The sequence below is a fragment of the Hyla sarda genome, chromosome 2, assembly GCF_029499605.1.
Source record: "Hyla sarda isolate aHylSar1 chromosome 2, aHylSar1.hap1, whole genome shotgun sequence".
Lineage (NCBI taxonomy): Eukaryota > Metazoa > Chordata > Amphibia > Anura > Hylidae > Hyla > Hyla sarda.
In genome coordinates this window covers 506271497-506415675 of record NC_079190.1, presented here as the reverse complement: position 1 = coordinate 506415675, position 144179 = coordinate 506271497, and the positions used below count along the sequence as shown (strand labels likewise).

The 144179-nt window shown below is 44.8% G+C and overlaps 1 protein-coding gene across 1 annotated transcript; it reads left to right on the top strand.

Moving 5' to 3' along the window:
- The first annotated feature begins 64086 nt into the window (after positions 1 to 64086).
- On the top strand, positions 64087 to 122157 carry TEX55 (testis expressed 55). Its single transcript, XM_056559905.1, has 6 exons — positions 64087 to 64241; positions 72718 to 72767; positions 83256 to 84098; positions 93789 to 93926; positions 97805 to 97867; positions 121815 to 122157. Exons 2-6 carry the CDS (start codon positions 72720 to 72722, stop codon positions 121848 to 121850), a joined length of 1128 nt encoding a protein of 375 aa, XP_056415880.1. The 5' UTR covers positions 64087 to 64241; positions 72718 to 72719; the 3' UTR covers positions 121851 to 122157.
- The last annotated feature ends 22022 nt before the right edge of the window (positions 122158 to 144179 follow it).

Genomic DNA, 144179 nt, shown 5'->3' with positions numbered 1-144179 from the left:
TCCCATCCACCGGTCCTCACAGCTGAGGCAGAAAGGGCCCGCAGGGAGGCTGAAATCTCCAATGTTATCGAAAAGTTAAAGGACCAGCATAGGGGGAGATATGACCCGAAACGCCTCCCTTATGAAGTCCAGGAAGAGCAGCAGAGGGACACTAAAAAGTTAGAAGCTCTGTATATCCGCATGCTGGACTACCCATGAGAGGGTGAGGCACCCTTGGAGCGCCAACACGCCACAGTGGTCAAGTTTGACAAGGCCAGAGGTTTTGGTACCCTCCTAGACTGCCGACATGGAGGGACTATATTGGTCAATAGAAAAGCCGGTCAGCGGGACTTCCTGCCCAAAATGTACCACTCCCTGGAGCGAGGGGAGATCGTAGAGTACACCCCAGTCAAGAGTCTGCGGGATGAATGGGCTGCAGCAATAACAAGACCCAAAAATTCAACTCAGATACCCTTCACATACTTCCCTTCGGACGACTGGGATGCAGATCCCCACGGAATCTGGCCGATGAGGCTGCCTAATACAGCCTGTGAATAGGAAACGTACAGAGTGCCCATCATGGATCCTAAGTATATGTCAAGGTCCCATTCTACAGCATCTCTAACAGAAAATGTGCCCAGGCCTACTCCCCCTGAGGAGGTGTGGCCTAAGCAACGGGCACCAACATATGTGCCTAGGCCTACTCCCCCTGAAGAGGTGTGGCCAAACCAACAGGCACCGACAGAAGTGCCGTGGCCTACTCCATCAAAGGAGGTGAGGCCGGACCAACCGGCACCAGCTGTAGTACCAGTGGCCTCAGCCGCTGCTATTAATGTTGTGGTGAGCATGAACCCATCTGTGGCACAGTCCCGGCTCACAAATGTCTCTTGGGACACTGCCATAAATCCCATGAGGGAGTCCCAACCTCGTGCTCCTCGCTAAATGTCGCAGAGCCGGAAGCACGTTGATAGGCGAGGTTGGGAGTCAAGAAAATTCCCTTTCTAAAGTATTTTGCTTGCCATTAACTATATGGTACACCAGTACCCTCTTATTGTACAGAAGTATAAAATTCCTGTACACAAACCCATAACTCCTATACGGAAAAAAAAAATATATATATAATAAGGTAAATATATCTCTTCCAGGTGTTATAGTGTTTACTTAAAGGTGCCCTCCCAGCTCCTCTGGGAGTAACGATAAATGCTACCCTTCACTAACGCCTAATGAAAATACCAATCAGATACCAAGACTGACTACATTCCTAAACTCAGTACACACAGTACAGTACAAAAACTTCATTAGTGTACATTCATAAAATTCAGTACACATAACTTATAAAATATATCTCACAAAAAAAAAAGTCTTAGGGACTGTAACATGTTCTATCTCAGTCCATACCACTGTTATGCACAAATGTCATGCACTAATATGTTCTTTTGTCTTTTTACATGTTTAGGATGCTCTTCCTGGCCAGATGGTATTCCTGTAGCTAACTAAAAAATACACGTATCCAGTAAGGAAACAGTGTGCTTAATTGTTATATAAGCTAAAGAGTTCTAGGGGTAAGTGTGTGTCACGATGCCGGCTGGCAGGAGGTGGATCCTCTGTGCCAGAGAGGGATTGGCGTGGACCGTGCTAGTGGACCGGTTCTAAGTCACTACTGGTATTCACCAGAGCCCGCCGCAAAGCGGGATGGTCTTGCTGCGGCGGTAGTGACCAGGTCGTATCCACTAGCAACGGCTCAACCTCTCTGACTGCTGAAGATAGGCGCGGTACAAGGGAGTAGACAGAAGCAAGGTCGGACGTAGCAGAAGGTCGGGGCAGGCAGCAAGGATCGTAGTCAGGGGCAACGGCAGGAGGTCTGGAACACAGGCTAGGAACACACAAGGGAACGCTTTCACTAGGCACAAGGGCAACAAGATCCGGTGAGGGAGTGCAGGGGAAGTGAGGTATATATATGGAGTGCACAGGTGAACACACTAATTAGAACCACTGCGCCAATCAGCGGCGCAGTGGCCCTTTAAATCGCAGAGACCCGGCGCGCGCGCGTCCTAGGGAGCGGGGCCGCGCGCGCCGGGACAGGACCGACGGAGAGCGAGTCAGGTACGGGAGCCGGGGTGCGCATCGCGAGCGGGCGCCACCCGCATCGCGAATCGCATCCCGGCTGGAGGCGGTATCGCAGCGCACCCGGTCAGTGGATCTGACCGGGGCGCTGCAGTAGCGAGAGTGTAGCGAGCGCTCCGGGGAGGAGCGGGGACCCGGAGCGCTCGGCGTAACAGTACCCCCCCCCTTGGGTCTCCCCCTCTTCTTTGAGTCTGAGAACCTGAGGACCAGACTTTTATCTAGGATATTGTCCTCAGGTTCCCAGGATCTCTCTTCAGGACCACAGCCCTCCCAGTCAACCAGAAAAAAGGTTTTCCCTCTGACCTTTTTGGAGGCCAGTATCTCCTTTACAGGAAACATGTCCGAAGAACCGGAGACAGGAGTGGGAGAAATAAGTTTAGGAGAGAAACGGTTGAGGATGAGTGGTTTAAGAAGAGAGACATGAAAGGCATTAGGAATACGAAGAGAAGGAGGAAGAAGAAGTTTGTAAGAGACAGGATTAATCTGGCACAAAACTTTGAAAGGACCAAGATAGCGTGGTCCCAATTTGTAGCTGGGAACACGGAAGCGGACATATTTAGCGGAGAGCCATACCTTGTCTCCGGGAGAAAAAATGGGGGGAGCTCTTCTTTTCTTATCAGCAAACTTCTTCATGCGTGATGAAGCCTGTAAGAGAGAATTTTGGGTCTCTTTCCATATGGTGGAAAGATCACGAGTTATTTCATCCACAGCGGGCAAACCAGAGGGCAAGGGAGTAGGGAGGGGGGGAAGAGGGTGACGGCCGTACACCACGAAAAATGGGGATTTGGAAGAAGATTCAGAGACTCTGAAGTTATACGAGAATTCGGCCCATGGTAGAAGATCTGCCCAGTCATCCTGGCGGGAGGAAACAAAATGCCGTAAATAATCACCCAGGACCTGGTTAATTCTTTCTACTTGCCCATTGGATTGAGGATGATAAGCAGAAGAAAAGTTTAATTTAATCTTGAGTTGTTTACAGAGAGCCCTCCAGAATTTTGACACGAATTGGACGCCTCTATCCGAGACGATCTGCGTGGGCAACCCGTGAAGATGAAAAATGTGTACAAAAAATTGTTTTGCCAACTGAGGCGCTGAAGGAAGACCAGGAAGAGGAATAAAATGTGCCATCTTGGAAAATCGATCAACGACCACCCAAACAACAGTGTTGCCACGGGATGGGGGTAAGTCTGTAATAAAGTCCATACCAATCAGAGACCAAGTCTGTTCGGGGACAGGCAGAGGGTGAAGGAGACCAGCAGGCTTCTGGCGAGGAGTCTTGTCCCGGGCACAGACAGTGCAGGCCCGCACAAAATCAACAACATCCGTCTCCAGAGTCGGCCACCAATAGAAACGAGAGATGAGTTGCACGGATTTCTTGATGCCCGCATGGCCTGCGAGATGGGAGGAGTGACCCCATTTGAGGATTCCGAGGCGTTGGCGTGGAGAGACGAAGGTCTTCCCTGGAGGAGTTTGCCTGATGGAGGCTGGAGAAGTGGAGATCAGGCAGTCAGGAGGAATGATGTGTTGCGGAGAGAGCTCTACTTCCGAGGCATCCGAGGAACGCGAGAGAGCATCGGCCCTGATGTTCTTATCGGCAGGGCGAAAGTGAATTTCAAAATTAAACCGGGCAAAGAACAGAGACCACCTGGCCTGGCGAGGATTCAGCCGTTGGGCAGACTGGAGATAGGAGAGATTCTTGTGATCGGTGTAAATAATAACTGGAAATTTAGATCCCTCCAGCAGATGCCTCCATTCCTCAAGTGCTAATTTAATGGCCAGTAGCTCTCGATCCCCGATGGAGTAGTTCCTCTCCGCCGGAGAGAAGGTCCTAGAAAAAAAACCACAGGTAACAGCATGCCCGGAAGAATTTTTTTGTAGAAGAACCGCTCCAGCTCCTACTGAGGAGGCATCAACCTCCAATAGGAAGGGTTTAGATGGGTCAGGTCTGGAGAGCACGGGAGCAGAAGAAAAGGCCGACTTGAGCCGTTTAAAGGCGTCTTCCGCTTGAGGAGGCCAGGACTTAGGATTGGCATTCTTCTTGGTTAAAGCCACGATAGGAGCCACAATGGTGGAAAAATGTGGAATAAATTGTCTGTAATAATTGGCGAACCCCAAAAAACGTTGGATAGCACGGAGTCCGGAGGGGCGTGGCCAATCTAAGACGGCAGAGAGTTTGTCTGGATCCATTTGTAGTCCCTGGCCATAGACCAAGTATCCTAGGAAAGGAAGAGATTGACATTCAAACAGACATTTCTCTATCTTGGCATAAAGTTGATTGTCACGAAGTCTCTGAAGAACCATGCGGACATGCTGGCGGTGTTCTTCTAGATTGGCAGAAAAAATTAGGATATCGTCCAGATATACAACAACACAGGAGTATAAAAGATCACGAAAAATTTCATTAACAAAGTCTTGGAAGACGGCAGGGGCGTTGCACAGGCCAAAGGGCATGACCAGATACTCAAAGTGTCCATCTCTAGTGTTAAATGCCGTTTTCCATTCATCCCCCTCCCTGATGCGGATGAGATTATAAGCACCTCTTAAGTCCAGTTTGGTAAAGATGTGGGCACCTTGGAGGCGATCAAAGAGTTCAGAGATAAGAGGTAGAGGGTAGCGGTTCTTTACCGTGATTTTATTAAGACCGCGGTAGTCAATGCAAGGACGTAGGGAGCCATCTTTTTTGGACACAAAGAAAAATCCAGCTCCGGCAGGAGAGGAGGATTTGCGGATAAAACCCTTTTTTACATTTTCCTGGATGTACTCAGACATAGCAAGAGTCTCTGGGGCGGACAGAGGATAAATTCTGCCCCGGGGTGGAGTAGTGCCCGGGAGGAGGTCAATAGGACAGTCATAAGGCCTGTGAGGAGGTAGAGTCTCAGCTTGTTTTTTGCAAAACACATCAGCAAAGTCCATATAGGCCTTAGGGAGACCGGTTACAGGGGGAACCACAGGGTCACGGCAGGGAGTACTGGGAACCGGTTTAAGGCAGTCCTTGAAACAAGAGATACCCCAGCTCTTGATCTCCCCTGTGGACCAATCCAGGGTTGGGGAATGGCGTTGGAGCCACGGTAGTCCAAGGAGAATTTCGGAAGTGCAATTGGGGAGGACCAAGAACTCAATTTTTTCTTGATGAGGTCCGATGCACATTAGAAGGGGCTCCGTGCGGTAACGTATGGTACAGTCCAATCTTTCATTGTTAACACAATTGATGTAGAGGGGCCTGGCGAGACTGGTTACCGGGATGTTGAACCTGTTGATGAGAGAGGCCAAAATAAAGTTTCCTGCAGATCCGGAATCCAAGAAGGCCATAGTAGAGAAGGAGAAGGTAGATGCAGATATCCGCACAGGCACAGTAAGACGTGGAGAAGCAGAGTTGACATCAAGGACTGTCTCACTTTTGTGCGGAGTCTGCGTGCGTCTTTCCAGGCGGGGAGGACGGATAGGACAATCCTTCAGGAAGTGTTCGGTACCGGCACAGTACAGGCAGAGATTCTCCATGCGGCGTCGTGTCCTCTCTTGAGGTGTCAGGCGAGACCGGTCAACTTGCATAGCCTCCACGGCGGGAGGCACAGGAACGGATTGCAGAGGACCAGAGGAGAGAGGAGCCGGGGAGAAAAAACGCCTCGTGCGAACAAAGTCCATATCCTGGCAGAGCTCCTGACGCCTTTCGGAAAAACGCATGTCAATGCGAGTGGCAAGATGAATGAGTTCATGTAGATTAGCAGGAATTTCTCGTGCGGCCAGAACATCTTTAATGTTGCTGGATAGGCCTTTTTTAAAGGTCGCGCAGAGGGCCTCATTATTCCAGGATAGTTCAGAAGCAAGAGTACGGAATTGTATGGCGTACTCGCCAACGGAAGAATTACCCTGGACCAGGTTCAGCAGGGCAGTCTCAGCAGAGGAGGCTCGGGCAGGTTCCTCAAAGACACTACGAATTTCCGAGAAGAAGGAGTGTACAGAGGCAGTGACGGGGTCATTGCGGTCCCAGAGCGGTGTGGCCCATGACAGAGCTTTTCCAGACAGAAGGCTGACTACGAAAGCCACCTTAGACCTTTCAGTAGGAAACTGGTCCGACATCATCTCCAAGTGCAGGGAACATTGTGAAAGAAAGCCACGGCAAAACTTAGAGTCCCCATCAAATTTATCCGGCAAGGATAGTCGTAGGCCTGAAGCGGCCACTCGCTGCGGAGGAGGTGCAGGAGCTGGCGGAGGAGATGATTGCTGAAGCTGTGGTAGTAGCTGCTGTAGCATCACGGTCAGTTGAGACAGCTGGTGGCCTTGTTGCGCTATCTGTTGTGACTGCTGGGCGACCACCGTGGTGAGGTCAGCGACAACTGGCAGAGGTACTTCAGCGGGATCCATGGCCGGATCTACTGTCACGATGCCGGCTGGCAGGAGGTGGATCCTCTGTGCCAGAGAGGGATTGGCGTGGACCGTGCTAGTGGACCGGTTCTAAGTCACTACTGGTATTCACCAGAGCCCGCCGCAAAGCGGGATGGTCTTGCTGCGGCGGTAGTGACCAGGTCGTATCCACTAGCAACGGCTCAACCTCTCTGACTGCTGAAGATAGGCGCGGTACAAGGGAGTAGACAAGAGCAAGGTCGGACGTAGCAGAAGGTCGGGGCAGGCAGCAAGGATCGTAGTCGGGGCAACGGCAGGAGGTCTGGAACACAGGCTAGGAACACACAAGGGAACGCTTTCACTAGGCACAAGGGCAACAAGATCCGGCGAGGGAGTGCAGGGGAAGTGAGGTATATATATGGAGTGCACAGGTGAACACACTAATTAGAACCACTGCGCCAATCAGCGGCGCAGTGGCCCTTTAAATCGCAGAGACCCGGCGCGCGCGCGCCCTAGGGAGCGGGGCCGCGCGCGCCGGGACAGGACCGACGGAGAGCGATTCAGGTACGGGAGCCGGGGTGCGCATCGCGAGCGGGCGCCACCCGCATCGCGAATCGCATCCGGGCTGGAGGCGGTATCGCAGCGCACCCGGTCAGTGGATCTGACCGGGGCGCTGCAGTAGCGAGAGTGTAGCGAGCGCTCCGGGGAGGAGCGGGGACCCGGAGCGCTCGGCGTAACAGTGTGTATTACTGATAGACCCTAGTGGCTAAGGCATTGGGCAGAAAGCCTCAGGCAACCCAATCTGCAACCAGTTTAGAACATGGAAAAATAATATGAGGTATAATATTTAATGTATGTCAAAAGAAAGAAAATGAAAGTCAGATTAATTGCAGTATGTAGAAGCATCACCGTCATTATACATACTTACAGTCAAAAGTCAATATGTCTGTCAGGATTAAATGTCAGGCCTACATCAAATGTCTAATGTCAATACAATTTCAGCTATAGACAGATGTTATAGCTAGTCCATAATTAAATGGCATGCATAGTCAGTGAAAGCATAGTCTCAGAAAATAAGGTAAACTAGAGATACCAAAGGTATAAAACATATGTTCATCTTAGACTGTTCATCCTGTTCATAAATAGGGATTTATACTTATCCTGTTCATGAATAATCCCCAACAATCCTGCTTGTATTGTATGGACATTATCTCAATGCACAGAGACTCTATACATATTTTATTCATTTCTATTATCCTCAGCCTGGATTTGGACATTTGTATTAAAGGGGTTATCCAGGAAAAAACTTTTTTTTATATATCAACTGGTTCCAGAAAGTTAAACAGATTTGTAAATTACTTCTATTAAAAAATGTTAATCCTTTCAGTAGTCAAGAACAACCTTAACTTCAGAAGGTCATAAGTACTGAAAGGATTAAGATTTTTTAATAGAAGTAATTTACAAATCTAAAAAATACACAATGTAGCCCGGACCTTCTAGGTGAGTAAATGAAAATGGATATACGTTGATCGTGCTTCAATAATATTCAATATTTATTATAAAATATAAATAAGATTAGGCACTTCTCACAGGGCCCTTGTGAGAAGAACATACATATTAAAAGGCAACCTAACAATATATTTAGGCATATAGTATTTAAAACTATAATCCTGGCATAGGATAATAAAATAGCAGAGTACGATCTGTACCAAACAAATATGTTAAAGAGTTGCTCTAGGGTAGGTATGTCCCTTTTAGATACAGTAGCAAACAGTCTGTAATATTAGAAATTGTTACCGGTCTGTAAATGGTAACTCAGGCGATGGGTGTTGTTCCCGCAATGGCTGAGTGTCCGTGGTGCGCACAGTCCTCTGTGGGGCGCTTCCAATCGTGAGCCTGGTCCAGTATTATCTGAGCGCGGTGGCAGTCGCTAACGGCTGAGGCGCTGGCAGGCGCCGAATATCGCAATGATGCCCGGGGACTGCTGGCGCTGGTGTGCGCTGGAGTTGGTATTCCTCACCGCTTTACTGGTTGGTGAACAGGACCATATACTGGAGGGCTGTAAGTTCACCTCGTGTTGCCGCGTTTCAGGGTTGTATAATATAACCCTTTCCTCAATAGTCAGCTTACTGAGGAAAGGGTTATATTATACAACCCTGAAACGCGTCTAGTCGTTTATGCACATCTACTGGCATAGTATTACCCTCGAAGAACTGTGCCCAAACCTCAAGGCCGGTTATCTCTTATGAACTGTACCATTATCAGCGCTCTTACTCTGCTACCTACCCGGTCCAGCAGTTCAGATCCATTCCGGTGTAACCATCCCGGCGCAGCCATCCCGGCTCTGACTACAGCTGACGTCAGACGCCGGTAACACGAGGTGAACTTCCAGCCCTCCAGTATATGGTCCTGTTCACCAACCAGTAAAGCGGTGAGGAATACCAACTCCAGCGCACACCAGCACCAGCAGTCCCCGGGCATCATTGCGATCTTCGGCACCTGCCAGCGCCTCAGCCGTTAGCGACTGCCACCGCGCTCAGATAATACTGGACCAGGCTCACGATTGGAAGCGCCCCACAGAGGACTGTGCGCACCACGGACACTCAGCCATTGCGGGAACAACACCCATCGCCTGAGTTACCATTTACAGACCGGTAACAATTTCTAATATTACAGACTGTTTGCTACTGTATCTAAAAGGGACATATCTACCCTAAATACCCAGAAGAGCAACTCTTTAACATATTTGTTTGGTACAGATCTTATTCTGCTATTTTATTATCCTATGCCAGGATTATAGTTTTAACTACTATATGCCTAAATATATTGTTAGGTTGCCTTTTAATATGTATGTTCTTCTCACAAGGGCCCTGTGAGAAGTGCCTAATCTTATTTATATTTTATAATAAATATTGAATATTATTGAAGCACGATCCACGTATATCCATTTTCATTTACTCACCTAGAAGGTCCGGGCTGCATTGTGTATTTTTTGGTTTTCCCTTTTCTAGCAATTAAGGTATAGTTGCTTGCCCAGTTTGACCTCGGTGCGTATTAGTTGTGAGCTGCACATACCTATATAATTTTTTCTAATTTACAAATCTGTTTAACTTTCTGGAGAAAGTTTTTTCCTGGAATACCCCTTTAATGCTTCAGGCTTGCATCCTGCCCTATGGCCATTCCGTCCCTCTACCTCAGGGGACCTACGTCGAGGACGACTTATCTTAAGTAAGGGGGTTTGTGGTGTCCCGGTATAGGACCTGGTCCTGTCCCTGTGTAAAGTCCCCTCAGCTAGAGTCCCTCCATTCCACAGGGCTCTCCTGCAGGGCTTGCTCCTTGGTCACCTCATATAAATATGTGTTCCTGTATAGTGTACAAATGTATGGGACCTACCCAGGTCACGTGATATATTATAATGGTTGTATAGATATTTAGGACCTTCCGGGGTCATGTGTTAATGTCATGTGATGTAACCAGAGTTCTCTGGGTTCAGGACTTACAGGCTTTGCAACCAATTGGATTAGTCCAGCCCCCCTAGTATATAAGGGGCTGTAGTCTGTAGATTCTCTCTCTTGGTTACTCTCTTATCTCCCGGATCCAAAGCAAGCACAATCAGCATATCTTCATTCATATCAACTAGGCCAAACCCTAAAGGACCAGCAGCCACTAAAACCGTGAGTTATACAGCTCAATCCTGTGTGACTACTATTCCACTCAAATCTTATAATTAGTAGCACAGTGGCTAAAGACTATCAGTCCCAGCAAAGCCTGTGAGGAACCTGCATCCCGGTTACCTCGAGAGACACGGTATACTTGTAAAGACTGTTGCATAAAAGTTCAAGTAAAAGTTTCCAGTTATCTCATAAATTCAGCTGTGGACATTCCATTTATTATCCTGCCGTTTGTGGGCCGGTTGGCGGCAGGACCTCTAATACTAAGCAAACCGCACCCTGGCGTCACGACAAGTAGGGGTTAATACCACCAGACCTTGTAATATCATTGCAACACCCCGGACACCACAGTGCAGTGTCTCCAAACTAGGGTGCCTCCAGCTGTTGCAAAACTACAACTCCCAGCATGCTCGGACAGCTGAAAGCTGTACGAGAATGCTGGGAGTTGTAGTAGTGCAGGGGGCTCCCTGGTTGGGAAACACTGATATAGTGCTGTCCAAACCAATCCAGGGGAAGTCCACCTATAGGCTTAACCTGAAGCTCTGGGGCCCCTTTACACCTGTACAGCCGGGCCCCACTTTTACAGCCCTGGTATCTAGTATTGTAATGATGTTTTTGTCACTTGTTCTTTATTGTATCTTTTTTTTTTGCTTTGGGGGCTTTAGCTTTTGTAGCGCAATACTCTGCAATACTCTGTGTGAGAGCCACAACGACTACTACTACGCAGGTTAAAGATTTGTTTGTTTTCTTGGACTTGATTCAGCCGAGAAGTGTTCGGGGAACTGCCCCGGAGATAAACACATTGCACAGAGCAGAATCCCGCTGAGGGTTGTGTACAGGCTAAAAATAGGACGCAGAATGGCGACGCTGGACTTTACCGAACGTAATTGAGCAAGCTGTGGACGATTACTGCAGCTGCAGCGCCCCTGGTGGTCACTGTTGTCATAGCACCTTGAAATTTGATACGACAACTACTACGAATACTACTTAGAATGGTCTTTTTCTATACAGCCGCACTGTACAATACAGAGAAAATCAGGCATTATATTGCTGCATAAGCAATTCACCAGTCATCTCTTGGTAAGCACAGAGATGAAGTGTATGTAGATTATGGTAAATTGGGGGTAAAGAAAGGGACTAAGATTTGGGAATGTTCTAGGCCTGCTTAAAGGGGTACACAGGCCCTACGCCATCTTATCCCCTAGCCAAAGCATAGAGGATAAGATGTCTCACCGCGGGGGTCCGGGTGGCGACCACGGGCCTGAGTATCGTGACGTCATGACCCTGCCCCCGTGTGATGTCACGCTCCGCCCCCGCTATGCAAGTCTATGGGAGGGGGCGTGAAGGCCGTTACACCCCTTCCCATAGACTTGCATAGCGGGGGCAGGGCGTGACATCACACGGAGTCCAACTGACAGGGCAGCAATGGTACAGGGGTGCAACTCCTTTACTGGGCCACCACATAATAAATACATATACAGTCATGGCCGTAAATGTTGGCACTAGGGATCGACCGATATCGTTTTTTTAGGGCCGATACCGATAATCTGTGGAGATTAGGGCCGATAGTCGATAACTTATACCGATATTCCGGTATAAGTTATCGGCTATTTATCCCCCCGCGACACCGCTGCAGATCATTGATTTAAAGTGGGTGCTTTAAATCATTGCACTGCAGTGGCTTTTGCGGTGCCATAGACTGCCGCCGCCACCCGCTACTCTCCCCCTGCCTATCCGGGGGTCCTGAGACCTATCACCGCCACCCCTGCACCGCTCCCCCCACCGCCGCAACGCTCCCCCCACCGCCGCACCGCTCCCCCCACCACCGCTCCGCGCCCCCTACCGCCGCGTCGCACCCCCCACCGCCCCGGCCCCATTGCCTCCCCCATCCCCAGTTTTATAATTACCTGTGCCCGTGGTCCACTCTACATCTGGCTCCGGTGGCGTCCTCCTGAGCTGTCACTGTGCGCACTGACGGTGACGTCACGTCGCGCACGTCACGTCACTCGTCATTGCATACAGCGTAACGCATGACGCAGCAGGAGCCCCTGGAACAGGTAATAATAAAACCGGGGATGGGGGAGGCAATGGGGCCGGGGCGGTGCGGCGGGGGGTGTGACGCGGTGCGGCGGGTCGGGGGGGGGGGGGGCGGTGCGGCGGCTCGGGGGCGGTCGCGGTGCGGTGGGGCCGATGCGGGGGGCGGGGCATTTTGGCTTATCGGCAAGGTAATTGCCGATACCGATAATGCCCAAAATCGTGATAATCGGTCGATCCCTAGTTGGCATCCCTGAAATTTTTCTATAAAATTTTGTATTTCTCACAGAAAAGGATTGCAGTAACACATGTTTTGCTATACACATGTTTATTCCCTTTGTGTATATATATATAGATCTCCTCTCCTCTGTATATATATATATTGCAGTAACACATGTTTTGCTATACACATGTTTATTCCCTTTGTGTGTATTGGAACTAAACCAAATAAGGAGATAAAAAAAGCAAATTGGACATAATGTCACCAAACTCCAAAAATGTGCTGGACAAAATTATTGGCACCCTTAACTTAATATTTGGTTGCACAACCTTTGAAAAAACTGAAATCAGTGTCTTCCTATAACCATCAATAAGCTTCTTACACCTCTCAGCCGGAATGTTGGACCACTCTTCCTTTACAAACTGCTCCAGGTCTCTTATTGGACGGCGCCTTTTCCCAACAGTAATTATAAGATCTCTCCACAGGTGATCAATGGGATTTAGATCTGGACTCATTGCTGACACTTCAGAACTCTCCAGCGCTTTGTTGTCATCCATTTCTGGTGCTTTTTGACGTATGTTTGGGGTCATTGTCCTGCTGGAAGACCCAAGATCTCGGACACAAACCCAGCTTTCTGACACTGGGCTGTACAGTGTGACCCAAAATCCATTGGTAATCCTCAGATTTCATGATGTCTTGTACACATTCAAGGCCCCCAGTGCCAGAGGCAGCAAAACAACCAAAAACATCACTGACCTCCACCATATCTCACTGTAGGTACTGTGCTCTTTTCTTCGTAAGCCTCATTCCGTTTTCGGTAAACAGTAGAATGATGGGCTTTACCAAAAAGCTCTATCTTGGTCTCATCTGTCCACAAGACGTTTTCCCAGAAGGATTTTGGCTTACTCAAGTTTATTTCTTCAGCAGTGGGGTCCTCCTGGGTCTCCTCCACAGCGGGGTCCTCCTGGGTCTCCTCCACAGCGGGGTCCTCCTGGGTCTCCTCCACAGCGGGGTCCTCCTGGGTCTCCTCCATAGTGGGGTCCTCCTGGGTCTCCTCCATAGTGGGGTCCTCCTGGGTCTCCTCCACAGCGGGGTCCTCCTGGGTCTCCTCCACAGCGGGGTCCTCCTGGGTCTCCTCCACAGCGGGGTCCTCCTGGGTCTCCTCCATAATGGGGTCCTCCTGGGTCTCCTCCATAGTGGGGTCCTCCTGGGTCTCCTCCATAGCGTTTCATTTCATTTAAATGTGGATGGATAGTTCGCGCTGACACTGATGTTCCCTGAGCCCGCAGGACAGCTTGAATATCTTTGGAACTTGTTTGGGGCTGCTTATCCACCATCCGGACTATCCTGTGTTGACACCTTTCATCAATCGTTCTCTTCTGTCCGCACCCAGGGAGATTATCTACAGGGCCATGGGTTGTAAGTTTCTTGATAATGTTGCACACTGTGGACAAAGGCAAATCTAGATCTCTGGAGATGGACTTGTAACCTTGAGATTGTTGATATTTTTCCACAATTTTGGTTCTCAAGTCCTCAGACAGTTCTCTTCTCCTCTTTCTGTTGTCCATGCTTAGTGTGGCACACACAGACACACAATGCAAAGACTAAGTGAACTTCTCTCCTTTTTATCTGCTTTCAGGTGTGATTTTTATATTGCCCACATGCTTGAAACAATCTTATTCATCCACAATTTTGAAAGGGTGCCAATAATTTTGCCCAGACCATTTTTGGAGTTTGGTGACATTATGTCTAATTAGCTTTTTTTCCTCCTTTTTTGGTTTAGTTCCAATACACACAAAGGGAATAAACATGTGTATAGCAAATCATGTGTTACTGCAATCCTTTTCTGTGAGAAATACTTCATTTTCTAGAAAAATGTCAGGGGTGCCAACAATTACGCCCATGACTGTAACAAAGAGGAGGGGAGAAATCATAGAAAATGGTGTTCTGAAGTGATTTATTGTTTTTTACTTACTTGTACCAAATTTATCACCCCCCCCCCCCCCCCCCCTTCAATAGTTTGATAAACATGTCGCACGTAAGCAAAACTAAGCAAGAATAAATGACTTTAAACACATTTTCTACAGACAGCTGTGATAAATGTCCCCCTGGTCTGTAGGACACAACTATGGATGTTGGGAGTTAACCTGATTGTCTAGGGCACCATTGTGTGCGCGCCATTCCCCACATGTTTTTTTTTTGTAGCGAGACTCAAAAACATAACTGCTAAACTTTTGAGTCACGCTAAATAAACGTAAATGTGTACAGAATGACCCGAAGTCATCATCTGGCTGTGTCCAGGCCATTAACCTGAATGGGACTTCTTTAAGTACACTGCGCTGATGGACTGGCTAAAAAGGAACCAGCCTTAGTCATTGCTCATTTAGAGAGGTGGTTGATATGAGGGGAGGACGTGTAGGGAAGGCAGCACTGGACTGAGCTTTGTGGATGGGAGTGTTAAAAATTACCTGTCACTAAATAAACTTTTCTAAACTAACTCAGGCTATGTTCCCTAACTACTCCTAACACTCCTCCCACAATTAGAAAAAAATTCAGAGCTTTAAAAAACTGTGTATCTTACATTTCTTCTTGCTCACATAGTGGGAAGAAAGTGGGAGTTTCCCAGAAGGCATGACATCACTGAAGCCTGCTGGGGGACCACTTCCGCCCTCACATCGTTGCAGCGCTGTGATGAATAGAAGACCTCAGGCTCTGTGCGGCAGCTTTCAGTCTGTGTATCTTTCAGTGAGGCTCTTTGCAGCTGTCAATCAAGCTCAGTGCAGAGAAACACTTCCTGAGTTTGGTCTCCTGCCATTACAAGCAGGAGACCAAAATCTGAGATTTTGACCAGACGGAATGTGTTCTGGCCAAGAACGGAGACCCCTGGTGGCCAGAAGTATACAGCAGAAAAGCTAACATAAAAAATTAATTTAATTTTTTTTTTTTAAATGGAAGCCAATTACAAATGTTATTTATTTGGCATAAGGAATTGTGGTGGCCCAGTACAGGAGGTCTCCACTGGGCCCCCTTACATCTGTCCCCCCCCCCCCCCCCCCATGTAAATATGTTTCTAATGTATTATACCATGTAATGTGTTCAGAAAGCCTTGTCACTTTAAGACTGTTTACCATGTGACTTGTCATGTGACTGTTACCCAGGAGGTACCAGTGACCAGGTGATCCCAGGGGTGACCTATGGGCTCCCTGCTAGTCTCCCCCATATAACCCCTGTGGAGCTTCTCTCTTTCTTTACAAGTCTTTGCTGAGGTCAAGTCGAGTCCTAGAGAGTCCAGAGTCATAGGAGTCCCGTCTGCAGCCACAAGCAGCTACAAGTAACCACAGTCACAGTATTGTCAGTCACCAGTCAAGTCAGTCACAGTCATCATTTGTCAAATCAACAAGGCCTGCATTAAATTGTCCACTTCTACTACAAGTCCCAGCAAGCCCTTAAGGTCTCTGAGTCACTGGTCACCTCCTTGGGCCCTTGCTGAACTGTATAGACTTTACCATCTGTCTACCCTCAGTAAAGCTACCATTGTCCGTAATTTGGGGTCGGAGTAATTATTGCCCCCGTGCCTAGCCCAGGATCTAGCAGTATACCTTCGGGTGGTATCGAGGATAAACCATGTCCTGGCGTCACGAATATAAGGGGTTGATGTCATCTGCCTCTAGGGTACTTCCATTTTCCCTTTGCATCACACCCTCTACCACAGAATCGAATATTAAAAATCCTGTTTAATGATAGTGCCCATTTAAGTGTAAATTGTTTTCTATAGTGAGTGGGCTACAAGTGTAGTGAATAATACAGGCAGGGGGCATCATAACAGGGACAAGGTAGAGGCATCAGTACAGTGACTGGCACAGGGTGGAGGCATCAGTACAGTGACTGGTATCAGATGGAGGCATCTGCACAATAACTGGCACAAGGTGGAGGCATGAGTACAATGACTGGCACAGGGTGGAGGCATGAGTACAGTGACTGGTACAAGGTGGAGGCATGAGTACAGGGCCTGGCACAGGGTGGAGGCATGAGTACAGTGACTGGCACAGGGTGGAGGCATGAGTACAGGGCCTGGCACAGGGTGGAGGCATGAGTACAGTGACTGGAACAGGGTGGAGGCATGAGTACAGGGCCTGGCACAGGGTGGAGGCATGAGTACAGTGACTGGCATAGGGTGGAGGCATGAGTACAGTGACTGGAACAGGGTGGAGGCATGAGTACAGTGACTGGCACAGGGTGGAGGCATGAGTACAGTGACTGGAACAGGGTGGAGGCATGAGTACAGGGCCTGGAACAGGGTGGAGGCATGAGTACAGTGACTGGCATAGGGTGGAGGCATGAGTACAGTGACTGGAACAGGGTGGAGGCATGAGTACAGGGCCTGGCACAGGGTGGAGGCATGAGTACAGTGACTGGCATAGGGTGGAGACATGAGTACAGTGACTGGTACAAGGTGGAGGCATCAGTGCAGTGACTGGTACAGGGTGGGGCATCAATGCAGTAACTGGTACAGGCATCAGTACAGTGACTGGTACAGGGTGGAGGCATCAGTACAGTGATTGGTACAGCTTCTCTCTTTCTTTACAAGTCTTTGCTGAGGTCAAGTCGAGTCCTAGAGAGTCCAGAGTCATAGGAGTCCCGTCTGCAGCCACAAGCAGCTACAAGTAACCACAGTCACAGTATTGTCAGTCACCAGTCAAGTCAGTCACAGTCATCATTTGTCAAATCAACAAGGCCTGCATTAAATTGTCCACTTCTACTACAAGTCCCAGCAAGCCCTTAAGGTCTCTGAGTCACTGGTCACCTCCTTGGGCCCTTGCTGAACTGTATAGACTTTACCATCTGTCTACCCTCAGTAAAGCTACCATTGTCCGTAATTTGGGGTCGGAGTAATTATTGCCCCCGTGCCTAGCCCAGGATCTAGCAGTATACCTTCGGGTGGTATCGAGGATAAACCATGTCCTGGCGTCACGAATATAAGGGGTTGATGTCATCTGCCTCTAGGGTACTTCCATTTTCCCTTTGCATCACACCCTCTACCACAGAATCGAATATTAAAAATCCTGTTTAATGATAGTGCCCATTTAAGTGTAAATTGTTTTCTATAGTGAGTGGGCTACAAGTGTAGTGAATAATACAGGCAGGGGGCATCATAACAGGGACAAGGTAGAGGCATCAGTACAGTGACTGGCACAGGGTGGAGGCATCAGTACAGTGACTGGTATCAGATGGAGGCATCTGCACAATAACTGGCACAAGGTGGAGGCATGAGTACAATGACTGGCACAGGGTGGAGGCATGAGTACAGTGACTGGTACAAGGTGGAGGCATGAGTACAGGGCCTGGCACAGGGTGGAGGCATGAGTACAGTGACTGGCACAGGGTGGAGGCATGAGTACAGGGCCTGGCACAGGGTGGAGGCATGAGTACAGTGACTGGAACAGGGTGGAGGCATGAGTACAGGGCCTGGCACAGGGTGGAGGCATGAGTACAGTGACTGGCATAGGGTGGAGGCATGAGTACAGTGACTGGAACAGGGTGGAGGCATGAGTACAGTGACTGGCACAGGGTGGAGGCATGAGTACAGTGACTGGAACAGGGTGGAGGCATGAGTACAGGGCCTGGAACAGGGTGGAGGCATGAGTACAGTGACTGGCATAGGGTGGAGGCATGAGTACAGTGACTGGAACAGGGTGGAGGCATGAGTACAGGGCCTGGCACAGGGTGGAGGCATGAGTACAGTGACTGGCATAGGGTGGAGACATGAGTACAGTGACTGGTACAAGGTGGAGGCATCAGTGCAGTGACTGGTACAGGGTGGGGCATCAATGCAGTAACTGGTACAGGCATCAGTACAGTGACTGGTACAGGGTGGAGGCATCAGTACAGTGATTGGTACAGGGTGGAGGCATCAGTGCAGTGACTGGCACAGGGTGGAGGCATGAGTACAGTGACTGGCACAGGGTGGAGGCATGAGTGCAGTGACTGGTACAGGGTGGAGTCATCAGTACAGTGACTGGCACCGGGTGGAGGCATCAGTACAGTTACTGGTACAGGGTGGAGGCATCAGTGCAGTGACTGGTACAGGGTGGAGGCATCAGTGCAGTGACTGGCATAGGGTGGAGGCATGAGTACAGTGACTGGCACAGGGTGGAGGCATCAGTATAGTGACTGGTACAGGGTGGAGTCATCAGTACAGTTACTGGCACCGGGTGGAGGCATCAGTACAGTTACTGGTACAGGGTGGAGGCATCAGTGCAGTGACTGGTACAGGGTGGAGGCATCAGTGCAGTGACTGGCACAGGGTGGAGGCATGAGTACAGTGACTGGCACAGGGTGGAGGCATGAGTACAGCAACTGGTACAGGGTGGAGGCATCAGTACAGTGACTGGCACAGGGTGGAGGCATCAGTACAGTGACTGGTACAGGGTGGAGGCATCAGTGCAGTGACTGGCACAGGGTGGAGGCATTGGTGCAGTGACTGGCACAGGGTGGAGGCATTGGTGTAGAGACTGGCACAGGGTGGATGCATTGGTGCAGTGACTGGCACAGGGTGGAGGCATTGGTGCAGTGACTGGCACTGGGTGGAGGCATTGGTGCAGTGACTGGCACAGGGTGGAGGCATTGGTGCAGTGACTGGCACAGGGTGGAGGCATTGGTGCAGTGACTGGCACAGGACTAGCACCAGTGTAGCGACTGATTTCCCAGTAAGAAAAGGACGGGTTCTGAAGATGGTTTTGATGTGAAAGTGACCCGAGTGGGAGTGAGACAGATCTGAGTCATAAGACAAGACCCCAAGATGGTGGGTGAGCTGCCCTAGAGTTATGGTGGCACCAGACACCGAGGGGATGTCAGGTTTGAGTAGGTTAGTAGATGGATGAAACCCAAGAAATTCAGCTTTAGAAAGATCCAATTTCAGATATGGTGCGGACTCTTTATGATGAACTATAAGGGTGAGCGGTCTGTATGTGTTCCTATTATGGCGGCATTAATTGCCAGGATTAACGATGTAGGAGACGCGGGGACAGTGCGCCTTGTTTATTGAGTCTGCGGTGAGTTATGAGGAGCCGCTTCCTGCAGATTAATGACGGCGCGCTGGCGGAGTCATTACATGTGCGGTCACTTGGGGACTGATAGATAACGCGGAAACTTCCAGAGATAAGACAGATAAATGGAAATCAGATACAAGAAGACGTCACAGGTCAATTAATACACTGGACGGAGATACCATCGACTGGGACCATCAACAACATCATCAGGACTACACAGCAAGGATGCCAAGGAAAGACACTGGACCCATCCTGGTTGTCTCCTGGCACTAGGCTCGCCACCTTTCTTGGAAAAAAATACCGGCCATACTAATTTGCATAATTAATTATAGATGCGTGACAACACAGGATACATGTTTGCGGGGGAAATTTGGTCCTATAACTTTATTTCTCCTTATACGGGGATGTATGAGGATCATTTTTTGCTCCCCGATCTATAGTTTCATAACAGGACCATTTTTGTTTTGATGGGACTTTTTGATGTTTTTTTTTTTTTTTTTTTTTTTAAAGAGTACTCCGGTGGAAAACTTTTTTTTTTTTTTATCAACTGGTGCCAGAAAGTTAAACAGATTTGTAAATTAGTATACAAAAAAAAGAGGATTGCAGCAGCACACATTGGTCAAAAAAATGAGGCTCTTAGTGCACTTTTTGATAAAAACGTGTCCCCCATCCACCACGGGGAGGTGGCCTCATTTAGGATGGGACCCTAACACAAATTCTGTGCCTAACGCTCATATCCACTCACCTCTGCTGGGGATATAGCCTCTGACTGGGTGACATGTTGGATCCTTTAACAACTGAAAAAGGGGGAGGGGTACACAGCTAAAGAGGGGGCCATTCCCCCTGAGTTGTACAAACAAGCAAAAAGAAAACTAGCCAGCACAACAAACGGGTGCACCAAAAAAAGATGATTGCAGCGTGCACCCGTGTATCAGGTTGTTGGGCTGGCTATTTTTCTTTTTGCAGATTTGTAAATTACTTCTATTAAAAAATCTTAATCCTTCCAGTACTTCTTAGCTGCTGAATACTACAGAAGAAATGATTTTCTTTTTGGAACACAGTGCTGACATCTCTGTCCATTTTAGGAACTGTCCAGAGCAGCATATGTTTGCTATGGAGATTTTTTTCCTACTCTGGACAGTTCCTAAAATGGACAGAGATATCAGCACTGTGTTCCAAAAAGAAGATCATTTCTTCTGTAGTATTCAGCAGCTAAGAAGTACTGGAAGGATTAAGATTTTTTTTAATAGAAGTAATTTACAAATCTGTTTAACTTTCTGGCACCAGTTGATTAAAAAATAAATAAAAAAGTTTTCCACCAGAGTACCCCTTTAATTAAATTTGGGAGTTGCAGTTACCGTATTTAACGGGGTATACCACGCACCGGCCTATAACACGCACCCTCATTTTACCAAGGATATTTGGGTAAAAAAAGTTTTTTACCCAAATATCCATGGTAAAATGAGGGTGCGTGTGTGCGCGTGTATACCCCAATATACCCCCAGGAAAGGCAGGGGGAGAGAGGCCGTCGCTGCCCGCTTCTCTCCCCCTGCCTTTCCTGGGATCTAGAGCCCTGCTGCCGGCCCTTCTCTCCCCCTGCCTTTCCTGGGATCTAGAGCCCTGCTGCCGGCCCTTCTCTCCCCCTGGCTATCGACGCCGCTGCCCGTTCTGCTATGCACGGCGCGACGCACTGATATCATGCGCCGCGCCGTGCAGCGCATAGCAACGACGCCGGGGACGCACGCCGGAGGCCTGCAGCAGCGCGGACCCGACCCAGGTAATTATGCCACCGGGGATGGGGGGAGGCAACGGGGCAGCGGCGCCGGCAATGGGTGCCGCTGCCCCTTCTCTCCCCCTGGCTGTCGGCGCCGCTTCTCTCCCCCTGGCTATCGGCACCGGCAATGGGACGTCAGGGGGACAGAACGGGCAGCGGCGCTGATAGCCAGGGGGTGAGAAGGGCCGGCAGCAGCGCTCTAGACCACAGGAAAGGCAGGGGGAGAAAAGCGGGTCAGCGACGGCCTATCTCCCCCTGCCTTTCCTGGGGGGTATATCGGCGTATAACACGCACATAGACTTTAGGCTAAAAATTATAGCCTAAAAAGTGCGTGTTATACGCCGATAAATACGGTAGTTACTAACTACAACTCCCAACATGCCCTGATACAGCGTGTGACTCAGCAGCTGCCCCAAACAAAAACTACAACTCCCAGCATGTTGGACTATATAGTAATGTATAATATAGGTGTTTCCCTAAACAGGGGTGCCTCCAGCTGTTGCAAAACTACAACTCCCAGCATGCCCGGACAGCCAACGGCTGTCCGGGCATGCTGGGAGTTGTAGTTTTGCAACAGCTGGAGGCACTCTGGTTTGGAAACACTGGTATAGTATATGGTGCAACATTCCGGGAATTGGAGGATTGGTTGGATAAATACCGGCCATTGCATTACCAGAATTTTTAATAAAAAATACCGGCAGGGTAACCATGCCTGGCATTGTAGGAAAGCGTCCTGCAAGGTTGTGAGACAGATAAAAAAAATCCTCTAAAGCAAAAGTCGCGAAAAAGTCGCACATATTTAGACTGCGACTTTCTGTGCGACAAATTTAGACAAGAAAAACCAGTCTAAATCCTTTGATGAATCTCCCCCATTGACTCCTAAGCTGTGTACATAGACCACCATGGGGGAGATTTATAAAGGTTGTCTTTGGTAAGTTATTTTTTTAGTAAGTTTAATTTTTTTTGCTTCGTTTTTTTCTTATGTGCGCAAATTTAAAAAAAAAGTTGCACATGACTTATAAATTTGGCACATGTAAGCAAAAAAAATAAAAAATAAATCACTTAAGAAAAACAGTTTGTATGATTTGTCTTCTTTTTTCGTGAATTCTGCGACATTTCTACCCCAAAAAATTGTAGTTGCAACTTTTGTGCGTTTAAAAAAATGTTTTTTTCAAAAGTGCTCTCCAAAGGCAGTTTTATAAGGCAGTTCTGACCTAGATTAGGTTTGCGCCTTTTTTGCAGGGTTCTGCGACATTTTGAGCGATATTCGCAGTTTATAAATACGTTAAACAATGAAAATACAGTAAGAAAGTGAGTTTGCAAAACTTGCCTTACACTTGCGGACAACAGAAAGGTTGCACCGAAAAGTGCTTAGGCGCACATGCGACATTTTATGCGCCAAATGTAAGCCAAAAAATCCCAAACTTCTAAATAGCTTAAGAAATCCCGCCATATGTCCAGAAAACTCTCAGAAAAGACTCCTGAACTTCCATAGAGCCGGACATACTCACCTATCCCTATTCCTGTACTTCACTCACAGCCACAGCTGACAATGACCTGACCCCGAGCGACCTTAGGATGTTGTAATATAAGTATAACATAACCGGTGTAACATGAGAAGAATATACTGTCTGTTATATAAGTCTAATATATCTGTTGTAATATGTGTAACTAAATTATCTGCTGTAATATAAGAGTAATATAGTGTCTGTAATATAAGAGTAATATAGTGTCTGTGATATAAGAGTAATATAGTGTCTGTGATATAAGAGTAATATAGTGTCTGTGATATAAGAGTAATATAGCGTCTGTGATATAAGTGTAATATAGTGTCTGTGATATAAGAGTAATATAGTGTCTGTGATATAAGAGTAATATAGTGTCTGTGATATAAGAGTAATATAGTGTCTGTGATATAAGTGTAATATAGTGTCTGTGATATAAGAGTAATATAGTGTCTGTGATATAAGAGTAATATAGTGTCTGTGATATAAGAGTAATATAGTGTCTGTGATATAAGTGTAATATAGTGTCTGTGATATAAGAGTAATATAGTGTCTGTGATATAAGTGTAATATAGTGTCTGTGATATAAGTGTAATGTAGTTGTCACGATGCCGGCTGGCAGGTAGTGGATCCTCTGTGCCAGAGAGGGATTGGCGTGGACCGTGCTAGTGGACCGGTTCTAAGTCACTACTGGTTTTCACCAGAGCCCGCCGCAAAGCGGGATGGTCTTGCTGCGGCGGTAGTGACCAGGTCGTATCCACTAGCAACGGGTCACCTCTCTGACTGCTGATGATAGGCGAGGTACAAGGGAGTAGACAGAAGCAAGGTCGGACGTAGCAGAAGGTCGGGGGCAGGCGGCAAGGTTCGTAGTCAGGGTGGATAGCAGAAGTTCTGGTACACAGGCTTTAGACACACAAAACGCTTTCACTAGGCACAAGGGCAACAAGATCCGGCAAGGGAGTGCATGGGAGGAGGTTAGATATAGTCAGGGACCAGGTGGAAGCCAATTAAGCTAATTGGGCCAGGCACCAATCATTGGTGCACTGGCCCTTTAAGTCTCAGGGAGCTGGCGCGCGCGCGCCCTAGAGAGCGGAGCCGCGCGCGCCAGCACATGACAGCAGGGGACGGGAACGGGTAAGTGACCTGGGATGCGATTCGCGAGCGGGCGCGTCCCGCTGTGCGAATCGCGTCCCCAACGGCCATGACAGTGCAGCGCTCCCGGTCAGCGGGACTGACCGGGGAGCTGCAGGGAGAAAGACGCCGTGAGCGCTCCGGGGAGGAGCGGGGACCCGGAGCGCTAGGCGTAACAGTACCCCCCCCCCCCTTAGGTCTCCCCTTTTTTTTGTCCGGTGACTGCCTCCCCTGGGATGAGGACACCGGGAAGGAATGGATGGTTTCCTCAATGACAGGCAGTACAGCAGGAGTAGGAATGGGGAGGGAGGGCAGAGGGTGAAGCTTGGCACGGGGCAGGGAGACACAAGGACGGGAGCCATGAGGGGACACAGAGGCTTGCCTGAAGGGACTGGGAGGGGGGGAAAGGCATTTTCTGTGGCAGGCAGAGTCCCTAACGACTTTAGGGGGACCGGATACAGGAGGAACCACAGGGTCACGGCAGGGAGTACTGGGAACTGGTTTAAGGCAGTCCTTGGAGCAAGAGGGACCCCAACTCTTGATCCCCCCAGTGGACCAGTCCAGGGTTGGGGAATGGTGTAGAAGCCAGGGTAGTCCAAGGAGAACTTCGGAAGTGCAATTGGGAAGGACAAAAAATTCAATTTTCTCGTGATGAGGTCCGATGCACATTAGGAGGGGCTCCGTGCGGTAACGCACGGTGCAATCCAACCTGGCTCCGTTGACCGCGGAAATGTGGAGTGGCTTGACAAGACAGGTCACCGGAATGCGGAATTTATTCACCAAGGACTCCCGAATAAAATTCCCAGAAGCACCAGAGTCCAGGCAGGCCACGGCTGAGAGGGAAGAGCTGGCTGAAGTAGAAATCCGAACAGGCACCGTGAGACGTGGAGAAGCCGACTTAGCATCAAGAGACGCCACACCCACGAGAGCTGGGTGCGAGCGTGCGTTTCCCAGACGTGGAGGACGGATAGGGCAATCCACCAAAAAATGTTCGGTACTGGCACAGTACAGACAAAGATTCTCTTCCTTACAGCGATTCCTCTCTTCCAGGGTCAGGCGAGACCGATCCACTTGCATGGCTTCCTCGGCGGGAGGCCTAGGCGCAGATTGCAGTGGAGACTGTGGGAGAGGTGTCCAGAGATCTAAGTCTTTTTCCTGGCGGAGCTCTTGATGTCTCTCAGAAAAACGCATGTCAATGCGAGTGGCTAGATGAATGAGTTCATGTAGATTAGCAGGAGTTTCTCGTGCGGCCAGAACATCTTTAATGTTGCTGGATAGGCCTTTTTTAAAGGTCGCGCAGAGGGCCTCATTATTCCAGGAAAGTTCAGAAGCAAGAGTACGGAATTGTATGGCGTACTCGCCAACGGAAGAATTACCCTGGACCAGGTTCAGCAGGGCAGTCTCAGCAGAAGAGGCTCGGGCAGGTTCCTCAAAGACACTTCGAATTTCCGCGAAGAAGGAGTGTACAGAGGCAGTGACGGGGTCATTGCGGTCCCAGAGCGGTGTGGCCCATGACAGAGCTTTTCCAGACAGAAGGCTGACTACGAAAGCCACCTTAGACCTTTCAGTAGGAAACTGGTCCGACATCATCTCCAAGTGCAGAGAACATTGCGAAAGGAAGCCAAGGCAAAACTTAGACTCCCCATTAAATTTGTCCGGCAAGGACAGGCGGAGGCTAGGAGTGGCCACTCGCTGCGGAAGGGGTGCAGGAGCTGGCGGAGGAGATGATTGCTGCTGAAGTTGCGACTGAAGTTGCTGCACAATGGTGAATACTTCCGACAGCTGGTGGGTTAGATGGGCGATCTGTCGGGATTGCTGGGCGACCACCGTGGTGATATCAGAGATATAAGGCAGAGGGACGTCAGCGGGATCCATGGCCGGATCTACTGTCACGATGCCGGCTGGCAGGTAGTGGATCCTCTGTGCCAGAGAGGGATTGGCGAGGACCGCGCTAGTGGACCGGTTCTAAGTCACTACTGGTTTTCACCAGAGCCCGCCGCAAAGCGGGATGGTCTTGCTGCGGCGGTAGTGACCAGGTCGTATCCACTAGCAACGGGTCACCTCTCTGACTGCTGATGATAGGCGAGGTACAAGGGAGTAGACAGAAGCAAGGTCGGACGTAGCAGAAGGTCGGGGGCAGGCGGCAAGGTTCGTAGTCAGGGTGGATAGCAGAAGTTCTGGTACACAGGCTTTAGACACACAAAACGCTTTCACTAGGCACAAGGGCAACAAGATCCGGCAAGGGAGTGCATGGGAGGAGGTTAGATATAGTCAGGGACCAGGTGGAAGCCAATTAAGCTAATTGGGCCAGGCACCAATCATTGGTGCACTGGCCCTTTAAGTCTCAGGGAGCTGGCGCGCGCGCGCCCTAGAGAGCGGAGCCGCGCGCGCCAGCACATGACAGTAGGGGACGGGAACGGGTAAGTGACCTGGGATGCGATTCGCGAGCGGGCGCGTCCCGCTGTGCGAATCGCGTCCCCAACGGCCATGACAGTGCAGCGCTCCCGGTCAGCGGGACTGACCGGGGAGCTGCAGGGAGAAAGACGCCGTGAGCGCTCCGGGGAGGAGCGGGGACCCGGAGCGCTAGGCGTAACAATAGTGTCTGTGATATAAGTGTAATATAGAGTCTGTGATATAAGAGTAATATAGTGTCTGTGATATAAGAGTAATATAGTGTCTGTGATATAAGAGTAATATAGTGTCTGTGATATAAGTGTAATATGGTGTCTGTGAAATAAGTGTAATATAGTGTCTGTAATATAAGAGTAATATAGTGTCTGTGATATAAGTGTAATATAGTGTCTGTGATATAAGAGTAATATAGTGTCTGTGATATAAGAGTAATATAGTGTCTGTGATATAAGAGTAATATAGTGTCTGTGATATAAGAGTAATATAGTGTCTGTGATATAAGTGTAATATAGTGTCTGTGATATAAGAGTAATATAGTGTCTGTGATATAAGAGTAATATAGCGTCTGTGATATAAGTGTCATATAGCGTCTGTGATATAAGTGTACTATAGTGTCTGTAATATGAGTAATATAGTGTCTGTAATATAAGAGTAATATAGCGTCTGTGATATAAGAGTAATATAGCGTCTGTGATATAAGTGTAATATAGTGTCTGTGATATAAGAGTAATATAGTGTCTGTGATATAAGTGTAATATAGTGTCTGTGATATAAGTGTAATATAGTGTCTGTGATATAAGAGTAATATAGTGTCTGTGATATAAGAGTAATATAGTGTCTGTGATATAAGAGTAATATAGTGTCTGTGATATAAGAGTAATATAGTGTCTGTGATATAAGTGTAATATAGTGTCTGTGATATAAGTGTAATATAGTGTCTGTGATATAAGAGTAATATAGTGTCTGTGATATAAGTGTAATATAGTGTCTGTGATATAAGTGTAATATAGTGTCTGTGATATAAGAGTAATATAGTGTCTGTGATATAAGAGTAATATAGTGTCTTTGATATAAGAGTAATATAGTGTCTGTGATATAAGAGTAATATAGTGTCTTTGATATAAGTGTAATATAGTGTCTGTGATATAAGTGTAATATAGTGTCTGTAATATGAGTAATATAGTGTCTGTAATATAAGAGTAATATAGTGTCTGTGATATAAGAGTAATATAGCGTCTGTGATATAAGTGTAATATAGTGTCTGTGATATAAGAGTAATATAGTGTCTGTGATATAAGTGTAATATAGTGTCTGTGATATAAGTGTAATATAGTGTCTGTGATATAAGAGTAATATAGCGTCTGTGATATAAGAGTAATATAGTGTCTGTGATATAAGTGTAATATGGTGTCTGTGAAATAAGTGTAATATAGTGTCTGTGATATAAGTGTAATATAGTGTCTGTGATATAAGTGTAATATAGTGTCTGTGATATAAGTGTAATATAGTGTCTGTGATATAAGAGTAATATAGTGTCTGTGATATAAGTGTAATATAGTGTCTGTGATATAAGTGTAATATAGTGTCTGTGATATAAGTGTAATATAGTGCCTGTGATATAACAGTAATATAGGGTCTGTGATATAAGAGTAATATAGTGTCTGTGATATAAGAGTAAAATAGCGTCTGTGATATAAGTGTAATATAGTGTCTGTGATAGAAGAGTAATATAGTGTCTGTGATATAAGTGTAATATAGTGTCTGTGATATAAGAGTAATATAGTGTCTGTGATATAAGAGTAATATAGAGTCTGTGATATAAGAGTAATATAGTGTCTGTGATATAAGAGTAATATAGTGTCTGTGATATAAGTGTAATATAGTGTCTGTGATATAAGTGAAATATAGTGTCTGTGATATAAGAGTAATATAGTGTCTGTGATATAAGTGTAATATAGTGTCTGTGATATAAGTGTAATATAGTGTCTGTGATATAAGAGGAATACAGTGTCTGTGATATAAGTGTAATATAGTGTCTGTGATATAAGTGTAATATAGTGTCTGTGATATAAGAGGAATACAGTGTCTGTGATATAAGTGTAATATAGTGTCTGTGATATAAGTGTAATATAGTGTCTGTGATATAAGTGTAATATAGTGTCTGTGATATAAGTGTAATATAGTGTCTGTAATATAAGAGTAATATAGTGTCTGTGATATAAGTGTAATATAGTGTCTGTGATATAAGTGTAATATAGTGTCTGTGATATAAGAGTAATATAGTGTCTGTGATATAAGAGGAATATAGTGTCTGTGATATAAGAGGAATATAGTGTCTGTGATATAAGTGTAATATGGTGTCTGTGAAATAAGTGTAATATAGTGTCTGTGATATAAGTGTAATATAGTGTCTGTGATATAAGAGTAATATAGTGTCTGTGATATAAGAGTAATATAGTGTCTGTGATATAAGAGTAATATAGTGTCTGTGATATAAGAGTATTATAGTGTCTGTGATATAAGTGTAATATAGTGTCTGTGATATAAGAGTAATATAGTGTCTGTGATATAAGTGTAATATAGTGTCTGTGATATAAGTGTAATATAGTGTCTGTGATATAAGTGTAATATAGTGTCTGTGATATAAGTGTAATATAGTGTCTGTGATATAAGTGTAATATAGAGTCTGTGATATAAGTGTAATATAGCGTCTGTGATATAAGAGTAATATAGCGTCTGTGATATAAGTGTAATATAGCGTCTGTGATATAAGAGTAATATAGTGTCTGTAATATAAGAGTAATATAGTGTCTGTGATATAAGAGTAATATAGTGTCTGTGATATAAGTGTAATATAGTGTCTGTGATATAAGAGTAATATAGTGTCTGTGATATAAGAGTAATATAGCGTCTGTGATATAAGAGTAATAGAGTGTCTGTGATATAAGAGTAATAGAGTGTCTGTGATATAAGAGTAATATAGCATCTGTGATATAAGAGTAATATAGTGTTTGTGATATAAGTGTAATATAGTGTCTGTGATATAAGAGTAATATAGCGTCTTAGATATAAGTGTAATATAGTGTCTGTGATATAAGAGGAATATAGTGTCTGTGATATAAGAGTAATATAGTGTTTGTGATATAAGAGTAATATAGTGTCTGTGATATAAGAGTAATATAGTGTCTGTGATATAAGAGTAATATAGTGTCTGTGATATAAGAGTAATATAGCGTCTGTGATATAAGTGTAATATAGTGTCTGTAATATAAGAGTAATATAGTGTCTGTGATATAAGTGTAATATAGTGTCTGTGATATAAGTGTAATATAGTGTCTGTAATATAAGAGTAATATAGTGTCTGTGATATAAGAGGAATATAGTGTCTGTGATATAAGAGTAATATAGTGTCTGTGATATAAGAGTAATATAGTGTCTGTGATATAAGAGTAATATAGTGTCTGTGATATAAGAGGAATATAGTGTCTGTGATATAAGTGTAATATAGTGTCTGTGATATAAGAGGAATATAGTGTCTGTGATATAAGAGTAATATAGTGTTTGTGATATAAGAGTAATATAGTGTCTGTGATATAAGAGTAATATAGTGTCTGTGATATAAGTGTAATATAGTGTCTGTGATATAAGTGTAATATAGTGTCTGTGATATAAGAGTAATATAGCGTCTGTGATATAAGAGCAATAGAGTGTCTGTGATATAAGAGTAATATAGTGTCTGTGATATAAGAGTAATATAGTGTCTGTGATATAAGTGTAATATAGTGTCTGTGATATAAGTGTAATATAGTGTCTGTGATATCAGAGTAATATAGTTTCTGTAATATAAGTGTAATATAGTGTCTGTGATATAAGTGTAATATAGTGTCTGTAATATAAGAGTAATATAGTGTCTGTGATATAAGAGTAATATAGCGTCTGTGATATAAGAGTAATATAGTGTCTGTGATATAAGAGTAATATAGTGTCTGTGATATAAGAGTAATATAGTTTCTGTAATATAAGAGTAATATAGTGTCTGTGATATAAGAGTAATATAGTGTCTGTGATATAAGAGTAATATAGTGTCTGTGATATAAGAGTAATATAGTGTCTGTGATATAAGAGTAATATAGTGTCTGTGATATAAGAGTAATATAGCGTCTGTGATATAAGAGTAATATAGTTTCTGTAATATAAGAGTAATATAGTGTCTGTGATATAAGAGTAATATAGTGTCTGTGATATAAGAGTAATATAGTGTCTGTGATATAAGAGTAATATAGTGTCTGTGATATAAGAGTAATATAGTGTCTGTGATATAAGTGTAATATAGTGTCTGTGATATAAGAGTAATATAGTGTCTGTGATATAAGAGTAATATAGCGTCTGTGATATAAGTGTAATATAATGTCTGTGATATAAGTGTAATTGTCACGATGCCGGCTGGCAGGAGGTGGATCCTCTGTGCCAGAGAGGGATAGCGAGGACCGTGCTAGTGGACCGGTTCTAAGACACTACTGGTCTTCACCAGAGCCCGCCGCAAAGCGGGATGGTCTTGCTGCGGCGGTAGTGACCAGGTCGTATCCACTAGCAACGGCTCAACCTCTCTGGCTGCTGAAGATAGACGAGGTACAAGGGAGTAGGCAGAAGCAAAGTCGGACGTAGCAGAAGGTCGGGGGCAGGCGGCAAGGTTCGTAGTCAGGGGAGATAGCAGAAGTTCTGGTACACAGGCTTTAAACACACAAAACGCTTTCACTAGGCACAAGGGCAACAAGACCCGGCCAGGGAGTGCAAAGGAGGAGACTAGATATATCCAGGGAGCAGGTGGAAGCCAATTAAGCTAATTGGGCCAGGCACCAATCATTGGTGCACTGGCCCTTTAAGTCTCAGGGAGCTGGCGCGCGCGCGCCCTAGAGAGCGGAGCCGCGCGCGCCAGCACATGACAGCAGGGGACGGGAACGGGTAAGTGACCTGGGATGCGACTCGCGAGCGGGCGCGTCCCGCTGTGCGAATCGCATCCCCAACGGCCATGACAGAGCAGCGCTCCCGGTCAGCGGGACTGACCGGGGAGCTGCAGGGAGAAAGACGCCGTGAGCGCTCCGGGGAGGAGCGGGGGCCCGGATCGCTAGGCGTAACAGTACCCCCCCCCTTAGGTCTCCCCTTCTCTTTGTCCGGTAACTGCCTCCCCTGGGATGAGGACACCGGGAAAGGATGGAGGGATTCCTCAACGGCAGGCAGAACAGCAGGAGTAGGAATGGGGAGAGAGGGCAGAGGGCGAGACCTGGCACGGGGCAGTGTGACACCAGGACGAGGGCCATGAGGGGACACAGAGGCTTGCCTGATGGGACTGGGAGGGGGGGAGAGGCATTTCCTGTGGCAGGCAGAGTCCTTAATGACCTTAGGGGGACCGGATACAGGAGGAACCACAGGGTCACGGCAGGGAGTACTGGGAACCGGTTGAAGGCAGTCCTTGGAACAAGAGGGACCCCAACTCTTGATCTCCCCAGTGGACCAATCCAGGGTTGGGGAATGGTGTTGAAGCCAGGGTAGTCCAAGGAGAACTTCAGAAGTGCAATTAGGAAGGACAAAAAATACAATTTCCTCGTGATGAGGTCCGATGCACATTAGGAGGGGCTCCGTGCGGTAACGCACGGTGCAATCCAACCTGGCTCCGTTGACCGCGGAAATGTGGAGTGGCTTGACAAGACGGGTCACCGGAATGCGGAATTTATTCACTAAGGACTCCCGAATAAAATTCCCAGAAGCTCCAGAGTCCAGGCAGGCCACGGCTGAGAGGGGAGAGCTGGCTGAAGTAGAAATCCGAACAGGCACCGTGAGACGTGGAGAAGCCGACTTAGCATCAAGAGACGCCACACCCACGAGAGCTGGGTGCGAGCGTGCGTTTCCCAGACGTGGAGGACGGATTGGGCAATCCACCAAAAAATGTTCAGTACTGGCACAGTACAGACAAAGATTCTCTTCCTTACGGCGATTCCTCTCTTCCAGGGTCAGGCGAGACCGATCCACTTGCATGGCCTCCTCGGCGGGAGGCCTAGGCGCAGATTGCAGTGGAGACTGTGGGAGAGGTGGCCAGAGATCTAAGTCTTTTTCCTGGCGGAGCTCTTGATGCCTCTCAGAAAAACGCATGTCAATGCGAGTGGCTAGATGAATGAGTTCATGCAGGTTAGCAGGAGTCTCTCGTGCGGCCAGAACATCTTTAATGTTGCTGGATAGGCCTTTTTTAAAGGTCGCGCAGAGAGCCTCATTATTCCAGGATAGTTCAGAAGCAAGAGTACGGAATTGTATGGCGTACTCGCCAACGGAGGAATTACCCTGGACCAGGTTCAGCAGGGCAGTCTCAGCAGAAGAGGCTCGGGCAGGTTCCTCAAAGACACTTCGAATTTCCGAGAAGAAGGAGTGTACAGAGGAAGTGACGGGGTCATTGCGGTCCCAGAGCGGTGTGGCCCATGACAGGGCTTTTCCAGACAGAAGGCTGACTACGAAAGCCACCTTAGACCTTTCAGTAGGAAACTGGTCCGACATCATCTCCAAGTGCAGGGAACATTGCGAAAGAAAGCCACGGCAAAACTTAGAGTCCCCATTAAATTTGTCCGGCAAGGACAGGCGGAGGCTAGGAGTGGCCACTCGCTGCGGAAGGGGTGCAGGAGCTGGCGGAGGAGATGGTTGTTGCTGCTGTAGCTGTGACTGTACTTGCTGTAGTTGTGACTGGAGTTGCTGAGTCATGGTGGTCAAGTACGACAGCTGGTGATCTTGTTGGGCGATCTGACGAGCTTGCTGGGCGACCAGCGTAGGGAGGTCAGCGACAGCTGGCAGAGGAACTTCAGCGGGATCCATGGCCGGATCTACTGTCACGATGCCGGCTGGCAGGAGGTGGATCCTCTGTGCCAGAGAGGGATAGCGAGGACCGTGCTAGTGGACCGGTTCTAAGACACTACTGGTCTTCACCAGAGCCCGCCGCAAAGCGGGATGGTCTTGCTGCGGCGGTAGTGACCAGGTCGTATCCACTAGCAACAGCTCACCTCTCTGGCTGCTGAAGATAGGCGAGGTACAAGGGAGTAGGCAGAAGCAAAGTCGGACGTAGCAGAAGGTCGGGGGCAGGCGGCAAGGTTCGTAGTCAGGGGAGAGAGCAGAAGTTCTGGTACACAGGCTTTAAACACACAAAACGCTTTCACTAGGCACAAGGGCAACAAGACCCGGCCAGGGAGTGCAAAGGAGGAGACTAGATATATCCAGGGAGCAGGTGGAAGCCAATTAAGCTAATTGGGCCAGGCACCAATCATTGGTGCACTGGCCCTTTAAGTCTCAGGGAGCTGGCGCGCGCGCGCCCTAGAGAGCGGAGCCGCGCGCGCCAGCACATGACAGCAGGGGACGGGAACGGGTAAGTGACCTGGGATGCGACTCGCGAGCGGGCGCGTCCCGCTGTGCGAATCGCATCCCCAACGGCCATGACAGAGCAGCGCTCCCGGTCAGCGGGACTGACCGGGGAGCTGCAGGGAGAAAGACGCCGTGAGCGCTCCGGGGAGGAGCGGGGGCCCGGAGCGCTAGGCGTAACAGTAATATAGTGTCTGTGATATAAGAGAAATATAGTGTCTGTGATATAAGTGTAATATAGTGTCTGTGATATAAGAGGAATATAGTGTCTGTGATATAAGAGTAATATAGTGTTTGTGATATAAGAGTAATATAGTGTCTGTGATATAAGAGTAATATAGTGTCTGTGATATAAGTGTAATATAGTGTCTGTGATATAAGAGTAATATAGCGTCTGTGATATAAGTGTAATATAGTGTTTGTGATATAAGAGTAATATAGTGTCTGTGATATAAGAGTAATATAGTGTCTGTGATATAAGAGTAATATAGTGTCTGTGATATAAGAGTAATATAGTGTCTGTGATATAAGAGTAATATAGTGTCTGTGATATAAGAGTAATATAGTGTCTGTGATATAAGAGTAATATAGTGTCTGTGATATAAGTGTAATATAGTGTCTGTGATATAAGTGTAATATAGTGTCTGTGATATAAGTGTAATATAGTGTCTGTGATATAAGTGTAATATAGTGTCTGTGATATAAGAGTAATATAGTGTCTGTGATATAAGAGTAATATAGTGTCTGTGATATTAGTGTAATATAGTGTCTGTGATATAAGAGTAATATAGTGTCTGTGATATAAGAGTAATATAGTGTCTGTGATATAAGAGAAATATAGTGTCTGTGATATAAGTGTAATATAGTGTCTGTGATATAAGAGGAATATAGTGTCTGTGATATAAGAGTAATATAGTGTTTGTGATATAAGAGTAATATAGTGTCTGTGATATAAGAGTAATATAGTGTCTGTGATATAAGTGTAATATAGTGTCTGTGATATAAGTGTAATATAGTGTCTGTGATATAAGAGTAATATAGCGTCTGTGATATAAGAGCAATAGAGTGTCTGTGATATAAGAGTAATATAGCGTCTGTGATATAAGAGTAATATAGTGTCTGTAATATAAGAGTAATATAGTGTCTGTGATATAAGAGTAATATAGTGTCTGTGATATAAGTGTAATATAGTGTCTGTGATATAAGAGTAATATAGTGTCTGTGATATAAGAGTAATATAGCTGTCACGATGCCGGCTGGCAGGTAGTGGATCCTCTGTGCCAGAGAGGGATAGCGAGGACCGTGCTAGTGGACCGGTTCTAAGACACTACTGGTTTTCACCAGAGCCCGCCGCAAAGCGGGATGGTCTTGCTGCGGCGGTAGTGACCAGGTCGTATCCACTAGCAACGGCTCACCTCTCTGGCTGCTGAAGATAGGCGAGGTACAAGGGAGTAGGCAGAAGCAAAGTCGGACGTAGCAGAAGGTCGGGGGCAGGCGGCAAGGTTCGTAGTCAGGGGAGATAGCAGAAGTTCTGGTACACAGGCTTTAAACACACAAAACGCTTTCACTAGGCACAAGGGCAACAAGATCCGGCAAGGGAGTGCATGGGAGAAGGATAGATATAGTCAGGGACCAGGTGGAAGCCAATTAAGCTAATTGGGCCAGGCACCAATCATTGGTGCACTGGCCCTTTAAGTCTCAGGGAGCTGGCGCGCGCGCGCCCTAGAGAGCGGAGCCGCGCGCGCCAGCACATGACAGCAGGGGACGGGAACGGGTAAGTGACCTGGGATGCGATTCGCGAGCGGGCGCGTCCCGCTGTGCGAATCGCATCCCCAACGGCCATGACAGAGCAGCGCTCCCGGTCAGCGGGACTGACCGGGGAGCTGCAGGGAGAAAGACGCCGTGAGCGCTCCGGGGAGGAGCGGGGACCCGGAGTGCTAGGCGTAACAATAGCGTCTGTGATATAAGAGTAATAGAGTGTCTGTGATATAAGAGTAATAGAGTGTCTGTGATATAAGAGTAATATAGCATCTGTGATATAAGAGTAATATAGTGTTTGTGATATAAGTGTAATATAGTGTCTGTGATATAAGAGTAATATAGTGTCTGTGATATAAGAGTAATATAGCATCTGTGATATAAGAGTAATATAGTGTCTGTGATATAAGAGTAATAGAGTGTCTGTGATATAAGAGTAATATAGCATCTGTGATATAAGAGTAATATAGTGTCTGTGATATAAGAGTAATATAGTGTCTGTGATATAAGAGTAATATAGCGTCTTAGATATAAGTGTAATATAGTGTCTGTGATATAAGAGGAATATAGTGTCTGTGATATAAGAGTAATATAGTGTCTGTGATATAAGAGTAATATAGTGTCTGTGATATAAGAGTAATATAGCGTCTGTGATATAAGTGTAATATAGTGTCTGTGATATAAGTGTAATATAGTGTCTGTGATATAAGTGTAATATAGTGTCTGTGATATAAGAGGAATATAGTGTCTGTGATATAAGAGTAATATAGTGTCTGTGATATAAGAGTAATATAGTGTCTGTGATATAAGTGTAATATAGTGTCTGTGATATAAGTGTAATATAGTGTCTGTGATATAAGAGTAATATAGTGTCTGTGATATAAGAGTAATATAGTGTCTGTGATATAAGTGTAATATAGTGTCTGTGATATAAGAGTAATATAGTGTCTGTGATATAAGAGTAATATAGCGTCTTAGATATAAGTGTAATATAGTGTCTGTGATATAAGAGTAATATAGTGTCTGTGATATAAGTGTAATATAGTGTCTGTGATATAAGAGTAATATAGCGTCTTAGATATAAGTGTAATATAGTGTCTGTGATATAAGAGTAATATAGTGTCTGTGATATTAGTGTAATATAGTGTCTGTGATATAAGAGTAATATAGTGTCTGTGATATAAGAGTAATATAGTGTCTGTGATATAAGAATAATATAGTGTCTGTGATATAAGAGTAATATAGCGTCTTAGATATAAGTGTAATATAGTGTCTGTGATATAAGAGGAATATAGTGTCTGTGATATAAGTGTAATATAGTGTCTGTGATATAAGAGTAATATAGCGTCTTAGATATAAGTGTAATATAGTGTCTGTGATATAAGAGGAATATAGTGTCTGTGATATAAGAGGAATATAGCGTCTGTGATATAAGAGGAATATAGTGTCTGTGATATAAGTGTAATATAGTGTCTGTGATATAAGAGGAATATAGTGTCTGTGATATAAGAGTAATATAGTGTCTGTGATATAAGAGTAATATAGTGTCTGTGATATAAGAGTAATATAGTGTCTGTGATATAAGAGTAATATAGTGTCTGTGATATAAGTGTAATATAGTGTCTGTGATATAAGTGTAATATAGTGTCTGTGATATAAGAGTAATATAGCGTCTGTGATATAAGAGCAATAGAGTGTCTGTGATATAAGAGTAATATAGTGTCTGTGATATAAGAGTAATATAGTGTCTGTGATATAAGTGTAATATAGTGTCTGTGATATCAGAGTAATATAGTTTCTGTAATATAAGTGTAATATAGTGTCTGTGATATAAGTGTAATATAGTGTCTGTAATATAAGAGTAATATAGTGTCTGTGATATAAGAGTAATATAGCGTCTGTGATATAAGAGTAATATAGTGTCTGTGATATAAGAGTAATATAGTGTCTGTGATATAAGAGTAATATAGTTTCTGTAATATAAGAGTAATATAGTGTCTGTGATATAAGAGTAATATAGTGTCTGTGATATAAGAGTAATATAGTGTCTGTGATATAAGAGTAATATAGTGTCTGTGATATAAGAGTAATATAGCGTCTGTGATATAAGAGTAATATAGTTTCTGTAATATAAGAGTAATATAGTGTCTGTGATATAAGAGTAATATAGTGTCTGTGATATAAGAGTAATATAGCGTCTGTGATATAAGAGTAATATAGTGTCTGTGATATAAGAGTAATATAGCGTCTGTGATATAAGTGTAATATAATGTCTGTGATATAAGTGTAATATAGTGTCTGTGATATAAGTGTAATATAGTGTCTGTGATATAAGAGTAATATAGCGTCTGTGATATAAGTGTAATATAGTGTTTGTGATATAAGAGTAATATAGTGTCTGTGATATAAGAGTAATATAGTGTCTGTGCTATAAGAGTAATATAGTGTCTGTGCTATAAGAGTAATATAGTGTCTGTGATATAAGAGTAATATAGTGTCTGTGATATAAGTGTAATATAGTGTCTGTGATATAAGAGTAATATAGTGTCTGTGATATAACAGTAATATAGTGTCTGTGATATAAGAGTAATATAGTGTCTGTGATATAAGAGTAATATAGTGTCTGTGATATAAGAGTAATATAGTGTCTGTGATATAAGAGTAATATAGCGTCTGTGATATAAGAGTAATATAGCGTCTGTGATATAAGAGTAATATAGTGTCTGTGATATAAGAGTAATATAGTGTCTGTGATATAAGAGTAATATAGTGTCTGTGATATAAGAGTAATATAGTGTCTGTGATATAAGTGTAATATAGTGTCTGTGATATAAGTGTAATATAGTGTCTGTGATATAAGAGTAATATAGTGTCTGTGATATAAGAGTAATATAGTGTCTGTGATATAAGAGTAATATAGTGTCTGTGATATAAGAGTAATATAGCGTCTGTGATATAAGAGTAATATAGTGTCTGTGATATAAGAGTAATATAGTGTCTGTGATATAAGAGTAATATAGTGTCTGTGATATAAGAGTAATATAGTGTCTGTGATATAAGAGTAATATAGCGTCTGTGATATAAGAGTAATATAGTGTCTGTGATATAACAGTAATATAGTGTCTGTGATATAAGAGTAATATAGTGTCTGTGATATAAGAATAATATAGCGTCTGTGATATAAGAGTAATATTGTGTCTGTGATATAAGAGTAATATAGTGTCTGTGATATAAGAGTAATATAGTGTCTGTGATATAAGAGTAATATAGCATCTGTGATATAAGAGTAATATAGTGTCTGTGATATAAGAGTAATATAGTGTCTGTGATATAAGAGTAATATAGTGTCTGTGATATAAGAGTAATATAGTGTCTGTGATATAAGAGTAATATAGTGTCTGTGATATAAGTGTAATATAGTGTCTGTGATATAAGTGTAATATAGTGTCTGTGATATAAGAGTAATATAGTGTCTGTGATATAAGTGTAATATAGTGTCTGTGATATAACAGTAATATAGTGTCTGTGATATAAGAGTAATATAGTGTCTGTGATATAAGAGGAATATAGTGTCTGTGATATAAGTGTAATATAGTGTCTGTGATATAAGAGGAATATAGTGTCTGTGATATAAGAGGAATATAGTGTCTGTGATATAAGTGTAATATAGTGTCTGTGATATAAGTGTAATATAGTGTCTGTGATATAAGAGTAATATAGTGTCTGTGATATAAGAGTAATATAGTGTCTGTGATATAAGAGTAATATAGTGTCTGTGATATAAGAGTAATATAGTGTCTGTGATATAAGAGTAATATAGTGTCTGTGATATAAGTGTAATATAGCGTCTGTGATATAAGAGTAATATAGTGTCTGTGATATATGAATAATATAGCGTCTGTGATATAAGAGTAATATAGTGTCTGTGATATAAGTGTAATATAGTGTCTGTGATATAAGTGTAATATAGTGTCTGTGATATAAGAGTAATATAGTGTCTGTGATATAAGAGTAATATAGTGTCTGTGATATAAGTGTAATATAGTGTCTGTGATATAAGAGTAATATAGTGTCTGTAATATAAGAGTAATATAGTGTCTGTGATATAAGAGTAATATAATGTCTGTGATATAAGTGTAATATAGTGTCTGTGATATAAGAGGAATATAGTGTCTTAGATATAAGTGTAATATAGTGTCTGTGATATAAGAGTAATATAGTGTCTGTGATATAAGAGTAATATAGTGTCTGTGATATAAGAGTAATATAGTGTCTGTGATATAAGAGTAATATAGTGTCTGTGATATAAGTGTAATATAGTGTCTGTGATATAAGTGTAATATAGTGTCTGTGATATAAGTGTAATATAGTGTCTGTGATATAAGAGTAATATAGTGTCTGTGATATAAGAGGAATATAGTGTCTTAGATATAAGTGTAATATAGTGTCTGTGATATAAGAGTAATATAGTGTCTGTGATATATGTGTAATATAGTGTCTGTGATATAAGAGTAATATAGTGTCTGTGATATAAGTGTAATATAGTGTCTGTGATATAAGAGTAATATAGTGTCTGTGATATAAGTGTAATATAGTGTCTGTGATATAAGAGTAATATAGTGTCTGTGATATAAGTGTAATATAGTGTCTGTAATATAAGTGTAATATAGTGTCTGTGATATAAGAGTAATATAGTGTCTGTGATATAAGAGTAATATAGTGTCTGTGATATAAGAGTAATATAGTGTATGTAATATAAGAGTAATATAGTGTCTGTGATATAAGTGTAACATAGTGTCTGTGATATAAGTGTAATATAGTGTCTGTGATATAAGAGTAATATAGTGTCTGTGATATAAGTGTAATATAGTGTCTGTGATATAAGAGTAATATAGTGTCTGTGATATAAGTGTAATATAGTGTCTGTGATATAAGTGTAATATAGTGTCTGTGATATAAGAGTAATATAGTGTCTGTGATATAAGAGTAATATAGTGTCTGTGATATAAGAGTAATATAGTGTCTGTAATATAAGAGTAATATAGTGTCTGTGATATAAGTGTAACATAGTGTCTGTGATATAAGTGTAATATAGTGTCTGTGATATAAGTCTAATATAGTGTCTTTGATATAAGTGTAATATAGTGTCTGTGATATAAGAGTAATATAGTGTCTGTGATATAAGAGTAATATAGTGTCTGTGATATAAGTGTAATATAGTGTCTGTGATATAAGTGTAATATAGTGTCTGTGATATAAGTGTAATATAGTGTCTGTGATTTAAGAGTAATATAGCGTCTGTGATATAAGAGTAATATAGTGTCTGTGATATAAGTGTAATATAGTGTCTGTGATATAAGTGTAATATAGTGTCTGTGATATAAGTGTAATATAGTGTCTGTGATATAAGTGTTATATAGTGTCTGTGATATAAGAGTAATATAGTGTCTGTGATATAAGAGTAATATAGTGTCTGTGATATAAGAGTAATATAGTGTCTGTAATATAAGAGTAATATAGTGTCTGTGATATAACAGTAATATAGCGTCTGTGATATAAGAGTAATATAGCGTCTGTGATATAAGAGTAATATAGTGTCTGTGATATAAGAGTAATATAGTGTCTGTGATATAAGAGTAATATAGTGTCTGTGATATAAGTGTAATATAGTGTCTGTGATATAAGAGTAATATAGTGTCTGTAATATAAGAGTAATATAGTGTCTGTGATATAAGAGTAATATAGTGTCTGTAATATAAGAGTAATATAGTGTCTGTGATATAAGAGTAATATAGTGTCTGTGATATAAGAGTAATATAGTGTCTGTGATATAAGAGTAATATAGTGTCTGTGATATAAGAGTAATATAGTGTCTGTGATATAAGAGTAATATAGTGTCTGTGATATAAGAGTAATATAGCGTCTGTGATATAAGAGTAATATAATGTCTGTGATATAAGTGTAATATAGTGTCTGTGATATAAGAGTAATATAATGTCTGTGATATAAGTGTAATATAGTGTCTGTGATATAAGAGTAATATAGTGTCTGTAATATAAGTGTAATATAGTGTCTGTGATATAAGTGTAATATAGTGTCTGTGATATAAGTGTTATATAGTGTCTGTGATATAAGTGTTATATAGTGTCTGTGATATAAGTGTAATATAGTGTCTGTGATGTAAGTGTAATATAGTGTCTGTGATATAAGAGTAATATAGTGTCTGTGATATAAGAGTAATATAGTGTCTGTGATATAAGTGTAATATAGTGTCTGTGATATAAGTGTAATATAGTGTTTGTGATATAAGTGTAATATAGTGTCTGTGATATAAGAGTAATATAGCGTCTGTGATATAAGTGCAATATAGTGTTTGTGATATAAGAGTAATATAGTGTCTGTGATATAAGAGTAATATAGTGTCTGTGATATAAGAGTAATATAGTGTCTGTGATATAAGAGTAATATAGTGTCTGTGATATAAGAGTAATATAGTGTCTGTGATATAAGAGTAATATAGCGTCTGTGATATAAGAGTAATATAGTGTCTGTGATATAAGAGTAATATAGTGTCTGTGATATAAGAGTAATATAGTGTCTGTGATATAAGTGTAATATAGTGTCTGTGATATAAAAGTAATATAGTGTCTGTGATATAACAGTAATATAGTGTCTGTGATATAAGTGTAATATAGTGTTTGTGATATAAGTGTAATATAGTGTCTGTGATATAAGAGTAATATAGTGTCTGTGATATAAGAGTAATATAGTGTCTGTGATATAAGAGTAATATAATGTCTGTGATATAAGAGTAATATAGTGTCTGTGATATAAGAGTAATATAGTGTCTGTGATATAAGAGTAATATAGTGTCTGTGATATAAGTGTAATATAGTGTCTGTGATATAAGAGTAATATAGTGTCTGTGATATAAGTGTAATATAGTGTCTGTGATATAAGAGTAATATAGTGTCTGTGATATAAGAGTAATATAGTGTCTGTGATATAAGAGTAATATAATGTCTGTGATATAAGAGTAATATAGTGTCTGTGATATAAGAGTAATATAGTGTCTGTGATATAAGTGTAATATAGTGTCTGTGATATAAGAGTAATATAGTGTCTGTGATATAAGTGTAATATAGTGTCTGTGATATAAGTGTAATATAGTGTCTGTGATATAAGTGTAATATAGTGTCTGTGATATAAGTGTAATATAGTGTCTGTGATATAAGAGTAATATAGTGTCTGTGATATAAGAGTAATATAGTGTCTGTGATATAAGAGTAATATAGTGTCTGTGATATAAGAGTAATATAGTGTCTGTGATATAAGTGTAATATAGTGTCTGTGATATAAGAGTAATATAGTGTCTGTGATATAAGAGTAATATAGTGTCTGTGATATAAGAGTAATATAGTGTCTGTGATATAAGTGTAATATAGTGTCTGTGATATAAGTGTAATATAGCGTCTGTGATATAAGTGTAATATAGTGTCTGTGATATAAGTGTAATATAGTGTCTGTGATATAAGAGTAATATAGTGTCTGTGATATAAGTGTAATATAGTGTCTGTGATATAAGTGTAATATAGCGTCTGTGATATAAGTGTAATATAGTGTCTGTGATATAAGTGTAATATAGTGTCTGTGATATAAGAGTAATATAGTGTCTGTGATATAAGAGTAATATAGTGTCTGTGATATAAGAGTAATATAGCGTCTGTGATATCAGAGTAATATAGTGTCTGTGATATAAGAGTAATATAGTGTCTGTGATATAAGAGTAATATAGTGTCTGTGATATAAGAGTAATATAGTGTCTGTGATATAAGAGTAATATAGTGTCTGTGATATAAGAGTAATATAGTGTCTGTGATATAAGAGTAATATAGTGTCTGTGATATAAGTGTAATATAGTGTCTGTGATATAAGAGTAATATAGTGTCTGTGATATAAGTGTAATATAGTGTCTGTGATATAAGAGTAATATAGTGTCTGTGATATATGAGTAATGTAACAGCTGTAATCTATATATATATAACTCAGTGTGTGTATGTATTTATGTATATCTGTATATGTAGGTTCCTGCATAACTTCCATGACTTGAGGTATTTCAATAAAACTTGGTAACGTGTTACTTACAATATATTAGAGTTAAATTTACCACTTATGTGAGGGTGTTACTTTTTCTGAAATACCATACAAGTCTATGATTGTATTACTTTTTGGCTGCAGAGATTGCCCAGGACTTTCAAACATTCTGTCGCCTGGTAGGCAGGTGGAAAAAATAGTTAGTGCGGCGGACGGGATATGAGGAAGAGATATGAGGACGGGATTGGAGGACGGGATACAGGGCCAGCCTTAGGTGTTCAGGCGCCCTGTGCGAGATAACCTTGTGCCCCCCCCCCCCCCCCCACCCCATAAACATCTTATAATCCATCTTTGTTACAAATATTGTTTTTTGATACTTAATCAGTCCCCTGCCCACATTAGGTGCAGTATAGTCCCCCCCCCCCATTAGGTGAAGTATAGTCCCCCCCCCCCATTAGGTGCAGTATAGTTCTCCACATTAGGTGCAGTATAGTTCCCCCACATTAGGTGCAGTATAGTTCCCCCACATTAGGTACACTATAGTTCCCCACATTAGGTGCAGTATAGCTCCCCCACATTAGGTGCAGTACCGTTCCCCCACATTAGGCTGTAGTTCCCCCACATTAGGTGCAGTATAGTTCCCCCACATTAGGTGCAGTATAACTCCCCACATTAGGTGCAGTATAGCTCCCCACATTAGGTACAGTATAGTTCCCCACATTAGGTGCAGTATAGCTCTCCACGTTAGGTGCAGTATAGTTCCCCCACATTAGGTGCAGTATAGTTCCCCCACATTAGGTGCAGTATAGTTCCTCCACATTAAGTGCAGTATAGTTCCCCCACATTATGTGCAGTATAGTTCCCCCACATTATGTGCAGTATAGTTCCCCACATTAGGTGCAGTATATCTCTCCACATTAGGTGCAGTATAGTTCCCGCACATTAGGTGCCATATAGTTCCCCACATTAGGTGCAGTATAGTTCCCCCACATTAGGTGAAGTATAGTTCCCCACATTAGGTGCAGTATAGTTCCCCCACATTAGGTGATGTATAGTTCCCCACATTAGGTGAAGTGTAGCTCTCCTCATTAGGTGCAGTATAGCTCCCCACATTAGGTGCCGTATAGCTCCCCACATTCGGTGCAGTATAGTTCTCCACATTAGGTGCAGTATAGTTCCCCCACATTAGGTGCAGTATAACTCTCCACATTAGGTGCAGTATAGCTCTCTACATTAGGTGCAGTATAGTTCCCCACATTAGGTGCAGTATAGTTCCCCACATTAGGCAGAGTATAGTTCCCCACATTAGGTGCAGTATAGCTCTCCACATTAGGTGCAGTATAGCTCTCCACATTAGGTGCAGTATAGTTCCCCCACATTAGGTGCAGTATAGCTCTCCACATTAGGTGCAGTATAGCTCTCCACATTAGGTGCAGTATAGTTCCCCCACATTAGGTGCAGTATAGTTCCCCCACATTATGTGCAGTATAGTTCCCCACATTAGGTGCAGTATATCTCTCCACATTAGGTGCAGTATAGTTCCCGCACAATAGGTGCCATATAGTTCCCCACATTAGGTGCAGTATAGTTCCCCCACATTAGGTGAAGTATAGTTCCCCACATTAGGTGAAGTATAGCTCTCCTCATTAGGTGCAGTATAGCTCTCCACATTAGGTGCAGTATAGTTCTCCACATTAGGTTGGCAGTATAGTTCCCCACATTAGGTGCAGTATAGTCCCCCACATCAGGTACAGTACCCCACATTAGGTGCAGTATAGTTCCCCCACATTAGGTGCAGTATAGTCCCCCCATCAGGTACAGTACCCCACATTAGGTGCAGTACAGCTCTCCACATTAGGTGCAGTATAGTTCCCCCACATTAGGTGCAGTATAGTTTCCCCCACATTAGGTGCAGTATAGTTCCCCCACATTAGGTGCAGTATAGTTCCCCCACATTAGGTGCAGTATAGTTCCCCCACATTAGGTGCAGTTTAGTTCCCCCACATTAGGTGCAGTATATAGTCCCCCACATTAGGTGCAGTATAGCTCTCCACATTAGGTGCAGTATAGTTCCTCCACATTAGGTGCAGTATAGTTCCCCACATTAGGTGCAGTATAGTTCCCCCACATTAGGTGCAGTATAACTCTCCACATTAGGTGCAGTATAGTCCCCCACATTAGGTTCAGTATAGTTCCCCACATTAGGTGCAGTATAGCTCTCCACGTTAGGTGCAGTATAGTTCCCCCACATTAGGTGCAGTATAGTTCCCCCACATTAGGTGCAGTATAGTTCTCCACATTAAGTGCAGTATAGTTCCCCCACATTATGTGCAGTATAGTTCCCCCACATTATGTGCAGTATAGTTCCCCCACATTATGTGCAGTATAGTTCCCCACATTAGGTGCAGTATACTTTCCGCACATTAGGTGCCATATAGTTCCCCACATTAGGTGCAGTATAGTTCCCCCACATTAGGTGAAGTATAGTTCCCCACATTAGGTGCAGTATAGTTCCCCCACATTAGGTGAAGTATAGTTCCCCACATTAGGTGAAGTATAGCTCTCCTCATTAGGTGCAGTATAGCTCCACACATTAGGTGCAGTATAGCTCCCCACATTCGGTGCAGTATAGTTCTCCACATTAGGTGCAGTATAGTTCCCCCACATTAGGTGCAGTATAACTCTCCACATTAGGTGCAGTATAGCTCTCCACATTAGGTGCAGTATAGCTCCCCACATTAGGTGCAGTATAGTTCCCCCACATTAGGTGCAGTATAGTTCCCCCACATTAGGTGCAGTATAGTTCCCCCACATTAGGTGCAGTTTAGTTCCCCCACATTAGGTGCAGTATATAGTCCCCCACATTAGGTGCAGTATAGCTCTCCACATTAGGTGCAGTATAGTTCCTCATCATTAGGTGCAGTATAGTTCCCCACATTAGGTGCAGTATAGTTCCCCCACATTAGGTGCAGTATAGTTCCCCCACATTAGGTGCAGTATAGTTCCCCCATCAGGTACAGTACCCCACATTAGGTGCAGTATAGTTCCCCCACATTAGGTGCATTATAGCTCTCCACATTAGGTGCAGTATAGTTCCCCCACATTAGGTGCAGTATAGTTTCCCCACATTAGGTGCAGTATAGTTCCCCCACATTAGGTGCAGTTTAGTTCCCCCACATTAGGTGCAGTATATAGTCCCCCACATTAGGTGCAGTATAGTTCCCCACATTAGGTGCAGTATAGTTCCCCACATTAGGTGCAGTATAGTTCCCCACATTAGGTGCATGAGGAAGAGATATGAGGACGGGATATGGGGAGGGGATATGAGGTTGGGATATGAGGTTGGGATATGGGGAGGGGATATTAGAATGGGATATTAGGACGGGTGCATCATTGTTGCTTTTTCGGGTACTCTGTTACAGTATTATAATGACTGTAAACCGCTGTAAAATAAAATATAATGGCTGTGATACAAGTTTCATATAATAGCGGTATTATACAGTAAATGTAATGGATAATCAGTCAGGAGTAGTGTTGCTCGCGAATATTCGCAATTCGAATATTATTCGCGAATATCGTATATTCGCGAATTCGCGAATTTCGCGAATATAGCGCTATATATTCGTAATTACGAATATTCGTTTTTTTTTTGTTTTTTTTTCTTCACAGTACACATCACAGTGATCACCCCTCTCTGCCTCCAGCTTATGTGGTGTAAAGAAGGCTGTAATACTACTGTGTGAGACTGGCGTGCGGAAATTCGCATATGCGAAAATTAGCATATGCTAATTTCCGCATATGCGAATTTCCACATATGCTAATTTTCGCATACGCGTATTTTCGCATACGCGAAAATAAAACGAGAATATAACGAATATGCGAATATTCGCGAATATATGACGAATATTCGTCCATATATTCGCGAATATTCGCGAATTCGAATATGGCCTATGCCGCTCAACACTAGTCAGGAGATCACAGTTAACAAGGAGAACAGATGAATATCAGAGGACGCAGGGATAAAGTTGCAGAAAATGTCGCAGAAAACAATTGGCACCAAAGGGGGATGAAAGGCAAAGCCTGTTAGTGCAGATGAGCAGCGTCAGTCCTGGAAATGGGCCCCGCTGTGCTGGGTATTCAGGACTTTCCTCTCAGTAATGACTTTGTGCCAGGAGTAGGAGGTCCGGGCCGCTATGTGTCACCGGTCTGGACATGACTCTTCAACTTCTACTGTTTGATGGCTTCATAAAGCAAAATCACTATTTTCTATATTGTGCAGTCAATATCTTGCCAGAAGCTGCTGCTGCCAGGGTTCAGGATAGGGCTAGATGTCAGCGGGCACCATCCATAAGCAGAGGTGCCCCAATTACAGAGGGGTGCAGAAAGTTTTGCAGATGTGCCTCCTGCACTTTACTCATAGGGGAGGGGGGTGTCTTGCATTCTAATATTCATCTTTGCTTTGTGTTTTATGGGCAATGTGACGGTATATCCAAGTAAAGTGGAGTAGGGGGATGTAATGTTCACGTTCCGTGCCTAATATTATAAAGGCAATGCTATGAAACTAAAATTACAGTACAGAGTGTACGAAGGGTGTGAGGTCTTCTGCAGTGATAACCAGGCGAAATGTATAATGCAGTCATTTTTACGGATGTTGCAGCGAACAGAATAACAAGCGCAGCGTTCAGAATGTCATTATAAAAGGCCCAGTCTCCCCAATGAGGGTTACACACTAAAAGGGGTACTCCACCCCTAGACATCTCATCCCCTATTCAAAGGATAGGGGATAAGAGGTCTGATCGCGGGGGTCCCGCCGCTGGGGACCGCCGCGATCTCGGCTGCGGCACCCCAGACATCCAGTGCACGGAGCGAACTTTGCTTTGTGTCGGATGACTAGCAATGCGGAGCGGAGGCTCGTGATTTTCCAGTCACTCCCCGCTTGTGATGTCATGACCACACCCCCTCAATGCAATTCTATGATGTCACACCCCCTCCCATAGACTTGCATTGAGGGGGCGTGGCTGTGACATCATGAGCCTTCGGTGTTGCACCCGATGCTCTAAACAAACGCCAATTGCAGCAGGGAGACCAGTGGCGGGACCCCTGCGATCAGACATCATATCCCCTATCCTTTGGAGTACCCCTTTAAATGTACTAAAGGGATGTAAAGCGTACATCCAATGATGGTCCCGGCGGCAGGATATCTGTTTAAAATTCGTGGCAACTTCTGGGGCCGACACTTGCCCCCAAGACTATCGCAATCTGGAGACATATTTGACAAAAGTCCCATGCAAGTCTGTAGGACTTCCAGTAAATCCGTTCTGGTGTCCCGGTACAGGACCTCATCCTGTCCCTTGTGTTAAGTCCCCTCAGCTAGAGCTCTTCCATCTCCACAGGGCTCTCCTGCAGGGCTTGCCCCTTGGTCGCCTCATGTCATTGTATTTACATGTCTATTATTTAATGTATAGGTGAAGTAAATGTATATGACCTTCCCAGGTCATGTGATCTACAGAATGTACATATGTTTAAGGACCTTACTGGGTCATGTGATGTACCCAGAGTTCACTGGGTTCAGGACCTACAGGTTTGCTGGCATATGAGCTTAGTCCAGCCCCATATTATATAAGGGGCTGCAGTCACTAAATTCTCTCTCTTATTCCCTTGATCTGAAGCAAGCACATTCAGCACATCTAAATTCATCGTATCTAGGCCAAAACCTAAATGATCAGCAGCCACTAAAACCGTGAGTAATAAAGCTCAACCTACAAATCCTGTGTGACTACTATTCCACTCAAATCTTATAACTAGTAGCACAGTGGCCTGCATAAAGCTCATTACTACCAGTCCCAGCAAAGCCTGTGAGGAGCCTGCATCCCGGTTGCCTCAGGACAAACTGTATAATTGTAAAGACTGTTGACTAAAAGTTCCAGTAAAGTTTCCCGTTATCTCATAAATTCTGCTGTTGACATTCTGTTTATTATCCCTGCCGTTTGTGGGCCGGTTGGCGGCAGGACCTCCAATACTAAGCAAACCTCACCCTGGTGTCACGATAAGTAAGGGTTAATACCACCAGACCCTACATCACTATTGCAACACCCCAGACACCACACTGTCTTCAGATCGTGATAGTCTCAGGGGAAAGTGTCGGCCCCAGCAGTTGCCACGTATTTGAAACCAATATCCTGCCACCAGAACCATCATTGGATGTATGCTGTAATAGTCTCTGCTTTTCACACATCTCTCACTGTCAGCGCTGTTCTGCATCAGGTTTGTTACGCCGAGCGCTCCGGGTCCCCGCTCCACCCCGGAGCGCTCGCAGCGTTCTCTCATTCGCAGCGCCCCGGTCAGACCTGCTGACCGGGTGCGCTGCGATATTACTCCCAGCCGGGATGCGATTCGCGATGCGGGACGCGCCCGCTCGCGATGCGCATCTCGGCTCCCGTACCTGACCCGTTCCCCGTCTGTGTTGTCCCGGCGCGCGCGGCCCCGCTCCTTAGGGCGCGTGCGCGCCGGGTCTCTGCCATTTAAAGGCCCGCTGCGCCACTGATTGGCGCAGCAGGCCTAATCAGTATTCTCACCTGTGCACTACCTACTTATACCTCACTTCCCCTGCACTCCCTCGCCGGATCTTGTTGCCATTGTGCCAGTGAAAGCGTTCCCTTGTGTGTTCCTAGCCTGTGTTCCAGACCTCCTGCCGTTGCCCCTGACTACGATCCTTGCTGCCTGCCCTGACCTTCTGCTACGTCCGACCTTGCTCTTGTCTACTCCCTTGTACCGCGCTTATCTTCAGCAGTCAGAGAGGTTGAGCCGTTGCTGGTGGATACGACCTGGTTGCTACCGCCGCTGCAAGACCATCCCGCTTTGCGGCGGGCTCTGGTGAATACCAGTAGCAACTTAGAACCGGTCCACCAGCACGGTCCACGCCAATCCATCTCTGGCACAGAGGATCCACCTCCAGCCAGCCGAATCGTGACAAGGTTCCAGACTGTATGGACTTTCCACCAAACTCTTCCCAGCAGTGATTTCACAAGTGCTTCGTGATGGCCAAGCTCCACCAGGACCGGAGCTTCTTCTTTCGGACTGTACACACTGGGGCTTTCTACACATTGACTGTTCCTCAGGGGCTGAAGAATGGAAAACACTGGACACAAGTCCCTTTCAGGGACATGAATAGAGAACAAAGAAGCATGGAGTCACTTGTAGAAATATATGACAATCAGTTTATCGAAGTAAAAACATCAGATCTAAAATCAGTACATATATGGTGTCAGGAGATTATCAGCATCAAACAATAGTGGGGCAAATACCATTACAAGTATAGACCGTAATCTAGGTGGTAAATTGGCTATAAAGAGTGCATACAGAACCATGTCGTAGACATAGTAAACAGTACAGGCTCAAGTGGCCATATATTGCACGTTTATCCAAGAGGTAGAATAATATGTAAACATATACAACACAAAAAAACAAAACACCGAGGTGTAAATAATACCCACAAGTATACAGGGATGCCCCCACTCCAACATCCGTTTTGGCCATGCTGCCTTCTTAAGGGAGACTCCTCAAACATACATGACACAGTCCTCGTACCTGGCGTGCCTCCAACCAAAATTTTACCTTTTGGGGATGTGTTGTAAGGAACTATCTTACCTTGGTCTCTTTCTTCCACCAGGGCTGGACTGTACCTGTTTTGTACCATTCTGTGTCCCCATCCACGCTTTCCATGTCCATTTTTGATTTCGACAAACCCTGGATTCATCATGTTAAGAGAACACTGTCTATTCTGTTTAAACATCAGGAGAAGCTGTGTAAAAAGTATGAGTTGTAGTTGTGCCATCTTCTGGAGCTTTTAGGTCTTCAACAACTTTGAGAGTTTTTGGCTCAGATGCCCCAAAGAGCCATTCCCCTGGGGACGGTAGAGGTTAATTCATATCTTTTCCATCTGGTACAACTGACAGAGCTCCTTAATACTTCCCTTGAAGATTGCTGCTTTGTCATAATGTAACTAAACAGGCCTCCCATAAGCAAAATGAAACCGCACGGTCAATGGCGTACGCGAAAAAAAATTCCAAAGTCCAAAATAGCTTATTTTTGGTGTTACGCCTGCGCTCCAGCCAGACTCGCCGGCCGTGAGCGCTCTCTGTCCTCACTGTCGGTGGGGCTGAGATTCACATCGCGGGATGCGCCCGCATGCGAGTCTCAGCCCGTCACTAACCATCCTCGGTGTCTGCTTCCTGGTGTCCCTGCAGCCCCGGCGCACTCTGCCTTCTAGGGCGCACGCGCTGAAGCTCTCACTCTTAAAGGGCCAGTATCCAATTAATTAACGTGCCTGCACCTGTCCCCTGGTCCATAAGTATCTGCTCCTCCCTGGTTTCCCTGACGGATCTTTGGTTGTCTATGCCATTGTGCAGTCCTGTGTATTTATTCCTTGTTACCTGCCTATCCTGTACCTGTGTTCCTGCCCTGACCTACTGCCATCTTGCCACATCCTGCCAGTCTCCTTTTGTGCCACGCCACCCCCCAGCTACCTGTGTAGAAGAGTCGTACCAGGGGTAGCGACCTTTGTGCCGCCTGCCACAGCAAGACCATCCCACTTTGCGGCGGGCTCTGGTGAAATCCAGCGGCACCTTAGACTCCGCTCCCTGGCACGGCTCACGTTATTATCCACACAGGCTTAGAGGATCCACCACTAGCCGTGACCTTAAGGCTAGGTTCACACTACGGAATTTCCGCCTGCAATTCCGCTTTGAAATTGCAGGCAGAAATTCCGCTTGCTAAAATGTATAGTGTAGTGAATGGTTTTCCATTCACAAATTCACACTTCGGAATTTGTGAACGGAAAATCCGCTTAGAAATTTCCGCCTGAAGAATGGCGTTGCTCATTCTTCAGGCGGAAATACTCGCGGAACACATTGCAGTCTATTGGAGACTGCAGTGTCCACACGGTCCTAGCCGCACTCAGAATCTCCGGGCGGAAATTTTCTGCCCGGAGATTCCGCAGTGTGAACCTAGCCTAACAGAACCATCTGCCGTGATCATAACATTTGGTCACTTTTTATAACATGAAAAAATGAATAAAAACAGATTAAAAAGTCCGATCAATATAAAAATCATACAGATAAAAACTTCAGATCACGACGCAAAAAATGAGCCCTCATACCGCCCTGTATGTGGAAAAATAAAAAGTTATAGGGGTCAAAAAATTACAATTTTAAACGTATAAATTTTCCTGCATGTAGTTATGAATTTTTCCAGAAGTGCGACAAAATCCAACCTATATAAGTAGGGGATCATTTTAACTGTATGGACCTACAGAATAAAGAGAAGGTGTCATTTTTACCGAAAAATGTACTGTGCAGAAACGGAAGCCCCCAAAAGTTACAAAATGGCGTTTTTTCTTCAATTTTGTCGCACAATGATTTTTTTTCCCACTTCGCCGTGGATATTTTGGTAAAATGACTGATGTCACTGCAAATTGGAATTGGTGGCGAAAAAAAAAAAACATAATATGGAATTTTAAGTGCAAAATTTTAAGCAATTTTAAACATACTAATTTTGGTGCATGTAGTTATAATTTTATTTAAGTTGTAAAATAAAATAAAACCTACATAAAATGAGTATCCGAGTAACCATAAGGACCTACAGAATAAAGATAAGGTGTGATTTTTACCGAAAAGAGCACTGCGTATGAAACAGAAGCCGCTAAAATTTATAAAATGTAGTTTTTTGTGTATTTTTTTTCAATTTTGTCCCAATATTAAACATTTTTTGGTTTCGCCATAGATTTTGTGGGGAAATGACTGATGGTATTAGAAAGTAAAATTGGTAGCGCATAAAACCAGCCCTCATATGGGTCTGTAGGTGGAAAACTGAAAGCGTTATGAGGTTTAGAAGGTGATGAGGAAAAAATGAAAATGCAAAAACGGAAAAACCCTGCGTCCTTAAAGGAGATATCCAGTGGTGAAAAACCTATCCCCTATCCTAAGGATAGGAGTCAGTTTGAGATTGTGGGGGGTCCGACCGCTGGGGCCCCCTGCGATCTCCTGTATGGGGGCACGTCACACGCCCCCTCAATACAACTCTAAGGCAGAGCTGGAGCGGTGCCTTCGGCAATCTCCGGCTCTGCCATAGAGATGTATTGAGGGGGCGTGTCGGCGGCCACTTCGTGCGGTGGCCAGCGAGCCAGGGCCCCGTACAGGAGATCGCGGGGGGCCCCAGCGGTCGGACCCCCCGCGTTCTCAAACTTATCCTCTATCCTTAGGATAGGGGATAAGTTTTTCACCACTGGACTACCCCTTTAAAGGAGATATCCAGTGGTACACAACTTATCCCCTATCCTAAGGATAGGGGATGAGTTGCAGATCGCGCGCGGGGGGGGGGGGGGGGGTCCAACCGCTGGGGGCCCCCGCGATCTCCTGTATGGAGTCCCAACAGCCCGCGGGAAGGGGCGTGTTGACCACCGCACGAAGCAGCGGCTGACACGCCTCCTCAATACAACTCTATGGCTCTGCCATAGCGATGTATTGAGGGGGCACATCGGCCGCCGCTTCGTGCGATGGTCGACACCCGCTATCTGACCAGCAAGCCGGGGCCCCATACAGGAGATCGCGGGGGGCCCCAGCGGCCGCCCCCCCCCCCGTGATCTCAAACTTATCCCCTCAAACTTATCCCCTATCCTTAGGATAGGGGATAAGTTTTTCACCACTGGACTGCCCCTTTAAGGGGTTAAATGGTCACATTTTCTGAAATTTCTCTCTTCACATGCACCAAAAAGCTAAGCTATGTCTGGACTGGTGTAGTTTTAGAGACTTTTCAAGGGCTTTGCGCCTTTCTTGCGCCTTTTCAAAAAAGGTGAAGTTCATAAAACCCTTTCATATCATGTGTATTGCCAAAATCAGTGGATTGCAACTCAAAGTCAGCAGAAATGTGTAAACCAAAAGGCGCAAAAAAGGCGCAAATAAACCCTGCTTGCTCCTTTTTTGGCGCCTTTTCTAGACACAAAAAACTGTCTAAAGGCAATAATAAATGCCGGCCAATATTTCCAGCATTGACCTTTTTTGTTTTTCAAGGATTCCGCAGTCCCTGCTGGCTATCGGCCTCCCCTGGCCTGCTGGCTATCGGCCTCCCCTGGCCTGCTGGCTATCGGCCTCCCCTGGCCTGCTGGCTATCGGCCTCCCCTGGCCTGCTGGCTATCGGCCTCCCCTGGCCTGCTGGCTATCGGCCACCCCTGGCCTGCTGGCTATCGGCCTCCCCTGGCCTGCTGGCTATCGGCCTCCCCTGGCCTGCTGGCTATCGGCCTCCCCTGGCCTGCTGGCTATCGGCCTCCCCTGGCCTGCTGGCTATCGGCCTCCCCTGGCCTGCTGGCTATCGGCCTCCCCTGGCCTGCTGGCTATCGGCCTCCCCTGGCCTGCTGGCTATCGGCCTCCCCTGGCCTGCTGGCTATCGGCCTCCCCTGGCCTGCTGGCTATCGGCCTCCCCTGGCCTGCTGGCTATCGGCCTCCCCTGGCCTGCTGGCTATCGGCCTCCCCTGGCCTGCTGGCTATCGGCCTCCCCTGGCCTGCTGGCTATCGGCCTCCCCTGGCCTGCTGGCTATCGGCCTCCCCTGGCCTGCTGGCTATCGGCCTCCCCTGGCCTGCTGGCTATCGGCCTCCCCTGGCCTGCTGGCTATCGGCCTCCCCTGGCCTGCTGGCTATCGGCCTCCCCTGGCCTGCTGGCTATCAGCCTCCCCTGGCCTGCTGGATATCGGCCTCCCCTGGCCTGCTGGATATGGGGAGTGAAATCTGGGGAGTTTTTTGGACCCAAATAATTCGTTTTCTTCCCCGAGCCACTTAGGTATCACTTCTGCCTTGTGACATTTTGCTCCATCCACGCTGGAGAAAACAAATAGTCCCTGGATGGTTGGGAGAAGTTCCTCTTTACATAATATTCTTTATTCATGGCCGTGTTGACTTATTGGATGAAAAGCCACCTCACTCATAGGGTTGGCACCTTTCTTGTCAAAAAATACCGGCCATGCTAATTTGCATAATTAATTATACATGCGTGACATCACAGGATACACATATGCGGGAGAAATTTTGTCCTATTCCGACCCCTATAACTTTTTTATTTCTCCTTATACGGTCGTGTATGAGGGTAATTTTTTGCCCCTCGATCTGTCGTTTTTAACAGGACCATTTTTGTTTTGATGGGACTTTTTGATCATTTCTTTTTTAAATTCAATTCGGGAGTTGCAGTTAGTTACTAACTACAACTCCCAGCATTCCCTGATACAGCCTGTAGCTCAGCAGCTGCCCCAAAGGAAAACTACAACTCCCAGCATGTTGGACTATATAGCAGTAGAAAATATAGGTCAGTGTTTCCCAACCAAACGGCTAAAGATATTAACATAAAACTTGGTCACACGTTACTTATATGTCACCAACAAACATACGATAGGCGATTTAACCCTTACTCACCCCCATTTGCCAGGGGCGGGGTTTATGTTTAACGTCCAATACAAGTCAATGGGAAATATATGTTACCGCATAACTTCCAAACGGCTGGAGATATTTCCATAATACTTGGTCACATGTTACTTATATGTCCACTTAAAATATAGGATAGTTAATTTAACCCTTAACTACCCCCATTTGTGAGGGTCGGGGTTTTTGTTTAAAGTCCCATGCAAATCTATGGGAAATGTATGTTCCCACATAACTTCTGTACGGCTGGAGATATTTCATTACCTGGTCACATATTACGGGTCGGGATAGGAGGTCGGGATAGGAGGACGGGATAGGAGGTCGGGATATGAGGACAAGATAGGAGGAGGGGATAGGAGGAGGGGATATGAGGTCGGGATAGGAGGTCGGGATAGGAGGACGGGATAGGAGGACGGGATATGAAGTCAAAAGCTTCCTCCTTTGTTTATTTTCTGCCCAAATAAGGATTAGGAAAAACCGGGCAACGCCGGGTACTCAGCTAGTAGTAGTATATAGTATAGGTCAGTGTTTCCCAACCAGGGGTGCCTCCAGCTGTTGCAAGACTACAACTCCCAGCATGTTGGACTATATAGTAGTATATAGTATAGGTCAGTGATTCCCAACCAGGGGTGCCTCCAGCTGTTGCAAGACTACAACTCCCAGCATGTTGGACTATATAGTAGTATATAGTGTAGGTCAGTGTTTCCCAACCAGGGGTGCCTCCAGCTGTTGCAAGACTACAACTCTCAGCATGTTGGACTATATAGTAGTATATAGTGTAGGTCAGTGTTTCCCAACCAGGGGTGCCTCCAGTTGTTGCAAGACTACAACTCCCAGCATGCCCAGACAGCCGTTAGCTGTCCGGGCATGCTGGGAGTCATAGTTTTGCAACAGCTGGAGGCGCTTTGGTTGGAAAACACTGACCTATTCTATACACTACTATATAGTCCAACATGCTGGGAGTTGTAGTCTTACAACAGCTGGAGGCACCCCTGGTAGGAAACACTGACCTATACTATATACTACTATATAGTCCAACATGCTGGGAGTTGTAGTCTTGCAACAGCTGGAGGCACTCTGGTATAGCATATGGTGCAACAATCCACAAGTTGGAGGATTGGTTGGATAAATACCGGCTATTGCAGTGTCGGTATTTTTAATATAGAAATACCGGCAGGGTGGCCACAATACCGGCTATGCCGGTAAAATACCGGCCAGGTGGCAACCTTACCCACACATGAATGGTCTCTACAAGATTTCCTAATGACACAGGACGCATGATAGTGTTACTTTTCCGGACAATCATTCTTTTAGGTGTCCCAAACAGTCCAAAGGTGGATTCATCATGCTGCTCCCCGTGACACATATAATGGTGCATAGCTTTTAGGGCTTAAAGGGGTTCTCCAGTGGAAAACTTTTTTTTTTTTTTTTTTAATCAACTGGTGCCAGAAAGTTAAACAGATTTGTAAATGACGTCAATTAAAAAAATCTTAATCCTTCCAGTACTTACTAGCTGCTGAATACTACAGAGGAAATTCTTTTCTTTTTGGAACACAGCGCTCTCTGCTGACATCATGACCACAGTGCTCTCTGCTGACATCATGACCACAGTGCTCTCTGCTGACATCTTTGTCCATTTTAAGAAATGTCCAGAGTAGGAGAAAATTCCCATGGCAAACATATGCTTCTCTGGACAGTTCCTAAAATGGACAGAGATGTCAGCAGAGAGCACTGTGCTCGTGATGTCAGCAGAGAGCTCTGTGTTCCAAAAATAATATAATTTCCTCTGTAGTATTCAGCAGCTAATAAGTACTGGAAGGATTAATATTTTTTTTATAGAAGTAATTTACAAATCAGTTTAACTTTCTGGCACCAGTTGAATAAAAAAAAATAAAAAAAAGTTTTCCACCGGAGTACCCCTTTAAAGAAACACTCCTGGGTTGTTGTTTCTTTGCCCATATCATGCCCACGTAGAATCAGCGCCATGTGTTTTATTCCAGCAAAGCTGCACCGTCCAAATGCAGTGGTGTCCGCTCACCTCCGGAGCCAAATCTCCGACACACCTGTGCTGTCACGGACCCGCCGGTCCCGCCCCGGCTTCAACAGCGTATGGAAAGGAAGGATTGTCCGGCACCAGGTATGTTCTAAAAGATTGCTTTTATTCATGCCATAGCAAGGAAACAGACATCACAGGACTGTACCAGTACGGTTAAATTACTGTAACTGGGTCATGTGATCACCAGTCTGACCCACAGAAAATCACTTAATGTGTCAGAGAAAGTGGTCAATCCTGGGTCAGGTGAACAACAGGATGAAATCATCACCTAACAGTTCCCTCCTCGCAGCTCCCAGACCCCTCCCAGCTATATCTGTATACTGCTGCTATCTCTATGGGATCAGGATATAGCGTAGATATACACCTCTCATCCAGCTCTATCTGTATACTGCTGCTGCTATCTCAATGGGATCATAATATAAAGTAGTTATACACCTCCCCTCCTCCAGCTCTATCTGTATACTGCTGCTATCTCTATGGGATCAGAATATATAGTAGTTATACACCTCTCCTCCATCTCAATCTGTATGCTGCTGCTATCTCCATAGGATCGGAATATATAGTAGTTCTACACCTCCCCTCCAGCTCTATCTTTATACTGCCGCTGCTATCTCTATGGGATCAGAATATATAGTAGTTATACACCTCTCCTCCAGCTCTATCTGTATACTGCTGCTTCCATGTCTATGGGATCAGGATATATAGTAGTTATACATGTCCTCTCCAGCTCTATCTGTATACTGCTGCTATCTCTATGGGATCAGGATATATCGTAGATATAAACCTCTCATCCAGCTCTAGCTGTACACTGCTGCTATCTCTATGGGATCAGGATATATAGTAGGTATACACCTATCCTCCAGCTCTATCTGTATACTGCTGCTGCTATCTCTATGGGATCAGCATATATAGTAGGTATACACCTATCCTCCAGCTCTATCTTTATACTGCTGCCTCTATTTCTCTCTTAACTCTTGAGTAAGAAAATGCATCAAAACTGCACTTAATGTGAACTGATCTTAACCCACTAATCAATTCACCTGGGTAACCTCCAGAAGCCTAATTAGATGAGCAGGTGCAGTGATTAGACTCCAACCCCTCTCTCTGCAAGCCAGTGAGAATTAGATCTTTTCTGCAAATTTTTTTTTCCGTGCAAACTACATGACATGCCCATAACAAAACGGCAGACATACTGATGGTTACTCAGCTTTACCCAGAAACAAATAGACTGATATTGGGATACATATTATTGCATATGCTTTTTCAGGAGTCCAGGAAAGCTGAGTGGGTGCTATCTTGCGGGAGCTAAAATTGTCCGTCAACCAGCTTTTCAGACAGAAGAGGACGACTGTAGGACTGAAGATTATACAACACTCAACCTTATTTATCTGAGTGTTCAGTCATAATAATCCACTAATCTAAATGTGCTGGAAATCCATTCGTCCTGTTGATCCGGAGACCTTGTCGCTGACCGATCAGGAGCGGACATTAATGACTCAGTGCCCGGTGCGGAGCGTGTTTAGACCGCGGGCGGAAAAGATTAGCGGCATGGTAATCTGAACAGGATGATCTGTGTCATTAACTAATGCTCCTTCATTACAGTGATCAGAAATTCTCATTACAATTAGTGACATTAGTGGGACGGGGGCACAAAATTAAAAGGGTAATGAAAGAAACGCGGTCTGGACCGACCAATCAGGAGCCGCGCCATCCATGTAATGAGCTCATATGGTGCTGGAGCACAGCCCGTGTAACAGATGCAGCAACAAAACGGATACATAAACAGTGACACTTTGCAGGCAGTTTTCTGCTTTCCGAAATGGCGCAATATTTTATTTTTTACGATTGGCACCTACATTCGCTGACCGATGAGACGTATGCGACAACTTAAATTTCTCTTCTGCAGGTCCAAGCAGATGTATAGCATCCACTGTGCCAAGTTTCTTTAAAGGAGTACTCCGGTGGAAAACTTTTTTTTTTTTTTTTTTTTTACTACAGAATTCCCTCTGTAGTATTCAGCAGCTAATAAGTACTGGAAGGATTAAAATCTGTTTAACTGTCTGGCACCAGTTGATAAAAAAATTTAAAAAAAAGTACCCCTTTAACAGCAAAAATGTCAGTCACCTATGTTTAGGAGGACCTCCGATACACAGGTGACAGACTGACAACCCCCATCATTACACTACAGACCATATAAGTGATTACATAGTTATATTAGGTGCCTGACAGAACCCCCATCATTACCACTACAGACTATATAAGAGATTACATACAGTTATATCAGGTGACTGACAACAACCCCCATCATTACCACTACAGACCATATAAGAGATTACATACAGTTATATCAGGTGACTGACAACAACCCCCATCATTACCACAGAATATTAAACCATGGTAAAACTCAGATATTAACAAACATAGTCTAAACCAGTGAGAGTAGCACAAATGCCCTAATAACCAGCACAGAGTGCAGGAGAGCTCAGGTTAAAATAACCACACCCGAGTTGCAATTGGCTCAGAGCATTAACTATTCCCCGGCCAGGGAGAATAGCAAAGAAAACTGATATAGGCACAAAACTAGTGTCTGAATAGACACCAAAACAGAAAAATCCAAAAACGGACATTACATCCCCCACATTAGATAATCGGCTGATCCCCCAAATTAGATAGGCAGCAGTACCCCCACCAAAGGGACGCAGGGACCCACACCATTCCCACGACCTCACCAACCATTCCCCCCAGCCACAACTCGTCTCCATAGAACCTGCAAGACACATTTTAGGCTCCGCACTTTTCCAACACCTATAATGCCCCCCTTGGTGTGTTGGGGAAGAGTTGGTAGGTCCCCCACAATAGGTAGTTAGGTAGCTCCAGTAGGTAGACAGGGTCCGTCAGACTGACACAACAACAATTCAACTTTTTTATGGGTGGGGATCGGCCACAGCTTTATTTATAAAATTACTTATATAAATAACAATTTAACTGTAACAAAGACACCGATTGGCTTCTTACCAACCCGAGAGGTGCTGCCACACTGTCCTGTGAGGAGGTCTACCCCGGGTTGACCCCGCTTTCACCGTCTTCTTACCGCCAAGCTGTGACTTACAATAAACAGAGATACAAAAAAGGGAGGGAGGGCAAAACTCCGGGTCCTGGGCAGATTGAGGGGGGAAGGGAGGCACCACAGCTATAAATACCCAGGGGAGGGCCCCTGAAAGCCCGGGAAACTATTAAACCCCTGATTGGTGCACTCCTTCCCCCCCACCCATGGGACATACCACTATATTTACCCACAGGTTTTACAGGCGGGGGAGGGGGCTAAAAAACCTTGCCTGTACATTTCTTAACCCCTTAACTGCTCACCAGTCAGGGGGCAAGCTAGTTATGCACAGCTTGCCTCTCCACATTAGGTAGGAAGAAGATCCCCACATTAGGTAGGAAGCAGTTCCCTTACATTAGGTAGTCATCAGTTCCCCACATTAGCTAGGTTGCAGTTCCCCCACATTAGCTAGGTAGCAGTTCCCCCACATTAAGTAGGCAGCACTTCCCCACATTAGGTAGGCAACATTTCCCCACATTAGGTAGGCAGCAGTTCCCCCACATTAGGTAGGCAGCAGTCCCCCCCATTAGGTAGGCAGCATTTCCCCCACATTAGCTAGGCAGAAGTTCCCCACATTAGCTAGGCAGCAGTCCCCTGGCCCCGCCTCCCTTCCCCTGGCATACTTACCTGCTGCTTTGGTCTTCTTCCCCTTCAGCTCCAGTGGCTGCCTCTGCATGGCCCCTTCTTTCCTCTGCGCTGTGGCGTCTGATGACATCATCCTGTCAAACTTCCCACCGAGCGCCACATTTAACTATAGACGCCTCATTAGGAGGAATTTACATTAGGGGCTGTTTAAAAAGGACTGCGGCACATCACCCCAAAAGCGGAATGTCCTGCCAGATCCGGGATGGTTGGGAGGTATGCTATGTACAGACACCAGAGCAGGACCCTCTGTATACAGACCCCAGACCAGAATGCGCTGTATACAGATACCAGACCACTATTATACAGTTTAATAACAAATATGCAAAAAAGACATACATTTAAAAATAGAAAAATAGAAAATATACAGCACTAGAGTCACAACCACAGAAGATATGGAGGAGACAAGATGGGTATCAGAACATGGAATACAGGGAAAATGAAGACAGTACAGTAATGATGGAGGTGGTCACTGGAACAGAAATACAGAAAAAATAATATAGAGACCTAATGAGGTACATCCAGTAGACCAACATGCACAATGATACATACTGAAATCATAAAGAAGATGGTATCAAATGGAAGACAAACCACATAGAAGTCCACCTGCCATGCAGACACACACCTGCCAGCTCCTACCCCAACGTACATTAAGCAGACCCCAGACCAGAACCTCCTACCCCCTGTATACAGACCCCAGACCAAACCTCTTATATACAGACCCCAGATTAGTACCACCATATTTAAAAACCCAAACCCCAAGACCAAACACCATGTATACAGACCACAGACCAGAACCCCCTATATACAGATCCCAGACCAAACCCCTTGTATACAGATTCAGACCTCAGACAAGAACCCCCTGTATACAGACCCCAGACCAAACCCCTTGTACATAGATCCTGGACCAGATCCCCCACCTCCCCCTTTCCGGTATACAGACCTCAGACCAAGCCCTCTGTATACAGACCCCAGACTAGAACTCCCTATATACAGACCCCAGACCAGAACCTCCTATCCCCTGTATACAGACCCCAAACCAAACAACCCGTATAAAGACCCCAGACCAGAACTCCCTGTATACAGATCCAGATCCTAGACTAGAACCCCATGTATACAGATCCAGACCAAACCCCCTGGATACAAATCCTGGACCAGACCCCCTGTATACAGACCCCAGACCAAAAACCCCTGCATACAGACCCCAGACCAGGCCCTCTGTATACAGACATCAGACCAAAACCCCCCAGTGTACAGACCCTAGCACAGATCCCCTGTATACAGACCCAAGACCAGACCTCCCAGTATACAGACCCCACACTAATGTAAACAGTCTGATCCCAGACCAGACAGTTTACAGACTCTAGATCAGTGGTCTCCAACCTTTGGACCTCCAGATGTTGCAAAACTACAACTCCCAGCATACCCGGACAGCCGTTGGCTGTCCGGGCATGCTGGGAGTTGTAGTTTTGCAACATCTGGAGGTCCAAAGGTTGGAGACCACTGCTCTAGATTGTAAAAAGCCGCACACATCCTGCGCATCAGCCTCAGCTCTCCTACATAGGACGCATATTTCTGCGCTGGGCGCAATGAAGCTGCTGGTCTTACCAAGCGGTGTGCGCTTCTTCATTCATCCAGCGATCTGAAAATGGGCGGAGCATTATTTATGTGCGACAATTATTACCCTAATTACCCCATTGTCTCTATATCTCTAGAAAGTGACACAGCTACTAATTCTGTTAAGTATTCTTCACGAAAAGCAAGTAAATTAGCCCAATATTAAATGTGGGTACGGTAATCTACATCCACAATTGTGAAAAAATACACAGTCAAAAGTGGGCAAATATACGGCGGAAAACTGAGGCGGTTTAGGAAATTTCCGCCGCGCATTTTGTGGCATATTGATATTTTTTTTATTTAAGAGGAAAATACACCATGTGCACCAAGTGATTAAACGAACGACAAATAATTAGTCGGAATGTTAGGAGAATGTTACAGTCATCGCAAGTTATAACGAAATATCGCCACCGAAAACAGAGCGCTGACGTTACATATGAACAGGACATTAGGGGCAGTGAGGACCTCACCCATTTTCATCAGCTCAAACACATATGACCCCGCAAAAATTAAGCTTAGTTAAAAAAAATAAAAAAATAAAATAAAATGAAAAAGCAAACAAACCCGGAAGTGACTTTTGTAATTGTAACAAAAAGTTAAAAAGTTAAAACTCGCCTCGCCGTTGTCATGGTGATGAGCTTTGTACGGGAGCCGCTAGCGGACATTTCAAGACGGGGAAAAAAGCGTTCAGCAGCGTAGGAGGCGTTCATCCGCTGCTATGACGACGGAGCGGTGTCACGTGATCACCTGGCGGCTTCTCCCTGTGAAGCGTCGCCATGGTGACGAGCCGAGCGTCTACACTACGGCGGCCGCTAGAGGACATTACAGACTGAAGCGCTCACCTGGAGCCTGACAGTCCTCCGCCACCCGGGGTGCAGGTAGGTAGTACTCAGCTGGTATAGACGTTTATATAACAGGGCATGCTGGGACTTGAGGTTCCCCAATGACTATGGCCTCGCTGAATACATTATATTTATGAAGGTGTGAAGTCCGGGGGTTATGTGGAGTCCTTAGGGATCTGCAGGTCTGTGCAGTAAGTTACAATATGTACAATGTTTTACCATGCGAAGGATTGGCAATATATATAGGCACAAATGTTATAGTATATTATCCGTCCATTGGCATAGGACACGCCCCCAACTGCAGACCCCTAAACTAACACAGATCCCAGACCAGACCCCTAAACTAACACAGATCCCAGACCAGACCCCTAAACTAATACAGATCCCAGACCCCTAAACTAATACAGACCCCAGACCAGACCCCTAAACAAACACAGATCCCAGACCAGACTCCTAAACTGACACAGATCCCAGACCAGACCCCTAAACTAATACAGACCCCAGACCAGACCCCTTAAACTAATACAGACCCCAGACCAGATCCCTTAAACTAATACAGATCCCAGACCAGACCCCTAAACTAATACAGACCTCCGACCAGACCTCTAAACTAATACCGACGCCAGACCAGACCCCTAAACTAATACAGACCTCAGACCAGACCACTAAACTAATACAGATCCGAGACCAGACCCCTAAACTAATACAGATCCCAGGGCCAGACCCCTAAACTAATACAGACCTCAGAGACCAGACCCCTTAAACTAATACAGACCCCCAGACCCCTTAAACTAATACAGATCCCAGACCAGATCCCTAAACTAATACAGATCTCAGACCAGACCCCTAAACTAATACAGATCTCAGACCAGACCCCTAAACTAATACAGACCTCCGACCAGACTCCTAAACTAATTCAGATCCGAGACCAGATCCCTAAACTTATACAGATCCCAGGGCCAGACCCCTAAACTAATACAGACCCCAGACCAGACCCCTAAACTAATACAGACCTCAGAGACCAGACCCCTTAAACTAATACAGATCCCAGACCAGATCCCTAAACTAATACAGACCCCAGACCAGACCCCTAAACTAATACAGACCCCAGACCAGACCCCTAAACTAATACAGATCCAAGACCAGACCTCTAAACTAATACCGACGCCAGACCAGACCCCTAAACTAATACAGACCTCAGACCAGACCACTAAACTAATACAGATCCGAGACCAGAACCCTAAACTAATACAGATCCCAGGGCCAGACCCCTAAACTAATACAGACCTCAGAGACCAGACCCCTTAAACTAATACAGACCCCCAGACCCCTTAAACTAATACAGATCTCAGACCAGACCCCTACACTAATACAGACCCCAGACCAGACCCCTAAACTAATACAGAACTCAGACCAGACCCCTAAACTAATACAGATCTCAGACCAGACCCCTAAACTAATACAGACCCCAGACCAGACCCCTAAACTAATACAGACCTCAGACAAGACCACTAAACTAATACAGATCTCAGACCAGACCCCCTAAACTAATACAGATCTCAGACCAGACCACTAAACTAATACAGATCCCAGAGCAGACCCCTAAACTAATACAGACCTCAGACCAGACCCCCTAAACTAATACAGATCCCAGAGCAGACCCCTAAACTAATACAAACCTCAGACCAGACCCCCTAAACTAATACAGACCTCAGACCAGACCCCTAAACTAATACAGATTCCAGAACAGACCCCTAAACTAATACAGACCCCAGACCAGACTCCTAAACTAATACAGACCCCAGACCAGTCCCCTAAACTAATACAGGTCCCAGACCAGACCCCTAAACTAATACAGACCCCAGACCAGACTCCTAAACTAATACAGACCCCAGACCAGACCCCTAAACTAATACAGATCTCAGACCAGACCCCTAAACTAATATAGATCCCAGACCAGACCCCTAAACTAATACAGATTCCAGAACAGACCCCTAAACTAATACAGATTCCAGAACAGACCCCTAAACTAATACAGATCCCAGACCAGACCCCTAAACTAATACAGACCCCAGACCAGACCCCTTAAACTAATACAGACCCCAGACCAGATCCCTTAAACTAATACAGATCCCAGACCAGACCCCTAAACTAATACAGACCTCCGACCAGACTCCTAAACTAATTCAGATCCGAGACCAGATCCCTAAACTTATACAGATCCCAGGGCCAGACCCCTAAACTAATACAGACCCCAGACCAGACCCCTAAACTAATACAGACCTCAGAGACCAGACCCCTTAAACTAATACAGATCCCAGACCAGATCCCTAAACTAATACAGACCCCAGACCAGACCCCTAAACTAATACAGACCCCAGACCAGACCCCTAAACTAATACAGATCCAAGACCAGACCTCTAAACTAATACCGACGCCAGACCAGACCCCTAAACTAATACAGACCTCAGACCAGACCACTAAACTAATACAGATCCGAGACCAGACCCCTAAACTAATACAGATCCCAGGGCCAGACCCCTAAACTAATACAGACCTCAGAGACCAGACCCCTTAAACTAATACAGACCCCCAGACCCCTTAAACTAATACAGATCCCAGACCAGATCCCTAAACTAATACAGATCCCAGACCAGATCCCTAAACTAATACAGATCTCAGACCAGACCCCTACACTAATACAGACCCCAGACCAGACCCCTAAACTAATACAGAACTCAGACCAGACCCCTAAACTAATACAGATCTCAGACCAGACCCCTAAACTAATACAGACCCCAGACCAGACCCCTAAACTAATACAGACCTCAGACAAGACCACTAAACTAATACAGATCTCAGACCAGACCCCCTAAACTAATACAGATCTCAGACCAGACCACTAAACTAATACAGATCCCAGAGCAGACCCCTAAACTAATACAGACCTCAGACCAGACCCCCTAAACTAATACAGATCCCAGAGCAGACCCCTAAACTAATACAGACCTCAGACCAGACCCCCTAAACTAATACAGACCTCAGACCAGACCCCTAAACTAATACAGACCCCAGACCAGACTCCTAAACTAATACAGACCCCAGACCAGTCCCCTAAACTAATACAGGTCCCAGACCAGACCCCTAAACTAATACAGACCCCAGACCAGACTCCTAAACTAATACAGACCCCAGACCAGACCCCTAAACTAATACAGATCTCAGACCAGACCCCTAAACTAATACAGATTCCAGAACAGACCCCTAAACTAATACAGATTCCAGAACAGACCCCTAAACTAATACAGATTCCAGAACAGACCCCTAAACTAATACAGATCCCAGACCAGACCCCTAAACTAATACAGACCCCAGACCAGACCCCTAAACTAAAACAGGTCCCAGACCAGACCCCTAAACTAATACAGACCCCAGACCAGACCCCTAAACTAATACAGATCCCAGACCAGACCCCTAAACTAATACAGATCCCAGACCAGACCCCTAAACTAATATAGATCTCAGACCAGACCCCTAAACTAATACAGATCCCAGAGCAGACCGCTAAACTAATACAGATCCCAGACCAGACCCCTAAACTAATACAGACCCCAGACCAGACCCCTAAACTAATACAGACCCCAGACCAGAACCCCTAAACTAATACAGACCTCTGACCAGACCCCCTAAACTAATACAGATCCCAGAGCAGACCCCTAAACTAATACAGACCTCAGACCAGACCCCCTAAACTAATACAGACCTCAGACCAGACCCCTAAACTAATACAGATTCCAGAACAGACCCCTAAACTAATACAGGTCCCAGACCAGACCCCTAAACTAATACAGACCTCAGACCAGACCCCCTAAACTAATACAGATCCCAGAGCAGACCCCTAAACTAATACAGACCTCAGACCAGACCCCCTAAACTAATACAGACCTCAGACCAGACCCCTAAACTAATACAGATTCCAGAACAGACCCCTAAACTAATACAGACCCCAGACCAGACTCCTAAACTAATACAGACCCCAGACCAGTCCCCTAAACTAATACAGGTCCCAGACCAGACCCCTAAACTAATACAGACCCCAGACCAGACTCCTAAACTAATACAGATCCCAGAGCAGACCGCTAAACTAATACAGATCCCAGACCAGACCCCTAAACTAATACAGACCCCAGACCAGACCCCTAAACTAATACAGACCCCAGACCAGAACCCCTAAACTAATACAGACCTCTGACCAGACCCCCTAAACTAATACAGATCCCAGAGCAGACCCCTAAACTAATACAGACCTCAGACCAGACCCCTAAACTAATACAGACCTCAGACCAGACCCCTAAACTAATACAGACCTCAGACCAGACCCCTAAACTAATACAGATTCCAGAACAGACCCCTAAACTAATACAGGTCCCAGACCAGACCCCTAAACTAATACAGATCTCAGACCAGACCCCTAAACTAATACAGGTCCCAGACCAGACCCCTAAACTAATACAGATCTCAGACCAGACCCCTAAACTAATACAGGCCCCAGACCACAACCCAAAACTATCACATATCCCAGATTAGCCCCTTAAACTAATACAGATCCTAGACCCCCTTAGAGCCCGGACTAGTGGGTGCAGTATAATTACTTTATGAGTGCAGTGTGGGTGCTGTATCAGGGCTCTTTAAGCACTTTGTGAGTGTTACATTGGTTACCTTATGAGTGCTGTGTAGGTACTATGTGAATACTTTGTGGGTGCTGTATAGGTGCTCTATGAGTGCAGGGTGGGCACTGTAAAATGACTCTATAAGTGCAATGTGGGTACTGTATAGGTGTTCTTTGAGTGGTACATGGATGCTGTATGAGTGCTCTGTGGGTACGGTATAGGTACACTATGAGTGCTGTGTGGGTACTGTAAAGGTACTCTCTCAGTGCTGTATGATTACTGTATAGTTACTCTGAGTGCTGTGTAGGTACTGTATAGTTACTCTATTAGTGCTGTGTAGGTACAGTATAGTTACTCTATGAGTGCTGTATGATTACTGTATAGTTACTCTATTAGTGCTGTGTAGGTACAGTATAGTTACTCTATCAATGCTGTGTAGGTACTGTATAGTTACTCTATTAGTGCTGTATAGGTACAGTATAGTTACTCTATTAGTGCTGTATAGGTACTGTATAGTTACTCTATTAGTGCTGTGTAGGTACAGTATAGTTACTCTATTAGTGCTGTATAGGTACTGTATAGTTACTCTATTAGTGCTGTGTAGGTACAGTATAGTTACTCTTAGTGCTGTGTAGGTACTGTATAGTTACTCTGAGTGCTGTGCTATACTGCCAACCTAATGTGGGGAGACTATAACCTAATGTTGGGGAACTATGCTGCCTACCTAATGTGGGGGAACATACTGCCAACCTAATGTGGGGGAACTATACTGCCAGCCTAATGTGGGGGGACTACAACCTAATGTGGGGGAACTATACTGCCAACCTAATGTAGGGGAACTATACTGCCAACCTAATGTGGGGGAACTATACTGCACCTAATGTGGGGGAACACACTGCCTACCTAATGTGGGGGGAACTACAACCTAATGTGGGGGAACTATACTGGCAACCTAATGTGGGGGAACTATACTGCCAGCCTAATGTGGGGGAACTACAACCTAATGTATGGAACCACACTGCCTACCTAATGTGGGGGTAACTACAACCTAATGTGGGGGAACTATACTGGCAACCTAATGTGGGGGAACTATACTGCCTATCTAATGTGGGGGAACTATACTGCCAGCCTAATGTGGGGGAACTATACTGCCTATCTAATGTGGGGGAACTATACTGCCAGCCTAATGTGGGGGAACTATACTGGCAGCCTAATGTGGGGGAACTACAACCTAATGTGGGGGAACTATACAAAAATATAAAATTGTATAACTCTTATTTTTCTGTATATGGGGATGTATGAGGGTCATGTTTTGCGCTGTGATTTGTAGTTTTTATCGGTACCATTTTTGTTTTGATGGGACTTTTCAATAGCTTTTTAGATATTTTTTATGGTATTTGAAGTGAACAAAAATGTGCAATCTGGTTAGTGCACTATTACGACTTTTGGGGCCCCTCTTTTGATTTTGCCTAGGGCCACGCTAAGCCTAAAACTGGTGACAGGGTAGCTATTTTTTTCTTTTACATGCTGAATGCACATCACATCATGTGAACAGGGCCTTACCTGCACTGATACATTGTAAGTATACAATAGTATGTATGTCAGTGCAGACATATTGGACCTCTGTGGTGTTTTTAGCAATAAGGATGTAAATCCATCAGGTCCTTGCTGTGAATGTTACAAAGATATTTTTATATTGTATAAGAGGATTAGGAGGAATTATATGATACGTTTATATTATTTTTGTGTAGTATGTTTAATATCATCACTTCTTAGTTGTTATCATAGTGTATTACATTATATATCTATCTATTATTACAGCGTATTACATTCTATAGTTTAATTAATATGATTTTGGATTACATTCTTTATCTTCACTTTTTAGTTATTATTGTATTTTTTATTAGTTATTATAGTAGTGTATTATATTCTATATCATCTTACATATTATTATAGTGTATTATGTTTTATACAATCTTTGTTATTCTAGAGTATAACATTCTATGTCTTTACTTTATAGTAATTCTTATTTTATTATAATGTATTATAGTATAGTACATTCTATATCTTTTTAGCTATTATTATAGCATATTACATTTTATATCTACACTTCTTAGTTATTCTTGTTATTATAGTGTATTCTAGTATATTACATTCTATATCTATACTGCATAGTTGTTCTTATTTTATTATAGTGTATTATAGAATAGAATACTGTATTCTATACCTTTTTAGCTATTATTATTATAGTGTATTACTTTTTATATCTTAGTGTTTATCATAGTGTATTACATTTGATAGCTCCTTAGTTATTATTATAGTATATTACTTTCTATAATCTTTTTAGCTATTATTATAGTGTTTTATATTTTATATCTACAATTCATATTTATTCTTATATTATTATAGTGTATTATAGTATATTGCAATCTATACCTTTTTAGCTTTTATTATAGTGTATTACACTTTATATGTTTGTTTTTATCATAGTGTATTACATTCTATATCTTTTTAGCTATTATAGTGTATTACACCTTGTTTTTAACATAGTGTATTACATTCTATATCTTCACTTTGTCATTCTTTTATTCTAGTGTATTGTATTTTATTTCTTCACTTTTAAGTTACCGTATATACTCGAGTATAAGCCGACCCGAGTATAAGCCGAGACCCCTAATTTCAACCCAAAATCCCAGGAAAAGTTATTGACTCGAGTATAAGCCTAGGGTGGGAAATACATCATCCCCCCCTGTCATCATCCAGACCCGTCATTAACATCCTCATCATCATCACCGCCTGTCATCATCCCCTTGTCATCATCCCACACATCCCCCCTTCATCATCCCCTTGTCATCATCCCACACATCCCCCCCTTCATCATCCCCTTGTCATCATCCCCACCCCCCTTCATCATCCCCTTGTCGTCATCCCACACACCCCCCTTCATCATCCTCTTATCATCCGCCCTCAATGGTCTTCAACCTGCGGTCTTCGACATCATCCAGCCCCCTCTCACCCCCTTTAGTTCTGAGTACTCACCTCCGCTCGGCGCTGGTCCGGTCCTGCAGGGCTGTCCGGAGAGGAGGTGGTCCGGTGGGATAGTGGTTCCGGGCTGCTATCTTCACTGGGGGCGCCTCTTCTCCGCGCTTCCGGCCCGGAATAGAGGCGTTGCCTTGACAATGACGCAGAAGTACGTTGGCAATGAACGCACCTCTGCGTCGTTGTCAAGGCAACGTGACTATTCTGAGGCCGGGCCCGAAGAGCTTAGAAGAGGCCTCCCCGGTGAAGATAGCAGCCCGGAACCACTATCCCACCGGACCACCTCCTCTCCGGACAGCCCTGCAGCACCGGACCAGCGGACCGAGCGGAGGTGAGTACTGTACAGAACTAAAGGGGGGGTGAGAGGGGGCTGGATGATGTCGAAGGCCGCAGTGGTCTTCAACCTGCGGACCTCCAGAGGTTTCAAAACTACAACTCCCAGCAAGCCTGGACAGCCGATGGCTGCCCGGGCTTGCTGGGAGTTGTAGTTTTGAAACCTCTGGAGGTCCGCAGGTTGAAGACCACTGCGGGTGGAGAGTTCACTCGAGTATAAGCCGAGGGGGGTGTTTTCAGCACGAAAAATCGTGCTGAAAAACTCGGCTTATACTCGAGTATATACGGTATTCTATCATTATAGTCTATTCATTTCTTCTGTATATCTTAAATATTCTTACTGTATATTATTGTACATTATATTTTATATTTGCTCTTTCTACTCTCTTTACTCCTTATAAGGAACTATAATTTTTTTCTTTCACCTTCATAACAATTTCTTATTTCTGTTTGCTTTTTTTCCTTGATAGATATGGATGTGCCGGAGGGGCCCCTTCCCGATTCCTTTTCTCCAGAAAAAGTAAGTTTTCTTTTCTTTTTCTTAAATTTCTGTTATTACCTGTATGTTATATTTGTTATTGTAGTATAAATATCATAGACAAAAGAAAAGCCCCAGCACTGTACAGCTCCGCTGTCATACATCCCTGGGGATCAGATCAGACCCTATACCAGTGTTTCCCCAGCAGTGTGCCTCCAGCTGTTGCAAAACTACAACTCCCAGCATGCCTGGACAACCAAAGGCAGTGGTTACCATGTTATCAGGATTGTTAAGCAGAAAATGTGCCTTGTTAAAAGAGCAGGGGAAGTATTGTTGCATATCTAACCAATTTAATTATTATTATTATTATTTTTTTTTTGGGTAGATTAACCCTTCAGTGTGGTAACAATTAGATTTTTGGGCTCTATGGTCGACATTTATTTCTCATGCTCTCGATTTTAGGGGGCAGGAGCAGAGCTGGGCTGTTTGACAGTAGATCTGTTAAGCAGTAGTACATGCATAGTTATTTCCTCTTTTACTTATCTGGACAATCAAAAGCAAATACTCCTCTCTGCAATGCCAGGACATTTGGCTGGAGAAAGTGAACTGGACAGAACAGGCTGGGGGGAATTATTTACACGGTACAGTCTAGATGGCATTTGGTGGAGAAAGGGAAGAAACAAGAGAAGGATCACATCAAGGAAAGGGTTACACTAAGCACTGAGCTTTTACTGTTGCTGCTGCTGCCAAACAAAAGGGAGGGGGAGATTACCAAACAGCATTGTGGACCTTTAGCAGTGGGTACACTGGTATTTACAAAAAGTTATAGCTTCCCCAAGCTCTATGGGTAATGATACATGAACGAGAAGCTTTAATGTACCTTTCAGGCACATTGTGAATCAACTTTTTCAGGCAGATAGGCTTAGCTTGTGGTGCACAGTCTAAGCTTTCCCAAGCCCTCCCTCTCTCTCCTGCACAGAGCACATGCTAAGCCAAACCCCCCTTCCCCATTTCCTGTAATGTGTCCCGATCTATCTGTTATTAGAGACAGAATTACCCTGACAACAGTCAGGGGACAGCAGATTGCAGAGAAGGGAGACACCGAGTGGCCAAGAACTGTTTTTCTTTTTGGTTAAACAGCTTATGCTCAAATATGTTATGAATAACATAGACTATGACTTAGAGGGAAGTTAAAACAACAAAACAACAGTGACCATTTAATATCTTTCTGGGAAAACCAGTTGACAACTGAAACACCCCCATAACTCCTTAAAGGGGTACTCTGGTGGAAAACTTTTTTTTTCTTTCTTTTTTTTCATGAACTGGTGCCAGAAAGTTAAACAGATTTGTAAATGACTTCTATTAAAAAATCTTTACCCTTCCTGTACTTTTTAGCAGCTGTATGCTACAGTGGAAATTCTGTTCTTTTTGAATTTCTTTTTTGTCTTGTCCACAGTGCTCTCTGCTGACACCTGATGCCCGTATCAGGAACTGTCCAGAGCAGAAGAAAATCCCCATAGCAAACCTATGCTGCTCTGGACAGTTCCTGATACGGGCACCAGGTGTCAGCAGAGAGCACTGTGGACAAGACAAAAAATGTATTAAAAAAGAACAGAATTTCCTCGGATGCTAAAAAGTACAGGAAGGATAAAGATTTTTTTAATAGAAATAATTTACAAATCTGTTTAACTTTCTGTCACCAGTTGACTTATAAAGACCTAAAATAAAATGTTTTCCACTGGAGTACCCCTTTAAGGGGTCTTGTCATTCAGGAGTGTGGGAAAGCTGGGAATGACACCAAGCTTTTGCAATTATATCAAGATTTCTTACTTATTTTAATGGAGCAAATATTCCGGAAATGCTCATGTTTTTAGCGCAGTTTCACCACTTGTTCCTTGGCATAGCTGGTGACGTATAAAACGATACAAGATTTTATTTTTTAGCAGCACAAAGCTGCGGCGTCCATCCCGGAGTTCACGGAGTTAACCTAAAACTGCAGCCCCAGCACTTGGAGACCTGCCTCGCAGATAATAGAAAATAGCCGGAGCGAATCATAAATCCGTATGGCAGAAGTCAAATAGATTTAGGATTACAAGCGGGCGTCCGCTAAGTTATGAATCTGAGTGTACACACAAGAATTAACCCCTCCACCTCCGAGCTAAGCAATCCTGATATAGGCACATACATTGCTCCTTAGGGCCTATTCACACTACCTATTTTCTGAGCAGAACTTCGCAGCCTTCTATTTTTTACAATGGGATTCTACTGCACTATTCCCACTATGGAATTTCCGCAGCGGACGTTTGGCTGCGGAAATTCCAAACCCCATAATCCGCCGAAAGAATTAACATCTTCAATTGTTTTGACGGCATGCGCTTATAAATGCATTACTGTCTATGGAGAGGACGCATTTCAGAGCGGTCCTAGCGCCCGATTGTTCAGCCGGCGCCCGATACCGATGGAGGAGATCGCGTAGTGTGAATGAGCCCTTGTACACAAGGACATGAATCACAGTAGTAAATCACTCAGCAGCATAAGCAGTTTATTTTTACGATGAGTTAAAAATGACTAATAAAAAAGTACAGCGGAATAAAAAATGGTGGATATTAATAATAGAATTCTTTACGGCACAGGCTATCCTTCAAAGCAGTTTTTTCTCAGCAATTGTGTCTCCTGCTGTTGCAAAACTACAACTCCCAGCATGCCCGGACAGTTAAAGGGAAAATTTCTGCTTGTTGTCAGTGAATAGGAACAGTCGTGTACTGTGGTATACAACCTGTGGCCTTCCAGCTGTAGCAAAACTACAACTCCCAGCATGCTGGTTGTCCGAGCATGCTGGGAGTTGTAGTTTAGCGACAGCTGGCGGACTGCAGTTTGGACACCCTTGACCTAGTACTTCCTGCAGGTGTGGATTACATAAACATTCCTGCACACAGCACAACATACAGCACGGGTCTCCCTACACTATCCATCATACCACATGCTACACTGGCATTACTGCACACACCAAAACATACATCAGGGGTCTCCCTTCGCTGTCCATCATACCACATGCTACACGAACACTCTTGCACAAAGCACGAGTCTCCCTACACTATTAATCATAGACTTGCTACACTAACATTCCTGCACACAGCACAACATACAGCATCGGTCTCCCTACACTATCGATCATTCCACATGCTACACTAACATTGTTGCACATAGCACGAGTCTCTCTACACTATACATCATACCACATGCTACACTAACATTTCTGCACACAGCACAAAATACAGCATTGGTCTCCCTACACTATCGATCATTCCACATGCTACACTAACATTGTTGCACACAGCACGAGTCTCTCTACACTATACATCATACCACATGCTACACTAACATTGTTGCACACAGCACAACATACAACACTGGTCTCCTTACACTAACATGTGATAAAGAACAGGTTGAAGACCACTGGACTTGACAATTTTAAGAAGCCTTAAGTTATAAGTAGAGATGAGCGAACTTACAGTAAATTCGATTCGTCACAAACTTCTCGGCTCGGCAGTTGATGACTTTTCCTGCATAAATTAGTTCAGCTTTCAGGTGCTCCCGTGGGCTGGAAAAGGTGGATACAGTCCTAGGAGACTCTTTCCTAGGAATGTACCTACCTTTTCCAGCCCACGGGAGCACTTGAAGGCTGAACTAATTTACGCAGGATAAGTCATCAACTGCCGAGCCGAGAAGTTCTTGACGAATTGAATTTACTGTAAGTTCGCTCATCTCTAGTTATAAGAAGCATTAGGTCTGAGTATTTCCGTACGCTGACAGCAACACGGAATTTTTAAAAAAACATTGAGAAATTGGAACTCAAAGTCTATTCAGCAGTTAGACTAGTACAATAATGACACTTTATTTACTTTTAAAACCAGAAAAACCTTTATGAAGATATCGATGTCCTCATAATGCTGAGCAAGAACCCGCAGTTTAACCTAGTAGATCAGGACTTGACAAATTCGCTTTGAATGTGTGAGCCAGCAAAAAAAAAAAAAAAAAAAGTTAGGAACCAGGATTTTTTTTTTAAAACAACCAGTGTGATTTTTTTTCAAAGTTTTTTTTCCATTAACTATAGTATTTATCAGTATCGACTTTTTTGATCAGGCTTTATAAAATTTTTTTAAAGATTTTTTAAGATTTTTTTTTTTTGTGTTTACACAGTTGTGCGGAATCTGGAATGTGATAAATTTATCATTTGAAAAAAATATGTTTATTTATTTTTGTTTTTTATTTTTTAACCTCTTATGGATGCAGGGCGTACCTGTAAGCCCTGCGCCCGCTTCCCTGTTATGATGCAGGGTCACGAGCTGCCCCCGCGTCATAGCGGGGTGGTCCCGGCAGCAATCAACGGCCTAGACCCGTGTCTAATGCTGGACATCACCAATCGCGGTGATGCCCGGCATTAACCCCTTTCTTCTATCAAAGTTGATCACAGCGTCTAAAATGAAAAAATCTGCTTAGAGGACGTCGGGAGGGCCCTTACCTGCCTCCTCGCCATCCCATCTCTTCTGCGATGCTCCAGCCTGGCTCAGTTGGTTGCAGAAATCGAGCGCAGATAACACTGATCTATCCTATGGCAGAGCATTGAACAGTGTATGTAAACATAATAAAAATAAACATATGTGGTATCGCCGCGTGTGTAAATGTCTGAACTATAAAAATATAACGTTAAACGCGGTGAATGGCGTATACGTAAAAGAGAAACTTCAAAATTGCGTATTTTTGGTCATTTTGTATACCCTACAAAAATGTATAAAAAGCAATCAAAAAGTTCCATGAAAACAAAAACTACAGGCCACGGCGCAAAAAATTAGCTCTCATACCCTGTATGCGGAAAAATAAAAAAGTTATAGCGGTCAGAAGATGACAATTTTAAAGATACTAATTTTGGTGCATGTAGTTATTGTCCTAAAATAAAATCAAATCTACATAAATTGGGTATCGGAGTAACCATATGGACCTACAGAATAAAGATAAGGTGTCATTTTTACCAAATAGAGCACTGCGTATGAAACGGAAGCTGCTAAAATTTACAGAATGGCGTTTTTTAAAATTTATTTTGTCCCAAAAAAAATTATTTTTGGTTTTGCCATAGATTTTGTGGTGAAAGGACTGATGTCATTACAAAGTAAAATTGGTAGTGCATAAAACAAGTCCTCATATAGGTCTGTAGGTGGAAAAATGAAAGCCTTGTGATTTTTAGAAGGTGAGGAGGAAAAAACGAAAGTGCAAAAACTGATTAAAAAAAAACCTCGTCCTTAAAGGGTTAAATTAGAAAATGGGGGTGATTTGAATTTTTATTTGGGGGATTTTATTTTTTAAAACGTTTTTTTACACTCTTTGGGGGAGGGTGACAGGAGGTGCAGCAAAAGGAAAGATGACAACAGTGACTGAAGGAGCAGCAGGAGGGAGGGTGACAGCAGTGACAGAGGTGCAGCAGGAGGGAGGGTGACAGCAGTGACAGAGGTGCAGCAGGAGGGAGGGTGACAGCAGTGACAGGAGGTGCAGCAGGAGGGAGGGTGACAGCAGTGACCAGAGGTGCAGCAGGAGGGAGGGTGACAGCAGTGACAGGAGGTGCAGCAGGAGGGAGGGTGATTGCAGTGACAGGAGGTGCAGCAGGAGGCAGGGTGCAAGTAACGGCAGGAGGGGCAGCAGGAAGGGGGGTGCAAGTAGTGACAGGAGGGGCAGCAGGAAGGGGGGTGCAAGTAGTGACAGGAGGGGCAGCAGGAGGGAGGGTGCAAGTAGTGACAGGAGGGGCAGCAGGAGGTAGGGTGACAACAGTGACTGGAGGTGCAATAGGAGGGAGGGTGACAGCAGTGACAGGAGGTGCAGCATGAGGGAGGATGCAAGTAGTGACAGGAGGGGCAGAAGGAGGGAGGGTGACAGGATGTGCAGCAGGGGGCCTTGGGGATGTCTGGCAGCACTGCAGGTGGCAGCAGAGTTTACTACATGTGCCACCTGGGTAGGAGCAGTCTGCAGGGGTCACTACAAACTTCCACACACTTCCTTTTGACCCTTGCTACAAAAGCAGGAAGAGGTGGGGGGAGTTGATATCTTTTGGCCCCGATTTTGCCTTTTGGGTGTTAATTCATTGGGCAGTGTTATACTCGTTGGTTCAGTTTCTATAAAGTATTGTATAAATCTGACAAGAACTTGTCCTTGCCGCAGGTCCCCTTTAAATCCTCGTTCTATGTTATATTTGCAGTGGATGAAACTCATAATGATTTTACACTTGTCTTGTTGTGACTGTGGCAACCCATGGATGGTGCCCGCTCCTTCTATGCTGATAGTGCTCGCTTCTTCTATGCTGATAGTGCTCGCTTCTTCTATGCTGATGGTGCCCGCTTCTTCTATGCTGATGGTGCCCGCTTCTTCTATGCTGATGGTGCCCGCTTCTTCTATGCTGATGGTGCCCGCTTCTTCTATGCTGATGGTGCCCGCTCCTTCTATGCTGATGGTGCTCGCTTCTTCTATGCTGATGGTGCTCGCTTCTTCTATGCTGATAGTGCTCGCTTCTTCTATGCTGATAGTGCTCGCTTCTTCTATGCTGATAGTGCTCGCTTCTTCTATGCTGATGGTGCCCGCTTCTTCTATGCTGATGGTGCCCGCTTCTTCTATGCTGATGGTGCCCGCTTCTTCTATGCTGATGGTGCTCGCTTCTTCTATGCTGATGGTGCTCGCTTCTTCTATGCTGATGGTGCCCGCTTCTTCTATGCTGATAGTGCTCGCTTCTTCTATGCTGATGGTGCCCGCTTCTTCTATGCTGATGGTGCTCGCTTCTTCTATGCTGATGGTGCTCGCTTCTTCTATGCTGATGGTGCCCGCTTCTTCTATGCTGATGGTGCCCGCTTCTTCTATGCTGATGGTGCCCGCTTCTTCTATGCTGATGGTGCCCACTTCTTCTATGCTGATGGTGCCTACTTCTTCTATGCTGATGGTGCCCGCTTCTTCTATGCTGATAGTGCTCGCTTCTTCTATGCTGATGGTGCTCGCTTCTTCTATGCTGATAGTGCTCGCTTCTTCTATGCTGATGGTGCCCACTTCTTCTATGATGATGGTGTAATAGATGTATTCCATGTAAAAAAAATGTTCATTTAGGAGCCCCCCTTCCCCATCTGCTCTTCCCCCTCTGCTCACTCATCTTGCCCCCACCATCGTGCAAGGGAAACAGCGAGGACAAACCTACTTCCACATTTGCTCCTTCCGGTATCTTGCCCCACCATCGTCTGAAGACTTTGAACAAAGAAAGCCTGCGAATGACTCAGGAATGGCATGCCTTTCCCCCTAGCAGGGGGTGGGAACTTATGCTAATTACAGAGGTTATATAAACAAGGGGCCTGCTTAATAAAGATCAGAAGTACTCTACCACTGACCAAGTGTGTGTCTGTGTGAATTACTCCAGTACATGCACAAAGAAACAAAGGCCTTTTTCTATTTGGACGGGAGTAGGATACTTACCTGGCTATCTGATTAAATCTATATCAATGGTGCTCGCTTCTTCTATGATGATGGTGTTCGCTTCTTCTATGATGATGGTGCCCGCTTCTTCTATGATGATGGTGCCCGCTTCTTCTATGATGATGGTGCTCGCTTCTTCTATGATGATGATGCCTGCTTTTTCTTTGCTAATGGGGCCCGCTTCTTCTATGATGATGGTGCTCGCTTCTTCTATGATGATGGTGCCCGCTTCTTCTATGATGATGGTGCCCGCTTCTTCTATGATGATGGTGCCTGCTTCTTCTATGATGATGGTGCTCGCTTCTTCTATGATGATGATGCCTGCTTTTTCTTTGCTAATGGGGCCCGCTTCTTCTATGATGATGGTGCCCGCTTCTTCTATGATGATGGTGCTCGCTTCTTCTATGATGATGGTGCCCGCTTTTTCTTTGCTAATGGTGCCCGCTTCTTCTATGCTGATGGTGCCCGCTTCTTCTATGATGATGGTGCCCGCTTCTTCTATGATGATGGTGCCCGCTTCTTCTAGGATGATGGTGCCCGCTTCTTCTATGATGATGGTGCCCACTTCTTCTATGATGATGGTGCCCGCTTCTTCTAGGATGATGGTGCCCGCTTCTTCTAGGATGATGGTGCCCGCTTCTTCTAGGATGATGGTGCCCGCTTCTTCTAGGATGATGGTGCCCGCTTCTTCTAGGATGATGGTGCCCGCTTCTTCTAGGATGATGGTGCCCGCTTCTTCTATGATGTTGGTGTTCGCTTCTTCTATGATGATGGTGTTCGCTTCTTCTATGATGATGGTGCCCGCTTCTTCTATGATGATGTGCCTGCTTCTTCTGTGATGATGTGCCCGCTTCTTCTGTGATGATGGTGCCCTCTTCTTCTAGGATGATGGTGCTCGCTTCTTCTAGGATGATGGTGCCCACTTTTTCTTTGCTAATGCTGCCCGCTTCTTCTATGATGATGGTGCTCGCTTCTATGATGATGCCCACTTCTTCTAGCGTGCAGTCTGTATGCCTTCTACACCCGCATAAGACGAGGAGCCCTGCCGCCTTGGTTATAGAGACGTTTGGCAGTGATGAGCAGTATCAGCCTTTTGTCTCCCCTGGATTAAAATAGCTTCAACAAGGGCGATTTTGCTGCATTTTCTTAAAATAGACACAAGCTATTTAAAAATGCGCAGCATAGCAGCAGATCCCGGGCCGTCCCCGGCTGATCATTGTCAAGTTGTTAAAGTAACTGTTGTGCGAGCATTGACGGAGCCTGGAAACGGGACAAGTTCTTCTCCAGCTTCACTTCACTAAGGGGAAAGAGGAGTTTTGTATTAACTGCAAGGAAAAGACTGGGTCAGGACCGTATCGCAACGAGCCCCCTGTTTATTCATCTCTTGGCACCACAACCATAGTGCATATTGTCTCCATCTGGCCTGACACTTAAGAATAAACAAGAGTATCATCCCATAGAGGCAAACTGTGTGTCTCCTGTGGGGCCCTAGAGGCCTGGTTGTTCCCATCCCTTTTATATCTGAACCCGAACATCCCTTTAGAAGCAAAGAGGGGAAAAGGGTGGAAAGGGAAACAAATAGCTGGCACTTCTGTTCTGGGGGGGCATAACCCAGCACCCATCAGGGACCAATCTTGCTCCTTGCTTCTTCATATGCTTACGGCCATAATCTATGGCTAGTCTAATAGGGCTCTTTCATGGTTAAAGGGGTACGCCACTGGCCAGCGTTCGGAGGTGAATATTCCCTGGGACCTGATGAAGAGAGGAATCCCCTCTGGAAACGCGTTGTCCTGTGAGCAAAAAAACTGTATAACTGATATTGTCCATGTATTCCTTGTACATTGGAAAATAAAAAGTTATTACAGCACATCTGCGAAACTTGTCTTTGTCACCCCGGTGAAGCGCTAAAGAATAAGTAGGATTTTGGGGTTTCATCCCTTGCCAGGGACACCCCCAACCTGCCTCCAGCCTTTTAATCGCTGAGTCACCTGTGCCAAGAGCTCTGCCCGCACTTCTTCTCATTCAGGGGCTCCTATACCACTTCCTGCAGCACTGCCGAAGGGGAGCAATAGCAGAGGGTGTGTCCTGCTTGCTCCTGAATGCTCTTTAGAGTCATCCCTTGTTTATTATTTTTGTTGCACCTCCACTACTATCCCAGCCCGGCTTATACGCTTTGCCCCTGTGGCACCACCGCTGGCAATTTACTATTCTGGGGACCAGGACCTGGAGATCTTCATGCAACAAAACCCACATCTCATCACAAGGTGAATGGGTGAAAATCAAGGGATCCCTTGATTCTCTGGTAATCATGGTGACCTGGCGCCTGGGATTTGTGGAGCCTTGGCTAAGAGACAGTTGGGATTTAGAGAGGGCAACGATGGCTAATCAGACCTGTTACTAGTTTCTGAGTGCACTTAGGCTTCAGTGTTGTCTACTATAGCTAGCAAGTGTCAGGTGAGGTTACTATTGTTCATATCCAGGACCTTACTTTATTAAAGGTTAATATTATTCAGTCTTTATAGTGTGAGGGTAAAATGGGTAACAATGTTCTGCCTTTTCGTAGTATCGAGTCTTTTAAACTCAATTTCTTAGGAAAATTGGGTTGTTGCCCCCGCTTAAAGGGATACTCCACTGGCCAGCGTTTGGAAGTAAATGTTCCGAAAGCTGTTTTCATGCTGTGGGGGTCTGGCACGCCCCCTCATGATGTCATGGCCACGCCCCCTCAATGTAAGTCTATGGGAGGGGTGTGGCTGCCGCCACGCCCCTCCCATAGACTTGCATTGAGGGGGCATGGTTGTGACTGCACAAGGGGCATGGCCAATCCCCTGCAGCGCGAAAGCAGCGTTCGGAATATTTACCTCCGAACGCTGGCCAGTCTATTAAATCTTTCTTGGTCCATTACTGGCACATAAACCCTAACAGAAACCCTTCCACAGATATGATATTATATGTAGATAAGTTTCAATTGTATATAGTAGTAAGTACATAAAGTTGGGTTAGTCCTTCTGTCTGATTTCTTTCTGTTCACGGTAGGAAGTTATAAATACCGAAAGGACAGAAAATGGCACAACTCCAAGTTCACCATCTGAAACTTTAACACCATCACATCCTCAGGAGGCTCAACACGAGCTGGGAGCGGAGACAACCCAACAGGAGAACCTTGTAGTTGCTTCGGAGGAACATGGTGACCTGTCTTCCAGGACAGATGGAGAAAAATCATCGAATCGAGAGGAAAGAAGATCACCACCACTGTCCGAAAATACATCCATTGATAAAGCTCAGGTGGAAGACACTGAAAGTCTAGGAGCCTTGCAAGATGGCAATGATATATCTAATCATGAAAATAGGGAGACTGTACTTTTGGAAAACTCCTTAGAAGGATCTCTTCATCTGGAAAAAGAACCTGCGGTTGAATCGGGACCAGTGCATGAGCCGAACCTCGAAGCCACTGATTCGGTTGATAAATTCTCTGACCCCACGATTGGGACCAACGATGGTCAAACCAACTTTGCTTTGGACTCCAACTCAATACAATCAACTGATACGTCCGAAGAAGGTGCAGTCGTAAATTCTGCTGAAGAACATGGTGAAAATGATGCAAGTAATATTACAGAAGCTATGGGCAGGGACGATGCAGATGACCATACTGAATCTGTGCAGAAGGAAACGGCACAAGCCAAAGAAAGTACTGAGGAAGATGAAAGAACACGTTCTCCTGAAGATGTCAAGAAAGAGGAAACCACCGGAGGAGAAACCATACAGTCCGCTAAACATGAGGCGGTTTATACACAAGAAAGCATCAACGATGATGTCACCAAACCAGTCACCGACCAGGAGACTATCACTGAAAGACCATTGCAGCCCCCTGCACAGGGGGTAAGTAGAAACCTTTAAGAATATTAGTAATGTTAGGTCAGTGGTGTTCAACCTGTGGCTCTCTGGGTCCCAAAACTACAACTCTCAGCATGTTGGGAGTTGTAGTATAGTAACAGCTGGAGACCCGTGGGATAAGGAACTAAAGTGCGGGATATAATATTCAATACGTTAAGACTGACCACAGGGGTCTCTAAGCCCACACAGTCAACCCAGTGGTTTCTTAATGTGTTACTGTCATTAGTAACTTAAAAAAGATGCCCAAGTCAGTGTAGTAATGTGCCCTAAGACCTGAATGCATAATAATGTGCATGTTTTTATATGTAAAATGAGCTCCTTTCCTCCCTCCTCCCTCTCCTATTATGAGGTCTGCACAAACATTTTTACATTTGCAAAGCTTTGTGCCTAAAGTGCATTTATATAACTCTAATGCAGCCATGTGGGACCTATATGGTGCAAGTATACAAGAAACTAGGGGTGTGAATCGCCAAGAATTTGGCGATTCGATTCGAATCGCGATACCAGTGTGGCGATTCGATATATCGCGATATATCGCGATACCGTCTAGGTGACGATACATCGCGATATATCGGCCACCTGGGAGCATTCATAGATCCCAATAGACGCCGCTGTCAGCTTTGACAGCGGCGATCTAGTACTCCGGTGCTGCAAAATAAAATAAAACACACTTTATCTTACCTTCCAACGAGCCCCCGGAGCTCCGGTACAGTCCGGTACAGGTGTTCGGTCCCCGGGCTGTATTCTTCTTACTTCCTGTTAGTTCGGCACGTCACATGGAGCTTCAGCCTATCACCAGCAGAGGCGGGACATCGCTGCGGCTGGTGATAGGCTGAAGCTCCATGTGACGTGCCGGACTAACAGGAAGTAAGAAGAATACAGCCCGGGGACCCAACACCTGTACCGGAGCTCCGCGGGCTCGTTGGCAGGTAAGAAAAGTGCGTTTTATTAAAAATTCCACATCCCTAAAAGAATCGATTCAAAAATATTTTGAATCGATTCTGTATCGGCAAATGAAAAATCGCGATTATCGCGAGAATCGATTTTTTTCTTACATCCCTACAAGAAACACCTGCATTTTGTACCAAAAATTAAAAAAAATTTACATTTGCACAGCTTTGTGCCCAATGTGCATGCTTTTTATAACACTAAAGCAGCCAGGTGGAATCTATATGGTGCAAATTCACAAGAAATAAGTTCATAAAATGACCAAAGGGAAAACATTTTGCATATAAATAATTATTGAGCACCTTGTATTGCTTGTTAGTGTGCATGGAAAGGCTCCTCTTCTGAAAAGACTGCAACACTGGTGAAAGCTGACAGATACACAGCACTGAGGCACAGCAGGGAGCAGAGCAAGGAGAAAGCCACGCCCCTCCTCCCCCCTGCCCTCAGCAAATGGGTCCAAATACCTAGTTGTTGTACCAAAAAAACTTGGGTTACCAGGATTCATTTGCAAAATTAAAGAGACAGAAACCCCTAGTATGCATTTTTTTTAACCAATTTTTTTTTTCAAATTTTTAGCAATCACATTTTTTATTGAAGTATATTAGAAAAATGTTTAGTTTTTAAGGAAGTATTAAATGGTAAAAAGTTATTTCTAATGACAGTAATGCTTTAGAGAGAACACTTGTGTTTTTCTAGACTGGATACAATTGTATCACTTCTCAGCTGAGGGCAGGACTAGCTATGTACAATGTATCAGTCTGGGGTCCAGGATGTTTAGCTCACAGAGCATTGTCTAGACTGGATATCATTGTATCACTTCTCAGCTGAGAGCAGGACGAGCTATGTACAATGTATCAGTCTGGAGTCCTGGATGTTTAGCTCACAGAGCATTGTCTAGACTGGATATCATTGTATCACTTCTCAGCTGAGAGCAGGACGAGCTATGTACAATGTATCAGTCTGGAGTCCTGGATGTTTAGCTCACAGAGCATTGTCTAGACTGGATATCATTGTATCACTTCTCAGCTGAGAGCAGGAAGAGCTATGTACAATGTATCAGTCTGGGGTCCGGGATGTTTAGCTCACAGAGCATTGTCTAGACTGGATATCATTGTATCACTTCTCAACTGAGAACAGGACTAGCTATGTACAATGTATCAGTCTGGGGTCCAGGATGTTTACAACAATGACTATAACAATCAGTGTACACAATAATGACTATAACAATCAGCATACACAACAAAACAATAACACAACAATGACTATATCAATCAGTGTACACAACAATGACTATAACAATGACTAACAATCAGTGTACACAACATTGACTATAACAATCAGTGTACACAACAATGACTATAACAATCAGTGTACACAACAATAACTATAACAATCAGTGTACACAACAATAACTAACAATCAGTGTACACAACAATGACTATAACAATCAGTGTACACAACAATGACTATAACAATCAGTGTACATAACAATGACTATAACATTCACTGTACACAACAATGACTATAACAATCAGTGTACACAACAATGACTAGCAATCAGTGTATACAACAATGACTATAACAATCAGTGTACACAACAATGACTATGATATTCACTGTACACAACAATGACTATAACAATCAGTGTACACAACAATAACTATAACATTCACTGTACACAACAATAACTATAACATTCACTGTACACAACAATAACTATAACAATCAGTGTACACAACAATGACTATAACAATCAGTGTACACAACAATGACTATAACAATCAGTGTACACAACAATGACTATAACAATCAGTGTACACAACAATGACTATAACAATCAGTGTACACAACAATGACTATAACAATCAGTGTACACAACAATGACTATAACAATCAGTGTACACAACAATAACTATAACAATCCGTGTACACAACAATGACTATAACAATCAGTGTACACAACAATGACTATAACAATCAGTGTACACAACTATGACTATAACAATCAGTGTATACAACAATGACTATAACAATCAGTGTATACAACAATGACTATAACAATCAGTGTACACAACAATGACTATAATAATCAGTGTATACAACAATGACTATAACAATCAGTGTACACAACAATAACTATAACAATCCGTGTACACAACAATGACTCTTTATAAGTGTGCACCACCGTAAGCATTAATAATGACAATTCTGTATTCACAAGTTCTTTCTGACCACCTCACCAGCTGTAGGATTAGTGGTGTGTGGTGGAGCACAGGGGCCCTTCTCCCGTGGCCCCTGGTTAAGCTCTCACCAAGTACCTGACTTATCATTTGAACTAGATATAATTAATGTGGCCAGCAGGGGGCATTGTTGCACTGTAATGCGCCTTCTGCTGTTATATGGGGTGAAGGAGAGAGAAGTATTCTACACATTGGAAGGAGAACAATAGTGTACACTGTATGAGGGGTGTATGAGGGGCACACTGTGTATGAGGGGCACACTGTGTATGAGGGGTGTATGAGGGGCACACTGTATGTGAGGTGTATGAGGGGCGCACTGTGTATGAGGGGCACACTGTGTATGAGGGGTGTATGAGGGGCACACTGTGTATGAGGGGTGTATGAGGGGCACACTGTGTATGAGGGGTGTATGAGGGGCACACTGTGTATGAGGGGCACACTGTATGTGAGGTGTATGAGGGGCACACTGTATGAGGGGTGTATGAGGGGCACACTGTATGAGGGGCACACTGTATGTGAGGTGTATGAGGGGCGCACTGTGTATGAGGGGCACACTGTGTATGAGGGGCACACTGTATGTGAGGTGTATGAGGGGCGCACTGTGTATGAGGTGCACACTGTGTATGAGGGGCACACTGTATGTGAGGTGTATGAGGGGCGCACTGTGTATGAGGGGCACACTGTGTATTAGGGGCACACTGTGTATGAGGGGCACACTGTATGTGAGGTGTATGAGGGGCGCACTGTGTATGAGGGGCACACTGTGTATGAGGGGTGTATGAGGGGCACACTGTGTATGAGGGGCACACTGTATGTGAGGGGCACACTGTATGTGAGGTGAATGAGGGGCACACTGTATGTGAGGTGTATGAGGGGCACACTGTGTATGAGGGGCACACTGTATGTGAGGTGTATGAGGGGCGCACTGTGTATGAGGGGCACACTGTATGTGAGGTGTATGAGGGGCGCACTGTATGTGAGGTGTATGAGGGGCACACTGTATGAGGGGCACACTGTATGTGAGGTGTATGAGGGGCGCACTGTGTATGAGGGGCACACTGTATGTGAGGTGTATGAGGGGCGCACTGTATGAGAGGTGTATGAGGGGCACACTGTGTATGAGGTGTATGAGGGGCGCACTGTATGTGAGGTGTATGAGGGGCGCACTGTATGTGAGGTGTATGAGGGGCGCACTGTATGTGAGGTGTATGAGGGGCACACTGTGTATGAGGGGCACACTGTATGTGAGGTGTATGAGGGGCACACTGTGTATGAGGGGCGCACTGTATGTGAGGTGTATGAGGGGCACACTGTGTATGAGGTGTATGAGGGGCACACTGTGTATGAGGTGTATGAGGGGCACACTGTGTATGAGGTGTATGAGGGGCACACTGTGTATGAGGGGCACACTGTATGTGAGGTGTATGAGGGGCACACTGTGTATGAGGGGCGCACTGTATGTGAGGTGTATGAGGGGCACACTGTATGAGGGGCGCACTGTGTATGAGGGGCACACTGTATGTGAGGTGTATGAGGGGCGCACTGTGTATGAGGGGCACACTGTGTATGAGGGGTGTATGAGGGGCACACTGTGTATGAGGGGTGTATGAGGGGCACACTGTGTATGAGGGGTGTATGAGGGGCACACTGTATGTGAGGTGTATGAGGGGCGCACTGTGTATGAGGGGCACACTGTGTATGAGGGGTGTATGAGGGGCACACTGTTTATGAGGGGTGTATAAGGGGCACGTGGTTATATGGGAAATATGACGATAAATGAGGGGCGCATGGGTGAATTTGGGGAGGCACATATCGCTGCATTCTATATAGGAGAATAATGAACTCTATGAAGGGTGTGTGTTTCATTTGGGGAGCATCTGGGGCTGCACAATATAGGAGATATGTTGTACTCTATGTGGGAGACATATGGCCACATTTTGGGGAGGGCACCTCCTTTTAGAATGGAGGGATGGGGAGAGAGGGATATCAATGTGTCTTGTTTTGGGGGTTATTTGTATTTAGTATTAGGGTCTGGTCTGCGTTCTGTATTTGTTTAGGGGGTCTGGTCTGGGTTCTGTATTTAGGGGGTATGGTCTGGGATCTGTATTAGTTTAGGGGTCTGCTCTGGGATCTGTATTATTTTAGGGGGCTGGTCTGGGATCTGTTAGTTTAGGGGGTCTGGTCTGAGGTCTGTATAAGTTTAGGGGGTCATTAGTTTAGGAGTCTGGTCTGGGATCTGTATTAGTTTAGGGGTCTGGTCTGGGATCTGTATTAGTTTAGGGGTCTGGTCTGGGATCTGTATTAGTTTAGGAGTCTGGTCTGAGGTCTGTATTAGTTTAGGGAGTCTGGTCTGAGGTCTGTATTAGTTTAGGGGTCTGGTCTGGGATCTGTATTAGTTTAGGGGTCTGGGGTCTGTATTAGTTTAGGGGTCTGGTCTGAGGTCTGTATTAGTTTAGGGGGTTTGGTCTGGGATCTGTATTAGTTTAGGGGTCTGGTCTGAGGTCTGTTTTAGTTTAGAGGTCTGGTCTGGGATCTGTATTAGTTTAGGGGGTCTGGTCTGGCGTCGGTATTAGTTTAGAGGTCTGGTCTTGGATCTATATTAGTTTAGGGGTCTGGTCTGGGATCTGTATTAGTTTAGGGGGTCTGGTCTGGCGTCGGTATTAGTTTAGAGGTCTGGTCTTGGATCTATATTAGTTTAGGGGTCTGGTCTGGGGTCTGTATTAGTTTAGGGATCTGGTCTGGGATCTTTATTAGTTTAGGGGTCTGGTCTGGGATCTGTATTAGTTTAGGGGTCTGGTCTGGGATCTCTGTTAGTTTAGGGGTCTGGTCTGAGGTCTGTATTATTTTAGAGGTCTGGTCTGGAATCTATTAGTTTAGGGGTCTGGTCTGGGGTCTGTATTAGTTTAGGGGTCTGGTCTGGGGTCTGTATTAGTTTAGGGGTCTGGTCTGAGGTCTGTATTAGTTTAGGGGTCTGCTCTGGGATCTGTATTAGTTTAGGGGGTCTGGTCTGGGATCTGTATTAGTTTAGGGGGTCTGGTCTGGGATCTGTATTAGTTTAACGGTCTGGTCTGAGATCTGTATTAGTTTAGGGGTCTGGTCTGGGATCTGTATTAGTTTAGGGGTCTGATCTGAGGTCGGTATTACCTTAGGGGTCTGGTCTGAGATCTGTATTAGTTTAGGGGTTTGGTCTGGGATCTGTATTAGTTTAGGGGTCTGGTCTGGGATCCGTATTAGTTTAGGGGTCTGGTCTGGAATCTGTATTAGTTTAGGGGTCTGGTCTGAGATCTGTATTAGTTTAGGGGTCTGGTCTGGGATCTGTATTAGTTTAGGGGTCTGGGGTCTGTATTAGTTTAGGGAGTCTGGTCTGGGATCTGTATTAGTTTAGGGGTCTGGTCTGGGATCTGTATTAGTTTTGGGGTCTGGTCTGGGATCTGTATTAGTTTAGGGGTCTGGTCTGGGATCTGTATTAGTTTAGGGGTCTGGTCTGGGATCTGTATTAGTTTAGGGGTCTGGTCTGGGATCTGTATTAATTTAGGGGTCTGATCTGGGGGCTGTATTAGTTTAGTGGTCTGGTCTGGGATCTGTATTAGTTTAGGGGTCTGGTCTGGGATTTGTATTAGTTTAGGGGGTCTGGTCTGAGATCTGTATTAGTTTAGGGGTCTGGTCTGGGATCTGTATTAGTTTAGGAGTCTGGCCCTGGGATCTGTATTAGTTTAGGGGCCTGGTCTGGAGGCTGTATTACTTTAGGGGTCTGGTCTGGGATCTGTATTAGTTTAGGAGTCTGGCCCTGGGATCTGTATTAGTTTAGGGGCCTGGTCTGAGGTCTGTATTAGTTTAGGGGGTCTGGTCTGGGATCTGTATTAGTTTAGGAGTCTGGTCTGAGATCTGTATTAGTTTAGGGGGTCTGGTCTGGGATCTGTATTAGTTTAGGGGTCTGGTCTGAGATCTGTATTAGTTTAGGGGGTCTGGTCTGGGATCTGTATTAGTTTAGGAGTCTGGCCCTGAGATCTGTATTAGTTTAGGGGTCTGGTTTGGGTTCTGTATTAGTTTAGGGGTCTGGGATCTGTATTAGTTTAGGGGCCTGGTCTGGGGGCTGTATTAGTTTAGGGGTCTGGTCTGGGATCTGTATTAGTTTAGGGGCCTGGTCTGGGGGCTGTATTAGTTTAGAGGTCTGGTCTTGGATCTGTATTAGTTTAGGGGACTGTTCTGGGGGCTGTATTAGTTTAGGGGACTGTTCTGGGGGCTGTATTAGTTTAGGGGTCTGGTCTGGGGGCTGTATTAGTTTAGGGGACTGTTCTGGGGGCTGTATTAGTTTAGGGGTCTGGTCTGGGATCTGTATTAGTTCAGGGGCCTGGTCTGGGGGCTGTATTAGTTTAGGGGGTCTGGTCTGGGTACGGTGAAAAGAATATACACATTTTAATACGAAGGAATAATCCGGAATAATTCACCAAGGAATCACAATAGAATAGTACAAGGAAACATACTTATAAATCCAATTTGAGCCTATTAGTAAAGTTACAGGAGGGTGCAGGGAAGCGACGTGGTAATCACATCAGAGGGTGTAAGTATAATCGTATTCCTCCTCATCCTCTAGACTCCGTGTGACCCTGACAATGATGCGGCATACGAATTAAAGCAGGAGGATGAGGATAATCTCTTTAGTGGGACCCGGAGGCGTTCAGACGCTGCTCCACCTGCGCAGATGCGGTTACAGTGACAGAAGCTCCGCACTGCAACTTTGCAAATGTTTTACTTATCTCAAACCCATCTCGAGTAACTCCCAAACCTCGTACTCCTGTCACATTCAAAGCTGCAACGGCACTCGGCCGATTTCATATTCAACTGCAAGACCGCACATCTTCCTGCTGGATCAGTATCTGTATAGGGAAGGTAGTCTTTATACTAGAAACTTTGCAGAAAAGGCAACACCTTAAAGGGGTACTCCGGTGGAAAAAATGTTTATTTTCATATCAACTGTCTCCAGAAAGTTAAACAGATTTGTAAATTACTTCTATATAAAAATCTTAATCCTCCCAGTACTTATCAGCTGCTGTATTCACCACAGGAAGTTGTGTAGTTCTTTCCAGTCTGACCACTGTGCTCTCTGCTGACACCTCTGTCCATGTCAGGAACTGTCCCGAGCAGGAGCAAATAAATCCCCATAGCAAACCTTTCCTGCTCTGGACAGTTCCTGACATGGACAGAGGTGTCAGCAGAGAGCACTGTGAACAAGACTGGAAAGAAATTCAAAAAAGAAAAAAACTTCCTATACAGCAGCTGATAAGTAGTGGAAGGGTTAAGATTTTTATATAGAAGTAATTTACAAATCTGTATAACTTTCTGACACCACCTGATTTGGAAAAATATCATTTTCCACCAGAGTACCCCTTTATGATCACCATAAACAGCAGAACAGAAGTGTTTGACCGTCCCATGCACACAGGGGCAGATGTTGGCAAGGGAAGAAAGGTTGTTGTTAATCCTAAAACAGTGTTTCCCAACCAGGGTGCCTCCAGCTGTTGCAAAACTACAACTCCCAGCATGCCCAGACAGAGATCAGAAGGAATAGCTATAAGCACCTATAAATACAGAAACTTAAAGGGGTACTCCACTGGAAATCATTTTTTTTTTTTAAATCAACTGGTGCCAGAAAGTTTCTTAAAAACTTAAACTTAAAAATTCTTAATCCTTCCAGTACTTATTAGCTGCTGAATACTACAGAGGAAATTATTTTCTTTTTGGAACACAGAGCTCTCTGCTGACTTCACGAGCACAGTGCTCTCTGCTGACATCTCTGTCCATTTTAAGAACTGTCCAGAGTAGGAGAAAATCTCCATAGCAAACATATGCTGCTCTGGACAGTTCCTAAAATGGACAGAGATGTCAGCAGAGAGCACTGTGCTCGTGATGTCAGCAGAGAGCTCTGTGTTCCAAAAAGAAAACCATTTCCTCTGTAGTATTGAGCAGCTAATAAGTACTGGAAGGATTAAGATTTTTTAATAGAAGTAATTTAAAAATCTGTTTAACTTTCTGGCACCAGTTGATAAAAAAAAAAAAAAGAAATAAAAAAAAAAAAGAAGCCATCCCGCTGGCTTGTTGTGTCGCTTCCTCTGGGGGGCCGGTCTGACCCTAGAATAAATATTCAGATTACATTCACTTACTATAGTGACCATAGAGCTGCTATTGACTCCTGCAACATTGTCTCCAAATTCTGTAGCAGTGTTTCCAAACCAGGGTGCCTCCAGCTGTTGCAAAACTACAACTCCCAGCATGCCCAGACAGCCTTCGGCTGTCTGGGCATGCTGGGAGTTGTAGTTTCACAACAGCTGGAGGCACCCTGGTTTGGAAACACTGTTCTATAGGAAGAAATCCTGCACAACTAAATGATGTCCCCTTCCAGACTATTTGTTCTTAGGTCTTTCCCTTCAGCACCACCTCACCCAATAGTCTGGAATGTTAGTGACTTCATCCCATTATTGTCTCCTAGATGAACGGTGGTAAGGTTCTGATCACTGAGGTAAGTCACCCAGCGGACGCCGCGCCTCCCACGCCTCCGGTCTACGAGGATCCCTTCGATCGTTCTCTGAAGTACATGGAGAAACACAACATCCTGCAAATATTCCAGGTAACATCACAGTCATCCGGCTACAGACTAGAGCCCATCTATCTGTACTGTTTCCTACTGCTTGTGGGTCATACTGTGGAACAATACTGCCCCTTAGTGGTCATATTTATTATTACAGCAGTGCAATATTCCAAAATTATCTTACTAAATCTATCTATCTATCTATCTCATATCTATCTATCTATCTCATATCTCTCTATCTCATATCTATCTATCTATCTATCTATCTATCTATCTAGCAACAGAAGAATGCAGCAGCACACTGCCAGCACAAGGATATAGGTGCAACATGAATATGCAGTTAAAACATGGAGAGCTATACAGCTATGGTGTAATAGATGCAAATGTGAAACTATGAAATAGTGAGGCACTTAGCTCGCAAATTTGTCTCCGCCGGCGGTCAAATAGCTTGGACCGTCCCACCGCGATAAGGTAGCCTCCTGGGACGGACCCTACACTGTGAATATGCCTCTGTGTGAACAGTTCAGTAAGCATGGCAGGATCTGGAACATCCAAGACACCTTATATACACACCTGATAGAGGTGGGTGGGGTGCAAGGCCAACATGGAGGTAGCCCCTCCCCCGTATGTGCAATACAGACAAAGAATAAGTCAGCCAGCACTTTAGTTGATACCAAACTATTATATGGACCTGGCCTACATATCTATCTATCTATCTATCTATCTATCTATCTCATATCTATCTATCTCATATCTATCTATCTATCTCATATCTATCTATCTATCTCTCATATCTATCTATCTCATATCTATCTATCTCATATCTATCTCATATCTATCTATCTCATATCTATCTATCTATCTAACATCCAATGATTCCACAGCACACAGGAGTTTTTCCAAAAAAAGAGAAGGTGATTTATTCCATTCCCAGTGTTACAAAATAGGTGCTACGTTTCAGCAGCCTCTCGCCGCCATTTTAAAGCATGGCGGCGAGAGGCTGCTGAAACGTAGCACCTATTTTGTAACACTGGGAATGGAATAAATCACCTTCTCTTTTTTTGGAAAAACTCCTGTGTGCTGTGGAATCATTGGATGTTATATACTGAAGGAGTCCTTCACCTACACTCTGACCTCTGCGAGCACCTCTTCATTTTTTCATTTGTTTTACATTTTTAAATTTGTAGCTGTGATGTTCTGTTTGGGATTATCTATCTATCTCATATCTATCTATCTCATATCTCTCTATCTATCTCATATCTCTCTATCTCATATCTATCTCATATCTATCTATCTCATATCTCTCTATCTATCTCATATCTATCTATCTATCTCATATCTATCTATCTCATATCTCTCTATCTATCTCATATCTCTCTATCTATCTCATATCTCTCTATCTCATATCTATCTATCTATCTCATATCTATCTATCTCATATCTCTCTATCTATCTCATATCTCTCTATCTATCTCATATCTATCTATCTCATATCTATCTATCTCATATCTCTCTATCTATCTCATATCTCTCTATCTCATATCTCTCTATCTATCTCATATCTATCTATCTATCTATCTATCTCTCTATCTATTTCATATCTATCTATCTATCTCATATCTATCTATCTCATATCTATCTATCTATCTATCTATCTCATATCTATCTTTCTATCTCATATCTATCTTTCTATCTCATATCTATCTCATATCTCTCTATCCATCTCATATCTATCTATCCATCTCATATCTATCTATCTATTTCATATCTATCTATCCATCTCATATCTATCTATCCATCTCATATCTATCTATCCATCTCATATCTATCTCATATCTATCTATCTATCTATCTATCTATCTCATATCTATCTATCTATCTATCTATCTATCTATCTCATATCTATCCATCTCATATCTATCTCATATCTATCTATCTATCTATCTCATATCCATCTATCTCATATCTATCTATTTCATATCTATCTATCTATCTCATATCTATCTATCTCATATCTATCTATCTATCTATCTATCTACCTTATCGCGGTGGGATGGTCCAAGCTATTTGACCACCGGCGGAGACAAATTTGCGAGCTAAGTGCCTCACTATTTCATAGTTTCACATTTGCATCTATTACACCATAGCTGTATAGCTCTCCATGTTTTATCTGCATGTTCATGTTTCACCTATATCCTTGTGCTGGCAGTGTGCTGCTGTATTCTCCTGTTGCTGTATATATAGCCTAGTAGCGTACACCTGTAGGCCAGGTCCGTATAATAGTTTGGTATCAACTAAAGTGCTGGCTGACTTATTCTTTGTCTGTATTGCACATACGGGGGAGGGGCTACCTCCATGTTGGCCTTGCACCCCACCCACCTCTATCAGGTGTGTATATAAGGTGTCTTGGATGTTCCAGATCCTGCCATGCTTACTGAACTGTTCACACAGAGGCATATACACAGTGTAGGGTCCGTCCCAGGAGGCCACCTTATCGCAGTGGGACGGTCCAAGCTATTTGACCGCCGGCGGAGACAAATTTGCGAGCTAAGTGCCTCACTATTTCATAGTTTTACATTTGCATCTATTACACCATAGCTGTATAGCTCTTCATGTTTTATCTGCATGTTCATGTTTCACCTATATCCTTGTGCTGGCAGTGTGCTGCTGTATTCTTTTGTTGCTATCTATCTATCTATCTCATATCTATCTATCTATCTATCTATCTATCTATCTCATATCTATCTATCTATCTCATATCTATCTATATCTCATATCTATCTCTATCATCTATCTATCTATCTCATATCTATCTCTCTATCTATCTATCCATCTCATATCTATCCATCTCATATCTATCTATCTCATATCCATCTATCTATCTAATCTCTTAATAGGGAGTTTACCTGCAGAGGCCCGCCTTTCACTAGCAGATGTACCTAGAATATAGTCCATATGTGGTACAGTGCAGCCAGTAGAGAAATTGTATCTGTGGTTCATTCTTAAAGGGGTACTCCGTCCCTAGACATCTTATTGCTATCCAAAGGGTTGTCTGCTGCATGGAGCAAACTTCTCTCTGTGCCTGATAGTGGGCGATACAGGGGCCGGAGTAAAGTGACAGCATGGCCCGCCCCCTCGTGACGTAATGTCCTGCCCCCTCGTGACATCATGTCGCCACGACCCCTTCCATAAACTTGCATTGAGGGGGCGGGCCGTGACATCAGGAGGGGGCGGAGGAGGGACTCACTATACTCCGGCCCCTGTATCACCCGTCATCAAGCACGGAGAGAAGTTCGCTCCATGCAGCAGATGATAGGGTGCTGCAGTAGAGATCGTGGGACCCCCGCGATCAAACATTTTATCCCCTATCCTTTGGACAGGAGATAAGATGTCTAAGGGCAGAATACCCCTTTAAGGGCCATCTGCTGTGTATGGAGCCGTTCATCTTCTAGGAGTATAGATAAGAGTTTCCTGGGATATCAGTACATGCCCATCTAGAATGGATCTTCTACATCATGTAAAACCCAGACAAACCCCATCACAATAGACACAGCTCTATATAATCAGTCAGGGTGCTCCCAGTTTACTCTTTACCTGTGAATTATGTTCTCTGTTGGAGAGTAAAGGGGGATACACAAAAATCTTAGACCCCACAGTACAACCTACTAGGAGAAAGCGGTTTAATCCCTATTCGCCTTGTAAGCCGTGTTCTGCCATCTTTTACCATCGGTCTGCGCCCCCTTGTGGTCTCTGCTGGAAATGACTTTGTTTGAGAAGTTCAGAGCTGGGGCCTACAGCAGTGAAGTATTCGTCCTGTTATAAGAGTAACGTTGCTTTCTAGAATGTGAAAACTGTTCAGTATAATCCATAACTTTTCTTTCCTCAACATCTTCATTTTGTCTTGGATTTTTTATTAGGAGATCACTGAAGATATTGTGTTCGAAAAACCAGAGGATCCACTAGGGTTTATGCTCGAAAAGGTGAATTATTAGTCCCAAATTCAATCATATTATAAACCATACACTAAGAATAACATGTCCAGCCAAATAAAAATATCATTAACACTACCCACTACCTGTACAAGAATATAACTACTATAATACTGCTCCTATGTACAAGAATATAACTACTATAATACTGCTCCTATATACAAGAATATAACTACTATAATACTGCCTCCTATAGACAAGAATATAACTACTATAATACTGCTCCTATATACAAGAATATAACTACTATAATACTGCTCCTATATACAAGAATATAACTACTATAATACTGCACCTATATACAAGAATATAACTACTATAATACTGCTCCTATATACAAGAATATAACTACTATAAAAATCTAAGTGGAGAGAGGTGAGTGGCACCAGTGACTAGACTCCCTAAGTAACAGCCTATTCGTGGAGGTGTTGTCTTGGAGCTTCAGGTATACAAAATCTCTGGGGGTGCAGGTATAAATTCGGTAGTCCATAAATATGAATAAGAGAAGAAGAAATGAAGATACCGCACTCACCCACTGTATGTACTTGAAGATGTAGATTTATTCAGATCCTTGGAGATGGATCCGTAAGGTGGAGGACATGGAGGGGGATGAACGCCTGGCGTTCATCCCCCTCCATGTCCTCCACCTTACGGATCCATCTCCAAGGATCTGAATAAATCTACATCTTCAAGTACATACAGTGGGTGAGTGCGGTATCTTCATTTCTTCTTCTCTTATTCATATAACTACTATAATACTGCTCCTATATACAAGAATATAACTACTATAATACTGCTCCTATATACAAGAATATAACTACTATAATACTACTCCTATATACAAGAATATAACTACTATAATACTGCCTCCTAGCTGTGAGGTTGTGTGTCTGTGGTTCTCCTCATGTCTTGAGAAAGCCCAGGGCGGGGCCACTCTGGGCGGGGAAGCTCCCCAAGCAAGGCCCAGGCTTCTCGGCCTACACTGGATGAAAACTCCAATGCTCTTTCTGATATGGAGGTAAATCCTAAAGTGGATTTTCCACAAAGAAGTCCTCAGCATGGAAGCACTGCAAGTGCAAAGGAAGAAAGTAAAGACATGGATGTGAGTAAAGTAAAGAAAGAAGCAGCAAGTGTATGTGAGTGTGATATTATACAGTCGGCCGGCCAAGGCTCTCAGCTTGGTGAACAACCAAGAGACTCCAAGAAAGAAACCTCTGTAAGAGACCCAGAGTCTGCTATTCCAGGCCATGATGGTGCACAGGAGCTGGGGCAGAGTGGATCATATGCAGCAGGTGTGCAGCTCCACTCTCCAGCACAGAGACACAGGAGGACATCTCTGGAGAGACAAACACTGCAAGAGAACCTTCAGAAACAAGATGTGGTCTCCAGCATGACCCGCTCAGGCCGCACCAGATCCCAGGCCAGAGACCTTGATACAGCTGCTCATGGGTCTGATACATTCAAGGAGCCTCAGAGACTGCCCAAACCCCACCAGCAGGGCAAAGAGACCGCCCGGGCACCAGAGCTACAGCTGGCGGAGGAGATCCCTGCTCTGGTGAGGAGGATGGAGGAGCTCAAGCACCTGAAGGGTATGCTGCACATGCAGATTGACTCAGTGTATATGCTAAAGGCTGCAAATCCCCAGTATAAGACTCTACATGATAAGAGACTGTACACACTCAGCATTGAGCTCGCAGATATTGTAAAGGAGATGGACTGTATACTGGTAAAGATGGGGCCACTGGCAGAGACGTATAAGAACCAGGAACGATTCTCCAACTACAGGCTGAACTTTGAAGCAGACTCCAAACCTGATATAGAACCGGACATCACCCCGGAGGAGCCCCAGCAAGGGACAAGACCCCTCATACAGCCGGCACGGTTCTCTTTCCAGGATGGGGACATATGCAAGTATGGCGAGGAACAACAGCCACAGGAACCTGCAGCTGGGCCTGAGCAGGAGCAGAGACCAACAGAGGCACCACAAGTCCCAGAAGTCCCAGTACATCAGCAGGACATTGGACTTTTACCAGTGTATGAAGGTGATGGGGTGATGGAGCAGAGCACTAATGTTGGGGCACGGACTGGGGGTGTGGATTGTGATAATGTTGGGGCACGGACTGGGGGTGCGGACTGTGATGTTCCTGAGGGGTCGGTGGCTGGAGGGGGTGCACAATCTGTGTGGGGTGTTGTGTCTGATGATGATATAGAGGTGGATGGGACAGGTGTTATTGTACAAAATACTGTGCAGGATTTCCCCCCTTTACCCACAAGCACAGCAAATGTGGCAGGGCCCCCTAGAGTAGACCCCAACCCTGTAAGACAGGACGCAGGTACCCGCCAGGTTCCTCCTAGAAATGCCTGGAGCCGTGGTGCTCCATCCTTCACCTCCAGCGCCAATTACACTGGCCAGGCATTTAAAAGGAGGAATGTTGTGCGATTCCGGCACAGAGGTGCCAAGGAGGACCTTCCGGATAGGAGGTTTGTGGTGAGGGAGCTCCTGTGCCACCAGATGGGGTTTGTGCCAGCGGACATCTTGGCAGTAATAAACCTACCAGATAGACAGGGCTATGATGTCAGCTTTAAGCTCATGTCTAATCTGGATAGGTTCTGGTCCAACTTCCCCAGATTCAGAGACAAGGATGGATGGAGTAAATTCAGTTTTATTCCCATATCCAAGCCAGATACCGTCATCATAAACATCATCTTCTGGAATGAAGCTGTTCCTCCCCAGGACATTGTGGTGTGGCTCCGCAGACATTGTGACCTGGTGTCTGATCTCACCAAGAACAGAGATGATGACGGTATCTGGACTGGAGGGTGGAAGGTCCTGGTGAAGCTGCGCCAACATGGGAACATCACACAACATCTGCCCAACTCCTTCTTCATTGGGAGGGAAAAGGGCGTTTGTTTCTACCCTGGTCAGCCCAGAAAGTGCTTTAAATGTGGTAAACCTGGCCATCTGGCAAATACATGTACAGTGGTAAAATGTAATCTATGTGGGGAAACTGGTCACCTAAGTGCTGACTGCCAGAACATCAGGTGCAATCTCTGTGGTGAGATCGGTCACCCTCACCGGGACTGTCCCAATGCCTGGCACAACATCTGCCGGGAGCTTCCTGATGAGGACCTTGTGGCGGGGGCAGAGGCTGTAGAGGAGGAGATTTTGATATCTGGGTCTATATTAACAAGACAGGAGGTCCAGCCAGACTTGGGTAACACCGCACCAACACCTCAGCAGTTAGAAAACACACAAGGTGGAATGGAGGTTGTCCCACAGGACCAGCAGCAACCGGGGGTATCCTCTTCTGTATCCCCATCTGCATCTGAGGAAAGTAAGGCCCAGAAAATTAAAAGAAGGAAAAAAGACACCTCATCCCGCAGGCCAGAGAGAGAGTATACCACCAGTCAGAAAAAGGTCAACAATGGGGCAGGAGTAATGGTCGTGTCCAACAGATACGAGGTTCTGTCAGAGTTTGACGGTGATTTAGACACAGAGTTAAAAAGAATAGAGGACGAATGTGATGATGACACAAGGGACCAACCCCCAATAAAAAGAAAACCCCAGACTGTAAAAGCTAATGCAGAGTCAGACATGGAGACAGGTGGTGGACAGCGGGACTCAGATTCTGACTTGTGATGATGGGCGTCAGGTCTCTGCTCTTCTTGTACTATCTTATCATGGCTGGGTTTACTTTAAAACTTGCTTCAAGTAATGTGAACAGTATTAAAGTGAAGAGGACACGGCACATAGTTTATGACCATCTTAGATATCTGGACAGAGATGTCATCTTCTTACAGGAGACACGCCTGACTACACTGGGGCACCTACGTGAGGCTGAGAGGGAATGGACGTCTGGTCCCTCTTTCTGGTCACTGGCTGTGGAGCCTTATGCCGGGGTGGCCATATTGTTTACCACCAGGGATGTGACAATACATAGGATGACAGAGGTCATCATGGGAAGGTGTCTGATCCTTGAGGTCACTATACATGGTAGAAGGCTCCGGCTCATAAATATCTATGGCCCGCAGACAGTGACAGAAAGGGTCCAGTTGTTTAATGATGTCAAGCCATATCTGTTTACAGCTGTCCCTGTTATAATGGCCGGGGATTTCAATGTCACTAGGACTTCAGGTGACAGGTCCTCAGGTAGAGCGGTGGCCAGGGACTCAAAAGTCCTTAATAACATGATCTTGCAGTCCGGGTTAAGTGATGTCTTTACACGGGGCGGTAGAAAGCCAAAATTTACATACACATGTTCTGACAGGAGCAGTAGGATTGACATGGCGTTTGTGAGTCCTGCAGAAATGGTTAGTGAGATGTGTGAGAAAGTTGTCCCATATTCAGATCATATGGCCTTGGTTTTCTGTTTAGGAGCCACTAAGCGCCCAGATATTGGTAGGGGGCTATGGAAGCTCAACTCTAGTATGTTGGAGGATGACTATGTTCAGACATGTGTTCATTCCTTCATGCAGAGTCAGCTAGAGCGGGTGGACTTCTATGATGATATGGCCGCCTGGTGGGAGGATGTCAAGGATGAGATCAGAACCCTCTTAAAGAGACTGTCCTTTAAAAAGGGGAGGAGTAAGTATGGCCAGTATCTCAAGCTGCGCAAAGAATTGGAGTCACTATATTCGGCGGGTGGGGACCAACAAAGGATAGACCAGCTGAAATCTGAGATAAGGCAGTATCAGTACAGCAGGTATACCTCCCTGGTTCTTGAAAGGGATTATGGGTCCTTAGGGTCTCCTGATCCCTTTGAGAATTGCCGGGAGCGGGTGGCAAATAAATCTGTCACCGGTCTCACTGACTCCCAGGGTGTTTTGCAGGAATCTCGGGAGGGTATCCTGGGGGTGGTGAGATCGTACTATGCTGACTTGTTTCAGAGGAAGGTTTTGGATAGAGACAAGATGACCCAATTCTTGGAGACAACTCCGCTCCCTGATACTAATGATTTGGACTTTTCTCCTTTGACAGCAGAATTGACGGTGGCAGAGGTCAAAGAGGCCATTGATAAGTTACATCTGAAGAAGGCACCAGGTCCGGATGGGATAACAGCAGAATTCTATAAGACATTCAGAGACCTCTTGGCCCCAATCCTCGTGGATGTTTACACAAATTGTCTAGAAAGTCACCTGATGCCTCCATCCATGAGAGTGTCCTCGCTGATTCTGCTGTCTAAAGGTAAAGAGCCGAGTGACATCAAGAACTGGAGGCCAATTGCCCTCTTGAATGTCGACAGGAAGATTCTGGCAAAAATCCTGTTTTCTAGGTTAGTTTGTCTGTCCCCGGCACTGTTGGCAGGCTGTCAGTATGGCACAGTAAAAGGGCGGAACATCTCTGGGGCAGTGATCTCCATAAGGGAGATGTTTGAGAGATGTAAAGCCCTGAGGTGTGGGAGATATGTTGTCAGTCTTGACCAGGCTAAAGCCTTTGACAGAGTAGATCACGAGTATCTATGGGCCACTTTGTCAAAGTACGGTATTCCGGGACAATTCATCGATTGGCTGAAGACTTTGTATTGTGAGGCCGAGAGCTTTCCTCTGATCAATGGTTGGCAGGGTGACACCTTCAGGGTTGAGGCGGGGGTGAGACAAGGTTGCCCACTGAGTCCGCTGCTGTATGTATTTGCCTTAGATCCGTTTCTGAGGTCACTGCAGGAGTGTGGTTTTCAGGGGGTGCCGGTCCCCCACTCCCTGCCCCTGAGTGTTGTTGCCTATGCGGATGATGTGACTGTAGTGATATCTGAGCCTCGTGAGGTGGAGATGTTGTCTATGGCCATCAGAAGTTACTCGGAGGCCTCAGGGTCTCTGGTCAACTTTGAGAAGAGTCAAGCTCTCTGGATATCTGATTCTGATCCAGACTTTGATCTGCCCCAATTTGTGAGAGCCTCCTCCTATATTAAAATCCTAGGGGTCAAATTTGGGAGGGACGATAATGCCAAACTAAATTGGGAAGAGAAGTTGGAAGCCGGAAATGCAAAGGTTCAGCGATGGAAGAACTGGAGGCTGACCTATAGAGAAAGGGTTACAATGTTGAAGACTTACCTGGTCCCCGTCTTCTTGTATGTCTCTGTCGTTTTTCCTTTGCCAGAATGTTTCTCCGCTCGGCTCTTTAGCCTGTTCTTCCAGATGTTTTGGGGGAACAGGTTGAACCCAATAAAAAGAGGGATCACCTACCTACAGAGGAGAGAGGGTGGGTTGGATATGCTGAATCCAAGGGTGTTCTTTGACTCCATGTTTCTAAAAGTTAATTTTGGTTGCATGGACTCAAACAACAGCTCCCTGTGGGCGAATAGTATCAGGGACTGGATATTGCCTTTTGCAGAGTCTTGGGTGCGAGGCGGCAGTCTCAAGAGGGGGAGATGGACGCGTGACTACCTCCCCCCGTACCTGGAATACGGGCTCAGATGTCTGAAGAGATGGCGCATTGAGAAGTCCTATATAGAGTGTAAGACCCGTAAGGACCTGTATGTCATGGTGTGTAGGACGTTCTTCTATTTACAGCCAGCTCTGAAGGACTGTACATCCGCCATCTTACAGGACAGTCTGAGACTCCTGAATAGTGTTAGGCTCCCGAAAAAATTTCATGACATCGCCTGGCTGTCCTTACACGGCAAACTATTTGTCAGGGGGAATTTAAGATATCTGAGTCTGTCAGATCGCAAGTGTCCCTTGGGGTGTCAGGAGGAGGAGACCATGACACATTTTATATTGGAGTGTTGGGGAGGGCGACACATATGGCAGGCGATATCCAGGAAGCTTAAGATCCTGAGACTACAGACCCTAAAATACCCTGAAATTATATATGGTGTAACATCTAGTGTGAGGGACATTGACCGGGAGACGTTATATCTGATCATCACCGTCATAAAATACTATCACTGGCACACCAGAACCCGCGTGTCCATGTACAGTGAACCCTTCCATGATAGGAGAGCAGTGGACCTGATCATGTCAGAACTGAGGTGGATCAAATGTTTGGAGGTCAGGAAGGATGGGAAAAATCGTTCATTATGGAGGAATGTACATATAGAATAATATTCACCTTCATGATGTTTTTGTGTTGTTATTTATTTATTTTCTCTTTAATGCAAGTGTATGATATATAATACGTGATTATTGTTTTCATTTAGTTTTTGTGGTCGAATGTACTGTAATATTTCTGTTTTTTTTTTACTAATAAAAATTGCCTCCTATATACAAGAATATAACTACTATAATACTGCTCCTATATACAAGAATATAACTACTATAATACTGCTCCTATATACAAGAATATAACTACTATAATACTGCTCCTATATACAAGAATATAACTACTATAATACTGCCTCCTATATACAAGAATATAACTACTATAATACTGCTCCTATATACAAGAATATAACTACTATAATACTGCCTCCTATATACAAGAATATAACTACTATAATACTGCCTCCTATATACAAGAATATAACTACTATAATACTGCTCTTATATACAAGAATATAACTACTATAATACTGCCTCCTATATACAAGAATATAACTACTATAATACTGCTCCTATATACAAGAATATAACTACTATAATACTGCTCCTATATACAAGAATATAACTACTATAATACTGCTCCTATATACAAGAATATAACTACTATAATACTGCCTCCTATATACAAGAATATAACTACTATAATACTGCTCCTATATACAAGAATATAACTACTATAATACTGCTCCTATATACAAGAATATAACTACTATAATACTGCCTCCTATATACAAGAATATAACTACTATAATACTGCTCCTATATACAAGAATATAACTACTATAATACTGCCTCCTATATACAAGAATATAACTACTATAATACTGCCTCCTATATACAAGAATATAACTACTATACTACTGCTCCTATATACAAGAATATAACTACTATAATACTGCTCCTATATACAAGAATATAACTACTATAATACTGCTCCTATATACAAGAATATAACTACTATAATACTGCCTCCTATATACAAGAATATAACTACTATAATACTGCTCCTATATACAAGAATATAACTACTATAATACTGCCTCCTATATACAAGAATATAACTACTATAATAATGCTCCTATATTCAAGAATATAACTACTATAATACTGCCTCCTATATACAAGAATATAACTACTATAATACTGCCTCCTATATACAAGAATATAACTACTATAATACTGCCTCCTATATACAAGAATATAACTACTATAATACTGCCTCCTATATACAAGAATATAACTACTATAATACTGCTCCTATATACAAGAATATAACTACTATAATACTGCTCCTATATACAAGAATATAACTACTATAATACTGCTCCTATATACAAGAATATAACTACTATAATACTGCTCCTATATACAAGAATATAACTACTATAATACTGCTCCTATATACAAGAATATAACTACTATAATACTACTCCTATATACAAGAATATAACTACTATAATACTGCTCCTATATACAAGAATATATCTACTATAATACTGCTCCTATATACAAGAATATAACTACTATAATACTGCCCCTATATACAAGAATATAACTACTATAATAATGCTCCTATATTCAAGAATATAACTACTATAATACTGCCTCCTATATACAAGAATATAACTACTATAATACTGCCTCCTATATACAAGAATATAACTACTATAATACTGCCTCCTATATACAAGAATATAACTACTATAATACTGCCTCCTATATACAAGAATATAACTACTATAATACTGCTCCTATATACAAGAATATAACTACTATAATACTGCTCCTATATACAAGAATATAACTACTATAATACTGCTCCTATATACAAGAATATAACTACTATAATACTGCTCCTATATACAAGAATATAACTACTATAATACTGCTCCTATATACAAGAATATAACTACTATAATACTACTCCTATATACAAGAATATAACTACTATAATACTGCTCCTATATACAAGAATATAACTACTATAATACTGCCTCCTAGCTGTGAGGTTGTGTGTCTGTGGTTCTCCTCATGTCTTGAGAAAGCCCAGGGCGGGGCCACTCTGGGCGGGGAAGCTCCCCAAGCAAGGCCCAGGCTTCTCGGCCTACACTGGGGGAAAACTCTCAGTCTGTTTCTGATGTGGATGGAAATCCTAAAGTTCTTTTTGTACAAAGATGTACTCAGCATGGAAGCACTGCAAGTGCAAAGAAAGAAGATAAAGACATGGATGTAAGTAAAGTAAAGAAGACAGCAGCAGCAAGTGTATGTGAGACACGTGATGTTTTACAGTCGGCCGGCCAAGGCTCACAGTGTGTGGAACAACCAAGCGACTCCCAGAGAGATACCTCTGTAAGAGACCACAAGTCTGCAGTTCAAGGCCATGTTGGTGCACAGGAGGTGAGGGGATCACATGTTGGTGCACAGGAGGTGAGGGGATCACATGTTGATGCACAGGAGGTGAGGGGATCACATGTTGGTGCACAGGAGGTGAGGGGATCACATGTTGGTGCACAGGAGGTGAGGGGATCACATGTTGGTGCACAGGAGGTGAGGGGATCAAATGTTGGTGCACAGGAGGTGAGGGGATCACATGATGGTGCACAGGAGGTGAGGGGATCACATGTTGGTGCACAGGAGGTGAGGGGATCACATGTTGGTGCACAGGAGGTGAGGGGATCACATGTTGATGCACAGGAGGTGAGGGGATCACATGTTGGTGCACAGGAGGTGAGGGGATCACATGTTGGTGCACAGGAGGTGAGGGGATCACATGTTGGTGCACAGGAGGTGAGGGGATCAAATGTTGGTGCACAGGAGGTGAGGGGATCACATGATGGTGCACAGGAGGTGAGGGGATCACATGTTGGTGCACAGGAGGTGAGGGGATCACATGTTGGTGCACAGGAGGTGAGGGGATCACAGGCAGCAGGTGTGCAGCTCCACTCTCCAGCACAGAGACACAGGAGGACATCTCTGGAGAGACAGACACTACAGGAGAACCTGCAGAAACAAGATGTGGTCTCCAGCATGACCCGCTCAGGCCGCACCAGATCCCAGGCCGGAGGAAACACTGGTGAGGGGTCTATGGAGGTGACACCAGGAAAAGCTGTGGTGAAGTCTGCTGGTGTTTCTAAAGTTGTTCCTGCTCCAGTCCCTGATACAGTGGCTCATGGGTCTGATTTATTCAAGGAGCCTCAGAGAGTGTCCAGACCCCAACAACAGGGCAAAGAGACCACCCGGGCACCAGAGCTACAGTTGGCGGAGGAGATCCCAGCTCTGGTGAGGAGGATGGAGGAGCTCAAACACCTGAAGAGTATGCTGCAGATGCAGATAGACTCTGTATACATGCTGAAGACAGCGAATCCCCAGTATAAAGCTCTGCATGATAAGAGACTGTACACACTCAGCATAGAGCTGGCTGACATTGTGAAGGAGATGGACTGTATCCTGGAAAAGTTGGGGCCACTGGCAGAGACCTATAAGAACCAGGAACGATTTTCTCACTACCATCTGAACTTTGATGCAGACCCCAGACCTGATGTGGAACCGGACATCACCCCGGATGAGCCCCAGCAAGGGACAAGACCCCTGATACAGCCGACACGTTTCTCGTTTCAGGATGGGGACATATGCAAGCATGGCGAGGACCAACAGCCACAGGAACCTGCAGCTGGGCTTGAGCAGGAGCTGGGAACTCTGAGACCAACAGAGGCACCACAAGTCCCAGTTCATCAAGAGGACACTGGACATTTTGAAGGTGATGGGGTAATGGAGCAGAGCTCTAATGTTGGGGCACGGACTGGGGGTGAGGACTGTGATGATGTTGGGGCACGGACTGGGGGTGCGGACTGTGATGTTCCTGAGGGGTCGGTGGCTGGAGGGGGTGCACAATCTGTGTGGGGTGTAATGTCTGATAATGATATAGAGGTGGATGGGACAGGAGTTATTGTACAAAATAATGTGCAAGATTTCCCCCCTTTACCCACAAGTACAGCAGATGTGGCAGGGCCCCCTAGAGTAGACCCCAATCCTGTAAGACAGGACGCAGGTACCCGCCAGGTTCCTCCCAGAAATGCCTGGAGCCGTGGTGCTCCATCCTTCGCCTCCAGAGCCAATTACACTGGCCAGGCATTTAAAAGGAGGAACGTGGTGCGATTCCGGCACAGAGGTGCCAAGGAGGACCTTCCGGATAGGAGGTTTGTGGTGAGGGAGCTCCTGTGCCATCAGATGGGGTTTGTGCCAGCGGACATCTTGGCTGTAATAAACCTTCCAGATAGACAGGGCTATGATGTCAGGTTTAAGCTCATGTCTAATCTGGATAGGTTCTGGTCCAACTTCCCCAGGTTCAGAGACACAGAGGGTTGGAATAAATTCAGTTTTATTCCCATATCCAAGCCAGATACCGTTATCATCAACATCATCTTCTGGAATGAAGCTGTTCCCCCCCCAGGACATTGTGGTGTGGCTCCGCAGACATTGTGACCTGGTGTCTGATCTCAACAAGAACAGAGATGATGACGGTATCTGGACTGGAGGGTGGAAGGTCCTGGTGAAGCTGCGCCAACATGGGAACATCACCCAACATCTGCCCAACTCCTTCTTTATTGGCAGAGAGAAGGGCGTTTGCTTCTACCCTGGTCAGCCAAGAAAGTGCTTGAAATGTGGTAAACCTGGCCATCTGGCAAACACCTGTACTGTGGTAAAATGTAACCTGTGCGGACTGCCAAAACATCAGGTGTAATCTCTGTGGTGAGATCGGTCACCCTCACCGGGACTGTCCCAATGCCTGGCACAACATCTGCCGGGAGCTTCCTGATGAGGACCTTGTGGCGGGGGCAGAGGCTGTAGAGGAGAAGGCTTTAATATCAGGCCCTATACTGACCAGACAGGAGGTTCAGCCAGATGTGAGTAACACTGCACCAACACCTCAGCAGTTAGAGAGCACACAGGGGGACATGGAGGTTGTCACACGAGAACAACAGCAGCCGGGGGTATCCACTTCCATATCTCCTTCTGTATCTGAAGAAAATAAAACCCAGCAAATAAAAAGAAGAAAAAAAGACAAGTCGTCCCGCAGGCCTGACAGTGAGTATAGCACTGGCCAAAGTGTAAAGAAAAAGGTTAATAATGGAGCAGGAGTGATGGTGGTGTCCAACAGATTTGATGTTTTATCAGAGTCTGATGGTGATTTGGACACTGAGTTTAAAAGAATAGAGAATGACTGTGATGGTGACCCAAGGGACCAACCCCCAATAAAAAGGAAACCTCAGACTGTAAAAGATAATGTAGAGTCAGACATGGAGACAGGAGGTGGACAGCGGGACTCAGACTCTGACTTGTAATGATGGGGATCAGGTCTCTGCTCTTCTTCTTGTACTATCTTATCATGGCTGGGTTTACTTTAAAACTTGCTTCAAGTAATGTTAACAACATTAAAGTGAGGAGGAAGCGGCACATAGTCTATGATCATCTTAGATATCTGGACAGGGATGTCATCTTCTTACAGGAGACGCGCCTGACTACACTGGGGTATTTACGTGAGGCTGAGAGGGAATGGACGTCTGGTCCCTCTTTCTGGTCACTGGCTGTGGAGCCTTATGCCGGGGTGGCCATACTGTTCACCACCAGGGAAGTGACAGTACATAGGATGACAGAGGTCATCATGGGAAGGTGTCTGATCCTGGAGGTCACTATACGTGGTAGAAGGCTCCGGCTGATAAATATATATGGCCCACAGACAGTGACAGAAAGGGTCCAGCTATTTAATGAGGTAAAACCATTTCTATTTACATCTGTTCCTGTAGTCATGGCCGGAGATTTTAATGTCACTAGGACATCAGGTGACAGGTCCTCAGGTAGAGCGGTGGCCAGGGACTCCAGGGTCCTTAATAACATCATCATGCAGGCCGGTCTGAGTGACGTCTTCACGCAGGGTGGAAGGAAACCAAAACTAACATATTCTTGTTCTGACAAGAGCAGTAGGATTGACATGGCATTCGTGAGTCCTGCAGAAATGGTTAGTGACAGAAATGAGAAAAAACTGTCCCTTATTCAGACCATATGGCATTATCTTTCTGTCTTGGTTCCACCAAGCGCCCAGACATTGGTAGAGGACTCTGGAAGCTTAATTCTAGTCTTCTGGAGGATATTCATGTTCAGGGCGGTATTCATTCCCTTATACAGAATCAGCTAGAGCGGGTGGACTTCTATGATGATATGGCCGCCTGGTAAGGATGAGATCAGAACCCTCTTAAAGAGACTGTCCTTTATAAAGGGGAGGAGTAAGTATGGCCAGTATCTCAAGCTGTGGAAAGAATTGGAGTCACTATATTCGGCGGGTGGGGACCAACAAAGCATAGACCGGCTGAAATCTGAGATAAGGCAGTATCAGTACAGTAGGTATACCTCCCTGGTTCTTGAACGGGATTATGGGTCCTTAGGGTCTCCTGATCCCTTTGAGAATTGCCGGGAGCGGGTGGCAAATAAATCTGTCACCGGTCTCACTGACTCCCAGGGTGTTTTGCAGGAATCTCGGGAGGGTATCCTGGGGGTGGTGAGATCGTACTATGCTGACTTGTTTCAGAGGAAGGTTTTGGATAGAGACAAGATGACCCAATTCTTGGAGACAACTCCGCTCCCTGATACTAATGATTTGGACTTTTCTCCTTTGACAGCAGAATTGACGGTGGCAGAGGTCAAAGAGGCCATTGATAAGTTACATCTGAAGAAGGCACCAGGTCCAGATGGGATAACAGCAGAATTCTATAAGACATTCAGAGACCTCTTGGCCCCAATCCTCGTGGATGTTTATACAAATTGTCTAGAAAGTCACCTGATGCCTCCATCCATGAGAGTGTCCTCGCTGATTCTGCTGTCTAAAGGTAAAGAGCCGAGTGACATCAAGAACTGCAGGCCAATTGCCCTCTTGAATGTCGACAGGAAGATTCTGGCAAAAATCCTGTTTTCTGGGTTAGTTTGTCTGTCCCCGGCACTGTTGGCAGGCTGTCAGTATGGCACAGTAAAAGGGCGGAACATCTCTGGGGCAGTGATCTCCATAAGGGAGATGTTTGAGAGATGTAAAGCCCTGAGGTGTGGGAGATATGTTGTGAGTCTTGACCAGGCTAAAGCCTTTGACAGAGTAGATCATGAGTATCTATGGGCCACTTTGTCAAAGTATGGTATTCCGGGACAATTCATCGATTGGCTGAAGACTTTGTATTGTGAGGCCGAGAGCTTTCCTCTGATCAATGGTTGGCAGGGTGACACCTTTAGGGTTGAGGCGGGGGTGAGACAAGGTTGCCCACTGAGTCCGCTGCTGTATGTATTTGCCTTAGACCCATTTCTGAGGTCACTGCAGGAGTGTGGTTTTCAGGGGGTGCCGGTCCCCCACTGCTTGCCCCTGAGTGTTGTTGCCTATGCGGATGATGTGACTGTAGTGATATCTGAGCCTCGTGAGGTGGAGATGTTGTCTATGGCCATCAGAAGTTACTCGGAGGCCTCAGGGTCTCTGGTCAACCTTGAGAAGAGTCAAGCTCTCTGGATATCAGATACTGATCCAGACTTTGATCTTCCCCTATTTGTGAGAGCCTCCTCCTATATTAAAATCCTAGGGGTCAAATTCGGGAGGGACGATAACGCCAGACTAAATTGGGAAGAGAAGTTGGAAATCGGAAATGCAAAGGTTCAGCGATGGAAGAACTGGAGGCTGACCTATAGAGAAAGGGTTAAAATGTTGAAGACTTACCTGGTCCCCGTCTTCTTGTATGTCTCTGTCGTTTTTCCTTTGCCAGAATCTTTCTCCGCTCGGCTCTTTAGTCTGTTCTTCCAAATGTTTTGGGGGAACAGGTTGAACCCAATAAAAAGAGGGATCACCTACCTACAGAGGAGAGAGGGTGGGCTGGATATGCTGAATCCAAGGGTGTTCTTTGACTCCATGTTTCTAAAAGTTAATTTTGGTTGCCTGGACTCAAACAACAGCTCCCTGTGGGCGAATAGTATCAGGGACTGGATATTGCCTTTTGCAGAGTCTTGGGTCCGAGGCGGCAGTCTCAAGAGGGGGAGATGGACGCGTGACTACCTCCCCCCGTACCTGGAATACGGGCTCAGATGTCTGAAGAGATGGCGCATTGAGAAGATTACCGTATTTATCGGGGTATACCACGCACCGGCCTATAACACGCACCCTCATTTTACCAAGGATATTTGGGTAAAAAAAGTTTTTTACCCAAATATCCATGGTAAAATGACGGTGCGTGTGTGTGCATGTATACCCCGATATACCCCCAGGAAAGGCAGGGGGAGAGAGGCCGTCGCTGCCCGCTTCTCTCCCCCTGCCTTTCCTGGGGTCTAGAGCGCTGCTGTCGGCCCTTTTCACCCCCTGATTATCGGCGCCGCTGCCCGTTCTGTCCCCCTGACTGTCAGTGCCGGCGCCGATAGCCAGGGGGAGAGAAGCGGCGCCGACAGCCAGGGGGAGAGAAGGGGCAGCGGCACCCATTGCCGGCGCCGCTGCCCCGCTGCCTCCCCCCATCCCCGGTGGCATAATTACCTGAGTCGGGTCCGCGCTGCTGCAGGCCTCCGTCGTGCGTCCCCAGCGTCGTTGCTATGCACGGCGCGGCGCTCTGACGTCATGCGCCGCGCCGTGCATAGCAACGACGCCGGGGACGCACGACGGAGGCCTGCAGCAGCGCGGACCCGACTCAGGTAATTATGCCACCGGGGATGGGGGGAGGCAACGGGGCAGCGGCGCCGGCAATGGGTGCCGCTGCCCCTTCTCTCCCCCTGGCTGTCGGCGCCACTTCTCTCCCCCTGGCTATCGGCGCCGGCACTGACAGTCAGGGGGACAGAACGGGCAGCGGCGCCGATAATCAGGGGGTGAAAAGGGCCGACAGCAGCGCTCTAGACCCCAGGAAAGGCAGGGGGAGAGAAGCGGGCAGCGACGGCCTCTCTCCCCCTGCCTTTCCTGGGGGTGTATCGGCGTATAACACGCACACAGACTTTAGGCTAAAAATTTTTGCCTAAAAAGTGCGTGTTATACACCGATAAATACGGTATATAGAGAGCAAGTCCCGTAAGGACCTTTCTGTCAGTGTGTGTAGGACATTCTTTTGTTTACAGCCAGCTCTGAAGGACTGCACGACCGCCATCCTACAGGACAGTCTGAGGCTCCTGAATAGTGTGAGGCTACCCATAAAGTTCCATGACATCGCCTGGCTATCCTTACATGGTAAATTGTTTGTGAAGGGGAATTTAAAATACCTGAGTGTGTCTGATCGTGTGTGAGTCCCCTGGGGTGTCAGGAGGAGGAGACAATGGCGCATTTTATATCAGAGTGCTGGGGAGGGCGACATATATGGCAGACGATATCCAGGAAGCTGAAGATCCCGAGACTACAGAACCTAAAATACCCAGAAATCATCTACGGTGTAACATGTAATGTAAGTGACATTGACCGGGAGACCTTATATTTGATCATTACCATCATTAAGTATTATCACTGGCACACCAGAACCCGCGTCTCCATGTTTAGTGAACCATTTCATGATAGAAGAGCAGTAGACCTGATCCTGACGGAACTGAGGTGGACAAAGAGTTTGGAGGTCAGGAGGGATAGGCAGGACCTTAAATTATGGAGGAATGTGTATATAGATTAAGTTTTACCTTTATGATGCTTTTGTGTTGTTATTTATTTTTCTTCACCTTTATAGACAATAGTGTATCCCTAAGTTATCATTATTAAGTTTCTTTTGTAAAGAAGAGTATGATGTTTAATACTTGATTATTGTTGTTTTGGTAGTTTTGGTCGGAAGTACTGTAATTTCTCTGTTTTGTTTTTTACTAATAAAAATTGCCTCCTATATACAAGAATGTAACTACTATAATACTGCTCCTATATACAAGAATATAACTACAATAATACTGCTCCTATATACAAGAATATAACTACTATAATACTGCTCCTATATACAAGAATGTAACTACTATAATACTGCTCCTATATACAAGAATATAACTACAATAATACTGCTCCTATATACAAGAATATAACTACTATAATACTGCTCCTATATACAAGAATATAACTACTATAATACTGCTCCTATATACAAGGATATAACTACTATAATACTGTCTCCTATATACAAGAATATAACTACTATAATACTTCCTCCTATATACAAGAATATAACTACTATAATACTGCCCCAATATACAAGAATATAACTACTATAATACTGCCTCCTATATACAAGAATATAACTACTATAATACTGCCTCCTATATACAAGAATATAACTACTATAATACTGCCTCCTATATACAAGAATATAACTACTATAATACTGCCTCCTATATATAAGAATATAATTACTATAATGCTGCTCCTATATACAAGAATATAACTACTATAATACTGCCTCCTATCTAGAATCATGGCTGTAAATGTCGGCACCCCTGAAATTTTTCTAGGAAATGTTGTATTTCTCACAGGAAAGGATTGCAGTAACACATGTTTTGCTATACACATGTTTATTCCCTTTGTGTGTATTGGAACTAAACCAAAAAAGGAGGAAAAAAAGCAAATTGGACATAATGTCACCAAACTCCAAAAATGCTCCGGACACAATTATTGGTGCCTTAACTTAATATTTGGTTGCACACCCTTTGGAAAAAAATAAGTGAAATCAGTGTCTTCCTATAACCATCAATAAGCTTCTTACACCTCTCAGCCGGAAGGTTGGACCACTCTTCCTATAACCATCAATAAGCTTCTTACACCTCTCAGCCGGAATGTTGGACTCTTCCTTTACAAACTGCTCCAGGTCTCTCTTATTCGATGGCGCCTTTTCCCAACAGTAATTATAAGATCTCTCCACAGGGGATCAATAGGATTTAGATCTGGACTCATTGCTGACACTTCAGAACTCTCCAGCGCTTTGTTGTCATCCATTTCTGGGGCTTTTAGACGTATGTTTGGGGTCATTGTCCTGCTGGAAGACCCAAGATCTCGGACACAAACCCAGCTTTCTGACACTGGGCTGTACAGTGCGACCCAAAATCCATTGGTAATCCTCAGATTTCATGATGTCTTGTACATATTCAAGGCTCCCAGTGCCAGAGGCAGCAAAACAACCAAAAACATCACTGACCTCCACCATATCTCACTGTAGGTACTGTGTTCTTTTCTTTGTAGGCTTCATTCCGTTTTCGGTAAACAGTAGAATGATGTGATTTACCAAAAAGCTCTATCTTGGTATCATCTGTCCACAAGACGTTTTCCCAGAAGTATTTTGGTTACTCAAGTTCATTTTGGTAAAATGTAGTCTTGCTTTTTTATGTCTCTGTGTCAGCAGTGGGGTCCTCCTGGGTCTCCTCCATAGTGGGATCCTCCTGGTTCTCCTCCATAGTGGGGTCCTCCTGGGTCTCCTCCATAGTGGGGTCCTCCTGGGTCTCCTCCATAGTGCGGTTCTCCTGGGTCTCCTCCATAGTGGGGTCCTCCTTGGTCTCCTCCATAGTGGGGTCCTCCAGGGTCTCCTTCATAGTGGGGTCCTCCAGGGTCTCCTGCCATAGCATTTCATTTCATTTAAATGTCGGTGGATAGTTCGCGCTGACACTGATGCTCCCTGAGCCTGCAGGACAGCTTGAATATCTTTGGAACTTGTTTGGGGCTGCTTATCCACCATCCGGACTATCCTTTGGTGACACCTTTCATAAATTTTTCTCTTCCGTCCACGCCCAGGGAGATTATCTACAGGGCCATGGGTTGTAAACTTCTTGATAATGTTGCGCACTGTGGACAAATCTAGATCTCTGGAGATGGACTTGTAACCTTGAGATTGTTGATATTTTTCCACAATTTTGGTTCCCAAGTCCTCAGACAGTTCTCTTCTCCTCTTTCTGTTGTCCATGCTTAGTGTGGCACACACAGACACACAATGCAAAGACTAAGTGAACTTCTCTCCTTTTTATCTGCTTTCAGGTGTGATTTTTATATTGCTCACACCTGTTACTTGCCCCCAGGTGAGTATAAAGGAACATCACATGCTTGAAACAATCTTATTTATCCACAATTTTGAAAGGTGCCAATAATTTTGTCCAGACCATTTTTGGAGTTTGGTGACATTATGTCCAATTTGCTTTTTTTCCCCTCCTTTTTTTGGTTTAGTTCCAATACACACAAAGGGAATAAACATGTGTATAGCAAAACATGTGTTACTGCAATCCTTTCCTGTGAGAAATACTTCATTTTCAGGCCATGACTGTACAAGAATATAACTACTATCATATATCTACTATATTACTGCTCCCCTTTGTACAAGAATATAACTGTCATATTACATGTACAAAAACTACACACAAGTACTATAATATTATATGTGGTTGTAATTACTTTGTAAACTCCACATTGTATTAGAATACCGCCACTTGTGCTGTTCTGTAGTGTTATCCCCGCGGAGTGCCTCTATAATCTCTGCCTTTCCTGTGTGTAATCAAGGCTTTTCCCTGCAGTTTATATCCAGAGAGGAGACCAAAGTCAATATTAGTGAGTGCAGAGAGAGAGATATTACCACCCTGAAGCCGCTCTGGTTGGGCAGATTCTGCAGGAATAAATTATATTGATCGCTGCGTTAATCTCTGGGCTGTTTTGCCGGCACTAATGAGACTCTGGTTACGCCGCTCCACCGCCATTACCTCGCACCTCTAATGCAAATATCAATAAAACGAGCGGCAGAATACATAAAGCTGCGCTACATACGCCTCTTATTGTTTCTACTGCTAAACAACCTCAATATGTAGTCACAAGGACATTATTGCAATCTGCAGAACACACATTATAAACCAGGCAGGGTAATAAAGGACTGACATTACAGCAGCACAAACTGCTACAGAGCGCGCGCGTACCGGGAATGAGACCGCAACATAATAATAAGGGCGAAGAGCGAAAAACACAACTGATATATGAAAACATACTGGAGTGTACCAGAGGATTAGAACTAAATAACTGCAAAGAAATTCAAATATGTGTTACAGTTCAGCCTGTTGTGCATAGGAGCAGTATTATAGTAGTTATATTCTTGTATATAGGAGGCAGTATTATAGTAGTTATATTCTTATATATAGGAGGCAGTATTATAGTAGTTATATTCTTGTATATAGGAGGCAGTATTATAGTAGTTATATTCTTGTATATAGGAGCAGTATTATAGTAGTTATATTCTTGTATATAGGAGGCAGTATTATAGTAGTTATATTCTTGTATATAGGAGGCAGTATTATAGTAGTAATATTCTTGTATATAGGAGCAGTATTATAGTAGTTATATTCTTGTATATAGGAGCAGTATTATAGTAGTTATATTCTTGTATATAGGAGCAGTATTATAGTAGTTATATTCTTGTATATAGGAGCAGTATTATAGTAGTTATATTCTTGTATATAGGAGCAGTATTATAGTAGTTATATTCTTGTATATAGGAGCAGTATTATAGTAGTTATATTCTTGCATATAGGAGCAGTATTATAGTAGTTATATTCCTGTATATAGGAGCAGTATTATAGTAGTTATATTCTTGTATATAGGAGCAGTATTATAGTAGTTATATTCTTGTATATAGGAGCAGTATTATAGTAGTTATATTCTTGTATATAGGAGCAGTATTATAGTAGTTATATTCTTGTATATAGGAGCAGTATTATAGTAGTTATATTCTTGTATATAGGAGTAGTATTATAGTAGTTATATTCTTGTATATAGGAGCAGTATTATAGTAGTTATATTCTTGTATATAGGAGCAGTATTATAGCAGTTATATTCTTGTATATAGAAGGTAGTATTATAGTAGTTATATTCTTGTATATAGGAGCAGTATTATAGTAGTTATACTCTTGTATATAGGAGCAGTATTATAGTAGTTATATTCTTGTATATAGGAGTAGTATTATAGTAGTTATATTCTTGTATATAGGAGCAGTATTATAGTAGTTATATTCTTGTATATAGGAGCAGTATTATAGTAGTTATATTCTTGTATATAGGAGCAGTATTATAGTAGTTATATTCTTGTATATAGGAGGCAGTATTATAGTAGTTATATTCTTGTATATAGGAGTAGTATTATAGTAGTTATATTCTTGTATATAGGAGCAGTATTATAGTAGTTATATTCTTGTATATAGGAGGCAGTATTATAGCAGTTATATTCTTGTATATAGAAGGTAGTATTATAGTAGTTATATTCTTGTATATAGGAGCAGTATTATAGTAGTTATATTCTTGTATATAGAAGCAGTATTATAGTAGATATATTCTTGTATATAGGAGCAGTATTATAGTAGTTATATTCTTGTATATAGGAGCAGTATTATAGTAGTTATATTGTATTCCTGTAAATTTTGCCTAAACTAAATAAATAGGTAATATACAGTAAATCTGCATGTGTAGCTCATCTTTCATATCTCCACAAGATGTGAAGTGTCTTCAGCCCGGTCACTTACAATAGAGGGGATTTTGATGTAAGTGTCCATATGTATTGTACATACCGAAATTGTTGCATCTGTCTGAATTTATCTGAATGGAGCTTCACAGATCCCTTATTAATATTGGTGAGGTAACACCAGGTTGTTGTCAGGGATGTTTGTTTCTGCAATTAACATTTTCTGGCCAAGAATTCAGTATTGAAATCTCATTTTGCCGCCTTGTCTGGTGTGATAACACCGTGTGGAGCGCAGTCTGAATACAGATGATACATGTTATGCTATGTTATAGGCTACCGCAATGTTCCCCAACCAGGGTGCCTCTAGCTGTTGCAAAACTACAACTCCCAGCATGCCCGGACAGCCTTTGGCTGTCCGGGCATGCTGGGAGTTGTAGTTTTGCAACAGCTGGAGGCACCCTGGTTGGGGAGCACAGGGCTACCGTATGGCAGGAAGCTTGTATGAAGCTGAACATGAACATTCTGCCTCACTGTACCCTATATACATTGTATTCAGAAAGTGTTTTTCACATTTTTATTCAGAAAGTGTTTTTCACATTTTTATTCAGAAAGTGTTTTTCACATTTTTATTCAGAAAGTGTTTTTCAAATTTTTTTAGGTGGTTTCTTGTGCTATAATGATAAAAAATATCTACTTTCCCCCATAATTCTGCTTTTAACACTACTTAATGATTATGTGAAAGAGAATGGGGTACTCTGCCCCTAGACATCTTGTCCCCTCTCCAATATAGGGGGTAAGATGTCTGATCACGGGGGGTCGCTGCTGGACCCCCCGCGATTTCCGGCCCAGCACCCCAGTCATCCGGTGCACGGAGTGAACTCCGCTCCGTGCCAAATGATGGGCAATCACAGCCGCCATGCCCCCTCCATTCATGTCCATGGGGGTCCCAACCGCCTGGACCCCCGGCAAACAGACATCTTATTCCCTTATCCTTTGTTTAGGGAATAAGATGACTAGGGGCTACTCCGCTGGATTAAAGGGGTACTCCGCTGGAATAAATGTTTTTTTAAATCAACTGGTGCCAGAAAGTTAAACAGATTTGTAAATTACTTCTATTTAAAAATCTTAATCCTTCCAGTACTTATCAGCTGCTGTATGCTCCACAGGAAGTTCTTTTTTCTTTTGAATTTCCTTTCTGTCTGTCCACAGTGCTCTCTGCTGACACCTCTGTCCATGACAGGAACTGTTCAGAGTAGGAGAAAATGCCCATAGAAAACCTCTCCTGCTCTGGACAGTTCCTGACATGGAATGAGGTGTCAGCAGAGAGCACTGTGGTCAGACAGAAAGGAAATTCAAAAAGAAAAGAACCTTCTCTGTAGTATACAGCAGCTTATAAGTACTGGAAGGATTAAGATTTTTAAATAGAAGTCATTTACAAATCTGTTTAACTTTCTTGCAACAGTTGATTAAAAAAAAAAAATGTTGTCCAGCGAATTACCCCTTTAAAAAAGGGAAAACTAAATTTTTGCATGGACATAAGTATTCATACCCTTTGCTATGACACTTGAAACTTACCTCTGGCTCCTCCTATCTTTCTTGATCATCTCAGAGATGTTTCTTCACCTTGATTGGAATCACCTGTAGTAAATTGACCCACTTAAAGGGGTACTCCGCTGGGAAACATTTTTTTTTTAAATTAACTGGTGCCGGAAAGTTAAACAGATTTGTAAATTACTTCTATTAAAAAATCTTAATCCTTCCAGTACTTATCAGCTGATGTATGCTTCACAGGAAGTTCTTTTCTTTTTGAATTACCTTTCTGTCTGACCACAGTTCTCTCTGCTGACACCTCTGTCCATGTCTGGAACTGACCAGAGCAGCATAGGTTTGCTCTGGGGGATTTGCTCCTACTCGGGACAGTTCCTAAAATGGACAGAGGTGTCAGCGGAGAGCACTGTGGTCAGACAGGAAGGAAATTCAAAAAGAAAAGAACTTCCTGTGGAGCATACAGCAGCTGATAAGTACTGGAAGGATTAAGATTTTTTTAATAGAAGCAATGTACAAATCTGTACAAAACTTTCTGGCACCAGTTGATTTAAAGAGTGCCCCTTTAAGCCTTGTATGTGACCAGACTGATCTTCCTGCATATATGGTGGAGATTTATCAAAACTGGTGCAAAAAAATAGTGAATCACGTCAATGGCAACTGATCTGGAATCTCCACTTTTTCTTTACTCCAATTTTGCAAAAAGTTTTAGAAATTAGTTGGAGTTACTCTTTAACATTGCTGTTGCGAAGAAATAAATAATTGACAGAGAACGGGGGATACAGAGGTAAAAGTTAAAGCTGGATGCTGGTGTCTTGGGGGCCACATGGCACAGGGTAGGTGGGCAGTCCTATTGTAGATGTCGCACTGTGGTCCCGGAGCTTCTATGAACACATCTGAATGCATTTATCTGTCTTTTTTAGGTCCAGTCTATGATTGCCAGCAAGAAAGAGCAATAATGACCCCGCCCCCGCGGAGCCAGCTGAGAAGAAATACCTACATGTTAACCATTAGGATCAATGGCATCTGTTATAAAGGAGCATGTAGCAGTACTATGGTTGAGAGGCTGTTCTAATCACTGCTGGTACTAACCTTCCCGGACTCACAATAACTTTACCCCAAACTATGTATTGGCCTCATCCTTCTATCCAAAGCTGGGGACCCCCACGATCTCCGTGCTGCACCCGGCGTTCATTTACACCGTAGGGTTCAGCGCCGGAGGCTCGTGACGTCATGACCATGCCCCGCTCGTCACGTCACGTCCACGCCCCCTCAATGCAAGTCTATGGGAGGGGGCGTGACGTCCGTCACGCCCCATCCCATAGACTTGCATTGAGGGTGTGTGGCCGTGACGTCACAAGCGGAGCGTGGCCGTGACGTCACGAGTCTCCGCCCCGCATCGCCAGTCATCCGGCACGGAGTGAACTTTGCTCCGTGCACCGGATGTCTGGGGTGCCGCAGCCGAGATCGCGGGGGTCCCCAGCAGCGGGACCCCTGCGATCAGACATCTTATCCCCTATCCTTTGAATAGGGGATAAGATGTCTAGGGGCAGAGTACCCCTTTAAGCTTTTGTAGGGGGATATCATGAGGTTTTCTGATCTTAATCTTTATATATTTTGAGGTCCTGCAAATTTCCTTATAGACTTTGGGGGAGATTCTCAAAGAATTTTGCGCCAAAATTGTGGCACAAAAAGTATCGGCCACATTTTCAAAGAGCTTTGTGCCGCGAATTACACTGTTCACGTCAGTTTTGTAAAAGTGGGCGTGTCCACGTATATTGTCTGCTTTACACGATATTTTCAAAGGGGCGAGGGTCGAGTTTACATCAAAAATTTCGCACCAGCTTTTGATAGTGTAGAAATCACAGAAATGGTTGTAGTTTTTTTTGTTTTTGTTTTTCTTTTCTTAGTTTTTTAGGGAAAGGTGTTATTTAAGTAATTTAAAAAAATAAATAATTATTATTGAAAAATGTTTATAAAAAATTTTTTATTTTATTTTTTTTTTTAAGTTTTTTCTTTCTTGGTCAATGCACCTGCACTCACATTTAAAGGGGTACTCCGGTGGAAAACTTTTTTTTTTTTTTTTTTTTTTTAATAAACCGGTGCCAGAAAGTTAAACAGATTTGTAAATTACTTCCAATACAGTACTTCAGTACTTGTTAGCAGCTGTATGCTACAGAGGAAAATCTTTATTTTTTTAATTTCTCTTTTGTCTTGTCCACAGTGCTCTCTGCTGACACCTGATGCCCTTATCCGGAACTGACCGGAGCAGGAGAAAATCCCCATAGCAAACCTATGCTGCTCTGGACAGTTCCTGACACGGACAGAGGTGTCAGCAGAGAGCACTGTGAACAACACGAAAAAGAAATTCAAAACGTTAAGAATTTCCTCTGTAACATACAGCTGCTAAAAAGTACTAAAAGGATTAAGATTTTTTAATAGAAGTTATTTACAAATCTGTTTAACTTTCTGGCACCAGTTCATTTAAAAAAAAAAGTTTTCCACCGGAGTACCCCTTTAACCCCTTAAGGACGCAGGACGTAAATGTACGTCCTGGTGCGGTGGTGCTTAACGCACCAGGACGTACATTTACGTCCTGTGCATAACCGCGGGCATCGGAGCGATGCCCGTGTCATGCGCGGCTGATCCCGGCTGCTGATCGCGCCGCTGCTGCGGGGATCCGATCATTCATAACGCCGCACGGAGGTCCCCTCTCCTTCCTCCGTGCGTCTCCCGGCGTCTCCTGCTCTGGTCTGAGATCGAGCAGACCAGAGCAGAAGATGACCGAAAACACTGATCTGTTCTATGTCCTATACATAGAACAGATCAGTATTAGCAATCATGGTATTGCTATGAATAGTCCCCTATGGGGACTATTCAAGTGTAAAAAAAAATGTTAAAAAATGTAAAGGTAAAAAAAAGGGAAAAATCCCCTCCCCCAATAAAAAAGTTAAACGTCCGTTTTTTCCTATTTTACCCCCAAAAAGCATAAAAAATAAATTTAATAGACATATTTGGTATCCCCGCGTGCGTAAATGTCCGAACTATTAAAATAAAATGTTAATGATCCCGTACGGTGAACGGCGTGAACGTAAAGAAAAAAAAAGTCCAAAATTGCTACTTTTTTAATACATTTTATTTAAAAAAAAATTATAAAAAATGTATTAAAAGTTTTTTATATGCAAATGTGGTATAAAAAAAAAGTACAGATCATGGCGCAAAAAATGAGCCCCCATACCACCGAAAAGTTAGAGGTCATCAAAATAAAGGGATTATAAACGTACTAATTTGGTTAAAAAGTTTGTGATTTTTTTTAAGCGCAACAATAATATAAAAGTATATAATAATGGGTATCATTTTAATCATATTGACCCTCAGAATAAAGAACATATGTCATTTTTACCGTAAATTGTACGGCGTGAAAACGAAACCTTCCAAAATTAGCAAAATTGCGTTTTTCTTTTTAATTTCCCCAGAAAAATAGTGTTTTTTGGTTGCACCATACATTTTATGATATAATGAGTGATGTCATTACAAAGGACAACTGGTCGCGCAAAAAACAAGCCCTCATACTAGTCTGTGGATGAAAATATAAAAGAGTTATGATTTTTAGAAGGCGAGGAGGAAAAAATGAAAACGTAAAAATTAAATTGTCTGAGTCCTTAAGGCCAAAATGGGCTGAGTCCTTAAGGGGTTAAGCTCAGAAATGTTTTATTTATACAGCTATTGCTTGTCTGGGCACTAGTAACCATGGAATATTTTGTGAGATGTTTCTGCCAGAATTTCTGTGATGTAAAATTTGGCGCAAAAATCTGCTATTTTGGTGCAAAAATTGCCGATTTTGGTACCAAACTCAGCAATTTTGGCGCAAAAAAAAATACAATATGGCTGCACCAAAAAATAATTTTGGTGTGAAAAAAACCCAAAAGTGGCGCGAAAATGAATTTTGGTGCAAAAAAAATCCAATATGACTGCAACAAAAAAAAATTTGGTGCGAAAAAAAACAAAAGTGGTGCGAAAATGAATTTTCACATATTTTTATATTTTTAAAGCAGCACAATAGACATTGGAAAATATGAGGAGAGAAAAAAAAAAGGTGTGAATAATATCGCTGGAACAGAAATGACAGTAGTTTTTGAGAATCTCCCCCTTTGTTTCAATGCCTGGCCATGTTCAACAAATTTGCTTGCTGTCAGTGAATATATACCTCAGTACAGGTACACCGCCTGGACTCCAGACTAATACTTGTTGACTGCGCTGATACATTGTACCAAACTATCAGGACAGAAGAGAGATGTGTGTTGCTGATGCAGCAGTAGCCTGTATGGAGATCAGATTGGTATCTTGTATAGTTATGGCCGCTCCTCCCGTCCTGTCATCTTGTATCTTATTATGTAGACGAATCGTCTGATTGTATCACCTACTGATATGTACAGGGCAGGATGAGGGTCCGGTCACACATCATCCATCACTACACATCTGATGACTGCGACAATCTATTCACCCCAATAAAATAAAACCTATTATTCTCATACTGTCTGCTGAGCCTGTGTATCTAAGCCTATTGATGTGATACTGTCTTCTAAATCAATATATCTAAGCCTCTGGTGTCAGAATCCCACATACTGCTTTAGAAAAAAGATTCAGTCTGCAGATCCAGTGTATCTAAGCCTATCGGGTATGATACTTTCTGCTGAGCCGGTGTATCTAGGCCAGTGTTTCCTCGACCAGGGTGCCTCCAGCTGTTGCAAAACTACGACTCACAGCATGCGCGGACAGCCGTTGGCTGTCCAGGCATGCTGGGAGTTGTAGTTTTGCAACAGCTGGAGGCACCCTGGTTGGAAAATACTGATCTAGGCTTATAAGGTGTGATACCATCTACTAAACTGCTGTATGTGAAGCTCTACTTAGCTGAATTGTATATAAGCCTATGGTGTGGTATACTGGCTGCTGAGCTATTGTATCTAAGCCTGTGGTGTGGTATACTGGCTGCTGAGCTCTTGTATGTAAGCCTGTGGTGTGGTATACTGGCTGCTGAGCTATTGTATATAAGCCTATGGTGTGGTATATTGGCTGCTGAGCTATTGTGTCTAAGCCTGTGGTGTGGTATACTGGCTGCTGAGCTATTATGTCTAAGCCTGTGGTGTGGTATACTGGTTGCTGAGCTATTGTATGTAAGCCTGTGGTGTGGTATACTGGCTGCTGAGCTATTGTATCTAAGCCTGTGGTGTGGTATACTGGCTGCTGAGCTAGTGTGATATCTGTGATACTGTCTCTTGAGCCAGTGTATCTAAAACTGTTTGATTGGAGTAGCTGTGAGCTGCGCTCGCTCGCCTCCAAGGATCTCTGCCGCTATTAACTACTTGCCATACCAGTGATTCCCAACCAGGGTGCCTCCAGATGTTGCAAAACTACAACTCCCAGCATGCCTGGACAGCCTTTGGCAGCAGTAAGATTGCAGGGGTCCCAGCGGCGATCATACGCCTTATTACCTATCCTTTGGATAGGGAATAAGATGTCTAGGGGCGGAGTACCCCTTTAAGAATTGCTTTCTAATCCAAAGGGGTGGGGCTTATTGACGGTCTGGGACATCTAGTGGCCTAAACAAACTAGAATACTTCCTTTAATCTTCAGGGGTGGGACTAACTGACTGTTACAGTTGTTTTAGGCCACTAGATGTCACTATTTTATATAAGTCAGTTAGTCCCACCCCTAAGGATCATGGAGAAAGTGTTATATAAAATAGTGACATCTAGTGGCCTAAAACAACTATAACACTTTCTTCATGCTCCTTAGGGGTGGGACTAACTGGCTGTTGTATAGAATGGGGACATCTAGTGACCTAAATAATACTATTACACTTTTTTTTTTTCTAACCCTCAGGGGCGGGGCTTACTGGCTGTTGTATAGAATTGGGACATTTAATAATTTGGGTCAATCTATGATACTTTTGGCCATAAAAGAAATGCAGATCTTCTAGATGAAGATCATCAATACATAATCTAAACTATTTTCAATTATGTTCAATAGCTTCTCCTATTGTGATTATATTAGCAGATCTGTGTCAGTCAATGGACAGCATGTCTTTCTGGATCAGTGTTTTCCAACTAGGGTGATGCTGGGAGTTGTAGTTTTGCAATAACTGGAGACATATTGGTTGGGAAACACTGTCCTCGAAAAAGCTGCCATCGACTGATCACTTGTTGCCATACCACTTGTGACCAGCAGGTGTCAGCAGACTCGTACGTCCTGTAATAGGCAGCAGAGAATCGCAGTGTAGGAGCTTGGATAGGGGACCAAGTCTAAATCTCCTACGAGGCAGCCTGTGAATGTTAGGGGATGCTGAGAGTTGTAGTTTTAAGACCACTGTACTAAATACAGACTTAAAGGGGTACTCCGCTGGGGGAAAAAAAATGTTTTTAGATCAACTGGTGCCATAAAGTTAAACAGATTTCTAAATGACTTCTATTTAAAAATCTAAATCCTTCTGGTACTTATCAGCTGCTGTATACTACAGATGAAGTTCTTTTCTTTTTGAATTTCTTTCCAGTCTGACCACAGTGCTCTCTGCTGACACCTCTGTCCATTATAGGAACTGTCCAGAGCAGGAGCTAATCCTTATAGCAAACCTCTCCTGCTCTGGACAATTGCTGACATGGACAGAGGTGTCAGCAGAGAGCACTGTGGTCAGGCAGAAAGGAAACTCAAAAAGAAAAGAACTTCTTCTGTAGTATACAACAGTTGATAAGTACTGGAAGGATTAAGATTTTTAAATAGAAGTATTTTACAAATCTGTTAAACTTTATGGCCCAAGTTGATTTATAAAAAAAAAATGTTTTCCAGCAGAGTATCCCTTTAAAGGGATTCTCCACTCCTAGATATCTTATCCCCTATCCAAAGGATTGGGGATCAGATGTCTGATCGTGGGTGTTGCGCCGCTGGGGACCCTCGCGATCTCGGCTGCGGCACCCCAGACATCCGGTGCAGGGAGCGAACTTCGCTCCATGCTAGATGACTGGCGATACGGGGGCGGAGGCTCGTGACGTCACGACCACGCCCCCTCAATGCAAGTCTATGGGAGGGGGCGTGACGGCAGTCACGCCCCCTCCCATAGACTTGCATTGAGGGGGCGTGGCCGTGACGTCACGAGCCTCCGGCGCTGCACCCAACGCTTTAAACGAATGCCAGGTGCAGCACGGAGATCGCGGGGGTCCCCAGCGGATAGGGGATAAGATGTCTAGGGGCGGAGTACCCCTTTAATGGCTCCAGAATTGTGCTGGATTATCAGGTAGATCCTGAATTATTGGACATAGAACAGTATAGACTAGTAGTAGTGTGAACAGTGACCTCCCTTCGCTCAGATCTGTGATGTATGAAATCAGGAGCCCAGTTATTCCTGTAGACCGCTCCTTCCTTGTCACCATTTCTCTCGGGGCGGCTCTCATAAGATGTTTTCAGGACATTTTGTTTCCTCATTTGTTGGAGTCTTCGTGCTTTTTCTTCTTCACATTCTTTAGCTCATCTTGTCATTTTTAACTATTTGTTCATGGGCTTGCTTTTTCCTTTGGAGGAATTGTTTCCCTCTCTAACTCCCAAATGTCTCTTAGCCAGGGCTCCACAAATCCCAGGCGCCAGGTCTCCATGGCCACTGACAGTCATCCTGGAGCCTAGGTGTTTGTCAGTCCAAGCACCCAGCAGTGGTGGTGTATAGTAATAAGATATATCCAGTGACTAATGTATCCCCTTGTAATCTGTGCTGAGAAGGACGCTCCTCTGTGCTGCCCCTGGTGGTGGCCGGTAGTAGCTCAATTCAAATCCATTAAAGGGTTCGTGTGCCACCTCCTGAATGTACAAGGCTGCAGGTAGCAGAATGTGTGCCCTCCCAATCTGCAGGAAAAGCTGTCATCTGAAGCGCGGGAGACAGTCAGGAGGCGGCCGGGGGAGAGTGCCCTGTACTGCCAACCAGGTTGGTGCTGGGGGCGCTGCCATATGTGTGTGTGGGCTGTGCCTGCTCCTGCCCAGGTGACACATGAGGTGCTGCATCTCCTCCCATCCTCCCTCCTGCTGCACCTCCTGTCACCCTCCTTCCTCCCACTCATTACTACGCAAAAGTGGTACCAATAAAAACTACAGCTCATGATGGGGGCATTATATGTGAGGGGCGCATGATGGGGGCATTATATGTGAGGGGCGCATGATGGGGGCATTATATGTGAGGGGCTCTTCCCGGCACCCCTGTGGCGGTGGGTACCGGGATAATAATTGGGGGTTAGCGCTAGCTGATTTTGGGGCTAACACAAAGCCCTGGCTTAGTAATGGATTCCATCTATAAGACGGCTTCCAATACTAAGCCTGAAAATTTAATTATAAAAAACACGACATTAATAAAAAAAAATTTTTATAAAAAGAATCACTCCCCCACAGCGCCCATTTTATTGAAATAAATAAATAAAAAAACGCTGATCATCGTCGCAGTCCACCGAATCTGACGTAGTCCTCCGCATTCACGTATCTGAAATGAGAAGAAAAGAAAAACAATAAATAAGGGTTAGTACATTTTTGCGCTCTCCCCTGGGAAAAGCGCACATAATGCAGCGTGTTCCTAAACAGGCAGCCTCCAGTTGTTTCTAAACTACAACTCCCATTATGGGGGGCAGTAGTTAAGCAACAGCTGGAGTCTCCCTGTTTGGGAACACACTGCTCTGTTCCCATTATGCAAAACGCATAATGTGAACAGAGATCTGTCCCTCTGCCCTTGGACTACTACTCCTATGATGGGACAGAGTCTGTCCCATGATGGGAGTAGTTGTAGTACCGCAGTGCTGCTGAGGGATGGCACTTGCACATCCCCCGGCTGCGAGCCTTTTAGGACTACTACTCCCATCATGGACAGACTCTGTCCATGATGAGAGTTGTAGTCCAGGGGCTGAGGTGCAGATCGCACCGGTTCATTCTGCAGAGACCAGCTGCGATCTGCATTTAAGTTAGGAAGCCGGGCGGTACATGCGTCTACATCGCACTGCCCGCGGCTTCTATATACTCTGACATAATTCATAATCCCCGCCGGGAGAGGGGAGCTCTGATTGGTCAATAGGTATTCTCCAATCAGAGCTCATGTGTTCTGGCGGCAGGGATTATGAATTATTACAGTATATATATAGAAGCCGCCGGCAGCGCGATGTAGACGCATGTACCGCCCGGCTTCCTAACTTAAATGCGGATCGCAGCAGATCATTCTCTGGAGATCCACTGCGATCCACATTTATTAACTATACAAAGCGGCGGTACATGCGTCTACATTGCGGCTTCTATATACAGCTGTCATAATTCATAATCCCTGCCGAGAGAGGGGAGCTCTGATTGGAGAACAACTATTGACCAATCAGAGTTCCTCTCTCCTGGCGGCGGCAATTATGAATTATGACAGCTGTATATAGAAGCCGCAGTGTAGACGCATGTACCACCGCTTTGTATAGTTAATAAATGCGGATCGCAGCGGATCTTCAGAGAATGATCTGCTGCGATCCGCATTTATTAAGCGGTACATACGTCTACATTGCGGCTTCTATATACAATGTCATAATCGCCGCCGCTGGAACACGGGAGCTCCGATTGGAGAACACCTATTTACCAATCAGAGCTCCCGTCTCCCGGCGGGGATTATGAATTATGTCATCGTATATAGAAGCCGCGGGCAGCGCGATGTAGACGCATGTACCGCCCGGCTTCCTAACTTACATGTGGATCGCAGCGGGTCTCTGCAGAATGACCCGGTGCGATCTGCACCTCAGCCCCTGGACTACAACTTCCATCATGGGCAGAGTCTGTCCATGATGGGAGTAGTAGTCTTATAAAGTCCCGCAGTCGAGGGATGTGCAAGTGCCATCCCTCAGCGCTGCGGTACTACAACTACTCCCATCATGGGACAACTCAGGATCAGTACAGAATAAGTAATGTAATGTATGTACACAGTGACCCCACCAGCAGAATAGTGAGTGCAGCTCTGGAATATAACACAGGATATAAATTGAGATTTTCCTAGCTTGTGACGGAAAATATTAGTTATATGAAGACAGGAGGCGAGTATCTTATGCATTAATCTTTCTTTATTAATGCCCATAGCAGAAAAAATTCACTATTCAATGTAAAGAAAATTGAACAGAAACTTGAACTACAACCCCCAGCAGTCCTAGGGTCACAGTGGCCACTCCCAACCCTGTAGGCCCTATATAAGGACTGCCTCATAACAGATCTTCCTCTTTCTGTATGCGAATCGCCACTGCACCGGAACCATGAACTCCAAGCGGACGTCACCGTAATCCTCCAGACTCGTCGACCAACCGGCCCGACATCTCAGCTTCCGGAGGCAAACTGGGGAACTTCAACTTCGTCCCAACGGGGACCCTAGATAAACCCAACGCATTCGACCAACAGGTTATCCATGCACAGGAACCAGCTGCCGTGATCAGTACCCTGAAAAGAGAATGTAGAAACGTAATAGGGTTGGGTAGGGAGGGAAGATAATCGCCTCCTGTCTTCATATAACTAATATTTTCCGTCACAAGCTAGGAAAATCTCGATTTATATATCAGACAGGAGGCTCATATCTTATGCAGGTTCAAAGCTAGCATCCAGATAAAATACATACGAACATAAGCAAAACATCATAAAACCGACATGGAGACATGTTCCTCCGGTCTGAAGTAGAAATTACGAAAGGTAGATTCAGAAGACCAATCGGCCGCCATTAAAAGATCAGCAAGGGAACCACCCATCGTGACCACTTTAGTGGCCATAGCTCCCCTGGACGAATGTGCCCCAAAAAGGGACACGTCTATGCCTGCCATCTCCATGGCGGATCGGACCCACCGCGCCAGGGTTGCGGAGGTGACCGGATGATGAGGCTTGACATAAGAGACAAGGAGTTGAGAAAAGTCAGGAGAACGTAGCTCAGCAGTGAGCGACTCGTAAGTTTGAAGGCAACGAACAACGCAGAGGCGAGGATGTGCTGGAAAATAAGGGTAGAAAACTGAATGTAAACTCATTTTGGTCCTGCGCACCACCGAGAAGTTTACACCTTGAGGCGAGAATTGACGCCTAGAGATGTCCAGGGCTTTAACGTCTGAGACTCTCTTGATGGAGACCAGGCATAATAGGACCGTAAGTTTGTAGGACAACAGGCGCAAAGAAAGCGCCTCATTGTCCTCCCATCCAGAGAACATGTCCAGCAATCGGGAAACATCCCAAGTGGATTGATATTTAGGACGTGGAGGACGCTTAAATTTGATGCCGCGCAACAACCTACACACCAATGGATGTTTGCCGACCGGCAACGAGTCCACCGGGTAGTGATAAGCGGAAATTGCTGACCGGTACACGTTGATGGAGCTGAATGATTTACCGGATTCAAAAGAATCCGCCAGATAATTTACAATTATAGATATAGGCGCTTGTATGGGATTAACCTGTCGTTGATCACACCAACGCACCCAAAGTCTCCAGGCTGATCGATATGCCGATCGAGTCCCGGGGGCCCAGGCCAGGGCTAGTAGGTCCCTAGCTGATTGAGAAAGGTCGCCGTCTGTGTCCGGCACCCTGAAACCAACCACGCTAGGAGAGTCAGGTTGCCCTCCGCTACTAGAGGGTGGATACACCTGGTTGGGTTGGAGAGAATTTGCGGGAAACTCAGCAGTAACCTGGGATAATCCAAGGTCATCCCCAGAAGGAGGGGAAACCAGGGCTGTGTCGGCCACCAGGGGGTGATCAACACAATGTTCGCCTTCTGGTTCGCTAGATGTAGGAGAACCTTGGGGATCATGGAGAACGGGGGAAACGCATAGTGCGTCCCCTCCGGCCATATTTGGCGAAAGGCGTCGACCGCGACTGCCTCTGGGTCTGGCCGCCAGCTGAAGAATCGAGGTAGATGATGATTGAGGCGTGAGGCAAAGAGATCTTTGCTCAACGGACCCCAAAGGAGATTCAGCTGAAGGAAGATGGAACGATCCAGACGCCAGTCGCTGGAGTCCAGAAGATAGCGAGAATTCCAATCGGCTACCGCATTGGAAACCCCCGGAATATATTCTGCCAACGGCACGATGTTGCGGGAGAGACAGAAGTGCCAAAAACCCCTTGCGATGTCGGCAAGGATTTTGGATCTGGTGCCCCCCAGGCGGTTGACATACTGTACCGCCGCAACATTGTCCATGCGTAATAATACGCAGCAATTGGACACCTCTGACAGGAAGCTCTTGACGGCAAATGATGCCGCCAGAAGTTCTAATGCATTGATGTGAAGGAGGGATTCCTCTGAGGACCAGGTCCCTCCCGTAGTGGCGTCTCCAAAACGAGCGCCCCAGCCTAGGCGGCTCGCATCCGACTCTAGAATGAAGTCCGGACTGGAATTGAAGATCGTCTTGCCATTCCATTCGACGGCATGACGTAGCCACCACCGCAATTCTGCCTTGGCCTCCGCATCGAGGGGTATCTCTTCTGCGTACTTGAGGCCTTGCCGAAGATGAAGGATTTTGAGTCTCTGGAGGGCCCTGTAGTGTAGAGGGGCCGGGAATATGGCCTGAATGGAGGCCGCCAAGAGACCCACCAGGCGAGCTAGGGTCCGCAAGGACAAAAAGCCTTTGCGCAAAACTGCCCTGATCTCCTTGCGAATGAGAGCCAACTTCGCCTTGGGCAAGCGCAACACAGCCTGATTGATGTCCACCAAGAAACCCAAGAACTCCAGCTCCTGTACAGGGGCGAGGACTGATTTCTCGTGGTTGATTAGAAATCCCAGTCCTTGTAAGAGGGAAATCGTCCACCCCAAGTGGAGAGAGGCTTGATTCTTTGAGCGAGCCATGATGAGGATGTCGTCCAGATAAATGATCAGACGAACCCCTCTGCTCCTCAGGGAAGCCACCACCGGTTTCAATAGTTTGGTGAAGCACCAGGGGGCAGACGAGAGACCGAAAGGAAGGCAAGTAAATTGCCACATCCGATCTCTCCAGATGAAACGGAGTAGTTGTTGGGAAGCCGTGTCCATGGGGACGGTGAGATAGGCGTCTTTTAAGTCCACCTTCACCAGCCAGTCTCCCGTTTGCAGAAGGTCCCGAAGGCAATGTATGCCTTCCATCTTGAAATGTCGATAGGCGACATGTTGGTTGAGATCCCGAAGGTTTATCACGGGGCGGAATCCGCCTCCTTTTTTCTTGACGAAAAGGTTGCTGACAAACCCGGGGATGACGGGCTGACCTTTCGCTTGGACAAAAGGTCCTGCAATTCTTTGTCTATGAGGGTAACGTTTTGAAGTGAAAACCGGATGGGAAGGGGTAGTATGCCCAGCTCCGGAGGGGTGAGAAGATCTATATGATAACCCGTTATAGTCGTGAGAATCCACGCGTCTGCCGTAATCGCAGACCAGGCGCGGATAAAATACTGAAGACGGCCCCCCACAGGAATGTGTGATAGTGGAATGGGTGGAACACTTACCGGTAGGAGGGCGAGATCGGGAATATCCTCTGCCTCCACGGCCGCGCCACGGTCTGCCCCTGGGCGGGAAGAATGGCGCCGGTTGTGCCACTGGCATGGTATAGGAGGGTGGAGCCTGGGAATACAGCGGTGGAGCCGTTGCCCTAGGATACGGCCTGTATGAAGAGGTCCGGCCGGCAGAACGGCCCCTATTTCTGCCGGCCCGGGGGAAAACCTTGTTGGCCCCTGATTTCTTTAGAGAGGTTTGGGCCTTGTCCAGACTATTGAAGAGCCCAACAAATTTGTTAATATCCTTAACCAGGTTATCCCCAAAAAGCATACCCTCTGCCGAGGGACCTGGCTCAGTCTCGGCTAGTTGGGTCAATTGCGGGTCAAGCCGCATAAGGATAGAGCGCCTGCGCTCAGTAGAGCATGCTGTATTGGCGCTGCCGACCAGACATATGGCCCTTTGGGCCCACCCCCGGAGTTGGGTCAGATCCACGGGTTGATCTGCCGCAGCGGCCTGTTCTGAAAGGTTCAGGATCTTTGTGAGTGGGCCCAATAGGTCTAAAATACGATCCTGGATGGTCTTTAGAGACCGTTCTATTCCTTTTTTCGGGAATTTTCCCGACTTACCCAGGTATTTGGCTAGGATAGGGTCTACCTCGGGAGTAGCGACCACTTTCTTTGGTATAAAAGGTCTGGGACATTCCGCCCGTAATTTGTTACGGTTAGTCCTTTCAATGGCCCTACGTGCCCAGAACTCCACATACTGGGATACATGAGGTAGCGGGGTCCAGTCGCCAGAGCGAGGGTGGGATATCGCGTCTGGGTGGAAAAATGGTTCACCTAGGGCATCTAGGAGTACCTCACCCTGCTGTTCAGGGTCGGCGTTGGTGGTGAACGCCGAGGGCCCAGCATCCTTATCCTGGGAATCAGACTCGGAGACCGAAGTCTCGCCCGATTCATTATCTGATTCCTCGTCCGAGGGTTCTACATATGAATCGGGCTTGGCCCGCCTGGCGGACCTCTGCCTCTTTGGTAACTCCCTGAGTGCCCAGGGGTCGTTTAGAGTCTGTAGGATGCATGGGTCGGCAGACCGTGGGGGGAGCTGCCTGTGACATATTATTTACTTCCCCTGCCGGGGAGTCAGAAGCCGCAACTGTATGCTTCCTTTTCTGAGAGGCTTTACCCTTCTTTGAAGGCGGCTCATCGCTGTGGGATAGCGGAATAGGGGTCAAAGACAGCACCTGATGTGGGCCTGTTGGAGCAATAGCTGAGGCCAGGGCTGCTTGAACGGACCTATTTATGAGTTCCTGTATTTGGGCTGCACTCATGAACTGTGCTGTATCTAGAGTTAAGTCATCCCCCCCAGTGGGAGCAGATGTGGAAGCATCAGACATGGTAAGTATTTGTAAGTATCTGCTAGGATAAGAGAACTGACAGACTAACAAGTATCCTGAACAGTTCAATAAACTATTGATAGACCTATTAACTAATATAGGGCAATGGGCTTACTGAGGAAGAAACAAGTCCTGGCTCCGACCTCCACACCGTTAGCACTGCACTGGCGCTACGGTGGGAGGAGAGCCGAAGGTACAGAAAACACCAGGGACGAAGTCTCACGAGACTACGTCTCCTGGAATCACTATTGGCCCTGTGCGGGACCGCCCACTGAAACGTCAGTGGGGAACCGCCCAGAGAACCAGCAAGGGCCGCGCCGAAAGACGCGGGCTGACGAGAGGACCCGCGCGCGAAATAGCGAAGGAGAAGGAGGACGGGAAAAAGGCACAAGGTAAAATGGCGGAAAGGAAACAGAGAGAACGGGGAGAAAGTAATAGAAGGAAAAAGCCGCGAAATGCCAATACAGGCAGCGATATATTTATACAATAACAATTATATTAATGTACAGAATAATAAAATAATTAATTATAAATAATTAACTATAAATAAATATATACAAATATGAATAAAGAAGAGCACTATATAGTGAGGGAGAAGGAAAGGTAGCTCCCCCAGGCTATAAAAGCGCCAGATATAACTGAAAAAATATATATATAGAAATGGAATCACTTATCTGTAATCTGCTATGAGCAGAAAGAAAGAGGAAGATCTGTTATGAGGCAGTCCTTATATAGGGCCTACAGGGTTGGGAGTGGCCACTGTGACCCTAGGACTGCTGGGAGTTGTAGTTCAAGTTTCTGTTCAATTTTCTTTACATTGAATAGTGAATTTTTTCTGCTATGGGCATTAATAAAGAAAGATTAATGCATAAGATATGAGCCTCCTGTCTGATATATAACTCAGGATCAGTACAGGATAAGTAATGCAATGTATGTACACAGTGACCTCACCAGCAGAATAGTGAGTACAGCTCTGGAGTATAGTGCAGGATATAACTCAGGATCAGTACAGGATAAGTAATGTAATGTATGTACACAGTGACCTCACCAGCAGAATAGTGAGTACAGCACTGGAGTATAATAAGGATATAAATCGAGATTTTCCTAGCTAATGTGACGGAAAATATAAGTTATATGAAGACAGGAGGCGAGTATCTTGCATTAAATCTTTCTTTTTAATGCCCATAGCAGAATTTTTTTTAAAAATTTAAAACGTATATCAAAGAAAAAAATCTTCAAAACTACAACTCCCAGCAGCCCCTTGGACTCTCTTTGCCCCTTCTAGCCCGACTGGGTCATATATAAAGGGCTGTCTGAGACACCTCCTCCTCTTTCTTTATGCGGCATCCAGCACAGCAGACTCCATCTTGAAGTACAGGAACTGCCACTTGTTGATGCTTCTTGACAACGTGGTCAACAGGACCGCCGCCTGAACAAACAGGAACAAAACCTGATGAGCAACAGATCAGGAACATATCAGCCTCCTTGCAGAAGATGGAAGTATTCCTCTTCAATAACCTGGAAAGAGAAAAGAACACCATGACAGGGTTGGGTCGGGAGGGAAGATACTCGCCTCCTGTCTTCATATAACTTATATTTTCCGTCACATTAGCTAGGAAAATCTCGATTTATATATCAGACAGGAGGCTCATATCTTGCAAGTTTAAAGCTTAACAAGATAATGCAGAAATTACAAAACAGACATAGAAACATGTTCCTCGGGTCGAAAATAAAATTGACGGAAGGTCGTCTGGGATGACCAATCAGCGGGCAGCAGTAGATCCGAAAGGGATTCACCGGACACAATAACCTTGGTAGCCATAGCCCCTCTAGAAGAGTGGGCGCCAAACAAGCATACATCAATCCCAGCCATCTCCATGGCTAAACGCACCCAACGAGCTAAAGTAGCCGAGGAGACCGGAAGATGAGGTTTGACATAAGAAATGAGTAATTGAGTATGAGTAGGAGAACGGAGAGGTGCTGTTCGCGTCTCATATTCTTGGAGACAGCGGACAACGCAAAGCCGGGGGTGAGCCGGAAAAAATGGATAAAAGACGGACTGGAGACCCGTCTTAGTCCTACGTACAACCGAAAATTGAACTCCACCAGGCAAAAATTGTCGCCGAGAGATATCCAAAGCTCGTACATCCGATACTCTTTTTATAGAGATCAGACATAAGAGGACGGTCAGCTTAATAGAAAGGACCTTCGAGGAAAGATCATTATTGTCTTCCCATGAAGAAAACAGATCAATCACGTGCGAAACATCCCACGTAGCTTGATACAAGAGTCTGCACACTAACGGATGCTTGCCTACTGGCAAGGAGTCCACAGGATAGTGGTAGGCAGAAATAGCAGATCTATACACATTTATAGAGCTATAAGATTTGCCCGCATCAAATGTAGCGGCTAAGTAATTAACCACTATCTGCACCGGTGCCTGAACGGGATTAATCTCCCATTGATCACACCAACGAACCAAGAGTCCCCAGGCAGATTGATACGCCGATCTAGTCCCTGGGGGCCAGGCCAGGGCGAGGAGATCTCTATCCAATCTAGAAAGGTCATCACCTGATTCCGGCACCCCGAAACCAACCAACCAGCGGTAGCGTATGCTGATGATGTCACCGTGTTTGTCTCCTCACAAGAGGAAGGCCAATGGGTGATGTCAGAGGTGGACCGCTACTCGGAGGCATCCGGGTCCAAGATCAACCGGGATAAGTGCGAGAGTCTCTGGCTGGGAGGGGGAGATACTGGTTTTGATCTCCCGGACGCCCTTCCAGAGCCCCAGGAATCTGCAAAAGTTCTCGGCATCGAATTTGGCCAAGGGGATTACCCCAAACAAAACTGGGACAGCAGGCTTAAGATCGCCGCTCAGAAGGTGGATCAGTGGAAGGGTTGGTCTTTGACCCTCGGGGAAAGGGTTAACCTGATCAAAACATTCCTGCTCCCTTTACTGATATATCTGGGCAGTGTATGCATGTTGCCAGAACCTCTTTGGACCCGGGTCTACAGTGTGTTCTTCCAGATGTTATGGGGGAACAGACTGAACCTAGTGAAGAGGGAGGTTACTTACCGTACGAGGAGACTAGGGGGGTTGTGTATGGTCAACCCTGTGGTGTTCCTAGTGAATACCTTTCTTAAGACCAATATAGCAAACCTCTGGTCAGAGAGGGCTCCTCCGTGGGTATCCTCCTGTAGGGGATGGTTTCGGCCTTTCTTCCAGGAATGGGAGACAGGAGGGCAAGTGAAGGATCTTCGCACACCACACGGGCATCTCCCGGCTTACGCTACCCCGGTTCTGAAGGTTATTCGTCGGTGGGGTCTGGGGATGGGGGAGATTAGGACTCTGTCGAGGAAATTCCTTGACAAGAGGGTCCTGTCTTCTCATTTCCAGAGGCCATTGGCGCTCAAGGACTGCCCAAGTCGGGATCTGGAGGTGGGTTTAGAGCTTTTGAATTCTATCAGGATCCCCTTGAAGTTTTGGGACTTGACTTGGCGCTGCTTCCACGGGAAACTGTGTGTGAGGGACAATCTGAAGTGCAGGAGCTCTGATGACCGGGGATGTCCCCGCGAAGAGTGTGGAGGCATGCTGGAAAGCATGGAGCATTTTCTGCTTCATTGTCCCTTTAACACAGAGGTTTACACCAGGGTGGGCGCTTCCATTGGTTGGCCTTGGCTGGCCAGTCTCTCCTTTGCGGAATGGGCCTATGGGGCATTCAGAAACCTTGGAGGCTGGGACCGGTGCACTTTATTCCTAGTCAGCTCAGTGGTTAGGTACTACACGTGGAACGCACGGTGTTTAGTGTCGACGCAGCGTAAAATCCTCCCTGTGGATGTGGTGGTTAGGAACATTCTCGGTGACCTGGTGAAGGTGCGTTCTCTGGAGTACGAGAGGCTGGGTGCTGGCAGGGCCTCTCGTCTATGGAGGGGCTCTGCCTTTAAAGTGCCTTAGCCTGTTGTCTCCCCCTGGTGGTGGGCTGATGCTGGCACATTAGTCTTTTTGTTTTGAGCAGTTGGTTTATGGTAATATAGGGCTTGCAGGCGCTGAACTTGAGCTTTAGGGGTTTGTTGTTTGGCTTATAGTGTTATATGTATTTGTTATTGTATTTATTGTTGTAGTCTATTTGTATACTTATATATTGTTAGTCTGTGTATATTTTATGTAATGTATACATTGTATATATTGTGTGATGCCACCTGGGGTTTGGGTTTAGTTTAGGTTGGGTGGTGGGTTAAAAAGGGGGGAGGGGGTTTGTATGGGACTTTTATATATACAGAAAATCCTGGACTGGTTCATGGACGTCTGGTAACATGTACTGGGGGCATGGGATGCGGGACCAGCTCAGGGCCAAAAAAAAAAAAAAAAAAAAAAGTGGTGTTATTTTGTTTGTGTTGGTTTTTATTATTTTGTATATATTATTATTGTTGTTGTTGTTATTCTTTTTGGTATATTACTGGTATTGGGTTTTTGGTATTGCAACTGGGCCAGGAAATTCACATTTAGTATTAGTGTATATAGTTTATTAGTATGGTATGGGTATTATGGGTATTATAGGAATCTGTCTTTTGTAAATATTGTATATATTTGTTTGTGTGCAGGAATGAGTGTGGGGTGGACCGGTGTTGTATTTTATGCTATGGTGTTGGTTTTATGATTGTTATATTGATATGTTCTGTCGGATATGATATGTTTATGTTTTGTAATTTTTTTATTGTTATGTTTGAAATTTTAATAAAAGATCTACAGGATATAAATCGAGATTTTCCTAGCTTGTGACGGAAAATATTAGTTATATGAAGACAGGAGGCGAGTATCTTATGCATTATTCTTTCTTTAATAATGCCCATAGCAGAACTATTCAGTAATCAATTCAAAACAGAAAAAACTTAAACTCCCAGCAGTCCTAGGACCACAGAAGCCACTCCTCGTCTGTAGCCACTATATAAGGACTGCCCACATACAGATCCTCCTCTTTCTTGATGCGAACCAGAACCGCACAGAAGGCAGAACTCCAGACAGGCATCCTCGACAAACAGCAACCTTTGGTCTTTCAGCCCGGAGCAGCAGAAACCCGGAGCAAAGGGATGTTCAGCTTCGTCCCAACGGGGACTATAGAGGAACCAAACAACAGGAACCAAACAGGTCATCCGAACTCAGGAAAACCGCCTCTGCTTTCAATATCCTGCAAAGAGAACAAAGAATCGTAATAGGGTGGGTAGGGAGGGAAGATACTCGCCTCCTGTCTTCATATAACTAATATTTTCCGTCACAAGCTAGGAAAATCTCGATTTATATATCAGACAGGAGGCTCATATCTTATGCAAGTTCAAAGCTAACAACCAGCGATGACAGTAAGAACAATAACTACCAGAGTATTATAAGACCGACATAGACACATGGTCCTCCGGCCTGAAGTAGAAATGGCGAAAGGTGGTCTCCGAAGACCAATCGGCCGCCATCAATAAGTCAGAGAGGGAGCCCCCTGAAGTGACGATTTTCGTAGCCATAGCACCCCTGGAAGAGTGAGCTCCAAACAGAGACACATCTATACCTGCCATCTCCATGGCAGAACGTACCCAGCGTGCTAGAGTAGCGGAGGTAACTGGATGATGTGGTCTGACATATGAGACCAGGAGCTGAGAGAAATCCGGAGAGCGCAGATCCACCGTCTGTGATTCGTACGCAAAGAGTCCACAGGGCAGTGGTAAGCCGCAATTGCCGATCGGTATACATTAATGGAGCTATAGGATTTGCCAGACTCAAAAGAATCTGCCAGGAAGTTTACTACTACAGACACAGGTGCATGTACGGGATCAACCTGCCGTTGATCACACCAACGAACCCAGAGTCTCCAGGCTGATCGATATGCCGATCTAGTCCCGGGGGCCCAGGCCAGGGCGAGGAGATCCCTAGCTGATCTTGAAAGGTCTTGATCCGTGTCAGAGATCCCGAAACCAACCACGCTAGGAGAGGCAGGTTGCCCTCCATCACCAGAGGATGGAGACTCCCGGCCGGGTTGGTGAGAAGGTGAGGAACTTGGGGTAACAGCCGGGGATAATCCACGATCATCCCCAAAAGAAGAGGGAACCATGGTTGTGTCGGCCACCAAGGTGTGATCAGCACAACCGTCGCCCTCTGGTTCGTCGTATGCAAGAGGACCCTGGGGATCAACTGGAAAGGAGGAAAGGCATAGTGAGTTCCCCTCGGCCAGAGGAGGCGGAGAGCGTCTACCGCAGACACTTCTGGATCCGGTCTCCAGCTGAAGAAATGAGGCAGTTGGTGGTTGAGGCGAGAAGTGAAAAGGTCCACGTATAACGGGCCCCAAAGGTGAAGCAACTGCAGAAAAATTGAACGATCCAGGCGCCAGTCGCTGGAATCGAGGAGGTAGCGAGAATTCCAATCGGCCACCGTGTTGGAGACCCCTGGAATGTACTCCGCTACCGGGATAATGTTGCGGGCTAGGCAAAAGTGCCAGAATTCCTTGGCCAGGTCTGCCAGGATCTTGGATCTGGTACCCCCTAAGCGGTTGACGTACTGAACCGCCGCCACGTTGTCCATGCGTAATAACACACAACAGTTGGACGAACGAGGCATGAAGCTCTTGACGGCAAAGAAAGCCGCCAGAAGCTCCAATGCATTGATATGCAGGTCGACTTCCGAGGCGGACCAAGTCCCTCCTGTGGAAATCTCCCCGCATCGAGCGCCCCAGCCAAGACAGCTCGCGTCCGACTCTATGATGACGTCCGGACGCGGGTTGAAAATGGCCTTGCCATTCCACTCGACAGCATGACGAAGCCACCAATGTAACTCCTCGATAGCCGCCGGACAGAGGGATACTTTGTCTGCGTACCTGAGGCCCTGGCGCAGATGCAAGATCTTGAGCCTCTGAAGGGCTCGGTAGTGCAGGGGGGCCGGAAAGATAGCCTGGATGGAAGCCGCCAGGAGCCCCACCAGGCGCGCCAGAATCCTTAATGACAAGCATCCTTTGCGCAGAACAGCCCTGATTTCTTTGCGGATCAGGGCTAGTTTGGACTTGGGGAGCCGCAGTAGTGCGCGATTGGTGTCCACCAAGAAACCCTGGAACTCCATTTCCTGAGCTGGGACGAGAACAGACTTTTCTCAGTTGACCACGAAGCCTAGAGTATGTAGCAACGATATTGTCCACGACATGTGAAGAGAGGCCTGAGTTTTGGATCGGGCCATGATAAGAAGGTCGTCTAAGTAAATGATCAGATGAACCCCCCTGCTCCTCAGAGCCGCCACCACCGGTTTCATCAGTTTGGTGAAGCACCCCACGGGGCGGATGATAGGCCGAACGGAAGGCACGTAAACTGCCACAAACTGCCCCTCCAAAGAAAACGGAGGAACTGTTGTGACTCCGGGTGTATGGGAACGGTAAGGTAGGCGTCCTTCAAGTCCACCTTCACCAGCCAGTCTCCTGGCAGCAAAAGATCCCGGAGTGAGTGAATTCCCTCCATTTTGAAATGGCGATACATGACATGTTGGTTTAGGTCTCTCAGGTTTATGACCGGGCGGTAGCCGCCCCCTTTTTTCTTCACTAGGAAGAGGTTGCTTATGAACCCTAGGGAAGATGGGTCGGACTCCATGATCGCATGTTTGGACAGGAGATCTCGCACCTCGTTGTCTATGAGGATCGCGTTTTGCTCCGAGAACCGGATAGGGGTTGGAATTACACCCAGAACCGGTAAGGACTGGAGTTCTAGGTGAAATCCCGCCACTGTCTGAAGAACCCACACGTCTGCCGTAATCGCAGACCAGGCGTGGGTAAAATACATCAGTCGCCCCCCCACAGGTATATGAGAAAGTGGGCTGTAGGGTACACTCACCGGTAGAAGGACGGGAGCGGGGGTATCCACGTCCGCCACGACTTCTCCAGGGTCGACCACGAGGAGGGAAGAATGGGGATGGTTGGACCACTGGAACGGTGTAGGAAGGAGGAGCCTGGGAATAATGGTATTGGGCAACTGGTCTGCCCTGTGGCCTGTAGGGAGCAGAACGGCCGGCAGATCGGCCTCTACTTCTGCCGGCCCGGGGAAAAATTTTTACTGGACCCCGATTTCTTTAGGGAAGTTTGGGCCTTATCTAAGCCGGTAAAAAGGCCGACAAATCTGTTGACATCCTTCATCAAACTATCTCCAAAAAGCATGCCTGCTGCCGAGGGACCGGGTTCGGTCTCGGCCAAATGGGATAGTTGCGGGTCGAGGCGCATCAGGATCGACCGGCGTCTCTCGACTGAGCAGGTGGTGTTGGCAGTACCTGCCAGGCAAATGGCTCTCTGGGCCCAGCCACGGAGCTGACGGACATCCACGGGTTCCTCCGACGCCGCAGCATGCTCGGCTAAATTAAGGATCTTAGTGAGTGGACCCATTAAATCAAGGATACGCTCCTGTATGGTTTTGAAG

What these genes read in the sequence shown, in the direction of transcription:
- TEX55 (XM_056559905.1), top strand. Translation starts at nt 72,720, where the DNA reads ATGGATGTGCCGGAGGGGCCCCTTCCCGATTCCTTTTCTCCAGAAAAA. An exon ending in TGCAGCCCCCTGCACAGGGG is followed by an intron (nt 84,099 to 93,788) that starts GTAAGTAGAAAC and finishes ATTGTCTCCTAG; the next exon opens with ATGAACGGTGGTAAGGTTCT. An exon ending in TAGGGTTTATGCTCGAAAAG is followed by an intron (nt 97,868 to 121,814) that starts GTGAATTATTAG and finishes TGTCTTTTTTAG; the next exon opens with GTCCAGTCTATGATTGCCAG.